Source organism: Drosophila pseudoobscura, chromosome 4 (genome assembly GCF_009870125.1).
Source record: "Drosophila pseudoobscura strain MV-25-SWS-2005 chromosome 4, UCI_Dpse_MV25, whole genome shotgun sequence".
Classification (NCBI taxonomy): Eukaryota; Metazoa; Arthropoda; class Insecta; order Diptera; family Drosophilidae; genus Drosophila; species Drosophila pseudoobscura.
This window is the reverse complement of record NC_046681.1, coordinates 8344859-8488559: the sequence shown is the minus strand read 5'-3', so window position 1 is coordinate 8488559 and position 143701 is coordinate 8344859. Positions and strand designations below refer to the sequence as shown.

The 143701-nt window shown below is 40.6% G+C and overlaps 8 protein-coding genes, 2 long non-coding RNA genes and 1 pseudogene across 15 annotated transcripts; 6 read left to right on the top strand and 5 right to left on the bottom strand.

Annotated features, from left to right (window-relative positions):
• Positions 1-435: 435 nt before the first annotated feature.
• Positions 436-6958, bottom strand: LOC117183188 (glutamic acid-rich protein-like). Of its 2 annotated transcripts, none has more exons than XM_033380286.1 (4): positions 6802-6958; positions 1270-1425; positions 1088-1198; positions 436-1014 (listed from the first exon to the last, which is right to left on the bottom strand). In XM_033380286.1, the coding sequence occupies exons 2-4, from the start codon at positions 1414-1416 to the stop codon at positions 520-522; spliced, it is 753 nt and encodes a 250-aa protein (XP_033236177.1). In that variant the 5' UTR covers positions 1417-1425; positions 6802-6958; the 3' UTR covers positions 436-519. The 2 variants fall into 2 exon arrangements, with proteins under 2 accessions (XP_033236177.1, XP_033236176.1); XM_033380285.1 differs by having other exon boundaries at positions 1076-1198; positions 6802-6865.
• LOC6902487 (uncharacterized) lies at positions 1979-4148 on the bottom strand. Its single transcript, XM_033380284.1, has 3 exons — positions 3678-4148; positions 2843-3618; positions 1979-2783 (listed from the first exon to the last, which is right to left on the bottom strand). The coding sequence occupies exons 1-2, from the start codon at positions 3831-3833 to the stop codon at positions 2863-2865; spliced, it is 912 nt and encodes a 303-aa protein (XP_033236175.1). The 5' UTR covers positions 3834-4148; the 3' UTR covers positions 1979-2783; positions 2843-2862.
• On the bottom strand, positions 5812-6816 carry LOC6902488 (glutamic acid-rich protein-like). Of its 2 annotated transcripts, none has more exons than XM_002132997.3 (3): positions 6646-6816; positions 6452-6574; positions 5812-6390 (listed from the first exon to the last, which is right to left on the bottom strand). In XM_002132997.3, exons 1-3 carry the CDS (start codon positions 6790-6792, stop codon positions 5896-5898), a joined length of 765 nt encoding a protein of 254 aa, XP_002133033.3. In that variant the 5' UTR covers positions 6793-6816; the 3' UTR covers positions 5812-5895. The 2 variants fall into 2 exon arrangements, with proteins under 2 accessions (XP_002133033.3, XP_015036561.2); XM_015181075.2 differs by having other exon boundaries at positions 6464-6574.
• A 41280-nt stretch (positions 6959-48238) lies between the features above and the next one.
• LOC6902500 (uncharacterized zinc finger protein CG2678-like) lies at positions 48239-49900 on the bottom strand. The gene is made up of 4 exons (XM_033380587.1): positions 49174-49900; positions 49008-49118; positions 48849-48950; positions 48239-48788 (listed from the first exon to the last, which is right to left on the bottom strand). The coding sequence occupies exons 1-4, from the start codon at positions 49818-49820 to the stop codon at positions 48659-48661; spliced, it is 990 nt and encodes a 329-aa protein (XP_033236478.1). The 5' UTR covers positions 49821-49900; the 3' UTR covers positions 48239-48658.
• A 1529-nt stretch (positions 49901-51429) lies between these two features.
• LOC6902499 (putative riboflavin kinase) lies at positions 51430-52338 on the top strand. The gene is made up of 2 exons (XM_002133008.3): positions 51430-51709; positions 51774-52338. Exons 1-2 carry the CDS (start codon positions 51574-51576, stop codon positions 51881-51883), a joined length of 246 nt encoding a protein of 81 aa, XP_002133044.3. The 5' UTR covers positions 51430-51573; the 3' UTR covers positions 51884-52338.
• A 1734-nt stretch (positions 52339-54072) lies between these two features.
• LOC4816274 (pupal cuticle protein Edg-78E-like) lies at positions 54073-60856 on the top strand. Its single transcript, XM_001355892.4, has 4 exons — positions 54073-54183; positions 58661-59206; positions 60093-60237; positions 60301-60856. The coding sequence occupies exons 3-4, from the start codon at positions 60226-60228 to the stop codon at positions 60838-60840; spliced, it is 552 nt and encodes a 183-aa protein (XP_001355928.3). The 5' UTR covers positions 54073-54183; positions 58661-59206; positions 60093-60225; the 3' UTR covers positions 60841-60856.
• A 4434-nt stretch (positions 60857-65290) lies between these two features.
• LOC26532129 (uncharacterized) lies at positions 65291-66667 on the top strand (annotated as a pseudogene).
• A 3019-nt stretch (positions 66668-69686) lies between these two features.
• On the bottom strand, positions 69687-71215 carry LOC117184066 (uncharacterized). The gene is made up of 4 exons (XR_004469246.1): positions 70953-71215; positions 70529-70894; positions 70227-70462; positions 69687-70171 (listed from the first exon to the last, which is right to left on the bottom strand). It is a non-coding gene; the product is annotated as an uncharacterized lncRNA (long non-coding RNA).
• Positions 71216-71586: 371 nt separating this feature from the next.
• Positions 71587-72513, top strand: LOC6902496 (vesicle-associated membrane protein-associated protein B-like). Its single transcript, XM_002133005.3, has one exon. The coding sequence runs from the start codon at positions 71716-71718 to the stop codon at positions 72463-72465; it is 750 nt and encodes a 249-aa protein (XP_002133041.2). The 5' UTR covers positions 71587-71715; the 3' UTR covers positions 72466-72513.
• Positions 72514-73520: 1007 nt separating this feature from the next.
• LOC6902492 (uncharacterized) lies at positions 73521-96868 on the top strand. 4 transcript variants are annotated; one of them, XM_033380138.1, is made up of 5 exons: positions 73521-73753; positions 73812-74065; positions 84798-84845; positions 96591-96686; positions 96745-96868. In XM_033380138.1, exons 1-5 carry the CDS (start codon positions 73555-73557, stop codon positions 96781-96783), a joined length of 636 nt encoding a protein of 211 aa, XP_033236029.1. In that variant the 5' UTR covers positions 73521-73554; the 3' UTR covers positions 96784-96868. The 4 variants fall into 4 exon arrangements, with proteins under 4 accessions (XP_033236029.1, XP_033236028.1, XP_033236030.1 ...); XM_033380137.1 differs by having other exon boundaries at positions 84798-84878; positions 96618-96686; XM_033380139.1 differs by lacking the exons at positions 96591-96686; positions 96745-96868 and adding an exon at positions 85034-85264 and having other exon boundaries at positions 84798-84975.
• Positions 96869-128783: 31915 nt separating this feature from the next.
• Positions 128784-129519, top strand: LOC26532658 (uncharacterized). The gene is made up of 3 exons (XR_004469303.1): positions 128784-128959; positions 129015-129108; positions 129199-129519. It is a non-coding gene; the product is annotated as an uncharacterized lncRNA (long non-coding RNA).
• The last annotated feature ends 14182 nt before the right edge of the window (positions 129520-143701 follow it).

Below are 143701 nucleotides of genomic sequence, written 5' to 3'. Positions count from 1 at the left end.
AAGAGAGCAGATGTGGTGAAGTCGTCACAATATTAGTAAATTCAACTTGGGTGAGAAAATGGCAAGCAAGCAGTTTAAACATTTGTAGGAATTTTCGAGCAATCGAGCACCCACATAGACAGGCGCAGGAGTTTGAGCCTTCCATTACCGTGGCAGGCCAAAGATTTACTAACTTATGTTCGTCCAAGCTATTCCAGCTTGTGTCGGCGCTGCCTACCTCGGAAGCGGCCACCACCAGCACTAAATAGTGAATGGAAGGATTGAGTAGTACAGCCAGCAGAACACCAAATACAATGCCATCCTCAGTGCCGGCGTTTTGGTGTGGGCTGGAAGCATTAGATTCGCGAGTTCTCGGCCAAAATCCATGGCTGATGGATTCCCATTTTGCATCTCCAGTCATCTGCAGAACCCCCCTTCACTCCTCAAGAATTTGGATTAAGTCACATATCCCTATAATTATATATTTTACTTGAAATCTGAATTGGCAGCATAGTTAATCAGAGATCCAACACTAGCTAATTATATGACGGGGCCATCAGACAGGTTGTCATCCTCTTCGCTGTAGTCTTCGCCATTGTCGAAATAGCTATTGCCATAGTCGTTCTCGTCATCCATTTCATGGTCTAGTGCGGCCTCAGGATCGTCCATTTCGTCGTCCTGTTCCATATCAGATTCCTTCTCGGCATCATCTTGCTCACTCTCAGCATCGTCTTGCTCTTTCTCGGCGTCGTCTCGCTCTTTCTCGGCGTCGTCTCGCTCTTTCTCGGCGTCGTCTCGCTCTTTCTCGGCGTCGTCTCGCTCTTTCTCGGCGTCGTCTTGCTCATGCTCGTCGCCTGTCTTCAATTCCGTCTGTTCTAGAACTTTCAGACTTTCTTCAATGTTGGTCTTCTTGGCCAGCCACTTGGGTTGCGGATCCTCGCCATGTCGCTTGGTATTCGACATGTTTAGTTCCTTGGGCATGGTTTTGTAGTTGAACTCGGGCAGCTTTTTCACTTTCGCTTGCCCCAGAGCTTTCTGCAAGTATACGCGGGGAACTAATTATTTGCCCATTACACAAACTTACAAGATTAATTACCTCTCGACCGACCTTTTGCTCTGAATTTTCCTGGCTCTCTGAAACAATGTAATACGGCGAGTCCCGCATGCGATTCAAAAACTTTGCCTTCCACATCAGCTGATAGGCCTCTGCGGCTGTTGTCTGCCAGAGATATATAGTCAAGTCAAGTAAATTATTAATTCTGAGTGGGCTCTTTCGTAGATTCATCATACCTCGACTGCAATGGGCTTTTTCATCACCGGCGGAAATGTTGTCTGCACCGCTGACTGTACAGGGGGGAGGTTTTTCACATAGCCAAGCGCCGCCAATTGATCGACCGTAAGAGTGCCAGTCTTTCCTTGACGTCCACGTCCTGCCATTGCTCAAATTTTTTGCTTGCTCAAATTACATTGCCTTTGTCTTTTTAAAGAAATTACACTTTAAATTGTGTTTGCCTATTTCAACTCACTGCATATTTCACTAGGCAACACTTTTTTTTTCAGAGGTAGTCCTTTTATTTCAGATAGCTTAGTTAATATCCAGTCCTTTATTTTCATTCAATACAATAGCCAAGATATACTATTGCATTAGGAAAAAAATCGATTTTCATTTTCGTTCGACGGTTCCTGGTGCGGGCGCGCTGGTTAATTATCAATATAGCACAGCACTCTATAACCTCTGACCGCGGCCATGTTGCATACACCAGTCTACGGATAGAAAAATCACTATTACAAAAGAGCGAAACCAATTTTGAAATTTTGTTTCATTCCCACTGATAGAATATTTTGGCTTTAAAATGTGTAATTTTGCATACATAACCACTGTATTGAATTATTTATAATTAGGGGCATTGAGCATTAGGGGAAAAGCAACCCCCGGCTCACTCGCCTCGCGCCAATATGAGTAAAATATAGAGATAATAAGAAAAAAGATTCGATCGGATCGGATCAGAAAAAACCATATATTTATTTATTCATTATTTTCGCTCTTAAAACAATTATTTTAACAAAATACTTGGTCCTTAGGGAACACGGCTATATACATAAATGTTTGTTATTACATAAATTTAAATGGAAGCTTTTAATTTTCCGCATCACAGATAAATACTTGGGAATTCCGATAGTGGTAATGAAACAATAATTTCTTGACAGCCGGAAATATTATCTGAACACTTTCTTTCCTCTCTTGGAAATTGTGACGAACAGAGCGAAACGTGTGCAAATTTAATTAATATTTCATCAAAAATGGCAAATGAAAATACTTGCAAATCGTTCAAAATTGGCGATCTGGTATTTGCCAAAGTCAACGGTTACATACCATGGCCGGCAGTGATTAGCAATGAGGTGAACTCAAAAAAAGCAGTACACTGTGCTTTTTTATGGCACGAGAGAGACTGGCTACAGACAAATTCAAGACCTCTTGCCGTACGCCGAAAACAAGGAAAAGTACTCCACTAAAGAGTACATGAAGCGAGCCGGCTTCCGTAAGGCTATGATTCAAATTAATGAAGTGGCTGAAGAGAAGGCCAATGGCCCAAAACATGTGGACGAAGAAACCGAACAGCAGCTAAAGACAACTGCAGCCGTTACTTCCTTCCAAGAGCCATCTCGCCCAGCAAACGTAAGTAAATAAGTTCAAGAAGACAATCCAAAATACAACTCTATAAATTTTGCAGTAAAACATTGTCCACGGTGGTGTCGTCTTCTTGAGCTGTAGCTGAATTGTGCAGAACTACAAATGCTGGGTACTATACAAAAGAAATGAATTTAAGAAAATATTCGTTATTAATTTATTTGATGTTTTTACCTTTAACAGTATAGTTGGTTTTATTGGGTTTCAGCGGGCGCTGGAGTATTTTCTTGTCCGGCTTTAATGAGGTTGTTGTACATGCGCTCGTCCAATGCGACGCGTATACTTGAATTCACCTTTTTAGTGGTTTCCTTGAAAATTTTGACCTCCTTGCAGTACTCTTGCCAAAAGTCTTTAGTCTCAGCTGAGTCGAACAGCTTTGGGAAGCGCGCGTATATGATCGTGGCCTCTTGACGAATGATTTTGGCCTGTGCCTCAAACTTAATCTTGTCGGAACGGGGCATCTTCCATTTTTTCAAATTGCCAACATATCCTTGAAGCTTGCGCAGCGTATCCACACTCTCTGGATGCCGCAGCAACATTACCTTGGTCAACTCCAATTTTTTTAATCGACCCAGGTTCTTTAGACATTTAGTCACATGGGCTTGCCGCAGCGGCAAGCATTGTCTGATCTTCGCACATAGGTCAAAGAAATCCCGCTCTATAGTTAGAGCATTCTCAAGTTTGAGGATATCCTTCATTAGTTTCCGTTCCTCCTTCCTGCCTGTCTCATTGGGCGAAGGCTCAACGATAATGCGTCCTGGAAGCGATTTGGGATCGAGTTGTCCAGACAACATCTGCTCCTTCTGTACTTTGGCCTCTTTGCGTGACTCATTTATCCATGACTGCTCCGCAGCGGCATTTTCAAAACTCTCCGGCTTGTTGTGGTTGATGTTGATGCCAAAGACCTTGCCATATGGCAAGTACACCAACACCATGTTATTTTCTTCATTCTGTGTAGAAATCATTTTGTATTGTATTTTGGATTGTCTTCTTCAACTGATTTACTTACGTTTGCTGGGCGAGATGGCTCTTGGAAGGAAGTAACGGCTGCAGTTGTCTTTAGCTGCTGTTCGGTTTCTTCGTCCACATGTTTTGGGCCATTGGCCTTCTCTTCAGCCACTTTATTAATTTCAATCATTGCCTTGCGGAAGCCGGCTCGCTTCATGTACTCTTTAGTGGAGTACTTTTCCTTGTTTTCGGCGTACGGCAAGAGGTCTTGAATTTGTCTGTAGCCAGTCTCTCTCGTGCCATAAAAAAGCACAGTGTACTGCTTTTTTTGAGTTCACCTCATTGCTAATCACTGCCGGCCATGGTATGTAACCGTTGACTTTGGCAAATACCAGATCGCCAATGTTGAACGATTTGCAAGTATTTTCATTTGCCATTTTTGATGAAATATTAATTAAATTTGCACACGTTTCGCTCTGTTCGTCACAATTTCCAAGAGAGAAAAAAAATGTTCAGATAACATTTCCGGCTGTCAAGAAATTATCGTTTCATTACCACTATCGCAATTCATCGGAGTTCCCAAGTATTTATCTGTGATACGGGAAGATGTGGGATTGGAAAATTAAAAGCTTCCATTTAAATTTATGTAATAACAAACATTTATGTATATAGCCGTGTTCCCTAAGGACCAAGTATTTTGTTAAAATAATTGTTTTAAGAGCGAAAATAATGAATAAATAAATATATGGTTTTTTCTGATCCGATCCGATCGGATCTTTTTTCTTATTATCACTATATTTTACTCATATTGGCGCGAGCGAGCGAGGCGAGTGAGCCGGGGGTTGCTTGTCCCCTAATGCTAACATAAATATAATTCAATACAGTGGTTATGTATGCAAAATTACACATTTTAAAGCCAAAATATTCTATCAGTGGGAATGAAACAAAATTTCAAAATTGGTTTCGCTCTTTTGTAATAGTGATTTTTCTATCCGTAGACTGGTGTATGCCACATGGCCGCGGTCAGAGGTTATAGAGTGTTGGGCTATATTGATAATTAACCAGCGCGCACGCACCAGGAACCGTCGAACGAAAATGAAAATGCAATTTTTTTCCTAATGCAATATATCTTGGCTATTGTATAATACGTAGAATTTTAAAATTTTGTATACAAATCTCGAAAACACTTATGTCAGGTCATGTTTGTCTTATATCTTTAAAGCCTTTAAAGGTGAGAAGTGTTCAATGTCTTTTATTATGTGGCACAATACAAAAATAATTACTATAATCACAGTTCACGAGGAACATACGAGAGAGTGACGCTTTTTTAGAGAGACTTTTCCAAAGAGACTGAGATAGAAGAACATCGATATACGCTTCTGAGCAGCAGGGTTGCACAGTATTGTTAGGAATCGATAGCGCATAATCGTGGCGGTCACTTTGAACAAAAAGGTACATAATTATATATAAAACAATACACTCGACTTCACCGAACTTAATAATGGTTCCTTTCATGGTTTGACTTTGACACTTCTAAATTAAAGCGGCTATAGGGAGGGTCTATGGCGTTCTCCCCTGGGAGAAAAATGAAAAATGAATGAAAATGAAGGACTGGTCACTGGATGTTAACTAAGCTACATACATATGTGAAAAAAGCACTACCTCTAAAAAAAACAATAAAAAAACCAGTGTTGCCTAGTGAAATATACAGTGAGTTGAAATAGGCAAACACAATTTAAAGTGTAATTGCTTTAAAAAGACAAAGGCAATGTAATTTGAGCAAGCAAGAAATTTGAGCAATGGCAGGACGTGGAGAAAATGGCAAGCAAGCAGTTTAAACATTTGTAGGAATTTTCGAGCAATCGAGCACCCACATAGACAGGCGCAGGAGTTTGAGCCTTCCATTACCGTGGCAGGCCAAAGATTTACTAACTTATGTTCGTCCAAGCTATTCCAGCTTGTGTCGGCGCTGCCTACCTCGGAAGCGGCCACCACCAGCACTAAATAGTGAATGGAAGGATTGAGTAGTACAGCCAGCAGAACACCAAATACAATGCCATCCTCAGTGCCGGCGTTTTGGTGTGGGCTGGAAGCATTAGATTCGCGAGTTCTCGGCCAAAATCCATGGCTGATGGATTCCCATTTTGCATCTCCAGTCATCTGCAGAACCCCCCTTCACTCCTCAAGAATTTGGATTAAGTCACATATCCCTATAATTATATATTTTACTTGAAATCTGAATTGGCAGCATAGTTAATCAGAGATCCAACACTAGCTAATTATATGACGGGGCCATCAGACAGGTTGTCATCCTCTTCGCTGTAGTCTTCGCCATTGTCGAAATAGCTATTGCCATAGTCGTTCTCGTCATCCATTTCATGGTCTAGTGCGGCCTCAGGATCGTCCATTTCGTCGTCCTGTTCCATATCAGATTCCTTCTCGGCATCATCTTGCTCACTCTCAGCATCGTCTTGCTCTTTCTCGGCGTCGTCTCGCTCTTTCTCGGCGTCGTCTCGCTCTTTCTCGGCGTCGTCTCGCTCTTTCTCGGCGTCGTCTCGCTCTTTCTCGGCGTCGTCTTGCTCATGCTCGTCGCCTGTCTTCAATTCCGTCTGTTCTAGAACTTTCAGACTTTCTTCAATGTTGGTCTTCTTGGTTAGCAACTTGGGTTGCGGATCCTCGCCATGTCGCTTGGTATTCGACATGTTTAGTTCCTTGGGCATGGTTTTGTAGTTGAACTCGGGCAGCTTTTTCACCTTCGCTTGCCCCAGAGCTTTCTGCAAGTATACGCGGGGAACTAATTATTTGCCCATTACACAAACTTACAAGATTAATTACCTCTCGACCGACCTTTTGCTCTGAATTTTCCTGGCTCTCTGAAACAATGTAATACGGCGAGTCCCGCATGCGATTCAAAAACTTTGCCTTCCACATCAGCTGATAGGCCTCTGCGGCTGTTGTCTGCCAGAGATATATAGTCAAGTCAAGTAAATTATTAATTCTGAGTGGGCTCTTTCGTAGATTCATCATACCTCGACTGCAATGGGCTTTTTCATCACCGGCGGAAATGTTGTCTGCACCGCTGACTGTACAGGGGGGAGGTTTTTCACATAGCCAAGCGCCGCCAATTGATCGACCGTAAGAGTGCCAGTCTTTCCTTGACGTCCACGTCCTGCCATTGCTCAAATTATTAGCGCAAAATTTATTCAGAAACTTTCGCACGCTTTTTTCACTTTAAAATGTGGCAGCGCTACCACCTCGTCGCAAAACAATATGCCAGAAACAGACAATCGCAAAAACATATGTTTGTCAGGGTTGTCATTCAACTGATTCAAATTTGTTGCTTGCGAAGCGGAGAGTTGCCAAATGCAATAGTTCTTTTTGGTAACTTTTGTAAAAAAATATCTGTCTTGATCTCTAATGAAAAAAATAAAATAAGCGAAGATCAACATTTCAGAAAATGTGAAAAAAGTGTTCGAATAATGAAATCTCTAGAAATCTAGACTTTAAAGCACTCTTTAACAAACATGTACAAATTATTTATTGCGATTTCTATTATTCTACTGAATAAAGAAGAGTATATAAAAAATAAACATTACAGGGAATTTCCATTGTGCTTTGGGCAAGCACCAGATACATATCAAAAGGAATATTGTATTATTCCATTCACTAAGATATTGGTTGGTCGTCGAGGTCGATGGCTGTTAGTGGGCGCCAGGCCCACATTTTGCAATGAACCTCGATCCGCATGTACATACATTGGAGAAATGTTTGGAGTGTCCGGCTATGGTTATGGCCGGCTTCCTATTTCACCATTCATTAATAAAGTGAGAACTTATTAGTGGCGCAAACTCCATATTTGAAAAACAATTAACTAACTGCATGCAAGAACTGTGATAAAAAGATAATACAAACAATAGCCTAACTGATAAGAATATGAGTGCAGCATGTATGTACATATGTACATATGTTATTAAGAGCGAAAGCTATTTGCAGCTGCGTCGTCCGATCCAACCGAGGCGCAAGTGGTGATGGCAATCGAAGAGAGGGGGAGAGGCTGTGCGGGCTCGTTAGATGGTGCGAGCGACAAAAGCATTTAACGCCCTCTCTATCATTGGATCGTACATGCACGAGGCCGTGCCGAGTAAAGACAAATGCAAGAACTACATACATACATATGTACATACATATATGCTTCTTTATTCGCAGGGCCTCTTTGAATATTTGATAATTCGCTTTTAAAAGCTGTTCATTGACGTAGACAACAGCTTCCGAGTCGAAACCAAAGAACTGCAAGCTCAGTTGTTGCTCTCGCGCCGGTAAACCGCAATCTTTCTGAGAAGCTTGATCTTTTCGTAGCGTCCGCGTACACTTATAACGGGATCAACTTTCATAAAAATGTGAATAATTGTTTTTTTTTTTTTGTAATTCGGTGTTTTAATGAGAATGTGCTGAAAAACAAAACTTCTTTTTTGTCGTATCGTTTGCCTTTCCACTAATATTACGCGAAAAAACCACTCATGATAAATTAAAGGGTTTTTAATAGAAAGTCATTGAAAAAGCACTTAAATCTTTACCAAAAGCCAGTAAATCCAATGCCTGGCACAACACCTGGTGAGTGACAGTACTTCAGGACTGCCCAAAAACAATGGTAAAACGAGTGTGGGAAAGCTTTTTATAGAACTTCCACTGCAGTTGAATTTTCGCAAAGAATTTGTTGCCTGTGTAAAAGAAATCTGAATCGATGCTAAAGTTAATAAATGATTGAAATATTTTAGCAGTTATCTCTAAAGATGAAAGATTAGCTTACAAGAAATAATCAAAGTTTAGAGAATACATATTATTTTCGATTTATTCCCACAACATCGTTTAGTAATGATTTTAGAAATTTATTTTTCTAACTATTCCGTGGAAAATAGCTAAAGTGAACAGTTTTTACATGTACTGTACTTACATGAATTCTGTGGAAGTACAAATTAAGTAAAAGACTGACTACTAAAAAACTAATTGATTCAAAAACACCTGTTTTTTTTATAATTTCACACTTTGGTTATCTCTAATTAAATCACTTCCCTGACTTTTCCTCTGCAAACTGATGTCGCTAATTGAAACAAATGAATTAATGAAGGCAATAAAACAACCAACTTTGGCTCGAATTGTTTCATAAACCAACATAGTGGTTGCTCCTCGAGGCCCCCTGTCTTCTCTTACGACAATTCATTTTCGCTCTGATGCCTTCCACACCAGACCAGACCGAACCAGGGGCAGGACCACACCAAACTCGACCAGAATCAGTACCAGGACCAAAGCCAAACTTAACTGCTTCCCCCCGGGCTCTTGGGTCCTGCCATCCGACCCGTCTGCCCCGACAGCCCAGTCTGCCTCCTGTTGTGAGCCATAAGGAGCACAGCTGGAAGCTTTTCACAGTTTGCCTTAGTTTTCTTTTCGGTTTTTGTTTTATTATTATTTTTGTTTTTATTTTGCGTAATTAAAAGCAATTTAGTGTGCCGCCGCCACTTTACGACAAGCACATGGCACACTTGTTGGCGGAGGATAGGGCCGAGAGCTGTCAGTCTTGGCCCTTGGCATCGTCGAATGAAATTATTCCTACATTCGGTAGAGTATGTTTTAGTAAATCAAGCTATTTTCCGAATAACAAATATGTTCAGTAATAAGTATAATTTTAAAAGTGAAATATTCATAGACAAAAGCATATTAATTCACGGCCGTCCCATAAAACAATCTGACAAAGTGTTGTACATTTTGATAGGCGCTTGCAAAATGCCAGAGTTTTGACAGTTTTATGCATTTGATTTAAATGGAAAGACAGTCGGATGGAACTTCACAGACACTGCAAAGACTGGAAGACCTTATCAACTCTGTGCCTGAAATTGCATCTGCTAGACTATGCAACGATATGAGAATTCAATTTAACTGATTTGCAAGTGTGCAGATGAAATGTCCATTGTGCCTTGGGTCTCCGGAGGCTAACCTTTGGATAAAACCACACACACGCGAAGCTCTAGAGGCTTGGCCAGGGTAAATAGAAGGGGCCTGCCCTACCTGCACTTGCACCCAGCCAAATGGTTGCAATAAGTCATTGACGTGCGGTTTATTTCGTCCTAGTATTTGCTGCAATATTCATCCCCAGCTACAATTCCCGTATCTACCTCCTATCGTTGCTCCAGTTCCAGTTCCAACTCCGACTCCCATTCCTACTCTCATCTGCGATTCCTGCGGCACTTTAACAATGCGTACAAGTCTCGCACAGTTTCCCAAGGAGAGATTAATTAAAAAAAGGCTGCAGCTCTGAATCGCCCAACTATTAAAAATGCATATTCCCATGGCGGGGGGAAAAGGAGGGCATCCTAACCAGACAACAGGCGACGCTTAACCATTGTCTAAGCACTGCAAGCAAAATGTCAGGAAACGGCAGCAGAAAGCATTTGCAATGGCAACAGAATGACGCCCCGAGTGTTCACAGCAATTCATTGGACTCCGACGAGGGGGCGACAAAGACAAAAGAAATGGGCGGAAAAAAAACAAGAGAAACGAATACCCGACCCATGGAGAATACTCTTACGGAATGATTTTTTGCTTCAAATATTTTTAAAGTTGAGTCGAGACCCATAAACTATGTAATGTCAACGGTGGGGTCCTTTACAGCTGGATGGATGGATTCGGAGTCAGCAGGGGCCTGCGGTCAGAGTCTGGCCCGTATCTGCCCCTTGGCTTTTATTGGATTGCAGTTGTGGCCACAGTTATTTACGCTCTTCTAGCCGATGGGACTTGGCCACACTGTGTAAATATGTGGGAGAGATGACCATCTCCCAGGACCATCTCACCTGTCACCCATCCCCACTAGCAACTTCTGGTGCCGCAGGGCCACTACAGCAATTTCACAGTAGTTGATTGAAGATACCACTCAGGGTCCTCATGATTCAACATTGATGTTCTGTTTGGGGCAGGTAAATATTCGTATAACGGCAAGTGCTCCGAGGAAATGTTGATCAAGCTTATTAGTTATGCACAACATTAATGCAATGACGTCTTGTGCAAAAAGAGAGTGAATGTCGGTTCCTTAAATTATTAAAATTATATTTGCAAATAACAAAACTCTCTGAAGAACTTGAGGAGACGAAAGCTATCATACCAAAAGAGTAAGAGTGGATCTGATCTTTGTATAGACGGCTGTGGAGAATACATCTAGTTTTAGGGTGAGGAATGCCTTCTGCTTGGCAAGGTTATCAGTTAGTTCCCAAAAATATTCCCAAATTATTCGAGGTAAAAGTTGCTTCATATGTTTATCATGGTTCCTACCAAGCTACAAACAGACTCTAATCAATCCACCAGTTATATCCTGCCTGTGGCTCTGTGGAAGTGTGTGACAAACTTCGCTTCCACTATTTACATATGTATACATACATATATGTGCAGTTTATACAACTGCGGTTGTGTGCACGGGAAAAAAGGGGGGGCTTGCGACTGATAAATTTTCAAATTTGCATCCTAATGAATACCGTGGGTCCGCGTAACAGAGGCACCAAACTTTTTATTTTATGCGTGTGCGTACTCCTAACTTTAGTGCAGGTCAAAGCCGGCCACAGCATCCAGTGGCTATCCACACTTTACATTAAACATAAATGGTATGTGGAGATCCACAGTTAAGCCGCTCGTTAAACAGTGAAAAGTGCTGTTTGTTTGAATATTTTAATAATTACTATGGAAAATAAAGTTTTACGATGAAATATTAAGTTAATGCATTAACTGTGAAAAGTTTACCGAATCCCCAAAATTAAAAGGTATAGTTGGTGGAAAATATTTCAGAAATGTGCAAACTATGTTGCCAAATTTTACATGAAAATTAATTTAATTAAGTGAACATTGTGGGAAGTTTTTTGTAACTTTCTTAACTGAAATATGAGGTTATACTGTTTTTTAATTGGCGTAATTATCAGTGCAAAGATAGAAAGGATTCTAGAGTCCTAAGATGGAGTCTTTTCATTTTAATTTTTAATTTTAAATATTCTATTGATAATGTCAAACATTTAGTCAAAGCAACAGGCACTAACCAAAACTCTTTCTCCTTAAAAATATGCCATCTTTCAATTTAGTTTTAGCTTCTAATGAAGCTCATGACATTTTCTTTTTATTCCTTTCTTTTACTTTTCCTTTCTACACTTAAAAAGCTTCAGTTGTGCAGACTTTACAGATCATCCATGACCCCAATTCATTCTGAACTCTAGTCTTTCTTTTACATCCCACTTTTATCCAATTATCTATACAATTTCATTGTTGATGTGTATTGCTTCTCCCTTTCTTCGGAAGTTACAGCCCTTTCATTTCTACTTTGTTGCGGCTTTTGGTTTTTACTCTTCTTTTTCATGGGGGAAAAACCGCACTCTGAAATTGAACAACAACTGACCCCCAATTGCTGCTGTTTGTGCCAGTTGTGCACTTTTCAGTTTCTTCTTTGCCTTATCGCCAGCAGTGGGATTTATTTATCCAACATTTATTTTTCCCCTTGCCGTTGCGTTTCAGAAAACCATCTCCAGAGCCCAGTCAAAAAGTGGAAAGGTTGGCCGTGGAAAGCCATTCGAATTCACTTTATACAAATGAAACCCTCTACGGGTGTGGCTCAAAGGGAAATATGCAAAAGCAGAGTGTCCCCACTGTGTCAGCGTGTAATTTGGCCTGTCGCAAGACGAAAGAATTCCATATCATATGAGTTGCGAAGGCAGAACCATCACCAGAACCAGAGCTGCAGAGCTCAGAACATCAGAATATGTAAATGTCAGAGGAGACAACTGAACTGGGGAGATACACCACTCACAGGGAGTGGGTTGTGTGTGAAGGAATCTGTATTATCCTCAAAGTCATGGCTTAGACAAATGTTTTATGCTCCACTTGGCTGCATTAGCCTCGCGGATTAGTTCAAGTGCCTCTGGCGCACGCTGCGTATGAGTTATTTTATATGTACTGTTCAGTAAGTTCCTTTCTTTTTCCTTGAATTTCTGTCTGTCTGCAGGCAAATAAAATCTGTGACTATGTACTATTTTACAGAAATTAAATTTTCAGCAATTAAATAATGTTAGGACAACTTTTAAACCGAGTCTCCGTGAATATAGAGTCTCATATCTACGAGCTGCGAAACCAAGAAATATTTGAGAAAAACCTATAGCTCCTATAATTTAATGTATCCGCAATGCTGTCATATAACGGGGACCTCTTTGCGGAAGCCCAGAATTACTAATACTTTTTCGATTTCAGTAATTTTTTTGCAGTTGCAACATTAAATTTCATTTATCAAATAGTGTTTTCGAGAAACTTCGCGACAGCTAAGATTTGATGGGCAAACGCAACCACATTTCCGTCATTGGATTCCTGGGCCATGAAATGCAATTGCAACCGTCAGAGTAGGGAAGTCTCTTTTATTCCGCAGCGTTGGCATCAAATTTGATGGGGCTATGGTCCATAGTCGCCTCATAAGCTTTCATCGTTATGGCGGAGTTCGCCATCCATGCACAGTTGCATCCAAAGTACATCAAATGAACGGAACTCAAATTCACATTAGCTGGTTGCAGGAAAAGGCTAACAGAGTGTGAGAAGGAGAGAGTAGGAGAGTCTTGTATCGATGCATCCATCATTTGAAACGGCGCATAGGCCAAGGACAGCGGTCCGCAGATCCTACACTTTACCTCCTCTGTGCACTTACTTAACCAGTCTACTGTTCTGGCATTCTCTTTGGCACTCAGAGATGGGGACGCCTAGTTCCCTCATTCCAATGCCAAGTTCCACTTCTCGACGCATTCATTCAAACACGGTTTGTATTTGAATTTCCCTCATTGCGCATTCAGGCGTTTCATGACCCTTTCTACCCGACGCCAACGGCCAACTTTTAGCCAAAGCCGAGGCAAAACACACAGGATGAGGAGGAGGAGGGAGGCCTACGCCCATGCCATTGCCTTTAACACTTTTAGTGGAGCCAGTTAACCTTGCGGGGGTGGCGGCGGCGGCCGCAATGTGGGTTAAATAATTGCACGTTCCAATTGGCTCTGTTCTGCAGAGGAGGATGGTGCTGTGGAGGCCAGGAAACTGGAACAGGCACCGCTTTTCAAATCCTTTGTCATTTCTTTTGTATTGTCAACAATTCAGTTGCAAGAAGGAGCGGCTGCCAATGCCAGTGCAACTGCAACTGCAACTGCAGACAAGTTGACTGCAAATATTATGCCTGCCTTGGCATCCTCTGTTGTCTGATGAAAGTCAAAACATTCTTTTGTTGACGTGACGAAAATTGTTGCCATAACTGACATCTCAGCGACGGGAGTCATTCAAGGACAATGCAAACTGTTGGCGTCCGACTTTCATTTAAATTTTACCCGTCACTGTCTCCATTTGACTTGCAGCTGAAGGTATCTTTCGGTGTCCAAGAAGATTAATTGATAGATAGTCCCCATAAATATCAATTCCTTTGATGGTTTCATAACTCCTTATCAGGACTTACCCTTACAAACATCCACTTTGGGGTTGAGCGAGGCGTAAAACTTTTCTAATAAAATATTCCACCAGCACGGACGCACGGGCATAATCTATTTATATCTACTCGATAAAAGGCTTTATTAAATTGACAATACAAAATTGCTTTTTTGGATTGGGGGTAAGGGATAGGGGCAGCCGGCAATTTACTTTACTTTGATGTAAAAGGATGACTACCCAAACAAAATCATCCAAGTGGCGATGCTGAGCCTAAAATTACAAGAGAAAGTAAGTAATAGTAAGGACGATTTCGTGTAGTTCTTGAGAAGAGAGAGAAAAACCCAACCATTTTAAAAATGTATGCACTTCAATATGTAGGTCTTCGTCCTCAAGGATAAGTGGGTTAACCTTTGAGAACAGTTTGTATTTTCTTAAAGGTAAAACATCCTTCTGCTTCTGCTTAAAATCTATGATTCGGTACAGTATGGCATACATTTTCAGGCTAAATCGATTTAGGGCACATTCACCAGTCGTAGACGTGATGCCATACATGAGCAGCGTTCAATCGAAAGAGTCGTGGGGGAAAGAAAGAATTCTTTGAGATGTTATGAAGTCAATCGACTATAGCTCCATTATTATAAAATAACACCGTTTTAAGTCGCTGTTATTTCATTATACATACATAACTATAAGCTATTATCTTTGACAGTATCATATTCTGTTGCAGCTGGCTCAACGCGTTGCGCATACGCCCCGTTGTGCACTCATTCCACCGCAGCCAAGTGCCACGCCTAATGCCTAGTCATACTGGCATTCGTATGCGTTTCCACCGCTCCAACCACTCCAGCCACTGCCATTAATGTGAAAAATTTAAGTTTTCAAAGTCGTTGGTGCTTAGTCCTCTGGCACGCTGTCTCTCTGCCTGGGGGCTGTTGGCAGGCTGCTAGCTGTTGCCACTGCCATTAGCAGAGTTTCACTCCCCAACGCGTTAATTCACGCACATCACGCTGGTTGTTTGCATAAATCAACGCTGACTGGTAGTGAGTGTACGAGTAGAACTACCAGTATTCATATGAGTGCCAGGACGTTGGACGTACGGCTCTGACTTAAAGCCGCAAAAATCAGCACAGCTCGTTAGGTGATGGCGGCTGCTGCTCCTGCTATGTGAACCCTTCTGTGTCACTTTCCAGGGATAGCATAGATGGCAGAATCTCCACCTGGATGGAGCATATGTTTGTCGCATTTATTACACGGCTCGCCTGTGCGGGGCTCACAGCTTGTTTCCTTACCATCTTAATCCTTTTAGCTCAGCAGTCCTGAGTGCTACGGCACGCTCTGTTTATTTGTATAATTATAATGAGTTTTGCTACCAAGACTTTAGATGGGATCAATAAAGTGAAGCACCAGCTGTATCCTCGGCTTGTGGTCGCTAAACTCAATTCAATTTAAGTTAACCTTCTGTAATAGTTGCCCCAAAAAACCACCTAAAGTGAGTTGCCAAATAAGTGTTCAGGAGTTGGGTTTTTGTTGTATCCTCAGACCCTTTGCTATTCGTACGACAGTTTTTGTGGCCGAACTTTTGCTTTGTGCGGTGCGGGCTTGTGTGTCAACTGGAAGGGAAGAACCCAGGAAGAGTTTTGTGGCTGGAACTTGGATTGAGCCTGACGACTGCGGGCAGCTCAGTGGGTCCTCATGAAATTTCAGTTTAAGGCTTTAAACGAGAATCGAACAACTCATAATTGATGCAATTTCTTTTCCCATTTGCTTAAATAGAATTATCAGAAAGAGGGGAAAACTTTGGTGTGAATTTAAGCAGCTGCCGCAAATCTTCAACATCTTCGAAGGGATTTGCGGCTGCCTTTTTTCGATCCACTTTTAGTGGCAGCTGAAGGGAAAAAAAGAGAGAAAATTCGCATATTTAATTGGTAATCGTTTGTCTGTCGACATCTCGAGGGCTTTTAGTGGTGGATACGAAATCAGCGTTTAGTTGCAGATTTCGGCACAATTCTTTCGCCTGATTAGCAGAATATTTAATTGAATCCTTTGTGATTCCAGCAGGGAAAAATCTAGAAAAACTAAAGAAAAGAAAGGAAGGAAGGCGTAACGATAGGCGAAGGACAGAGCTGACTTTGATTCATAATAAGACGATGAGTCGAATCCCAGCATTGATTAATCACATTCAATGCCTGTGATTGAGCCACATTTTAATTGGAAATCCAGAGACAGGCAGCAGAAGTTTCTGAATTTGAATGGGTTCCCCAACGTGATTCGGTTTGTTTTTTTTTCGACTTTTCCCCCTTTTGGATGAGTGAGTGTTCTGAATGGGGGAAATTGATGTGCACACACTCGCTTTACCTCGGGTTCCTGCAATACTCGTATTGTAATGAAAGCATAACAAAAACGGACCAGAAACAGAAATCCAACCAGAAACAGATACAAATCTCTGCATGGGAAATGTCTGCTCAAAGCCAAGCACACACATCACCCTCCTGAACCACGATCTCATGGGAGATGGAGATGGGGAAAGTTTGTAGTTTCTGTTCACGTTTTTGACATGAATAAATTGGTAAATATAACCGGGATCAATATGCTCCCACTCCCACTCCCACTCGTGCTCGTGCTCATTCTTCAAGCGAAAATCGCAAACATGGAATTGCAACTCCCCGAAAACCATCAACGGAAAAAAGCAAATAAATAAATAGACGGATACAAGGTATGTACATACGTCTAGTATGTATCGCAGAGGGGAGTAATAAAATCTGGTAAGAGCCCCGCATAATAAATGGCTTGAAAGCTGCAGGGATTTTGGCCACACCCTGGACCACATTTCTGCATCATTAAGTGGCAGCAGCATGGCGGGAATATGCTAATAGTCGAGCGCCCTCCCAGCAGGGAGATGCCATGTGAGATGTGGACTATATTCTGTGCACCACCCCGAACCCCCAGATGGGTTGAGTAAGACAATGCCAACATCCTCAATCGTCTTGCCTTTACTATCTCTGGCTTTGCTTGTTTTCCTTTGCTCTTAGCCGTATTAAAGGCTCTGAGTCTGTTTTCCATTTCACTACGGGACATTCGGAATGCATAGCATTTCTATGCCAAGGATTTGGCAAATACTTTAATAGTTGGCAAAGGATATTATGTTGGCGTAAGCGCTTTTCTTGAGCTGCTATTCATATTTCTCAGCCGGTGCCTTTTTAAATGCATTATAGACTAGTGGGAATGTTGCAAAAATCCATGAACATTCTTCCGCTGGCTGCTGGGATAATTTTCGATGCGCCCACTTCGTCGACATTAAAAAGGAGAAAAGGAGTTCTTTGCCAGGCAAAGAACTGGAAACCCTAGAAAAGTAGATGTTTTTTCCCAAGGTTTTCAGCCTTCCTCTCTCTCTCTCTCGCTTATGTGCTCCCGCAGAGCCAAGTTCGATTGTTGATAGCCAGAAATGTATGTGCCTGTGAGTATGGTCAGATTATTCCTATTTTATGTCCTCTTGTGGGAGAATTATTACAGACCCGCTGATGCAGACTCCCTCCTCTGTGAATGTTCTAGTCTTTGGCCAATGGGCCAAAAAATTACTGCCAGGTTTTGTTGGGCAAAGTGTCAACTGATGGGGGTCGTAAAATAGTCCAGCCGTTGATACAGCTACAGAATGTTTAAATAGGCTGTAAAAATTCCAATAGACATTATATTTACTATTTTTTATTACGCTCTGTTGAGTAAAACCAATTTAAAACATTAATTTCTTGTGTGAGGATAAGAGAGTTGCTTAAAAAAAAAGATTAAGGGATAGATGAAAGACTCTCACTGTTTTATAGAACTGTATGATTATATATTCTATTATTAAGTTATTGGAAATTTAAAATGTTCTAAATTGTCATTGGGGTCTTATATTCCTCCATTTTTGTTGATTCCAAATTGATTGGAGAAAATATTTCCCACAATCGACTTGAGCTCCGTAGAAAAGTTGATTGGGAGCGCACTTAATTTGGTTTTCCAATCAGCAATTAAGCGGAAAATCTAAATGAGGCAAAGGACACCCGAAAACGATGACTGCAATCATGCAAAGTGGAGAACAGTTACATTCAAGCGAAATCGATACCCCTTGAAATTATTGCGGAAATTGACAATTTAATGGGCGTGACCTGAATGCCACGAGCATGTTGATACTCGTAAATGATATATGTACATATGTATGTAGGTTTCGATTATATGCTAATTAAACACATCAGGGATTTGTTTAAGATTTAATTTCATTTGTAAATATTGTTAGGTTGAAGGTCTAAGGTGTAAGAATAATTATTTCATATAAGTTTTAGTTGCTCTACTTAATGAAGAAGAATAAAGAAAAATATATGTAAATAACACTAGAAACATAGGTAAAAATATAATTGGATAATGAGTACTTTCCCAAAATATGTTGCTTATTTTATTTTATAACTCTGGGATATGCAAAACAATTTTAAATGTACGATTTTGGTAGGGTATTGGTTTATTCAGAATGGAATTTCAAGGATATATCTGTTCCTCTGTTGCTTTCCCTCTGTTGCTTACCTTCTGTTAATTTGCGTTGCAAGAGTGAACAAAAACTGTATTACGATTATATTTATACCCATGCAGAGACGATTGAACAATGAATATTTATTACAAAAGAACAGGTAGTGCTCTTTGATATAACGGAGAGGCTTCTCTGACCAGACCCAAACAATACACCGAAGTTGCTTTAATAATTCGAGTCCGAATAAATGAATTCTCCACATGAGACCCATATTAATGACGATGCCCAATCCTCGATTCGTTAGTGGATGGATGTCGAATCAGGTCTTTTGTTTCTACGATAGCCGTTGTTATGGTTTTTATTTTTTGAAATATTTGTACTCCTCCTTCAGCGTTGAACCATCGACAGATTCCAATAAATTGCACTACAGAGCCAAGCGAAATAAAGGAAAAAACCAGAATACCCCAGGCCTCCGACCGACAATTCAAATAAAGAAATTGCCATATCCCCATTCCAGGGTCCAATCAAAAAATGTTAATTTCCATAATGCCCCCCCCATTGGCATTCATGCACATCTCTCTAAGGCTTTATAGCCATGACATTGTTAACTTTTGTTCTACATACGTCTTAAAATTAACCTACACTTGCAAAGTGCTATAGATCCCTGACTCACTCAGATTCTTGTGGCCTCCAGATGCTTGTGGAATTATCCATGTGGCTGTTATTAAATTGAAATTGCCCCAAGCCTCTCTTTTTAAGTGCACTTTGGTGTTTCATGAAAACATTTTGCTAAAATATATACATACATATTCGAAAAATTGCTGCCTTGTGTGTAATAAACATTTATTTTAGTTACTATCTCCATAACAGATTTTGGCGCTCATATTTCGCTGATGGCTTGAGAAACCTCCATCTTTGGAGAGTGGTTTCGAAATGTTCAATGAAATGAAGGATTTTCTGTCTGAATTTAATATTTCTTTGGTTCATAAATATTTCAGCAATGCACTTTATTTACTGCAAGACGTTGGGGCATGGAAAGAAGCCCTCAGAAATGAATGGAGACACCGAAAGGACTATCTTCCAGACAGTTTAGATAGGACTGCCACCTTCCCATGTTTGCTTACAGCACACATAACAGGATAACAGTGTTTAAAAAATAGGATACAAGGCTGTCTTCAATGAAAATACATATGAAATATAAAAGAGTAAATACTGCCCTCCCGAATTGTACCAAAATGTACCAAAATTGTACCAAAACAAATAACTAAACATTAAACAAGCCAAAGTGAAATTGTGACAAATTATACGCCGTAAAATGTTGGATAATTGTGTAATTGAAAATTTGCCCACAGCTAAACAAAAACAGATTGTCATGGCACAAGAGCCCACAAAGCACACGTCAAAATGTTGCAATTTTAATTAAAATTATACAATTTGGAGCACAAAAACAACTGTTCCACAAGGACCCTCTTCTTATCTAGTCCTCCCACACAGGTCGTCCATTTTGCTGTCCAAAATTTCACCAAATATCCCCCAACACTGTGTCAGTGGCAGGGTCACCAGGTGACCTCATTCGCATGTTGGTCAGAATTCCCAATTAGTTGGTCTCCGGTCCGTTTTTTTTTTTTGTTTGTGGGGTGGGGCTGCTGTTGTTCTTGTTGTGAATTGTTTTGGTTGCTGTTGTGGTTCATTGTGGCTTCATTAGTGGTCGAGTTAGTGAGTGGTTCCGTCTGCTGTCTGTCTATTTGTTGGCCTTATTGTCAACATTTTGGCTCTCAGAGTTTCGCTGTCCTAAATTTCTTTGATCAACGTTTGTTTTGCCTTCGATTCGATGTTTTTTCGTCTGTGGGATTGTGCAGAATGTAGAATGTAGGTTATGTTTTGGATGGCAATGGCGATGGTAGAGTTAGAATGATTGCAACTACTCCAAGCTCTACTCCCACGCTCTTAAATAATCCTTTAGTGCTAAAGGCTGGACTGGTAGAAGACCTACCCTTTCTGTATTTAAAGTCTACCCCACTTCCTTCCCTTTCTATTCGCTTAAAAAATGTGCATCCATATCGCAGATTTTTTGTTGCGATTTCCTTCCAGTCAATTGCCAACGCCACACAACCGCCTACAGCCAGCACAAAATGGAGGGGCCGCAAAAACGAAGCAAGTGCGGAAAACGACGCTGAATTCGATTAGAAAATTGTTTGGCTCAGCAAAAAACAAGCCAACCAACTTGTTTTCAAATGCGTGTCCTTTCTCCTCGAACTAGTATTCGTACTCGTATTGTGTTCATTTGATTTTCGCCAACTGTCGCTCTCTGTGGGTGTGCGCGATGGAATATTTGCATAGCCAGCAAAAGTGGGCAGCTGTCATGGCTACTATTTGTCGCCTCGCTGCTGAGGGACACTGTCACGACTATTCCAATTCACGTGTGTTCGTTGAAAGTCTTTTGGGTGAGTTTTTCACTTTGCAAGGTCTCGTTTTTTGGGCGGGAGAACAAACCTGACCGTTGGGCAGTTGTTAAACAACTTGGATAGAGATAGCTGTTGAATGTGGGGCAATTATGGAGCTATAGTCACACCTCAAAGCCGGCCAATTAGCGCTGCTTATGCTCATGCAACCTGTTGCCGTCTCTGCACTCACGCGCTCTCATCGTCAACCTTTGCGGCAAGTATTGGGTACCACAGGAGGCTTCAGAACACTATCGAGGCGGGCAACCTGACAGGTTGCAGGAGCCACATTCCTCCTATCGCACCTATTATACACCGTTCATCATATCGGCCAAGGCTCAATCCAATATTCTCCTGACAGTCGGAGAATATGGGTATAAATCCTGGCAGTGCTGGCAAACGAAATTTACGTATGCGTATACGTAATTTTAAAATATATATGGTGATTCACTGTTGACCATGCTTAAAGAACAAAATAAATCCAACATAAATAATTAGATATGAAAGTACTTCTACCAATATTTGCAAAATTTCCATAAACATCATTGGAAATATTTGCACGCAGAGGCAGTGACAACATTTTCATGTTAATGAGTCCCAAAACAAATACGAAATAGTTTGCCAAAAGGTGACAGTGAAATTTGTTTGCCAATTGCCAGGCAACGAAATCAACATCAACTTATTAGAGCAGCACGCAATCGAATCGTATCGAATCAAGGCCAAATTAGATGCGACATGGTTCAATTTATTCTGTCATATTTCCCCAAGTTGGAGCTCATAAATATGGAATGTGTTTGTCAGAGAAACAAAATATATATAGAGAAGTATTTGTGCTGCAAACGTGAGCAACTGGAAAAATAAGCTGGTTATGTTGACAGACATCTAGCAGTGTTCCCATTCCTATACAGAGTCCTCTTCGCACTTCAGTAAACTCATATCGAAACCATCATTTGTTGTTTGTACGGCGGCTTTGAGTAGACTCCTTAGCCTGTTTTTTATACCCGATACTCAAAATGAGTATTGGGGTATATTAGATTTGTGGTAAAAGTGGATGTGTGTAACGTCCAGAAGGAATCGTTTCCGACCCCATAAAGTATATATATTCTTGATCAGCATCAATAGCCGAGTCGATTGAGCCATGTCTGTCTGTCCGTCTGTCCGTCCGTCCGTCTGTCCGTCTGTCCGTCCCCTTCAGCGCCTAATGCTCAAAGACTATAAGAGCTAGAGCAACGATGTTTTGGATCCAGACTTCTGTGATATGTCACTGCTCCAAAAATATTTCAAAACTTTGCCCCGCCCACTTCCGCCCCCACAAAGGGCGAAAATCTGTGGCATCCACAATTTCGAGGATACGAGAAAACTAAAAACGCAGAATCGTAGAAGATGACTATATCTTCTAGAGTGCAAAATCTTAACCAGATCGTATAATTATTACAGCCAGAATCACGAAAACAATTTCACTCTTTCTCGCTCTGTCTCACTCTAACACACAGGTTTCATGGACGGTTTTGCCAATTGTAAAATATGAGTTCAAGGATCTCAGAACCTATAAAAGCCAGAGCAACCAAATTTGGTATCCACACTCCTGTGATATCGGACCTTGACCGTTTCCTGTCCAAATTTCGCCACACCCTTTTCCGCCCCCGCAAAGGACGAAAATCTGAGGCAACCACAAATCTCAGAGACTATTAAGGCTAGAGTAACCAAATTTGGTACACACACTCCTTTAAGATGTCACTATAAAACGTATATCTCAGAATTTCGCCCCACCCCCATCCGCCCCCACAAAGGACGAAAATCTGTTGCATCCACAATATTGCAGATTTGAGAAAACTAAAAACGCAGAATCATAGATAAGGACCATATCTATTAGATTGCTGAATCTGGATCAGATCAGATCATTTTTATAGCCAAAAGGAACAAATCAATTTGCAGTGGCTACGCAGCGCCCGACGTCACGCTCAGACTGATTTTCTGTCTCTCTCGCACGCACTCTTTGTCGTGTCGCTTAATATTAGCGGCGTCTGCCGGAGGAGAGCCATACTGACTTAGTATCGGGTATAACCGTAGAGTTGCGGTGTCCGCAGCAACTCACAACGTTCCCCCTCGTTTTTTATTATTATTATTCTATTTTTTTGTATGAAATGATGGTAGGAGTATCCCCACGTTGTCTGGCATTGAGAACCATTCACACGGTCGATTAACATTCAAGAATAACGTCCATAATTGGAGCACGAGACAGAAACTCGACTCTAGAAACAACAAAATAGAAGCGCTGAAAAAAAATATATATGTGTCATTTAGAAATCGTACAAATCTGTTTGTTGGTTCCTTTTGGGGAAATGTCTTTTATAAAAACGAACAAAACAAAAATGCTTGAAAATTTATTTAAGAAAAATCAGTCTTGTTTATTTTATTCTGGCATAAGGATTTCGGTATGAGAAAAAAAATGTATGTGGGAATCTGAAATTGTTTAGAAGGTAAATATTTAAAAAATAGAATTCATTTAAAAGAAAGTAATACCCAAAATCGATTAGGAACTCCCGCAGGTCCCCAGTGGCGTCGTGAGCACGAGCCCGACGTAGATAGACCATGCCATTGCGACAGTCGTACTTCAGCGCCTTGACGGAGTCCCCCTTGACCTTTGACCAATTCTTGTGCACCATGTGCCAGACGGCGCGTTTCCACGTTTCCACAGCCCTGCTCCACAGATGCCACAAATTTGATTACTAACTGACAGTAATCCTGGGTCATTCGTCTGGAGGCAGCTGCTTAGCGTTGGAGCGCGGTGTGCTCATCTTCTTGGTCATCTTTACCAATACCAATCCGATGGCCACGAAAGTGCCAAAAATTTTAAACAATTGAGAAATTATTAAAAGTGCAACTTGGTATTGAAATTAAGTTTTCTCTAATCAGTTACTGATACGATTGTTGAACTGGTTGATGTTTTAAAGGACAACTCTAGACGCGGAAGCCTGAGAATAGTGATAATTCTTTACGGATCTCTCTATCAATATCCGTTGAAATTCTTGCATATTCATTTCAAGAGCCTTCCCCGCGAGCATTGACACCAGAGCATATATTGCATCATTTATATAGAGCAATCATTTATCAAAATATGTTAGGCTGTCGGAATATGCTGGAGTGTGCCTCCGCTCAAATAGAGCTCTGAATGGGGGAGTACAAATCTATCAATGAATTCGGGCAAGCCCCGTCCGGATAAAACTTTAAAATGCTGGTGCAATATTTGAGAGGTGCATACAGTGATGTGTTTTTGCCCATTTGAAACGTCGATTTGGAGATATCAGAATGAGTGCCAGAATTTGGGGAAATCAACGCCTGCATCAACTGCGTATAGACACAAATCCCCTATCATGGAGTCCCACCGAATGTAAACGCATTCCAAGCAAACAATTTTCAAACGAAACGAAATAAAAAATTGCTTCAAACTCAAACATCAATAACAGTAAATTGAGGTAATTTCAACGCCTCTGGCGGATCATTCTCTGTGAATTTTCGCGGAAAATAGCCACAAATCAACTCTTCTGGAATGGGCCTTCATAATTATGATATAGCTGCCAATGTCTGCCATTGTTTCAGTTCATTTAACTCTCGAATTTAAATATTTAATTACAAAATTTAATAAATAAACCCTTGCTTACCTGCAAACTACAGGAAAATGTGGATTTGATTTAAAGAATTTCATTGAAATTTCCTAATTGGCATTGGCTTCTGTGGTAGCTTTGCATACATGCAATTAAAATTCAATTACCATTCTCACTTTAACTTGAAAGTTTATAAAGTTTGTCCAGAAAGATATAAACATGAGGAAATACTGCTGTTGAGATGCCTCGAGGTCTACATACCTTTGAAAATATTCATGGGGAATTTATTACGGTTTGGAATAATGAAAGAAGCTTACAATAAAGACGAAGGCAGAGGCCTTTTAGTACCGACTTTGAGAATATATCTTTTGATTATCGCTATAATTGCAAGTATTTCTTTGACCTTAACATATTGCACATCAAACCAAACATCCCCTCTTCAATTTCGATTACCTGGAATAATTATTCTTGTCACCTCTTGTTTTGCCAAGTTTGAGTGTGAAATATTTATGACCAACTCTGTCCATGTCCAGCAAGAGAATATTTGATCAAAACGAAGTAGCTAATTTTCCCCAGGCAAAAACTTTCAAGCAACCTTCAGCATGGTCTTGCTTAAATTTTGTTTATTGGTTCTAGCACAAATTGATTGCCCAAATAGCATTTGGAAATAATGGAAAATCTTGACTTGGATAAGGCATACGGCAGACAGCATACGGCGTTGGAATCAGAATTGAAATCCATTATGTGACCCAGAAGCCTCTGGCATTGTCAACCGGCTTTGCATTTTTCCCATTTCCACAGCCAGTATCAGTCGGAGATGGAGGAGGAATGAAACCAGGAATAGGACTAGCCCGTGAACAAACAGACACACAGCCCAACGGTGACTCGCATAAACACTGGTTTAGCCAGAAGTGCATTTGTTTGCCAGTGCAGGGCAAAGCACAGGGACCTAGACAGACATTTTTACGGACTTGGCCTCGTATTTATTTATTTCTTTCGGAAAACTCGAGGGAAACAGAACTTTCGATCTTTCCAGCTTGGACAGCAGCGTAGCAACAGTCGAAAATGTTCATTAAAATGCAATTGAACTTCTTCAGAGACGCCTGACGAGTGGAAGTTGCATTCGAATTTCAATTACTTCAATGCCCCCCGGGGAAGTGGGTCCAAATCGTATTAAAGTCCGCTCCTGCGCCGCCACCCCATCGTATTCTCAAAAACTTGGCACGTTTTCCTGCGGGGCAGATTGAATGGTGATTCTGTGGCCATTTTGATGGAATTTTTGTGGGCTGGGTCTCGCCATAAAAGTTGGCTGGCCAATTCTTCTTTTAAAACTTTACCTTGTGGTCTTAATGACTTTGAAATTGTTAGCCAACCAGCCATGTGTGTCTGAGATGGAGGGAAAATACTACGTGGCAAGGATGCCATAGGGTTCTGGAAACTACCGCAACAGACACGTCTTCTGTTATTGCTCTCCCCCACAATGATCTCAATTTACGTGATGGTTACCCCTTCAATACTTTTGTATCGTCTGCTTGATTGCAACAGAGTTTCCTTTACCTCTCCCCATTCAGAGTTCAGCATTACTCAACTGCATTCACACACTAAAGAGACCAGACAAGATGGGGCAAGGTGATAGATACGAGCACTCGCGCGGGGTTGTGGAAAAGCTTTTAGTGCACCCATGTGTCAAGTATTACTCATACGCAGCGTGTGCCACAGTTAAGAAAAAGCCCATCAAATCATAATTGAGGTCCACAAACTGTCCATCAATAAAAGATAGTATCCGTGAATCTCTGCAAAAAAAAAAACGTGAGAAACAATTGCACTTCCCTTGTGACCCAATAAAAACTTATAAAGTAGGGAATGTGAAAAGTGGGAACTATAAAGACACATCTTCGACAATATATGAAAAGCATGCATCATATTAAACATAAATTTAAGGTATCCCCAAAGATAGCTTTTTGGCAAAGAAAAGCGTTGAAATTATTACATTTTTGGAATAATTTTCTATACCAGTTAACAATGTCAACGGCATCCACAAATAACATAAAATATGTTTGATTTTGTCCCCTATTCGTTTTCATTTGATTATTTAGAATGACAAAAATAAATTGTTTCGAGTATTGTTGTGAGTATTTTTCCACCAAAAAAATCTCCTTTATGACAGAATTATTTGACGCTCGGCTGTGAAGAGAAACCTTCTGCAAAGTATTTTATGGTTTATTTATGAAGTGTTTCGTTATTGTCACATTATAATACCCACTTATATGATTCAGGACGAGCGAGCACATGGCACTGTGTCAGCTTATTGTTTCAGTCAGTGATTTCATTTTTTCCGTTTATTTGCGCACAAAACAAATACTTCATGCCATGTCTCTGTCTCTTTCTATGGCTCTTTCGCCCTCTCTTTCACGCATTGTCTACCTCTCAATATATTCAAGTACATATATATAGTTTTACAACATTAAACCGTGTGTGCGTGTCTGGTGTTTTGTGGCGCGACGTGGTCTGGTCAACGTGGCGTATTATTCAAGTATTTATACAAAGGACTGTTTTACTAGTAAACAAGAGTTGTCAACCCTTGAACATGTCGCTTCAGTTTTTAATTAAAAATTTTCCCTTACAACTTAAATCAATTCCTGGTACTGAAAAACGGCAAAAAAAACGAAGGCTCCAAGGCAACAAAAATCAAAGAAAGAAGTCACAGAGCAATCCAAAACTTAATTGGCAGGAAAACACAGAGACAGGGCTGGCAAATTGTCAGGTTCTGTCAAAGAACCAACAACCGGGTAAGACTGTCTTTTCATAAAAAAGTTCCACACAATTTAAGTCTTAGTGGCACAAAAAAGTGGTTCTGGAAAAACTATGACCGAAAATAGAAAAAAACATGGCAAAAACGAAATGAAACCAGCACCAAGGTTGTCATCTTTTTCAGGACACACATTTAGATATAGCCGACAGCTGGAAACACATATGTATATGTATGTATATCCACATGCTTATTTTGGGTGGTTCCGAACACATTTCTACCATGGTAAATAAGGCCATGGGCGTGCTTGGGTTTATAAAGAGGTGGTCAAAGGAATTTGACGACCCCTATATAACAAAGACTCTCTATACCTCGCTTGTTCGTCCGATCTTAGAATACGGCTCCTGTGTATGGTGCCCTCAGTACAAAGTACACCAGGACCGTATAGAATCAGTACAGAAAAACTTTTTACTCTTTGCTCTGCGGGGCCTTAACTGGGATGCGGGTGTAAGACTCCCATCTTACTCTAGTAGACTATTATTAGTAAACCTCCCATCCTTAGTTAACCGTAGAAAAATGCTTGGTGTGATATTTATGCACAACTTGATCAGGGGTGACATAGACAGCCCTGATCTGTTGAGCCGCATAAACTTCACGATTCCTATTAGACTGACTAGAAACTTTATACCGTTGTTCCTTCCACTTTGTAGATCGAATTATTCCTTGCATGAACCGTTTAGGGTCTTATGCTCGGACTATAATTCCCTCTACCATATTATATCCTCCACTAATTCTCTTCCTCTTATTAAATTACTAATCCTTACACACCTTTCTAGTAATTAGTAATTGTAGTGGTATTTGTATTTTGTATTTTATTGCATGCTTAATTTCTTAATAAGTTTAGTGCTAATTTTCCTCGAAGGTTAGTCTAATATCTATCTTTCTTGCATGCTCGCGTTTGGTTCGGCTACGCACCGCGCGTCATGCGGCAGCGCCCCTCGGTCGGTTGGGCGGGAGGAGGGCTGCGTTTTGCCTGGGATCCGCGCGTAACAGCCTTCTGCTGGTGTCACACGGGCCACTTGACGGTGCAGTAATTGCATCGCCTCTTGTTAGATGCAGTCATTGCATGTCAACGTCCAAATGAAAATGTGGCCTGTGCTAAAAAGGGCTTGTCCCATGCACATGAATGTCGACCCAAAAATGGATTCTAGATATACATTCTAATGGAAAGTATTAAGAAAATATTTAAGGTAATCTTATTACGTATCCTGTCATTCGGATTACAAATAACAATATTATTAATTCCAAAATCTTCACACAAATTTGGGATTCAACACGGTCAACACAAAAAGAGACAACCAGCAGACTGGGTCTTGGATAAATATTATCTTTGTGTCGCGGCAGACGCCATCAGACGGTCCCATGGCTCCATGGTCCCATACGCACTCCATAAATATTGGTTTACAGACATAGACGGCCAGCCAGCAGGCATATATATGTCCTTTCCAGGCCCACCCGACTTAATCCGATTTGTTCCATGTAAATACTTCCTAAAATGCAAAGTAGAGCACATCAATTTGGCAGACGAATTGCAAACAAATTATGGCCACAATCATTTTTGTAATGATGGGAAAAAATCGACTTGCCTAAGGACTAAGCGGGAAACAACGAAAAATGAAACGAATTCGCGAAATGATTGGTCTAATTTGTGGAAAAAGGCAAAAATATGTATAAAAAATCGCATTAGAATGCAGAGGCAGTAAATTCTCGTTAATGAGAGGTTAAGAAAACAATTGTTTGGTAAAATTTAAATGCAAGAAAATGTTTAAGTATCATTCAATAAATTGTAACAAAAACACCAACTTTTATTCGCCCCAAAGTGTAAATTGAACTCGAAATAACACTAATTACAGGGCAGCTAGACAAAGGTTCCAAGCTTGATTTTGTGTAACTAAAAACCCCAAACAAGCAGAACAACCTCCAGACAAATTGCTCTAAGCAACTGATTCAAGGATACAGCCACTTAGCCACTTGTTTGTGGAGTGCCAGAAGAGTGTCTGGACAGAAGAATGGTGTCTGCGGCTTCTGAGTAAACATAGCTATCAGTTACAGTAGGGTTTCAGTGCGGGGACAGGCCCAAGTACTGTGCGATTCTATCGCCATAATGTATTACCTTGGGGCCCCATTTGTGCGTGGAAGGACCACCATCTCTCTGTGTGGGTGTGGGTCGTAAGGCATTTCTAATTATGCAAAACTGAGCAGCTAAGCGATTCATTAATGGGACACTCATTAAACCCACACAAAAAAGGGAACACGTGCTAGGGTTAAAAGCGTAAAAAGGGTTAACATCTTCCCAGTGACTTACAATTTTGTTTTCTCTAATTAACGTCAAGACTTTGAGGACGCTCCATATGCGTGATGCAAGCTATTTTCCCTAATGGCCACCAGATTATTCATTATTCATATATCATATTTTCTGTTTGCTTTCAAAGCCCATCAAATGGTCTCAAGGATTCAAGGGCCCCTCGAGTGGCAAACGGAACAGGTTCGATGAGGCACCAAATGCTGCAAAGCCTCGAACATGTTTGAGAGACGTGTTGGCTCTGTTATCCGTCCGGAGGATATTAAGGAAAATGTTAAAGTATTTCGCAAAAGTGCTCGTAGTCTTGGTCTTAGTCTTAGTCCTGTGTTGGTGGCATATTTTGTGGTTATCAAAGGATTGGGCGCAATGTGAGTGCCGCACTTTAATTAGGGAGACGCAATTAGAAATCCCCATGAATTTACCCGGAAAGGGTCCAAATTTAAATTTAAAATTAAGATTAGAAAATCTGCCAGTAACAAGGAATCTTAAAGGCCAAAGCCAGATGATGATGATTAAGTTGAGGACATACGACCTCCTGTCCGTCGGATGGCTGTTCAGCTTGGCTTTTTTTCGAGCTCGATCTCCCAAAGACACGACACTTTACGTGACTTCCTTAACAAAAACAATTTGTTTGTTGGCCTTCCCTGTATTTTAGCTAAAATCCGGCAGCCCTCCTTCGTCTACAATGAATGGGATGTGGAGGTGGAGGAGTCATGGGGCATGGCTTTGTTTAGTTTATGCCACAGCGCACAGGACAACAGCTGAGTTCCTGTCCGCTAATGCCGGAGACAACTGAACAATGCCGTTTTTCGGCAAAAACGAATGAGACCGTTGACAGCTGACGGCTCAACGACAGGAAAACGTTTTTCCTCCGTTTGTGCCTTTGCCGCCTAACAAGCTGATAAAGTTTGGGAATATTTTTCCCCTACTTGGGCACTTGACACTCGGCCCCGGTTTGGGGTAGGTGGCTGGGTAGTAGTGCTATTCCCAGAACTCGCCCTCTGCCACATAAAACGTTTAGGGCGGAATGTTCGCCGAATGAAACATTCAAATAAAACCAAGAACTAATGCTCCGACAACTTGCTGGTGAGCTAAGAACTGCCTTGAAGTTCTTTGTGGCACTTCCGAGCTGGGCAGCTTCCGCATTAAGATAACATAACAACGAGCCAGGCCAGAGAGCGCGAGTATCTTTTGTGAATCCTTGGGTCTCAAGTACAAGTTCCACTTAACATTTCCTTTTTGGCTGCTGCAATGGCTGACCAGCACACAGGGCGAAACGCCAATGCAGAATCTTTTGGCCATAAATGTAGCCACGTTAGAAGGGCTCTCGTTCTTCCAGCTTAGCCCTGCCCGCTCTGCCCTGCAGCCTTCTTTGTATTTGCTACTAGCACTAACGTCATAATCAAAAAACCCGAACCTTGAACAAGGGATAAAAACAAAGGCCCAACAAGAAAGGAAACATACATTCGGTGACCGAATACACTTTTAAGGACAAACAAAAATATCTTATAAGGTATGTATTTCCGAGACTTAAGACGGAGATCTTTAAAACTTTAAACATTGTACTTTCCACTGATACTAACAGAAGGAAATGGATTAATTCAGTCGGCTTTTAATCCTAATAAGTTCTCTGCATTGCCAACATCTAGAGTCTAGACATAATCGCAATACCCTCTGAGAGTGTATGACAAAGCGCGGCAAAACAATGTCCTGCCTATTCGAGAGCAATTGTTTAACTGTGTGATGTGCCGCAGCTTGTGTGCTCATAAAAAGTGTATAAACATTTTTATGACTTTCGCCCCTTTTCCGGGGGCATGCATGTTCTGCACCATTAGGAATGGGGGCATCAAAAAGCAGGGATCCATCCAGCCCCATTAGAGGGGTCTCAAATTGTTGCAAATTAGATGTACTTAAAAAACGATTGGCCTAATGGAAATAATTAAATGGGCTTTTATTCTATAACAAGATTATTTATTTCAGCAGAGGTCGCTCTTATTTAAGACTTGAAAAAGCCGCTGGCCAGCAGTTCAACAAGTAAGTACTTCATTCCAAAAAATATTTATCTTTTAAAGGGCCCCCAACAATTGACTTTCATCAAGTTTTCTTTCAAGGAACTGATGGCGACTTTAGGGAACGAAATAGCTTAGCAAATATTTGAAGTAATTCCTTAAAAATAAATGAGGGCACCTTGAAGCTTTTTTCATATTTATAATAACCATTTAATTGAGTTATAGCGAGGCACATCTATTATCCCCAATGTCTGCGTGACTTCGGATAAATCACATATTTTCCTTAACCATTTTTGTGGCAATTTTCTTAGTGGGTAATAAATCATATTTTTTGCCATTTTCGATTTGTCTTATACAAACAAAAGTTTCCTTTATGAAAGAGCTAACGAAAAAATATTTATACATTGGAAGCACAATGACTAAGGTTAGCTGAGTGACGAGAAAAAATGTGGTGTAAGGTTTTTAATGTTACGCGAAATCGTAATGAAACGTTGTTTATCTCTATGAAGGGATATAATCTGATTGTTGGGATGATACTTACATTAATCTATGTACCTAGACAAATATTTGGTATCACAAATACACATTTCTCAGAGTAAGTAGGCCCGAAAAGACGGATGCCATAAACATTTTGGGTATTGAAGATCTGTGAAGGGCACCTGGAACTATCTGAAAATGCTTTGTGTGAATGTCTTCAGTTTGATAGAAGGAGGATTAACCAATCTACCAAACCAAGTCTATTCATCCAAGACTTGCAGTCGAACTATTTGATGAAATTTCTTTTGTTTCCTGTATGGAAGCAGAACAACTACATACATCGTTTTTAGCCACTGGATTATGAAATATAGAAAGTACACCAGAGCTACACCTTAATACGATATGGACAGAAAAAATATCCAGAAATGTGGGATTTGAAGTCCAAGCGCAATTAACCAATCCATCAATTAAGTTATCTCCAAGTCAGTTTCGATCCTGTGTGCAATTTCATGATGGACCCCCTAATCTGCTTGAAACTGGTTTCACACCCCAAGCTGCCGCGGCAATGGCTACCTGCCGTTGGGGACAATGACAACGGAGCCAAATGGATGATGAATGTCTAACGTTGGCAACTGGCTGAGGCTGAGGGGCGGTAGGAGCCCTTGGGGCCCCCCTGGGCCCTTGAGTGATGATTACTCTGTGCAAATGCACCCCCGAGGCCCAATAATCATACGCTCTGTAGCAGCATGCTGCGCGTATGTGATTTATAATCTTCATATTACCAGGCGCTATTTGTTCAATATTCAGGAGCTGCCAACTGAGAATCCAGCACATCCGAATGTTTAACATGCATGAAGCTGTCGGTTTCGGGGATATTTAAAGACCATCAAAATGAATACGAAAGTGGAGACTTAAAATGCAGGCAACGTAAGTAAAGTCGGGCATATCTCAGGACCGCCAGACGCTCAAAGTTGCAAGCCGCGTGCCACGGAGCCCCCGAACAAAGTGAGCAAAAAGGGTGGCTCATAAAGACAAATTGCATAAAGGCGGGCAGGGCAGCGAAGGAACAAACTGCAGCAAAGGATGCCTGTCTCCCTATACGAGTATGATTGGCACTACATACTCTCTCTCTCTCTCTCTCTCTCTCTCTCTCTCTCTCTCTCTGTCTATGTGGCTGTCTCTCTCAGTGTCTGTGCATGCCAACTGCCAGGGCAAAAATGAAAAACGCTGAAAATAGAAAACGCAAAGAGCGTCAAGATTTAGCGGTACTGGGGCTCTGGCTTCTGGTTAGCCCAGGCCTCTCCTCTGTTGCGGCTGCTGTGGCTCCTGCCATCAATTTCGGTATCCGCAGCGTAATTGACATTTGATTAACGCATAGCTCAGCTTTCCAGTGAGACAAAAGCGCAAAGGACAACGTTAATGACATCAGCAACCGAGACTGAGATAAATTGAAAGCCAAACTGGACATGAAATCTTTTTCTGTATGCTGACCATACAGAGGTGCCCTACGTACCCTACAGAGGGACCACCAGAGGGAGCTGATAGGTGCCTGGCCAAGTCAAAATTTTAATCACTTTAATGGCCCTGCGGCTTAATGATATGAAGCGCACAAAATTGCACTTTAGTGGCCGCAAATGTTTTTTAATTACATCAATGTCAACACGTGACACTTGATTGCATTACATTCAATATAAATTTGCATTGAAAATAATGAGATGTATTTACCGGACAGTCACTTTGTTGAAAAAATGTGCAAACATAAGGGATATGTTTATACAATATGGCAATTTCCGCTTCCTTTTCTCTTTTGCTTAAAATGTGGCTGCAGCAATGCTGAATATGAGATTTTCTTAATTAAGTTGTGTCAAAACCATGTTACCAACAGAACAGAATTAAAGTGCATTTCTGACTCCTGAGAACTCCTGAGAGAAGGCTAGGTCGAATCAAAGTATACAAAAATATGCTTGAAATTTCGACCACTAGAAAACTTCGTTCCCTTGAAGAAGCAACATGAAAAGTATGTCTTTAAAGCATCTTCAAGTTTATCCTTTTAAAAACTTTAACACATCTCAGTCTCCTACATTGCCACCTGGACAGATGTTGTACTCCTATAGGATTTCATGAGCCTCAATTCAAGTATTCAAATATTTGTTTCTTAACTCTTGTTTCTTTCGTTTTCACTTTAACAGTGGTGTTCTTGTGGCAAAACATGCCAAAAAAAAGGACAAGAAAAAAATATTATTTTAACAAATTGTCTAAGGTTTTTCCGTTTCTTATTTTTTGTCAGTTTTGCTTAAATGTGGTACGTCGGTTGTAGGGTCTGGGGCTGTGACTTCCAGTGCATTGGTGCGTCCTTTCAGCCAAAAAAGGCGAGCAATTTTTCAAAAGCGAAACCGGAAAAGCCATTCATAGACATTGTCGGGCAGTGTTGCTGTTGGTGTCTTTAGGTCTATCCCTGTATCTGTTTCAATCCCAGATACTGTATCTAGGTCCTGCCTCTGTCTCTGTATCTGCTGCGATGCCAAAAATCAATGTGGTTTTGTCCCAAACTGCGGTAACGTGCCTTCTCCTCTGCTTTTTCTTTGCCGCCTTTTTATCCTTTGGTCTTGTCCATTGCATTAAAGGTCGATATTTAATTAAAACTTGCAATTGGTAAAGGGAGTTTTTTTTTTCTCTTGTGCCATCTGACTAAAATTTTTGATATATCACAATTGAAGGCTTCGGTGTTATAAATCAAAAGAAAAACCATTGAAGGGCTATCCAAGGAGCGGTTACTTCGGCCTCCCAATTCGTGGATGACCAGAGCTGTGTGTAAAGAAATATTTAATTAATACTTAATGATTTAAATCTGATCAGATTCCTCGTTCCCTAATCTCCAATCCCTCTAATCTACTTTAATTCCACACTTTTTCCCATCTTTTTTCATATATACACCACAAATGACTTGTTAGAACTATTATACTCTTTACCATTTATTATACCCTTTTTAATAATAGTCTCATATAATAGTCTCTGCAATTTCCCTGACTTGTTTACTAAACGAAGACAATGTAACTTAAAAAGCATGCCAAATACCCAATACAAATGTATTTATATATATATTCGTATGCCACTTGTAACTGCAACTGCAACCTATCGGAAAAGATTCAATTGAAAACGAAAACGGAAGCCAGCAATGGAATGGCATAAAAAGCAATAAAATAAGTATAAATCTGACAAAGTTGTTGTCAGATATTGCAGCAGACATAAAGAGAGACATACAGATTGATTGCTCATATTTGTTGTCAGACAACAAAACATTTTGTTTCACAGAAGAATATTTTTTCTTACTAATACATAAAATATTTAGTTTTTTGAGGAGTTCTTCAAATTGATGATGGATTACAATGCAAGCAGAGTACTCCTAATGAGGCTAAGCTAATTATAAGAAAAAATAACTGAATAAACTTATCTCAATCTCTCATCCCTGGAGACAGCCCCCACATTCTATTCTATTCTATTCTATTATATTCTATTTGTATTCTATTGACAGCCCTTTTGGAAATTAAAAGCTTTGCACGACCCTTTCCGGCAACAGTAGTGTGCGGCATATACTGTGACAATCATCTGAATTGATAACCCGAACCAGAAACCTACCATACAACACATTGAATATCCCACTGGAAATTTGCTTGACTTTCCCTTTTTCAGCCCACTCAATGCCGTCAAAGGGTTCCAGTTTCATTTCTCCACTTCCATTACCAAAAATACAAAACGATTTTTGTGGCCAGTCACAGTTCGGCTGGTTTTAAACTGTCATTGGACTCAAAGAGTTTGGTGTGTGACGTTGGGATCTGCATTGATTAAATAAAAAAAAAAAACAAGAGTCACAAAGGTTGAGATGATTTCTGGCGATCCCAAACTTGACAGCTGTCGGTAGGGTAAAGTTGAAAAGTTGTTGGGCAAACTTTGCCACGGGTAATCAATTTGTCATGAGATATCAGGTCAGTAGTGCTTGACCATTTGGACCGATGAAAAGAGATTCGCACTTGGCACGTGCTATTGCCGCACTAAGCCAAACCCTGATTTCAATGGGCTTCCTGGCTGAGTGTAAAACTAAAATTGAATTTTTATTTATTTTGGGACCTGGTGGCAGAATACCTTTATCCAGGTGACACACACACTCAGCTAAGCGCTTATAAAATATTTAGTGACAAGCTCAGCACAAACATAAAAGTTCCTATACTCGTATGAAGGCCGGAGTACAAACAACGGACGGAGAGTGTGTCAACACAATCAGCATAATAGCCGAGGGAATGTATGGCCGTGACCCCGGAGGACTACAATAAAAGTGGATTAAATGTAAACATGTGGGAGATTGACTTGAGCCCTCACGTAATGTCCTCAAGACGGGCTCGAACTCGAATCGACCCCTGGCACTAGATCCTGCCCCTCCCAAATCCCATTGGCTATGGCCAAGTCAATGCCTAATGACTTTGGTTACGCGCCGAATTAGGCAGGACAAATGACAGCCAATCTCTAGCAATTTCGGGTTAGAGGTTTAAGTGCACGTTTATCCATCCTCAAACTTTCGTATGGATAAATGGTATATTGTTTCAGAATACAGATTACAGAGTGCAGATTAGGGTTCAGAAATCACATTGGTCTAATGTACATGGGGTACCTATTTGTTAAATATAGTTTATATGTATCCTCATCACTTTCCTCAGGCTTAGAAAATTATCATCATCCCATTAACATGGGAAAATTGAACTTCAAGTGATTATAAATCAGGTATGAAATCGATATTAGCATCAGCTGCAAATAACTTTTATTGCGTTACGGACTATCAGGCGGTGCCCTTATATATTGGCCATCATTTGGTGGTAAGCCAGAAGGAGCTTCCTTTTCAATGATTACATTTTCGTGATTGCGTGCCACTGCCACCGCCTGAAGGTGAATTGGCCCTAATTTAATTAACACGCCTTTTGTTTTATTCGGTTGTACGAGTATTCGTATACCATTCCCTGTCGCACATCCTCTTGGCCCAGCAAAGAAATGAACAGCCAGAACACAAAGGCCATGTCAGAGGCAAACCAAACAAAAGTCGAGAGGAGGCGAATGCTCTGGGGCAATGGGGAAAGTCGAGTCGAGACAATAAAACGCTTTTTTATGGCTCTTTTAAACGCTTCGCTCGAAGACATTAAAAAGTCTTCAAGTTGGTGAAAAAGTTTGGCGTTTGTTAGTTGGGGTTCCCGTTCTTTGTTTCAGCTTTTCTTCTGCGAATGGAGAAGGAAGTCGCCAGTTTTTGACTTGAACTCGTCATGAACAATGCTAATTATGGAATTGGACTTTGCTCTGCACTCGGACACTTATCCACAATCCGTCGAGTGCAGTGAACTCGCAGAGAATTCCATTGCCTGAAATCTGTTTACCCACTCAATTCCTTGTACAGTCCAAGAGGGCTCCCCATCGGTGGTATTTTGCTTTTCCCATCATCCTTATTATTGGCGCCATTTGGTGGCCGTCTTCGGTCCTCTGGCACTCGTCTGACAGCCACCAGAAATTCCAGCAAAACTTTTTCCGCTTCCATATATATTTTAAGAATATACAAAGGCCTGTCTTTGTCTTGTCCCCTCGTTCTTCAAGCGCGAAATGCATGTCAAAGCTGTCAACGGAGGAGCTTGCTGTCGGGGTCCCAGTCAAAAGTTGAGTGCTTCCCCCACACAGCCGCGGGAGAAAGTACTGAATTCAAGTTTTGAGAGTTGAGTAAAATATTGCCCTGTCCCGTTGAAATTAAATTTTCATATCTCCGTAATTGTTTCTGCCCAAGAATTTTGCTGTTGGCCTATGGGCCTTTGAAAGAAAGCATTTCGCTGAGTACTAAATTTGGTTCAAATTTTTGTTCATTTTATGGTAGTCCAAATTAAAGACCGCAAATTATTCACCCCTATTATATGGTTCGTACCTCAATCTTGATTATAAATCAAATAAATTTAAGAAAAAGACAACATTTTGAATGTAAGTTTAACAAAGCAAATAAATATTACCATAGCTAAGGTATTTTTTAATACTGACGACGAATTTTATCATGAAATTGTGTAAATTGTCCCTGCCTTTTTTCCGCCCACAGAAAATTTATGCAGAAGTTACTTACAAGACAATTTTGTCAGAGAAACTTTCAACTTATCCCAGAAGCACTTGTAATGCGGAAATACATTCAAATAATGTGTACATTAAAGTTAAATATCGGAAAATTGTATGCTGTAATTAAACAGAGAAATGGCGACCATAATATGGGGCTGTGTGCCTCTTATTGATTTCGTTAAATTGTTTAATAAATTGTAGCGATAATTATCACATGTGACGAGGGTTAGAACAATAACACGGCACAAATTTAATTAAAACTGAACTTGAATGAGATGCAAGCTTTGTTGCTCGAAGGGTTAGATACTCTTGCAGAGCGTATATTTTCGAAACAAATTCAATTGCTATTTTTTAGCAGACACGAACTGCATTTGGGGCAGCGGCTGTCGACTCCTCTGTGCCGTTGATGTTTCCGGGCAGCGTCTTTTCTTAGTGGCCAACTTGATGGCTAGCTGGCAGTATTATGTCATTTGTAGTCCACGCCCTGACAGCGGCGAAATGTAATTCAATGAAGCTAGAAAATTTTCCTGAATCACGATTCAGGGCATGTTCTCTGTCTCTTGGCTTCCATTTCGTTCATGACTTCCATTTTCTCAGTATTTCAATTTAAGTGATATCAATTATCATGGTCGTCATTCACTTTTTCCTATTGGTTTCAATGGTTTTCTCAGGGAAAATGGGAGCTGAACAGAAGCTCATAGCTGTCATCGTACAGTTTTGGCTTCAATGAGCCATAGAACTCTCCCACCCAAATGTCCTGCCGCATCGGTTTCTCTTTATAAAAACTGGGACAAACGGTTCTGCTTTCCCCATCCATCTGATTGGTTCACTTTGTCCAATCATTTATCTGTCTAAAGTTTTTTTTTTGTCTTTGAGGGCAATTTAACGTTAAAAAAATAGTTTTCATTGACTTTTTCCATGATTTTTAGTTATCTATTTTATTAATTTCTTTGTTGGCCATCTTTTTTATTAAATTAAATTGTACCTAAACGGATGAATCATAAATGAGTGAAGGATTACAGTAGATGGTGACGGTTCTGGCAAATGCTCTTGGAATTGTATTCTTAAATAAAATATCTAGTTTGCTAACTTTCTAATGAAACTCTATGCAAGGTATCAGGGAAGAGGATCAATGCTGACCAATCCATTTCCCCGTTTAATTGATTTCGATTGTTTCGTGTCATAACTGGCTTGGTTATTGCTTTCGAGGTGGTCCTATTGTCCGGAAATACTTCGGCTCAAATGAGGCGTAGGCCTCGCCGTCTGATGTACTGCACACAAATGTAGGGAAATACCAGGAAAACTGTGAAACACAACCGGACGGAAACCTTTTTGCAAAGACTATGATTATCCGTCTAACGATTGTCGGGCAAACCATTTATCAGATTGTGCGAAGCCTTTGAATGAAACAGTTTTGCTGCTGAATGCAATTTAGCGTAAAAAATAGTTTTTCTCTCTTTTTTAGCCCAGTTTTAGCCCAGAGCTATCTGTGCGCTCCATGAATGCAATTCTGATTCTTTATGGCAGAATTTTATGAATGTAGCAAAATATTCTAGTCAAATAATTGTGGCTTTCTTGTGGCAATGGAAATTGCCTTTGAATCGGAGAAACCTCTCAACAGTCGAGTAAATGACCTTAGAAGAGTCTCGAAATAGGTCCGATTGGCTCCATCACAATAAAATCAGCCAGAATGCCCCAAAGCCTAAGTAACAGAAATTGTTTTTCCCCGGAAAAACAGGAGAAAGCTCCACAACAATAGGAGCAGAAACACTCACAGAAATTGGACCGACTAATAACATTATTGAGTAGAAATCGCAGACGACCGAAGGTATTAGAAACCAATTTACTTGTGTGTGTTCGTTCCTAGAAAGAGCTATGAAGGACGAGAAAATAATCAAAATCAATTGAACTGCTTTCACTGGAATAAAGAGACACCATACGACCAGACCTTTGGGGCTTAGCAACGTTTCGTTTTCTAATCGCACGCTTTAATGCGATTTTAATTAGAAAAGAAAACTTTGTTTTTCGGTCCGATTCCTTTGCTTGATTTCGATCCCCGAAATCTAATTGGCAGCACTTTTAATGCTTGACTTCCCCGTAAACGAAAAACAGGCCATAAAGGTTGCTACAAGTAACCTGCTCCTTGAAGCACATTCCGGTTGCCATCTGTCAAATTATATTAAAAGGTCGAGCCGACATTAACAAAATCATCATCAGAGCAGGGCCCCTCTCCCTTTATCGATGTGAAATTATAGGGATAGAGCGAGAGCTCCCAGGAAAAAATAGGAAAATATTGCTGCAAACACATGTAATTTATTTATATATATTTTTTACCATTTTTAAAATGGCCAACAGTGCAATTTGACTCGCTGCCAGACGCCAGCAACATGTGTGGTTTATGATTGTCAGCCAGGGATCTTCCCTGTATATGTACATACATATAGGGGGATAGGGAAATGAATATATATCCTTCGGGCCCAAGGAAAAAAAAACCCTGTAAAGTGCCATTTCAGGCACTTTTTCCTAGAAATAATTTTGTTTCTTCTCTACATTTTTATTGTGACCATTGAAAGTTGAATTTAAAAGTTTTTCAACGAATAAGTTAATCTTGTTGATGTTGTCATGTTGGTTGTTAAATCAATATTTTCCGTGTAAATGGATAAATTTGTTAATTATCTTGTGCTGATGAGAATACATATACTCGTACATATATGATAAGTGACAGTTTGAGGATACACTCGGGCATTGTGCTCCTGTCATTGGTAGTTCTCCTGTCAGCTTATCCCCTGCATTATGCAAATGAGCCCCCGGTCTTATGCTATTATTTTACCATCGGTAAGCACCCTGAGCACCAGCAAATTCTGTTTGATACCTTGTGACAGGCTTTGGCGGCATAATGTCAGGTTATCTAGAGCCTTGAGGCTCACCTCTAATTAGCTGTGTAATTACTGCATTTGAATGGAGTGCCCTGGGGAAGTTTTAAATCAACTTTGCTTCACATTCCAGACCATGTTCTGTACAATATTTTCACACTACAAATGGCACTCAAACGACTTCACATCAGTCTTTTCGCCCGCACATTTACTGCTCAATTTAACTGCTCAAACGTGCCATAAAAAGCTGTCATCCCGAGGCTCTTCCCATCCTCATTCCCTGCCTCCTTTATGATTGATGGAAGGCGGCCAGGAATTGATGTCAGCCATGTGACTGCAAATTATCTCCGCTTGATTGGTTGACCTTTTTCCTTTTGTCAATCACAGACAGCACTCCGCCGACTCCTACGTAAAAAAATACTTTGAAAACTTTAATTCCATGGTTTATTTTGGTTCACACACTAAATACATTACTGGGCGACCTTCACTTTGAAATAATGACTGTAATTACGAGGCAGGCACTTAATTATAAATGCATTTATGCGCAATAGTGTCAAAATTAATTACAGCCTTGCTTTTGCTGCAGCATAAATAATACCATTAATGAGGCGCATAAATATTGCGGCAGATAATTAAAATATGTCAAGGCATTGGTTAAGAAAATAAATAAAATTGTAACAGGGGGTTCTCTTCCAACTTTTGAAGGATATTTTCAATGAAAAATGTATGTCGCAATGATTCCTTGACATTTCTAAAATGAGGAGCACTGAATGAAGAGGCTTATTTTGGAAGACCTATTTGCTCGGAGATATGTTTTCCTTGTACCTTCCTTTCCTTCTTACACCTCTCTCCACAACTCCAGATTACGTTCATCACATGTTTTTACACACCTCAGTCGCCGGCAATTTCCGTTTAGGATAATTGATGCATTGAAATTAAAATCAGTACTTTATTATCGTATTACAGGGTATTTATTACCCTTTTCCCTTTCACACCTGTTCCAATACATTTTGCAATTGTAAATTACGTGTCCGTATAAATTGTTTATAAAATTAACGTTTCCTATTTAAAATGCATTTTAATTCCTCGCAAGGACAATGACAGAGCCCCCTCGTACGTACTTGGCCCCACATTGGTGACAGGCAGAAGCAAAAAGAAAGAACAGAAAAAGGATTCAAAGAACTGGACCAAATTATACGGCGTTCTGTGCTGTCCGGACCTGCTGAACATGGCAACGAGAGTTGCATTGCAATTGAATTAATTAATTTTTAAATGCTACCCGGGCATGCGGCCCTTCCTCTGTTTCTTACATGCACATTTATTGGTTTTTTGCGCGTGTGAACAGTACCACATACCAATTAAATAAAAAATAAAAGAAAATGAATTGCGCACTTCGGGCTTGGACACACCGTGTCGTGCTGTTAACGATGGTTTTTTTTTTACCATATCGCTGAAATGCAGTACAGATATTCGCAGACCCGCCAAGTAGACCAGCTAATATTAACAAATAATCAGTCAGCACAGAAGTTTAAGTTTGAACGTTGTATTTCTTTAGTTTGGATCTTTCTTCATCACATGGGATGGGTTAAGATGTTTTGAAGGTCTTGAGCTGAAAGATACATTGCTAGTGGCACAATCCTTATAATAATTTTTGTCTGCATTATTATTGAATTATATATTTTTTTTTAGCTAACTAACATTTAGCTTACATATGTATGTATTTTCCAACAATTAAACTGAATTAGATGCATAAATCACCCAAGATAAATCACAAAAAGTGACAGAAATGTTCCTGGGAAATTGGAAGTGTAACTCCAGGCGGAAATTATGTTTTCTCTCGCTCTTAGTCTAGCCATCTATCTATCAATCTCTAATGCTCGTCTTTGACTTATTTATGAGGCAAACACACAGCTTAAGGCACTCAATCTGAATCTCTGAAACTCTCTGGGAAAAAGCAGTACCTGAGAGATTCCATCTCAGGTGAATGGCGATGATGCTGGGGATTGCTTGAATACCAAATACGATGTGTGCTGGTAAAATATTCATTGCTATTCGACACTTTCCATATGCTATGGAAAAATTTCCTAGGATATCAACGATGAATAAATATCATTTAGCAGCAATTTTAATGGTGGCAAAAAAAAACACACTTATTATTCTGTCACATTTCCATTGGGGAGTCACGTGTTCATAGAATCACTGAAAATATACTTTAATTGAGTTTACCAGTCAAATTGCTCAATAAACTTGACCAACAGAAATTAATTAAATATATTTCGCAGAGAAGGGTCTTCATTTTCAGAAGCTCCAGAAGTGTCTGGCTATGTCGGTGGCCCTGGCTTTGGCCCTGTCGAGACTGCCAGTGCAATGCAGATAAACGAAGCTAATTACCAAAAATGTAAAAGTTCTGAAGTCGCTCTTCAGCTGCGTTTCGCCACGTTCCTGTGCAGGCGAAACAAACTTTGTCTAGGCTCCAACGATTGACCCCCCTCCCCTGTTATGGGGCTCCTTTTCCATCCATTCATAATCATAATCATCCTCGACGGCGCGACGGAACTTGTTAATTTTTGTCGGCAACTTGTCGGAAAGTAGATTATCTAAATGATGTTAATAAAATGTTTACGAAGGCTCTATGATATGACCTGTACATGCCTGGCAACATTACACAAAAAAAGTGATCTGAAAAGTAGACATTTATTCTATACAAGGTTCTCTTCTTTATTGGTTTATCTAGCAAGAGAACCTGGATATTTGTGATATATTTAGTATGTAGCGACAAATATGTGCACTCTAAGTTCTTCAGTCCCGCAAAAGACTTACCTCGCTGTTCGAAAGGCGCAATTTTAGATTTTTTTATGCATCTCAACCCCGCACTAATTATAGCCAAACTTTGGTTCTTTTGGGCTCAAGGAAAAGCTCATTAAAATCACCCAAGACTTGCATTAAGCGGACCTGCATTACCTTTTTTGTCTCTGTCAAACGACAAAGTTTAAGCGCCGAAAACTTGCAAAAAACTTCAGACGTGGCAGGCCTGCTGCCACAGCGAAGGGAGCAAAACCAGGACGGGTGAAGAAGGGACATTTCCACATGACTAGGGCTAGCAGCAGCTGTACAGGATCCTTAAGCGAAGAACTGCCAAAAGTTTCAAACGCAGTCTGATGTCTTCCACGTGCATCCATCCAGCCGGAGGGATACACACACCGAAGCTCTCTCACATGCTTGGGGTAATTCCCAGTGACGAAAAATTCCCAAGGCAGTTGTAAAATTATGCTAATTTTTTTAGTAACAACAAAAAAACTAAAGAAGCAGCTTCTGGCGACGGGTTTTGAATTTTTGTAAAAACAAAATAATAAAAATTTCATGACTGAATTACAATTCAATTACATTACCTCAAAAAAAGGACAAAAGGCAACTGACAAGTCGAGGGACTCGACCATTAAATACCTGGTATTCAGTAGAAATTGTTTATGATCTACAAAAGTAAAGGTATTGGAGGCTTTTCATAAGCTGCCTTTTTCTTACAGTTATTTGTACTTCTACTACTAGGTATATTTAAAAATATATTGAGTGTGATCAAAATTACATTAAAGTTATTAGACTATTAGTTTTTTTTTTATTTATAAAATATTGCGTATGGAATCTGAAGTGCTTTCTGCGTTCTCAAATACATTGCGAATACAAATACATATATACCCTTTCAGACCCTTTTTATACCCGATACTCAAAATGAGGAATGGGCTATATTCGATTTGTGGTACAAATTGATATGTGTAACGGCCAGCAGAAGGCGTTTCCGACTCCATGAAGTATATGTATTCTTGATTATCATCAATAGCCGAGTCGATTGAGCCCTGTCTGTCTGTCCGTCGGTCCGTCTGTCCGTCCCTATTAGCGCCTAGTGCTCAAAGACTATAAGACCTAGAGCAACGATGTTTTGGATCCAGACTTCTGTGATATTTCACTGTTACAAGTTTATTTTAATGTTTCGCCCCACCCCTTTCCGACCCCATGAAGGACAAAAATCAGGGTTATCCACAATTTTGAAGATACGAGAAAATAAATCATAGAGAATGACTATATCTACCAAATTATCGTATCTGGATTAGATCGAATCATTATTATAGCCAAAAGTAACACTTCAATTTGCAATTGCTTTGCAGCGCCCGACGACACGATCAGACACGTTTTCTGTCCCTCCCGTAGGCACTCTTTGTCGCTCAATGTAGCCATACTGACTATGTATCGGGTATTAATGTAGAGTTGCGGTCGCCGCAGCAACTCACAACGTTCCCCCTCGTTATACATACGTTGAGTACCAGGTATAAAAAGTGTGCCACATTTTTTAAGAACATTGGTAAGGGCCGTAGCAGGTGTTGTATCTCCCGTTTAAAGCTGTTTCCTTTCCTTTAGAGTCTTCATTCTGTTAGTCCTCTTATGGCTGACACTGTGCTCTTTTGGTCAACAAAGTTTCGAGAGCTCTTAGCCTTTGGCGTGTAAGGTACGAAACGTGTCCCTGGCACGTGACAGTGCGGTTGGTCAGCGAAACTCATGGACTTGGGTGTCCCTGGACTTGAGTGCACATAAGCCTTAAAGCTGTCAATACTCCTCCAGCCAAAGGGATGCATACCCAATAATCTTAGTGTTTGAAAACTTTTTCGCATGGTGTCAACGCGAGGACCAACTAGAACAGTTTGAAGGGCTCCTTATCTGGATGCTTATCCGTAGGGTCTCAATAGCAGTTTATATATTGCCATTGCGTTGTAATTTCGACTGCACAAGGAGAACATTTTGCAACAAACTTTTGCCATATCCCCACCCGCTTGAGGCGAAGAACATTTTTTGTTGAATTTTTTCCCCCTGCTGCTAAGGAAAGTTATTTGTTGCAAGAGCTTTTTGCATTTTCATTAAATTATTGGGTAAACTCATCGCCTGCCATCGCCGCCAGGACTAAGCCACACCCAACGTTCGGCAAGCAATACAATCAGGCGATTGCTCGACATCAAGAAAATGTGTTTTCTTCTAGCCATTAGCATTAATATTTCAATGCCTTCGGGTGTTGTCGCTCTCTGCGCCTTCCAGTGCCCTCTGTCACGGGCTGTGCAAATTTTTGAGCTATGCGATGGCGTTTTCGGGTAGCGTAACAACCAACATTTCTGTACTTGTCAGCTGCTGCCACATGTACGTGTTGTTATTGTGGCAGGACCAGAAGTAGTAGCACAAACAGTGCACACTCCACATCTTCTCGCCTGCACTTGTTTCATAAACAAGTTCCGGATCGGCTTTTGGTACTCTGTAATAGAAAGGAATTATGCCAAAAAAGAATGATCACAATCTGACAACTTTAAGGGGTAGAACACAAGGTACAATATCTACTCCCACTTACAACTTTTAAGTTTTATAGTTTTACAATAATGAGTATCTACTGCTTAGGGATTCCAAAAGATAGTTTTAGGCCTAGAGCAATAGAATAATAAACTGATTACCGGGTATCCCATAGTCCACATGTAACAATTATTGTTCCTTTTTTTTTGTATTTTGTTGTACCCCATGGAGGTGTGTTGGTTGGGACTGGGACCCTACTGGGTCTGGGTTATAAATTTACATGCATAGTTATAGTAGTTTTTTCTCTGCCCCTACCCGAAAGGCGTGTGGCAGCGTCAGTGGCAGTGGCACAGCTGAAGGGAATTACTTACTTGCCATTGTTGTTTTTGCAATTGTTGCTGCTGAGTATGTACAAACTTTTTCTGAATTTATTATGAGTGCTGTAGTTGCTGCTGTATAAAATATTGTTATTAATTTATAAAACTGCTACCAGCCCTCTTCAAGTACATTTGAAATATATTTTTGCTTTAAGCTTAATGCGTTACTGCTTTTATTTCCGGGAATTTTAATTTCATTTGTGCTCATTTCCATTTCCGTTTTGAGCTAGAGAACTTAATTGACATTCTATTTCCATCAGGCAAACAGGATGCCGCGATGGCTATTCGAGACATCCTGCCATGAGGTGGTGTCTATTCAGTATTCAGGGTAAAACAAGATTGCCAACACCTTAAGAAGGTTTTCTCTGAAGCCTGACTGATGGAAAAATTGAGAGCCCAGCGATAAGCCCTTAAACGAGTTGCCCACAATCTTGGCAAATGGATCTGAGCCCTGGCTCATGTTTACAGATTTTAATCTAAAGTGCGAACTCATTTTCCATTTTACACTTCAATGCTGTAAGCACACACACACACTTGCTTCACTATACAAGTTTACAGACAGCTGCCTTGTAAGAGCTTCGTTGCAACAAATTCCATATAAAGGAAAAGTTTCTTGGGGAAGCGGAGGGGGAGGGACAGGACTGCAATGCGTAGCATTACCTTTGTCTAAAATCCTGATCCCCCCTCTTGCGATTCCCTGACTCCTACTTGCAATTTGCATAAACCAACCAGTAAGAAATTGTAGTCAGCTCCAATCAATTACAAATTAACTGAATTCCGAGAGACCTCCGGAGTAGTGGATGCAGTAGCCAGAGATTTTCTCATTTCCGTTCCGAATATTACCCCCTTTTTTCTGATGGAAAACGTTGGAATAAAGCGAAAGACAAGACAATTTCTCAATCATAAAAAGAGAAAATATTTATGGGAAAATAATTTCCATCTTCAATTTCCTTCGAATTTATTTCTAATAAATCAATTGTTTTTAACGAACCAGGTCAAGCTATTGGAATTTTGTATCGGAAAAAGGAAATTACGAATGAAATTAGATAAAGCGGAACACGGAGTTCAGTTCAAAAGCATTCCCTAAACGCGGGATTAAAAAAAATTGTCTCAGACAAAATGACATTATATATTGATGAGTGTCCTTAATTCTAGACCGCTTTGTAGCCGCTCTAGCGCCTGGGAATTTCTTACGAGGCGTCCTTTTATCAGCGTTTCCAGTGGATCCCAACGAGAATCTCAGAAGATCATGTATCCTTGTAATCTACAAGATATTTGTTTCCACATATGAGGCTTAAGTACTTTAATTCCGGCTCTTTTGGTATCAAAATTAAATTAACTTAGCTTAAAGTACAAAAGAAAAGTTCCACGGCGTTAAGTATAAACTTAAAATTATATATATAATGTAAGCAGTTCGTCGAATGTTTTCTAAATAAATGTTGTCATTTCATCAACTTAAAAAAGGCAAGAAAAAAAAAATTAAAGATTCGATGGATAATTTAACGATGCAAACGTACAACCAAACGCTTTTCAGGCATATTTTCCTTAGTTAAACTTGACTTGACAGACACTATTCTTTTCTGTATGTTCTGTTTATAACTATCGTCTAAGTTTTCTTCTTTCTTCTAGCAGCACCCTGGCATATGTTCCCCAAGGTCAGTATTTGAGCTGCTTGGGACATTCGAGTGTGAGTACAATGAACATGTTTATTCAGCGAAGACCTTGGCCTACAGTTAGCGTCGCACTGCATGCACTGGAAAGGACGTTCGCCGGACGTTCGTTGAGTGATGACAAGTGTGCTTATCCAGGCTTCTTTTGAGCAAAAATATTCTACCGCACTCCTGGCACGTCAAATTCAGTTTTCTGGTTTGAGATAAAATACAGGTTAAGAAGGAAACCCACTAGGTCAAATAATGAACTTACTTTCCAAGCACTTCCAAATTACTCTCCACCGACTCTGGCTTCCTCTTTTTCGGTAACGGACTACGATTAATTGTGTTCTTAATTCCAAGATGTTTCGTGTTGCTGATTTTTTGGGAAAACAAGCATTGATTCGGGTTCGCAAGCATATTATGTACTTACAGTTCGGACGTCTGCTTGTTCTTGTGACTGGTTTCATGTCTATTTAGATGGCACTCAGACATGACTCCTTTGCCACACACATAAGGGAACGGCGACTTGCCACAGTGACGACTGGGGGACAATATTAATTATAGATTATGTATAAGCTCTGCTCAATAATACTTACCTCTGCCTCTTATTGGCTTTATTCCGTTGTAAATTGTTGTGCATGTGAGCCTCTGCTTTTGCCACCTGGGCCAGCTTGTGCATCTGCTCCATTTTGACAATGGCATGGGTATCCACTGAAACGCTCATCTGCGGACGAGTCTGGTCATCAGCGAAGTTCCTTAGAGAATTCCTCAATGTGTAAGTGCCTTCTTCTTCATTGTCCATTTCAACCGCCTCGTCCGCCGTCTCGGGCAACATAGCATTATTGAGCACCGCCTCAATCTCAGGCCTGTCATTTGCACGCATGCGATCCTCCTCTTCATAGATGTTTTCGATAGTGTATGTTTCTTCATTTCCCGATACGCTCAATAGCACTAGACTATAATGTTTTTGTTTCGTATTGTTTAGAGAGAGTTGTTGATAATTTGCAAAGCTTTTGTCCAATAACAGCTTATAGCGGTATGCAGTCTGGACTCCATGAATGCAAGAGAGACAAATAAACTGCGGCATGGAGTCCCCGCGTACAACAGAATGCTCAGGTGCGAGCTTGCTGATGACACAGGCGGGGCTGCTTTCATATAGGTTCAATCTGAGATCGGAGATTTCGGCAAATATGTCCACAAGTGGAACGGAACCATCCAGGCACACGCGGCACACGCACTCCATTTTTCGCTTTTTTTTAAACTCGTCTCAATCTAATTCTTTGTAAACTTCGGCGTCCATCCACGCGTCGATTTCCGATAACAAGCCATGTTCTTAGCTGTGAGCTTTAAAGGGTTAATCGGGGGCATGTAGATTGCAAAAACCTAATGTCACCTTTAAAGGGTTAAATTCTGCTGATTTTGCCCATTTTGTTGCATGCGAAGATATCGATAGGCGAGACCCTAGAAGCGCTGAGAGGAAGGTATTTTTTTGAACAGAGTGGCAGGGCCAAAATTTAAGGGGAAAGGTTAGCAAAGAGTGGCCACCTGGTCCTGGAGAGTTAGAGTTCCGCGCGCTCTCCGGAGCCGTTGTGAGAGGATTTCCGATCTCATCCCATAACGGAGTCCCGAAGCAACTCACCCACACCCAAAAGAAAAGAGAGCCGCCAGCAGCCCGAATCAGGCCATGCCCTTGAACCTAGTTCAAGGGCGATAGAAGAGAGAGCGATGGGGATCGGCAGCCGGGAGCATTAAACAGAACAGCCAAGAGGGGGTTCAGAAAGAAAAATTCCCGCAACGGAGGAGCATGCGCGCCGGGCACAGTGACTTAGCGATTTTTTTTTGTTCTGAAAGAAAAAGTGAGTGGGATGAGGATGGAGTAGTGGCCATCACCCTGCAAAAAAATGAATAAAAGATAAATAAATGTGATTCCAGGGGATCCAGATCAGGGAAAGACCAGGAACCAGGACCAGCATAAGAGTGAGTCCGCTCCAAAGGGGGAGTAAAGAAACCCCAAATTTATTTTTTTTGTTGGCCGTAGGGAATAGGTCACAGCTCCGCCACCCTGGCTTGTTATTTCTGCTGGTCTCGAAGGAACAGACCTGGCCACGTAGTGCGGGACCCTCGCCCACTTAAGGAGAAGAAAAAAATCACATCAACTTATTTACTCCCATTAATTATTTTTGTTAGACGTCTCCAGTTATAAGTATATGTAATTTAAGTCCGTCCATATTTATTATATATATGTAACCTATTTATTTATATTTATTATATTATTTATTCCTATTAATCTAATTATTTATTAACCGCCAGTAGTACTAAGATGAGGGGGGGATGAATAGGCAGGCCTAGTTTAGAAATGTATCGTGTGAAAATAGGGAATGAAGTGAAAATTATAACGAAGAAATGAATTGTTAAGCGTTTCGTATGGGGGAAGAGGAGCCACAGCAACGAGAGGGTAAGGCTTTTGCCAATGGCAGGGAGATCCGGAACGTGTGATTCAGATCTCAGGTAGGGTGGGTGCGTCGGGGGGTAAAACATCGACACCTCGACCTGGTCCAAGTCTGTGTTGAGGGAAGACTGTAATGTTGTTTGTCGAGTAGAGTCCGTTTTTTTTCAGTTTTTTTTTTGTCGGTTATTTTTGTTGGTTCATTTTGTTCGAGATGTCCAATCAGTTGGTTGTTGTGCGACCTGAGGGCTTGGGAAGTATCCAGCCCTGGGATGACTGGCTAGCCGGCCTTGCCCCAAAGAAAAACAAAGGTTCGTAACAATTTAAATTGCTTAAAATACAACTTTGAAGTCTTGTTGATTTTTTATAAAAAAAGCATAAACTAAGTAACATTTCTGCGAGTTTTTGTGGATGATTTGTGTACTGCTCAAAATCCACGCGCACTTTTCCAACCAAAACCAAACAGGCTGGCAGCACCGCGGGAGTCAGCTGATTATAATAATAATAGTGTGGAAATGATCAATGTCTCAGTGTTTCATCAGTGGTATCAATGGATTTTCATGCAAATAGAGCATGGAAGACTTGGAACTTGAAAGACTTGAAAGCGCCACCACAACAACTAAATACCAGCGGTGAGATTACAAGGCGGGTTGTCCGAGGCTCCATCGAGCTGGTCATTCCCACAGGTTCGTGTTACCGCGACAGTCATTTCCAATAGATTCACAATCCACTCATAAATTTTAATTGTAGCCAACTTCACACCAGAGGTGGTCGAGTCTTTGCCCGAATTCCTGCTCCCAAGCGTCTGGGCGAATGTGGCCGACGGACCCGTGCTAAAAATAGTTCTCAACGCCGGCTAAAACAACGTCTATAACCACACACAGTTCCACTGAGATCTGTATGGCAAGTTACTTAAGATCTGCACAAACAGAAGCAAACCGCCATCAAGATGGAGGCTTTCGTTTGACACAAGCCATTTGTCAACTCATTATTGGCCCTACTCTTTAAGTTTGCCAATTTCGTCTTTTTTGGCGGGAGATCACAACCCTGGCCGCAGCATCCTGGTCCATGCATGGTCCATGCCGTCGTCCTGTCAGTTGCACTAATTAAACCGCATTGCACTTCTCTCAGCAGGCCTTGCAGCGTCCTTTATTGGTAAACGTAAGCGAAAATACAAAAAAAAAACAACAATAATGTCCAGCAGCTTTTGGGTATGAAGTATCGAATGTTCGAATACTCTGTACAAAGATCAGCTGCATTTTAAGGAGTTTTGAGTACTTAAATTCATAAAAGTTTGTACGTACAATTAATTATTATTGCAATATTTTATTGTTGTTATCAGTGTTAATATTTCACCAATAAGCTTCTCTCGTTTCATACTTTAACTCGATTTTTCTTTTTTAGTTCTCATTCATTTCATGACAAGAACTCCCTTAGAAGTCTTGAGCTGAATCTGATATTGAAATTACCCTCAGGCAAGAGTATGAAAAACAATTATCCGTTAAATGACTTTTAATGAATTTCATTCGATGGTTTATTATTCTTTTTTTTTAAGCCCGTCCTGTCAGGTAGGGGCACTTTTTTTGTTACATAAAGGTGGAATTTCATTTAAAATGCAATCCCCAATCAGCAAGAGTGACCAAACCGAAGTTCAGGGCCCACTAAGCCGAACCTTGAGGAGTTATCTACCACTATACGACGGGCCCCGAGTCCTAAAATACATATAAAACTCGAACAATCACAGCTTGAGATGCCAGTCGAAATAAAAGGGTCAAGATTGTGATTTTATGTACGGAGACGAGCCCTGCTAGCCGTTTCCGTTTCTTTCTGCACTTACCTTTCCGGACGGATGAGGGCTTCTTACTTATCGCAGCAGCGCACACACAGTGAAGTGTAACATGATATGTTAACATAGCAATCGAAGTCCCAAGTATTTGAAATGCTCTGGTGCGTAAAAATGGTGGACCAACACTCCCCACAAGATGTACATCCCACATAGTCCGACCCCTTTCGACGGCTTCCATCTTTTAACCTCGCTCTTAGTGTCAGTCATGGTGGATTAAGCATTTGAAATTGGATTAGACATAGACCATCCCGCACTACCGTTCGCCCTATGTCAAACAACTTCAATTTGCATGTGCTGGTTATACTGTTATCTAAGCCAACCCACTGACATGTCATTTCCAAGTATTATACCGCTGTAAGCCCCTCTCTGAGGCCCCACTGTAACTGCATCATTTGGGATCTAGTTATGTAAATACTCGCTCTATTGCTGCCTCTTAAGATCGATTCTGTGATTTGTGGCCCATCCTGAAAGTATTTCAAGCTGCAGCTGAAACATTAATCAATTTTTCTTCAGGGGGAAGACTCGTATGAAGCACACATTTCATCCAAGATGTTGCCAATGGAACTCAGAACTAAAAGTAAGACACAAATATAAAAACTTTTGATCTTTCTTTTACCTTAAAACTTAACAAATTCCCTGTGTCGTGAATGAATTTTAAAATTTGTGTAAAAAAAACAAAAAAAGTTGACAAAAGCAAACTTAAGGAAACTGCATTTATAAAGATATCCTGAGAGCAAACATTATCGCAGATAAAGAAGTAGTAATTGAGGAATCTGATTGGAGCTGAGAGCGGGACTCTATATGTATTTATACATTTGAGTTTATGCGCTATTTGTACAACACATTGTTGTTTGCAATATTATATCAAAATGAAATCCTTTATCGTTTGAAATCTTGAAATCACCGAAAGACACTTCGCGTATGTTGGATCGTGTTGTAACAGGATACACAATAAATTTCCCTATGTTATAACATTTTTCGAGCTCTGTTAAGGCTTTAGAGACTTCAAACAGATTTTAAAATATCCCCCGAAGCGGACCCTCTTCGGTCAGTACGTCGTGGCTTCTATAAGAGTGCGGCTTTGGGAGCGGATATATCAGAACCCTTTTGTTAAGTGAACTAATTGAATCGGAAGTTCAAATAAAATATTCCAACAATAAATTACGAAAAATCTACGAAAAGTACACAAATGTTTTAAAACTATTCAATAGTGAGAATTCAATTTTTTTATTGGGACAAAATGGCAATGAGAAATTATCAAGAAATCAGAATTATTTAAGCCTCAATCAGTTCCCTGCATTATCTCAATAGAAAGTGAGTATGAAATCTTAATTTTTCACATAACAATTGATGTATGCCGAGAATTCGACAACCAAAGCTCTGTCCGAGAATATTTTCTTTGACAGCTAATTGTATTTATTGAATATCGAATACAGATGTCAGGAAGAGTATTTTCGATATAATTTTCCAACGAATAGAACGATCAATAAGATTTATTCATTTATAATCAAGTAAAATCATCATAGGTTTTTGTTTAAATTATTTTAAAAGCTTAATATCATTCATCTCATGGATTGCTTTTGATACGATTTCAGTATATCATAGATTTTCTCCCTATACAAATCTCTGAAACTCATTATTTCAAAAACAAAAAATACAAGCCTTCTACTACCAATTCTCAATCTTTTCCATGGATATGCCCTGGATATTTTCATATATTTTCATTCATATTTTCATTTCATATTTTCATGCATAAACACATCCGCTAGGGCGGAAAAACCCATCATCAATTTGTCAATTGTCTTGGCAATGCAGTTGCGCACATTCTGGCCAAAGAGACTGATGATGATGCCAAAATACTTTCAGACTTTGAGCCGATTTTCTAGACTTTTTTTTACGGCTGCCATAAAAAGTGACGGATAAGAAATTTGAATCGCCTTGGGCTTGGGTTTTATTGCGGTTGCCTGGTCGTGGTCCTGGTCGATGCGGTGATTCTAATAAATTATCTGATACAACAACAATTTAAAGGTCATTAAATATAATTTGTTGTCGCTGGCATTCTACTAATTTCGGGAGGTACCACATTTATGGGTGGTCACATAATTTACAGCTGACCCAAATTTTTTATGGTCAAAAATCGAGAGGAAAGTAATTTAATTTCGGTTTCTTTTTGCGCCACTTTTATGACACCCACAGAGCCTTGGCTCTGACAGGTTTCCTGACGCTTTTTTATTTCATTTTTTCAGTTTAGTACCCTATTTTTGTGTATTAGAAAGGTATAATGTAGTTGTGAAAGTATATGCAACAGGCGAGAAGATGAGGTATCGATCGCAAAGTACTTCTATCTGATGATAAGGAGTGCATATTCCCAGGCGATCCCGTTCGATCCTAATTACGGAAGCTTATGTCGATCCTTCTAGATACAACCCACCTACGTACAAAGAGCATACATACTTTCGCTTACCAATAAAGACTGGTGTTCTTTATAAAATAAATGAAATGAATACTCAAATACAACATTAATTTATTACTCACAACGAATTTTCTGAACATTTTAATTCCGATGTACTATCTCTCGACGTCACAAAAAAGAACAGTTTTTTGCATTTTCTCATCAGGCACATTTTTTCACATCTCTTAACGACTCTCATCATCAAATAATCCCGTTGTCGAATAATACCCAAATAAATCAATTTATATAAGTAAATATATAAATATCCGACAAGGCATTTACTGGATAAAAGTTACGACCGTCAGCCAAATGCAAAAAAGTGATAAATATGAAAAATCAATGACTTTGTTGCAAATATCCTTGGATAGTGGAAAAACCACGCCAATAAATAACTGCAGAGTAGAATAAAAAGCAGAAATATAATTGATTTTAAATCCGATGGGGGAAAAAGAGGGGAAAACAGCTGCAGAAAACACAAATGCGAGCAAAGTGAAAGCAAACAAACTGCAAGCCGCTCAAATGAAATACCAATGGAAAATGGGGAAAAACATTCCAAGAAAAGTGGAGGAGTAGAAATTTTAAATGAAATTAAATTTAATTTGGTAACAGCAGATGTAGTACTTGATTCATTAAGGAAAACTTTAATTACAGAAAAAGGTGGAGCATAAAAATTACAAATCAAAAATATATCAAAGGTAGGCATTATTTCAGGCAAAGCAAATATTTTTTAAGCTTTAATCAATCGAATACTAGAATGTTAAAGAATGTTATTTAAAAACAGTGGAAATTTGTAGCCACTTTGCTGCACGCTTTTTGTTGTCTGTTTGTTGGCTAAATTGTTGCCACTTCTGCCACTACCCCAGCTCCCATTGTTGCCACTGTTGCCGTTGCTTGTTGACAGCAGCGACAACGACAACGACAAGGACAAGGACAACGACTTCAGTTTTTATCAGCCTTATGCTAATAGATCTGAGGACACTAGCAGCAGCTGCTCCTTGTACCCAACCCACTGTCGACCGGGACTTGTTTGGAATGTAGCCAAAGTTCAGATTGGTCTTGAAATATGCAAAAGCATTTGAGAGTTTCACAATCAAGCTGCAAATATTTCAAATTATTGAAGACGATTCAGTCTGCTGTGGTTAAAATTCCATTCACTCAACAGCATTCCATGGCTCCTGGACAGAGACCAATTAAAAACAGCAGGCTGTCGTCTGCAGATGCATTCTCCTCGAATAATTTTAATAAAGGAATTTTACGGTGGTTGGGGGAGGGATACCTATGAAAGGACCAACCAGCAATCAGATATTTTTGCGGTCATGCCACGGAGCAAACGAAGCACAAATTATGGAAAATATAAATCTGAGAAAATTAAATGTTCTTTTAAGTCGTTGCGGCTGGTTAAACATTCCATTTTCCTAGAAATTTTACTTCATGTAATATTCATTTACAATATGCGTACTAGGGCTTTCACGGCCTCGACCTTTTTTGAATGTCTTTATAATTTTCAATATAGTTGAGGGCGTTTTTTTCTGAGTACATAGGACAAGCCTTTGTAGACAAGGGCATCAGCAATGGGCATTCAAGCGGAATAAAATGTGTCAGCCATATTGATATTTCCCTGCCTCTCGGTCTACTATAGATTTATCTTCTTCTGAGTCACTGTCCCCCGACCCTCTCCTAGGGCACTCAATATCACCCGTAAAAAGTTACAGACAACTGTACAGCGTTGTCAATATTAAAATTTAAAATATTTTACTGGCCTAGATTTGAGCCTGCAGTCTGTCGACATGAGTGGAATTAAATAAGCTTTTTCGACAAAAAAAAAAAGAATAAGGAAAAAAGATTTATTTCGTTTTGTTCTTTGTCTATAGCCCTGGATATCCAACAATGTGGGGAGGTTCAGAGAGATGTGGTCGTGGCAGGCCCAACTTTGAGGTTTTCAAAAATTGGTAAATTTATTCCACATAGATGGACAGCCAAAAGATTTCTCTCCAAGTTGTTGATCAATCATTTACACTAAATGATTTATTATGCATGGCTTCTGTAACAAACAAATACTAAGCAATTCACATAAAAATAGTAGGTACCCAAAAAGTGAGGAGACTCTCCTTAATTGGCAATTTATGACTGACGCAACATTTGGCGCCTTTGAGGAATAAAGCTGAAGCTGTCAAAGAGAATGAATCTTAAGCAGATCAAAAGAGCATTGAAGAAAACCCATCTACCAGACATGGCATTGATATTGGATCGATTTCTGCTTCTGGTATTCTGGCCATCAATTGCTGCCATTTCGGATGGGAAAGGGAGAGGGCACGGCAACTTTGGCTGACAAAAGCCAAGACTCAAAGATGATGACGAGCCGGAATTAGGTTAACAGAAGCTGGATTTTCTTACTTGTTTCCATAAACAGATGCCACTCAGGTGCGGGAGTGCTCCTTTTAAGCAGCATCTACGTCCGTACTTCAGACGCTGCCTCATGCTTTCCATGTATCTGCATATATTTATTATTTAATGGATATTTCATACATATGAAGCTGAACTCTACCGAGGTGTCGCTGTCTTTTGTGCGTGGTAAATCTCCTTCAAAGCCTCCTGACACACTTTTCTTATTTCCTTCGAAATTTCCACGCACGTGGAAATCCCCTCATAATACGGGAAACAGTTTCTCCGGCACAGCCCGTTGATACCCGTATTCTTAATGCCGATTTTTAATTCGCTTCTGTGTGGTATAAAGCTGGATTTCTTTGTTCTGAGAAGGCTTACTTTATTCATTTGATGCCATGAATAAAACGAGAGAACAAAATACAAAAAAAAAACTTAAACAAAAGAAATGATTACCTTTTATTCAGAAATTCAGAGTTAATCTTTAAAGGCCACACGAATAAAGTATAAAGAGTCCATTCGCCTTTTTCACTCTATCCAAGAAGAAATCTAGACCAAAAATGCTTATTCATGGATAACCTTGCATCAATCTATACATCATTATTGATTGTAGTCTATCAGATATGTTTGGGCCTTAACGCGTCTGCAGTGATTTGATGATTTCCATCGACCCAAGTAATAGGCAACCGTCCTCTTCCTTCCTTGTTGCTGATGCGCACATGTCTATGGGCTGGTGAGTGGCAAGTGGGCCCAAAGGGATAATAACCCTGGCCATAAGCCCCGCACACATAAACACACCGACACTGAGGCAGTTGTATGAGGAGGCCAGTGATTTTAGGTCGTATGAGGCGTATGAGTAATATGTTGTGATTGACCGCAAAGTTGACTTATTGACGGCACGTGGGCCCATAGTATTTCCCCGACTCTATTTTTAATTGTCCTTTTTCTCTGCTGTAGGAAGTGGGAAAAACCCAAGAACTAAGCTGCCCGGTGTGGAAATTGGAAAATTCAGAAACGATATATGGAATGAAGAGGCAACTAAGCCTACCCCAAAGGATTAAAACGGAATACGAGAGTCGCTTGGCTAACGTCTAATCCTACATGAAATTGACGTTTGATTGCAAGACACACACACCCAGCCATGAGGGAGGATAACTCTCCACCTGCCCGATCCGTGCCATGCATTAAACAAGGAGAGGAGCCCGCTCAAACCCGCACAGCGCTAGGAGCGGCCGCCCGAACGTGACACATGGCGATGTCCTTTTATGCCAGAAAGAAATGCGCCATCACCTGGGGCATGTGTTGCAAGCAGTCCGTGCTTCACTGCCGCCACTCCAGCAGCAACAGCAGATCTGATTGCGACGACTGCTGCCTGGAGAACGAGCCATCTCTGGATGCAGGAAATCTGACAGCGGAGACAGCTCTTCCTATGGCTACACGGGGCGACACAGCGCGTAGCAGCTGAGTGCATATGACCTGGAAATGGGGTTTTAGCAAATCGAGGTGAGTGATTACCACAGTGGACTCCGAGTTCCCAATCATATTTCATTTATGACATTCGATGGTGTTCCGGAAAACTCCTGCCCCCCAAGAGCAACTCAAAAGCCGTTGTGGATGCTTCTTAAATCGATTTTCTTAGATTTGAATATGTGCAATTTTTGGACAAACATCATGAGAGGTGTACGCGTGGCCTGTATACATTGTACGTATCCAAGAGGCCAAATTGAAACGTGATTTGTCTGTGGGCATTCCTGTTCAAGCTGCACTCGAGACGCCGAAAACCGCCATCAATTAGCATTTCTCTTCAGTTGGTTGGAATTTGGCAGCAATTTGCTTGAGGGGAGATATTCCATTAGACATTTCACGCCTGTCGCACCCACCCATTCGAGTCCATATCTCATTATTGCGGAAACTTATGTCGATCTTCGTCTATTGTGCCACGCTCTGTAGCATAATAAATGTATGGGAACCTCCAAGCACATTACAAGTTTCGTAAATGCGAAGAGAGAGGCTCATCGCATCATACCGATGCTGAAGCATATACATAGCGTATTTATTCATAGATAATTAATGAATTAGCTCAAACACTTAATTACTCAAGTGCCGGCAGCGGCGAGCAGTCGAAAGAGTTTCTTGATCCGCAGTGGGCCAGCGGACAGGTTATCCGCTCCGGACAGGTCAGAGATTCGTTTTAGCTCAGCGAGGCATTAATGGAAATGATATCTGGTTGCCCAGCCACCTATAGCGATCCGAGCAGAGATAATTGGCGTTGCAGCCATTGCTGGCTCTCGGCTACGAACTCCAAATGTGAACAAATGTGTTGATGGAACCCCCCATTATCATCATCATTATATCATCTGTGCACTCACTTTCCTCACTTTCGTTGCAGATCAAATCAGATTTTACATTTCCATGCTATATAAGCGGCAGGTCGAGGGCACCGAGGCATCAAACACAGCTTAGCTCTTTGGGCTAAAACAGCAATACCCCATAAACCACATCTCAACCTAAGCCTGGCGAAAATGTCGAAGATCGTAAGTCAAGAGGCCATCCTATGCCCGGCGTACACCTTACCCCTTATCATTCTCCTCTTGCAGCACGTTGTTGTTCTTGTAGCTGCCGCTTCGGTCCTGATGGCCGGAGTGCGAGTGCTGGCGCTTCCCTCGGACTCAGCCGATGCCCACGCCGAGATCCGCAGCTTCGTCAACGAGCTGAAGCAGGAGGACGGCAGCTACAACTACCAGTTCGAGACGACCAACGGCATTGCCCAACAGGAGCAGGGAGTGGGCGGCTACTACGCCTCCGGCTCGTCGCAGTACTACAGCCCCGAGGGCCAGCTCATCCAGCTGACCTACACGGCCGACGAGAATGGCTTCCAGCCTCAGGGCGAGCACCTGCCCACGCCACCACCCATCCCGGAGGCCATTCTCAAGTCGCTGGAGTGGATCCGCAACCACCCAGAGGAGAACGACGAGTACGAGCACCACGATCACGGCCATGGTCATGCTCATGGGGCCGAGCAGGGTAAACAGTATCTGCAGCAGGAACAGTCACAGCAGCTGCCAGTGGGCCCTCTGCTCGCTCCGGTCTCAGCGCCGGCACCAGCCTCTGGTCTTCCCTACGAGAGGAAGATTTGAATTAGGGGCGCCACAGCTCGTGCCTCGTCCTTCCATTCATCTTGTCCATTGCCAGAAAGAACACACGCATTGTATATAGTGTAGACCCCATCCACATCAACATAAACATGCTCCTGGGCCGCTCGATTGCGTGTCCGTTGTCGGCTCGGCTGACGTTCACATTTATTGCCAGAGATAATAATAGTATAATAAAAGAAAAGTACAATTAAATATTGTTGTTTATACCATATTAAACTATACCATACTATACTACTCTGATGAACCAGACGAAGCTCCAGCATCATTATCTACACAAGCATATGGCCGGGCATTCAGCTCCCAGATTCATTCGAGTCCCAGCTGACCAGCATGCATCTTGGTTCGGGTGTGTACACAGCCCAATACTAGCCAATAATCCATAGGTGATAGCCAGCGGTGCAGCAGTAAAGTAAATCCATTTATTGCTTGTTGTTTGCACTGCCCACTATGTGCACACATATATGTACATACATATATACATATGCTCCCGCACAGCAGCCGCCTACGCAACCGTTCTCTCAACTCTTTCTTTCTTTCTTTTTTTCGCCTCTCTCGATCTGTCACGCTCTCACTTGCACTAGGGCTTTTTTATCTCGCGTCTTTCTTTCGCCTCTCTATGGCTCTATCACTCTCGATTTGTTGCGCTCTCGCTTGCATTAGAGCTTTTTTCATTATGTTGCCTTCTCTAACGCTCTCTCTATTTGTTGCGCTCTCGCTTGCATTAGGGCTTCTTTCGCTCGCGTATTTCTTTCGCCTCTCTATAGCTCTAAAGCTCTCTTGATCTGCCTCTCTCTCTCTCGCTTGCCCTAGGTCATAAGCATTTCGGCCGCCTGCCCTTGAATTTAGTTTGCAGTTTTCACTTTCTCCTCGCGCCTCGTGTATCGGCATAGAAGTGACTTAGAAATTAAATAATGGACAATAATTTCATCATGTGCTCGTGTTGGGTGAGAGAGATGGGAGAGAGAGAGACACATATAAACACAGGTATAAAAAACAGTAGTGCAAAAATTAATTTGACAAAATGTGTTACCAGCGGTCGTGGTTCATCTGTTTCTCTCCGTGCTCTTCCCCATCTCTCACGACAAGTGCGAAACGAAAGTAAGAGAGAGATCGCGAACAGTTGTCCCTCGATATTGCAGATGTTCCAATGAGCAATCGAAAAAGCCGTTCTATCCCCAAAACTAAGTGTCTTACCAAAACGTTGGACTGATTTAGAGTGCAGCAGCATAATTATGTTGGATAAAAAGGTAAGTACTGGCAAAAATGCCAGGTTTCTGTGGTGATTGATAGCTGAATCGTAATTGATATATTGTTTCTAAGAGTTTAACCAACGTAAGCTAGAATTGAATGAGGATGTTGTCCGATTCGAGGTAATGCCACATTTATGATAGTCGCACTCTCCTAGAAAATTGCATACTATTCTATTCTATATTCTTCATGAAATTGTACGCGTATTCTTAAACTTAAATGTTCTGTTAATTGTAAATGTTTTACTCTGCACAAATCAACATTTACCATAAGAACAATCTGCACTGGTGCATAAATTACACGCAGAACACACATACACACTTAGTCAAACGCACAACCACTCATATATACAGTTATACTTATACCCACGTACAAGGAAATGCAATTAAAATGACGACAAGCAGCTTCATTAACAATGCTCCCCTTATAGGGCTTCGCTCCACTCCACTCCTCTTCACTCCTCTATAGTTTCTACCTCATTTTAATATTTACTTTTTTAACTGAATTTTTGTCTACCCTGTACTTATAGGGGGTATGTTGGTTACGGCAAATAGATGCTACCTTTACAGAGCAGTTCTTCAGTTAAAGCTTCAACCTAATCTTACTTCATAATAGTTTTACTATTATAAATCAATTATATAACGTTTCCCACTCTATATGTATTAGAAATACTCTGCAGAGGAGAGTGGGCTTTTATTTCCTGTTCTGTTAGCTCCGAGTGTTCCCTGTAGCCTCTACAGCGGGTCAGACTGTAGCTGTGGACTGAAGTTAAACGTAGCGCATGAATGTAGATTGAATTAAAATTTCCATGCTTGTGGAATATGAAGAGCCCTACGTGTCCAGGTTCAGTTCCACGTCCTCGGACTGATATGACTTTGCATGGGAAATAAGGAGGCAGGCAGGCATCCAGCCAGGCAGGCATCCAGCCAGGCAGGCAGCCAGGAAAGATGGCTTATAACTTATGCCGACCGTAACTGTCCCATTGACAGTTTGCCAGTTGGCCGTGTAAGCGACTCGTTAAAACTTTAGCCAAGTCACGTGGGTTCAGCCATGTCCGCGTGTCGTCGCTCGCTTTCTCTCACTCTTACCATCCATTGTCTATGTGTAACTAACCCTGGCGGGAACATTACCATTCCGCATCGTGGTGCGGAGTGGCGTTGCTGCCACTCTTGGATCTCTGCGAGGTATTCCAGAATTCGTATACACTTTTGCCTACCTCCTCGAATTTTCTTCTATAGACTACAAACATCCATCCAAAATCATGCCTTCCTCAGCAAGGACATAACCATTAATATTCTGCCTCATCCACATTGCAGGCCAAAAGAAACCTTTGCCTTGAGAAACTTTGCTTTTCCTCTTTGCTCCCTTGATTTCTTCCTATGTGTGTGTGAATTTGATGGAAATCTTTTCGCCTCGAGGTTGAACCCAATACCTAGGATGCATTTTGGCGTAAAGGAGCTTAAAAGATTTAGTACCATGTTCGGATTTTGTTCCGTCGATTTCTAATTAAATATTGAAAGGCGTACTCCTCTTAATGGTATTTGTTCGCCATCCAATTGATTTATGTACACTTTTATGGCCATACTTTTCTTGGATTTTTACACCCATTGCTTTAGTTTCTCAAAGTAAACTTTTACTTGGGACGTCTTTATTAAATATATTGCAAATTTGTGGCCTCCATCTCTGCCACATTTTCTGTGCCACGTTGTCATAACAACGAAAGTTTTTTGTCCTTCTCCTTACTCTTGTTTGCACAAAGGTTAACATCTCGAAAAAATAGAATGGTGAACGAATGGGGGCAGGACCACGCCCAAGTAACCACAGTTTCGCTGCAGATGGCCCAATTTTATCACTTATTTGGCACATCGCCCGCACCTTTCGTCCGGTTGCCATCTTTGAAGCCCTCTTTTAATAGACCGCAGCTTGTTGCCGTGCATTCAGTGGCAAATGAAGATAGTTTTCATTAAAAAACTTTTTAATTAGTTAATAGATTCCACGTTTTTTCCCTACACTTTTTTCCTCCCGCCTTTTCCAGTTGTTCCCGGCATATTTTACCACTAGGTTTTTGCCTTCTTTTTGCCATTTATAAATTTTGACGAACAAAAAAACACTAAAAATTACTAAAGGGTTCTTTTTGCTGATTTAAATGACTTTGGCGTATATTTTATTCATTACCAAGTTGCATATTTGGTGCGGAACATCTTTTTGTTATGATATTGGAGCTGATAGAAAAGTTCTGAATTTTAGTAAATTTTGTTGAGGAAAATTATATTGGAGCTAGCTGGAAGATGACAGAATGCCGATCCAAGCAAAATTCCATTGTTGGCTTCAAACCTTTTCATCACACCTTCCATAGTCATTTGGAGCCCTTTATTTTATTTATAATCCTCATTGTTGTTGCATTCCGTTGGTCATTAATTGTGCAACGCCCTGTACATCGCCCCGGACAATGCTGGTCGCTGAAAAGTGTGAAACGCGCAACAGGTGAAAAAAATGCATAAAACCTCATAAAAAATGTAAGGGAATCGCACAAATTTACAGAAATATGCAAAATGGTAGCGGTGGATAGTTTGGGTCATGGGCGTGTCTGGATGCATTGTGTTCGAGAGGTAGATGTACATATGTATAAAATAATTTTTTGTTCGTCATCGTCGTCGCCGGAATTTTATTTCCGCAAATACAAATGTATTTCACCGATGCAAAGAATTTTTAAAATTTTAAATTATCATCAGAACATAAAAAAAATTTCATCTTCAAGAGTATGTCCTCCCTTTGGTGTACAATAGAATGTATTTCTTTCAATGAATTCCAAATAAATATCTGAAATCCTTTACGATTTCCCTCTCCCTTGGCTCACACACCATTTAATGGCTAAAACATCCCCGAATCCCCAAAAAAGAAATCCCATGATGCCTTTTGAAATCCTAATTAATATGTTATCAACGAGAGGCCAAATGTGGCTCATAAAATTCGATCTAAAGCTTTTACAGACATAAAAATCACACAAACAGAAAAAACAAAACCATAAACTTTTACAACACAGAAACATACAATAGAAAACAAGAAGGATATAAAAGTATAAGGCAAATAACATGGTGGGAAAAGTCAGGCGAGGGCAGAGTCAGCTCCTATCAAGATTATAGCTTCAAATGATGTTCATTTATGGATCTAGATTTGATTACATTGGAGCAAATTGCAAGTGACGTGCCAACAATTGGATTGCATGAAGCCACATGCCGAGGGACATGGTCATTTGTGGCACAAACAGGCAATCGTCTTAAATGAGCCAACCGCAAAGTCTCAAGACTGATAAGCAGGCCAGGGAGAAGGAGCCTCAACAGCATCTGGAGGAGGAGCTACCACATCAATGGACTTAGACGAGAGACCGTCGACAAGTGCGAGTGCGAGTGGGCGAGCAGTTGGCATACCAGGCACTTCCGGTATGAATGCATTGTCGGCACCGGAAACGGCGACCGTGCCTGCGGCTGGCAACAGCAATGCGGAGCAGCCACCAACATCATCCCCTACCACACCATTAACGGGAGCGGCACTGGGCAAACCCAATGATTGGGTTGTTATTCCTGTGTTTGCGGATATTGTTAAATTGGCATTGGGCGAAAGGGAGAACTGTTTGCAGGAACCCAACAAATTCGATTGATGTTACATCATTACTTATCCGGATCATGAGAAAAAATCAAGGGCACGTAATCATAAAAGCGTATTAAATATAATATTAACGAAAAATCGTATGGAGAGTAGATCTTCTTGCTAGATATTCTTGCCAACGCAAAAACTCGAGCTGTACAATTTAATCGATTGTTTTCATAAAGAGTATTTGAAAATGTAATTATTAAGTATTCCTCTCAGTCTCGCCGTAATCTTTAGTCCCAATATCGCATTGAGTTTCGCAGTGAAGTGAAGCGTGAATCCCCTTTCAATACGCTAATTAAACGGGGGCCTCGGTGCATGACTTTCATAGCTCTCTCCATACTCTTTCCCTTTTAAAACCTCCTCCACCAATGACCCCTTTACCAATTAAGTCCTGCACCATTTTGCCATGACTTTTTATCATCGAGCAAAACATACTCTCCTCACTCAAACCCTTCTTTCCACTCACTCATTCGGTCCTTCTTCCTCCTCTTTATTTTGTGTGTGCAGCTTACAAAATGGCCACATCAATATGGCGGCCTTCGATCGGATGGCGGCCATTGTCGGCACTTGCAGGCGATGAAAGCGGCCCAGGCGCCATCCAAGGGGAGGACGAGTACTTTGGCCGGCATATGCAGCAAACTACAGCAAAACTCGGCGAAGAGGGTAAGTAATATTCGCAAAAGTCAAAAACTTGTCCTTTTCTCCTCCTCTGCCGTTGGTGTGTGCTTGGATTTTTCAATATTCTTTTTACCCCTTTTTCTGCTCTGCGTATTTTATGGCATTTTTCCACATTTTTCACTGGCACTCGGTGCCGCAAACAGTTCTGATACCCTTACAAGTGGGTCATTTTGAGCAGAACGTCTGTAATGGATGGAAAGGAGTACTTGTGAGCATTAAAGGCATGCGAGTATCCTAATGCTACAAGCTTAACAGTTAAACAAATAGTGTTGAAATAGTTGTTTAGCTCCTGATTATTTCAATTAATTTAAACTATGTTTATTTATAAGATTTTGAATCCTCTATCTTGGAATTTGGAAATATTTCACTCTTAAGTTCTTTGCAGTCTCTTCAAAGCTTATTTCTTATGTACTTTATATTCTCAAAAGAAGAATTTTTTGTAATTTTAGAAGATTTGAAAACTATTTTATGCATAGATTCAGCTCTTCCCTCAGTAAAGTGTATTTCCAGCCGCGGTCCCTTTTAAAAAGTTTTACTTTCTTGTTTTTTTCTTACAAATAAATTAATAAAATAATTTAAATAAAAATACAAAAAACTCACAAGCAAACAGAATGTTGCGAAATGCAACAGGCGGATGAAATTTTAAAAGAAGTTATCCACCAAAAAGTCCTGAAAAACTCCAACATGAACTTCAATTAATCCGTGAATCCTCAACCCCCAAGATAAAGCGGAATTAATTTGCAGAGTAAATATCAACTGGAAAAGTCCTGTTCCAAAAAAACAGGCAACATTCAACAAAAGTTGCAAATGCAAAAACAATTGTTTCGCTCATTTTGTTTTTTTTTTTAAATACTTCTTGGAGCTGTCAGCAGGGCACATGAAAAAAAGACCTGAAATAAACCCAAACTAAAGACAGATTGGGCGAAGGATGAAGCTGTGGTAACTAGGAGAAACATGTTGCTTGAAAGCGGGCAAAGACATAAAAAAGCAACAAGAAAGTGCAGAAATGAAAGGCCCCAGCACACATACTCGTAGAGACCCACGAACTCATTATAAGCCCCACGCAGATTAAGGCAACTTTTGAAGTCTTTTGCTACTGGCAAAAGCAACAACCAGAAGCATAAACTAAATATTGGGCTGGTCGAATCAATAGATACCCTGTCAGAGTTATGTTTCGAAAGATTCAAGTACTAAAATATGCTGATTATTTATCGGAGGGCTTTAAAGATTTCGATCATGGTTAATAACGCTAAGAAACAGACAGAGTGTCATACGTACATATATCTACTCGAACTTTGATGTTGATCAAGAAAAACTACACTCCTATCCATTAAAAATATCTTCTCGAGCTCATAAAACTCTTTGTTAGGGTATAAATCCCACATCTGAAGCATATAAAGAAGTTGTCTTTGGGGGTTGCGGCAAAACGCATCGACAGCACCGGATGCTAAAAAAAAGGAATGAAAACTTCCGGAGGAGAGCATTTCTGTGGTGTGTTTTTATGCCTGGTAATTCCGCAGCATCATCTTCCCAGGCTCTGAGGCCGGAAAACTTTATCTGTGAGTGCCTGACGTCATGCATAATGGCGGAGGCAAATGAGGTTTACTGGGTAACCGAGTAAACTCTGCTTACCTTTTGGGGGATGGCGAAAAACCCTATTTAGAAAGAATGCACAAAGCGTTCAGTAAGATTTTAAAGATATTTTGCACTTATTACAATTACATTTTGAGGAAAGCCCTTCTATTGGCTATTGGAATGCTATTCCTCTTTACTGAAAAATCAAAACCTGTAGAATGTACGTTCACCCCAATCAAGCACTTGAAGATGTTTTAGCTTTGTACATTGTTGGGGAGAAATGTTTTTCATATATGAGAAGGATTTTTCACCGACTGATAATTTTATTTTATATAAATTTTGTGTGCTTAAAACTGCCCGTCTATTCCCTCAAGGTGTCATAATTTAATTTATATAATATGTTGAGTAAAAAAGTACCCCAGAAATCTATTTCATGGTCCGGATTGTGTGTCGATTGTCTTTAAACCTGTGATGTCTCCCCAATTTCTTTTGTTTACGGCTTTGGGACAGTGCCAAGATTTAGTTGAAAGTTGCTTTTGTTATTGTGGTTTTTCTCAGTGTCTTTCACACAAAAATCCTAATGCGTTTCCCACTTGTTTTCCGGCATTCATTCTCTTGCAGTTAGTGTGGTTGTTTAGCTAAGTCCACCGAGCATCTTCTAACTCTGTCTCCTCAGCATATAACCAAAACCAAAAAAAAAAAAACTGTCCAGCAGCTCAGAAAAGTTTAGCTAAACTTTAAGCCAAGTCCCTGAGAAAAATACGAATAAAAGTTTACTTTTAAAATTTTGATGCACTTTCGAAAAGTGTGTAAATAAATGTTGGGCTTGTCGACTTTTTCGGCAGGCGTTTTCCGTTAGGCCAACATATTTCTTTCAGAAGAAAGATCTATCTGATCCCTTGGAAGCTGCTGGTTCACCATGCATTTTTTATTGGTGGTGTAGATGGTGATGTGTAGATAAAGTAATTCAAACTAAGACCAAACTAAGTACAGATGTGCGGCACTTCTTCTTCACTGCAGTTTATATCGATACTGAAAGTCTTCTAAACTAATCTTCTAATCTACTACTTAAGATTATATGCCTCTCCAAGCTTCAAATATCTAAACGTATAAACATCTACTAAAGCCGAAGACAAACATTGAAAACCCTGCCAAAAAAATAACAAAAACTAAAAGTACAATACAAATTATTTCAAAATCCCATCAAAGCAACACAAAATCATTTAATTGTTTTTCCTTTTCGCTTTGCATACTTCTAACTCTATTTTATTTCCAATTTATATAATTTATATTGCTTTGAAACCGATATTGTTGTACACTCTTGACTGTGAGGACATGAGCATTGTTAAGTCAGGAAAGCACTCTAGACCCACTCTAATTTTTCGGGTTTTTGATATGACTATAAAAAGTAAAAGGAATAAAGGAAAAAGGGCAAAGAAATACATTCAAAAAGGAAAGAAAACCCTGCTCCCACTTGAAAGCGACATTGAGGCCCGTCTCCATGGGAACGCCCTCGTCCTATGCTGTCTGGAGGGTCCTTCCTTCCCTGCCTCTGCAAGGGGCGACATGTCAACGCAGCCATGCCTCTTGGATGGGGCACGTGTGCTCCGGCATGGCAACTCGAAAGGCATTTCACGAAATTACAAGGCAAACAACATGCAGAAATTGCATTTAGATGTGCGAAGAAAATTGCTTAAAATAATATTTGCCTTTGAAGGAATTTCGAAATGAAAATGTTTATCTCTAAAACATAAAGTGCATTTTCTAAATTTACGTAATATAATACTCATATCCTGTGTTAAAAGTCAGGAACAGAAAACAAAGCTAAAATCTACAATGAATTGTTAATGGCCTGAATGCAGAACCCGACATCTATCGATGCAGAGGCTAACAAGTCCAGGGAATTTCCTACAAGCATCTACATCTAGCACACACATCCCAGAGATCCTTGGCATGTCGAATTTAAATGTAACATATTTATATCCGTTTATGTGGGTAATTTCAATTCTGCTCATTAGGCCTTAGATATGATAAGTAGGACAGCACCTCATTTGTGGAAGTCAGGCAAAAAATGTTGATGGATTTTGTGGCTTCAAAACCAGAGGCAACATTTCTTTTATTGCTGGGTGACTCTGGGCATCAGCTTGGTGGATTTTTGGCGCTGTAATGAAAGCAATAAAGAAATATACGAATCCCAGTACGAATATGATACGCACCGAGTCCGGATACGATTCGGCGCGGTAGCAACGTGGAAACATGTGACATAGATTGTACATCAATTGCTGTAGGAGATCAATATACAGGTTGCCCGTCCCAGCCAGAAAGAACTGCGTTTCATTGGTGTGGACATTGGTACGCTGATCGCCGGATCCGCATTGTTATATCCATTGTGCTGAGATAGAAGGCCAGTTGGGAAAGAAGCCGTGTGATACATCCTGCGATTAGTGTGCATCTGAAAGGAGGAGGATAGAAAATGACGAGGTTTCTAGCAGCCAAAGGTCAAAAGTTCACAATATACCTTGCTGCAGGCCGCAGAAATTCCCCTCAACACATTATTCTGACCATCGCTGACACCGTCACGATAAGAGACAATGTGCTCGGAATAGCACTTCCAGAACTGATGACTCCATTACCCCGATATCCTCCAGGGCAGAGGCTTGCAAGTGATATTGCATGTCGTATGAAGCCCCGAAAGGATTATGGGAGGCAGCCAACCCCCACCACACTGGGTGGCGTCCCGAAATTTGTTCTACAACGAACACCAAATCACATTGGTTTCGTTTGGAATCTTGAATGGAATCATATAGGTCCCGGTCATCCCTGTACATCCGTATTACAGCCGTCTTATGTAGGACATATTGACTATATGACTTTTAGCAAGGACCTGCAAGGAGAATATTCAGATCTCTGTGGCATGCCGAGGTCAGCACCTTACAACTCACGTGTTCTTTGAAATCTTGCACCTGAATGTAGGCCGAGGGCACGGCTTTGGAGCAAAGAATTTCCTTCGATCTCAACTGTTGCCTTTGTATTCCACCATCGAGGGATTGAGGTCCGTGTGTATACCGTGATGAAACAGTTCTCGCCAAATCCAGAGCAATCACTCAACGAATTTAACACGAAAGTAAATACAAAACGAAACGAAGAATATCAGCAGGCTTGGCCACTCTACTCAGCTGTGTTGTTGAGTTCAGTGTTGTAAGCCGTTTGACTGTAAACATCGATAAATTGAACATCGATGAATATACTACAAATTGCTTGTTACAAACCGCGTAAAATGTTTCCAAAAGGTGTAATTTGGTATCTAAAATACATCTCAGATATTCGCTTAGCCCCAATTTGTATACCTATATGAACTACCATGGCCCTTAATGGGTTACAATTGAAATAAATATATATATATATATATATTACTGACGTTTATTTAGTTTACTTACCCATGTATTTATTTAAATACAGTAGGTATATAAGTAAAAACATCCAATAAGACGCTTGTAGAGTAAATCAAGTAATCTAAAAACATCGATAGTGGGGAAAAACATCGATGATGCAGAAAAACATCGATGACATCGATGACATCTCAAGCTTACTACATTGCCTTAATTTTCTTTTCGCCATTTCATCTCAGAAATTTTTTTCGAGTACATTTTTTCGTGAACCAAACCTACAGAAAAGGACAAAAATTCCGTAAACCGAACTGAAAAAATGGCAAAGAATATAGAGAACATAATGATCTGCGAGCCAGCTGATGCGCTGACTTTCGAAGGGCCGTTCAACAGGGCCATCAAGCGCTGTCTGGTTATTCGCAGTCTCGTCAATAAGGATATGGCGTACAAGCTGAAGACAACCTCGCCACGTCTGTTCTACGTTCGCCCTAACATCGGGATAATTGGTGCCAAGTCGTCGGTCAGCATCGAAATTTTCATGCCTCCGACACTGCCCCTGTCTCCGGACCCGTTTGGGAAGCGTCACAAGTTCCTCATTGTGGTTGGCGAAGCTCCTGAGCCCGTAGTGGATTTGCAGAACTTCTTCAAGGATCTGGACCCGGCCAACGCATGGGAAGGCAGGGTCCGCTGTGAGTTGGTGCTTCCGATGCCGGAAAATAACAACGGCTTCGGGGACATCATTTTGGACGAGTCGATCCGCCAGACTGTTGGTGGAGAGCCCAATGAAGAGTTGGAGCGCACGTACGACGCCCTGGAGGTCAGCACTCTGGTGGACATGCAAATTCTACAGGAAAAGGTCTCTAATCTTGAGAAGGTGCGTCTGGAGTTGTCTCAGCAAATCCAGGATCTACGCGATTCTGCTGAGAAGGGGCAGCACGCCAAGAAAGTTCTGCTACGCCAGCGCTCTACCATGTTTTTGTTTTCGGCCGCATGTGTCGCCGTTGGTGCAATCTTATTTTTCGGTAATTTTGGCAAAGATTTCCTAAAACTAATTGAGAAAGCCTTTTAAATAATTGTTCTGTTAAAAGCGAATAAAATATGTAATTTTTCTCCCCTATTTGAATTTCTATTCAATTTTTGAGTATTTTGTCATAGAAAATTCGAGAAATTCTCATACATACAAAAACTCAAGGTTTTTGCAGAGTCACCTCATGACGTCATACAACAAAAAATTTAAATGGCGGATGTCAGAGGCGGCCTAACAGCTGGATTTTGTAAAATCTTCAATCGATTGGTTGTGACTTCATAATAGTTTTGTTAGATCTGTACAAAATATCGTATCGGTCAGATATATATTTTTTGAAAAAATACACAGGCCGAAATATTTTTCGTTATATGTAAACGTACAACAGCATTGCCAAAAATATCAATTTTGAATAGTTTGATCTATTTTCGAGCTCTGGACAATCTTAAAATCTCAAACATCGATAGGCAAAAACTGTGTCAATATCGATTGTGAAAATCTGCAACCCGCCATCGGCTATCTGTCTTGGCACTTGAAAATTTAGAGCTCGTATCGTTTGCACCATTTCGCATAAAGACACGCTCGAGAACTTTGTTGTGTGGATTCCCCAAAGGAAGAGGGCCCCTTGGGGGCCCCCCAAGGCGATCAAATTGAGTCTCGAGTCCGTGGTCGCAAAGGCATCGACAAAGCCGTCGGGCAGCGGGGAGCTGCTTCCAAAATTGCAAGTCACTCGCGACGGAGCCGTCCACAAAATTCAAGCAACTAAACGGAAAATAATATACAATAAGCGCCGCAACATTCTACGGCAAGTGCTGGAACAATTAATTGATATTTGAGTTTATTTGTAATTGAAAATCGTTTTCCGATCAGGCTCCGTCGGCTGCAGCAATTTTCCCTCTAAAGCTGGAGCCGGCCCAGACGGCCAGACAGGTGCCGCCCGTAAAGGAGGAAAAGCTAAAGTCGTTTGCGGTTGACTTTGATAACAAAGATGAAGCGCCTGCTGTGGGGCCTTTAGCACCCCTAATGCGGTGTCGTTCGGCGACGCCACTACCGCTGACCAGCCCCCAAAGCAGATGCCCAATCTTGATGATGCCGATCGCCGGTCGTGCGGGCGGCACAGGAGCCTAGAAGGAGATGGACACCCAGCTGAAGGCGGAAATATTGCCGGACAGTCCGGAGCAGAAGGCTCTGGTCAAGGAGATGAAGCGAGTTGAGCTTCAGTTGCAGAATCTGGACAGAAAGACCCTGAAGAACGAGAACGAGAATGTTGTGCAACATCAACCTGCCTCACCAAGATGGATCAGAATAACACCAACATTCAAATGCTTCACTCGTAAGTCAGCGCTAGACAAGGTCCCCGTTCAAGTCTGAGCTCATGATTATTTTTTCAGAGCCTTGGGTCTCCGCCAAGCGCCGCGGCGCTGTCGTAACTGCCTGCCGAGGATCCATCCATGATCCGATCCGGGCAATCAGTCGTCGGGCGTTCAGAACGCCTTTATTCTTCATTCTTGATCATTTATTTTTTATTCCAAAATATGTTTCTCAGCCATTTAGTGGATCCTTGCGCCCTTCCGCCACGTATTCATTCTGCATGAGTACTTTTTCTGCGAGTCCACTCACGATCGCAGTCACGGAAAAGCAAAAGATGATCTGCGGCTTTGAACCTCATTCCTTTCTCTCGTTTGAGCTGGTCTCGTATTTCGTGGCGCAACTCGGGTATCAGCTAGATCCATATTCGGTTTTGGATCTATCCATATGGAGCTGATTCCCAAGCTACGCGACGAGATGCGAGAGGAGCTCAAAGGCAAGATAAAGGAAAGAGGCACAAAGCCACAAATCATCTAGTGCTTTTTCCTGGCAGGGATCGAGGCTGGATTCGCGGCGACAGTACTTCTTCAGAATCAGTACGTGACGGAGTGGATCTAGATTCCAAACCGAATTAAGATCTAGATCCAAAACCAAATATATGGATCTAGATCCATGTTCGCTTTTGGATCTCGATCCTGATTTAATCCCACCCACTGATTATTTTTTTGTTTCTTGTTTCTTGTATTTGGAAATGTCATGCCTCTGCCATTTATGGGTTTAAAATGTTTTAGTTCTGAATAAAAGTCTGCCTGGTACAAAAAGAGCTCGCCCGAAAAAATCAATTTTTTGTAGGAATGTTTATCCTCTAGACAGGGACAGGTCTTGGGCACATATCCAGCCATATATCTCCCCCAACGTCGGCCCAAGTAACCGGGAATGGAGTTTTTGGCCGGCTGACAGCGACTGGACCAGGTTAAGTAAAGTAGTGGGCATTGGTATGGTATGTCGAAGCCGTTGCGTTTACTCAGGATCGCGGTCAACGGTGGAGTCAGTCCAGAAGCATCTTTAAACCATTTCAGTATCCATGTGAAGATCTTTTCGGACTCGGTTGGCCCCTAGACTGCAGTACGTACACTGTTGTGCCTGCTGGGTACTGTAGATCCGCACTGAGGCTGATGACTGGCCAGGAAATCCACCATCCGTTACCATCCGTGGGGAACTGCAGCAGACAGAGCAGGTCTGCGCTGTACAGACTCTGGATCCCATGTTAGGTTGGTTCTGCAGATTGCAGAGGACGGATGGAAGTACACACCCCAATGATGCCAATGAGAGATGAGGGTACGAAAAAGATGGGGATTAAATGTATTTTCATTCACGTTGGCGGGATGTCATTTAATTTACGAAAAAAGTTGGTTTCTGAACGTAAATGCTAATATATTAACTCCATAATTTAACTGTGATAATTTTAAATTAAAATATGGAGGTCAACAAGGTCAATTGGTTGTTTTTCTGTTACCGATTTCCATGCGGCTCACGTGTTCATCGGATATATCTGATAAGGCGAAAATTCATTCGATTTCTTCACCTCAAATTGCTCGTGGCAGTGCAAAAAGCGAACAATGATTAATAATTGGCTATAAGAATTTGATCCGACAGATTAGCTCATGGAAATATTCAATTGATGAAGACCTATCATTGAAGGGTTCAATGTACTTTTTTTTAATTGGAAGTCAAACAATAATTGCCCTGCAGCTATTTCATTTCGACAGCAAATAACCAAACTTTAATTTTCTTTGAAATTTTCCAGCTGGAAATGCCACACCAGACTGCGAACAAACCTGAAAAGCAAAAGAAACACCAACAAATCCCAGACCAGAGAAATCTCTGCCAAAAAAGCAAAAACCCAACCGCTTTCTGGGTTTTGGTTTTGGTTTTGTTTGGTTTGGTTTGGTTTGTTCGACTCTTTTGGCCAAGGAAATATTTCTTTTGTTTCTGTGTTGTTCGCCTTTAGACTCTTCAGGGAGAAGGACTAACTGAGTTTGTTTGTGGAAAGTAGAGCTAATAAAATGGTTTCTAAGTAAGGAGGAAGCAATCCCTATTTGTAAAATTATAATTGCGAAATTAGTCGATATTGCGAGCATCTAGATTACCGAATTTCCCAAATATCCCCTGCTAAAGTGAGGTCAATTCATTCGAACTTCCCCAACTTAATTGAACTATTTACAGAGCCATCTGCCATGGACGACTTTGCACTTTAACATATTTTTGAGGTCATGGCGATAAATTTATTGTGTTCCCAGAGCATATGGTGCCGTTACCAACCCGTCCAACCAAGGCAGTTGCTAACATACAACCTCCTGGAGATTTTGCCAGCTCTCCTCGATTCCTATCTGTGTATAATTTGTGCGACAAACTTCGTCATGTGAGCTCTGGCAGTCAGTAAAGCTTCTATCAGCTGCGGTACTGCCGCAAAATAGAACCAGGACCAGGGCCTGGACTAGAACTGGGACCCTCGGTGAGACCGCCGACCCCCGACCACCACCTGATAAATTTTCAAATTTGCATGCTAATGGAAGGCATGGAACTGTTGCTGCAAAGTTTTTAACTTTTGCTTGTGGATGGGTACTCTGGTACGGTGCTGTGCAGTCGGTGATGGAGTCGGTCCTGTCTAGATAGAACGTGCGAAGAGATTTATCCCAGGGCCCGAAGCATTGACACGGACATGTTGAGGTAGCGTCCTTCTGGGAGCTGAGATGCATTAATTGCACGTCGAAATTTGAGTGGCTTCCATCATTGAACAACGGAGCAGAAGCCTGGAACCAATTGCCGCCGAGTTAGGATTGGTACATCTGGATTATCTCATTTTTTGCATCAACAGTTTTGCATTTAGCAGGGGCCAAGGATATTCTGAATGCGATTTAATAAGGCCACGGCCTATGTGCTACGTGTTTCATCTACTATGGAATCAGTCAACTGTTCACTCATTTACTTTGGCCTCCATTCGCCATCCCAGTGCCCGTCCAGGACGCATCCATTCAGATAGTGTTCTATTTGAGCTTCACTTGGAATGCATTCATTATTCATTCTTTCCGGTCCATGAGGCGTCATTTTATTTGAAGACTCTGTCTGCGCTTAAAGGGCAAGTGCAGGAAAAATTTTCCTGAAAGATGGAAATTATGAAGTTTTCTAATTTATTATATCCACGCAGCAGCTGGTATAAGACGTTCATTTGGTTAATGAACGCGGAGAAACACTAATCCAAAGAGTTGCAGCTGACGGGAGGAGAAAAATGGAAAATGATAATTTAAATAATTATTCAGGCCACGAAAGTTCACGCCAGTTGAATAGGGGAGCAAGTAAGGAAGGTTTATTCAGTAGTTCAGTAGGCTTGAAAAATTCATTGAATTATTGAAATACATAAAGAGCAAACTGATTGAACATACTTATAGACAAACAGCGTTTGGAAGCATATGTCTGCAACACAGAAGATGCCTTAGGCTTTTACTTACCTTCATCTATTTGTTGTCAAATTTGTCAGAAAATACGAAATCTAGAATACACATATGGGATTCCATTTTTCTTTTATATGTGTATAGACTTAAGCCCATTTGTTGTAATTTGATTTGCCAAAGTGAACGCATATATTCGCATAATTTTTGCCTTTTGCCTTTCAAAAGCTCAACGAGCAGGGCGGAAATCAATCACAGTCCTGAATGTTTCCTTGTTCTCGCATTATTGGCTATAATATACAATCACAGTCCTGAATGTTTCCTTGTTCTCGCATTATTGGCTATAATATACAGGAGGGACTTAATAATATAACAGCAGTAGGCGTCAAAATTACCAAAAAGGTCGTTTCGTCTACCTTATAATAAGTTAAATTCAAATTTTTGATTAGTTGTTGAGCACAGGTATGGAAGATCTTTTTTTCTAAATTTATCGGCAGATAAACAGCGAGATGCAGTACTTGACAGAGATTCCGGTCTGAGACTTCGGCAACCCTGCTGTGCACGAAAGTTCCAGTGAAAAGTTTTGGTACTCATCTGCTTTCTGGAGAAAGGCGCTTCCACTTTCAGTGAAATTCCTTGCATGACTGCACAAGTTTTGACAGGAGATGCTGCGCTACCCGGAGAGGGATTTCACGTGAGCGAGTTGCAATTTTCGCATACTGCCAGGAGGTGCAAAAGCAATGCCAAAAAATCTTTACAATCAATCTGGATTGTGGTAGCGCAGCCAGAGAAATGCGTCGGAGAAGTTCGCGCTGACAAAATAACTGAAAATGGAGCAACGGCGTCAAAGGAAGTCTTAAACAGTAAATATAAATAAATATATATGTATCTATAGGGGAAAACTTTAGGTATATTGGTACATTGGTTGCTTTTCATTACCATGAATGAAAACAATTGAAATATTATCCATGCTGTTAGAGGATGCTTTGAGCATCTCTTCAGGGTAGCCTTTGGCGGGGTCTCGATGTATACCCTGGTCAGGCAATGATAGTTTTATGTCAGCATGGATAAATATTTATTAGTCAGTTTTCGATTTCCAATCACGTTTGAGATGTAAAAAAATACTCTTTCCTCACGTAGAATAACAAAACCCCTATACGGTTATTTCTCTCTTTTCGTCTCCACATGAGATGGGACATGGGTTGGAAACCTGACTGGATCTGACTTGGGGATCACGGACACAGCTGTTTTACATTTCTGCATCATTAGGTGTGGTGCATTAGCAGCCTGAAAATATTTTAATAAGTGTATAGATGTGGGACAAACAGCAGTTAGTCGGGGGCTATAAAGCAAACAGCAGGATGCATGACGTTGCACATAAGCCACGCTGTCGACGGCAATGGCTAGAGTCCAAGTGGATCAATTTCCAGGCTATTGAGGGCTAAGCAGATAAGGCACCTTCACCTTGTGAAGCTGCCACAACGATAACATCTTATCTGAAAAGCTTTTGTTAAAATACTTTCTATTGTAGTAAATTATTATGGGCACATAAATTGTTAAAGAGAGTATAAATTCCGCACAGCAACTAAAGACGGCATTAAAATTTATTAAACTTCACACCTGTGTGGCGGAGGTAAACAAAAATGTAATAAATATTATCTAGTGTATAATGCAATTGTACAAACAGGTCTGGCAACCGCAATGCGGACGGCAAACAGCTTTCGCAGTGTAATGGTCTGTTATGGGTTTTGGGGATGGGCTGAAGAGGGACTTGTGCTTGTGTCCTCCTCGAGCGCAGCTGGTCGGAATTTATGTCTGAATTTCTTCAGATGGAATAAAAGTGCAGGACCTTCGAATGGTTTTCGATCTCTTAGAAGTTTCAATAAAGAATAACAAGTTCAACGACAATGTTCACCCTAACAAGAATCTTTTTTAGCTCCAGCTAATTTACTACCCAATTTAACAACTCAATCATAAGTCTGATGGGGGCCACAGATATTAATGATGATGGGTATTAAACTCATGTTTGATTGGAAATTTCCCTCTGCACATAGCGCTTTATCAACTCTGGCATGGTACAGCATTAAAGTATAATCAAATATTAATGTCCGAGTATGCATTAAATAAATGGCGATCGCATTAACGACTGACAATTGAGTTGCCGATGAGTCAGAAATCTATCAATTATTGCGAAGGCGTGCATTTCTCTCTGGACTTAACGCTTCATGATGGAAAATGAAACAAAAGAGCGAAAGGAACTCATTCTTGCTGAAAGAAACATAATTTTTAATTAAAGGCACACATTATAGGAATGACTGGGAATACCTGTACATTTTATTCTATCAAACTTTATGTCTTCTCTTGAAAAATTGCATGCTACAAATTGTTATTCTCAAGACCACAAACGATGCCAGGAGGTTCAAACCTTGACTTTTGTTTACGGTTGCTAAAAAAGCATAACAAATACCTGAGGAGAAACATTAGGCAATGCCATTTCTTCTTGTATTATTTAGTTAACATTACACAAAATTATTTTACATTGCACTTGACTAAGATACACCCCCTGCTGAACCTTCAACTAAAATGTATCCTAAGTCTTTTTTAAAGTCTGTAACTTTATGACAAATGACTGCAATATGCATTTTTCAATCAGGAGGGGAGCGCGTCTGTCACGCGAGTCGTATGAGCAATGCAATCAGAATTTTTCTGTGCAGTGAACTAATTCGCATTTTAAACCCCACAAGACAGTGTCGATTAGTAGATGCTGCCAGTGTGGCTGTTGCCGGTTGCTCTTTCAACGTGGTTTCATTACTGGACAACTAAAGGGATGCCAGCTCTCCCTGAGCTTTTGCTTTTTTCTTTTCTATGCTGGACAAAAAATTCATGCAGCTCCAATTTTCTCCCAAAAAAACTCCCTACTGTCCAAAATGCGCAAGAGATGCCTGATTGAAATACCAAGAAGATTTCATTAAAATTGATGATGACGTTTGATGATGTTGACCATAATTAAAAAGATAATAATATTTTTAAGCTGCTTATGTATAAAAATTATAAAAAATTATATTAGAGCTTAACATCTGTGAACAATTTCTCTTGTAATTCGCAAATATTCGCCAGAGTAACTGTAATTTCAATAATCGCTAGAAAACTAAATATTCAGAAAAATATGGTGATTCGCATAGAACAATATTTTAGCGAGGTGTTTTTGTGCTGGATTTTGTGGTTTATTTCAAAGGAGCATTCTGAACTCTAGGATCAATCCCATATAATTTTCCGCTTGCAAAGAACAAGAACCGCTGTGTGGCGGAGATTTGCTCTTAAATCTGTGAATGTCTTGCCAACTTATTATTGACTTGTTTTGATTTAATTTCCATTCCAAGGGAAATTAATTTCCGGCATTGCGGATGAAAAAGAGGAGTTGCTGTGGATCCTCTCTTATGCTTCCTGTGAAAATGAATGCATTTCAGCCACAGTCTAGTATCCCAAGGAATATGGATACAATTTAAGGGGAAAATTAAAACCAAGCCCACGTACTCCCACGCCTCAGGGGAGTCGCTGCATTGATGGCGATAATGTATTCCAATTTCCTGCCAGAAGTAAAACATTTTACTGTAGAATTCCGAGATTAATTGCGACGAGGGTAGACTCTCTGGAGTTTCCGGCTGCTGAAAGCATTTAAAGCGTGAAAAGGAATCAATCAAACTGAATTACTAATCACACATGGACACTAGTTGCCAGTCGTTAACTTATTTCAATATGTATGAGGTATCTGCGGCACTCTGCTGGGGCAAAGGATTGGGAGGCTGCTTCGTTTTGTGTGGCAGCCAGGTCTAGTGACTGATTTCATTCAGAAAGCCACTTCAAAGGAATGATTAGCAGAGGCCAGGGCTAATTGGCAGTCCAACTGGGAAAGTTCCAGTTGCAACATTTTATATCAGAAAGTCAGGAAAGTTTACCCTTTATATGCTTGATTAGAGAGCTCTGCGCTTACTCTGATTTCATTAGATCTTGGCACTCTTCGCATCAAATCTAAGGAAAATTACACATCTTGGCCGCCCCCGAAGCTAATTATAAAAGTTTCCCACCCAAAGGGAAAACTAAGACTTGGAACTAAGAAAGACTCGCTGCTGATTGATGGCCGAGCAGTTGAAATTTTCTAATTTATATGATGGGTTTTGTGGCAATGGAAATGGCACACCGAGCTGCTGCTCCACGGCATGGAAAATTTTCCGGAAAAGGTGTATAGACATTTAGGGTACTTATGCGACAAATGTTTTGTGCCAGCACACCTAATTCAATAAAAAATCCATTATGCAAATACAATTGTGTCGCATTTGATTCCCATCTAAGCTCCTTCATAAATATTTATGTATGTGCCAACAAAGAGAAACCGCAAAACTAACCAAAATGGAATTTTTTGGCATCCATTATGCTGCAGAGTAAACGTTTGCGGATGGGCGAAATATTTCACTACTGCGATGCAGGATTTCCATATTTACCCAGGACGGGGTATACTTCTCGTTCTCCCACACTGAGTGGGACTCTAGGCAGAACGTTCAAAAATAAATAGGGAAATATATATAGAGAATCAGAATTAGAAGCCACATAGAATCATGCCTTGTTCCAGGACATTCCTCCAACCCGACAACTGCATTGACAGCTCGTTGAAAGCTCGTCTGACAATTGTTTTATTTCGTTAGAAACTGAGGGGGTTGACCGACATGGAGTTCTGTTGAGCAGACTAAAATCTGTTGCATATTCGAACCCAAATTATATATTCAGTTCCCAGGAAGCAATTTCATGTCTTGTCTGCGCACAATGCCTTGTTGGTCTTCGAACTGGGGTGTGTACTTCCATGCGTCCTCTACAATCTGCAGAACCAACCTAACATATCCAGAGTCTATACAGCGCAGACCTGCTGTGTCTGCTGCAGTTCCCCACGGATGGCAACGGATGGTGGATTTCCTGGCCAGTCATCAGCCTCAGTGCGGATCTACAGTACCCAAGAACTACACACGTTAGTAGATGCCTCAGATCGTGCCTGTGGCACAACAGTGTACGTACGCGCAATCACTACCACGGCCAGAACTGAGTACTGCAGTCTAGGTGCCAACCGAGTCCGAAAAGATCTTCACATGGATACTGAAATGGTTTAAAGATGCTTCTGGACTGACTCCACCGTTGACCGCGATCCTGAGTAAACGCAACGGCATCGACATACCATACCAATGCCCACTACTTTACTTAACCTGGTCCATTCGCTGTCAGCCGGCCAAAAACTCCATTCCCGGTTACTTGGGCCGACGTTGGGGGAGACATATGGCAGGAGATGTGCCCAAGACCTGTCCCTCTCTAGAGGATAAACATTGTCACAAAACAATTGATTTTTTCGGGCGAGCTCTTTTTGTACCAGGCAGACTTTTATTCAGAACTAAAATATTTTAAACAAATAAATGGCTCTGCCATGACATTTCCAAATACAAGAAACAAGAAACAAAAAAATAATCAGTGGGTGGGATTAAATCAGGATCTAGATCAAAAAGCGAACATGGATCTAGATCCATATATTTGGTTTTGGATCTAGATCTTAATTCGGTTTGGAATCTAGATCCACTTCCGTCACGTACTGATTCTGAAGAAGTACTGTCGCCGCGAATCCAGCCTCGATCCCTGCCAGGAAAAAGCACTAGATGATTTGTGGCTTTGTTCCTCTTTCCTTTATCTTGACTTTGAGCTCCTCTCGCATCTCGTCGCGTAGCTTGGGAATCAGCTCCATATGGATAGATCCAAAACCGAATATGGATCTAGCTGATACCCGATGTCGATGGCGATGTCGTCGCCTCGTATCACCGCCATGGAAATGTCATTTCCGTCACGCCAAAGCGCCTGGAAGAAACCCAGCGTCAAACCGTCTTTATCGTCGTCGATGTCCAACATTGTCCTCGGCGCTTCCGCGTCACTCCCAGAGATTCTCTGGTTTTTTCTTCTGTACACCAGTTGCTTCATAAAAGCTGCTATCGACTGCATTTTTTTCCTCCTGATTTTTTAATGTTGACAATCGATGTTGATAATCAATATTTATTAATCCCATTTTAATGGAATTCCCTGACTCATTTGGAGAGTAAACTGAAGTCACATTTGTATCCTTCTGGATTTTCTTTACGATGCGCTAATTAAGTTTCCATTTACTGCTTTTCGTTTCCTTATCCTTCCACCTGTAATTACCTCAATTCCCTCGCTAATTGCACTTTCCGTTTTATTTTGGTGTGAAATCGGGTTTGAGTGAGGCTTAAATGAGTTTTTAATTCACACAAAATGTGTAAAAGTCAATAGACCGATTTCCAGGTATTTAAACAGAAATATTTATTTATTTATATTCTCTTAGATTGTTTTCGAGTTTGAGAGTGTCCATTTGGTGGGAAGAATATGCTTGTTTATTAAATATTATGAAAACTTTCCTCAATCGAAAGAAACAAAGGAAAAACACATTGAATGATCACGAATTTTCCATTTCAAGCGTCTTTACATCGGCCGCGTGGGTCTTATTTTCCTGGTAATTGCATCTGAAATGCGCATACGTTTTTGCAGAGTCACCTCATGACGTCATACAACAAAAAATTTAAATGGCGGATGTCAGAGGCGGCCTAACAGCTGGATTTTGTAAAATCTTCAATCGATTGGTTGTGACTTCATAATAGTTTTGTTAGATCTGTACAAACTATCGTATCGGTCAGATATATATTTTTTTAGAAAAATACACAGGCCGAAATATTTTTCGTTATATGTAAACGTACAATAACATTGCCAAAAATATCAATTTTGAATAGTTTGATCTATTTTCGAGCTCTGGAGAATCTTAAAATCTTAAACATCGATAGGCAAAAACTGTGTCAATATCGATTGTGAAAAGCTGCAACCAGCCCTCGGCTATCTGTCTCGGCCCTTGAAAAATTGAGAGTTCGTATCGTTTGCACCATTTCGCATAAAGACACGCCCGAGAACTTTGTTGTGTGGACTCCCCAAAGGAAGAGGGCCCCTTGGGGGCCCCCCAAGGCGATCAAATTGAGTCTCGAGTCCGTGGCCGCAAAGGCATCGATAGAGCCGTCGGGCAGCGGGGAGCTGCTTCCAAAATTGCAAGTCACTCGCGACGGAACCGTCCACAAAATTCAAGCAACTAAACGGAAAATAATATACAATAAGCGCCGCAACATTCTACGGCAAGTGCTGGAACAATTAATTGATATTTGAGTTTATTTGTAATTGAAAATCGTTTTCCGATCAGGCTCCGTCGGCTGCAGCAATTTTCCCTCTAAAGCTGGAGCCGGCCCAGACGGCCAAACAGATGCCGCCCGTGAAGGAGGAAGAGCTAAAGTCGTTTGCGGTTGACTTTGATAGCAAGGATGAAGTGCCTGCTGTGGGGCCTTTAGCACCCCCAATGCGGTGTCGTTCGGCGACGCCACCACCGCTGACCAGCAGACAAAGCAGATGCCCAATCTTGATGATGCCGATCGCCAGTCGTGCGGGCGGCATCCTGTGCCACCAAATCGAGCTGTAGGGTCGCTCTAGAAGGAGATGGACACCCAGCTGAAGGCGGAAATATTGCCGGACAGTCCGGAGCAGAAGGCTCTGGTCAAGGAGATGAAGCGAGTTGAGCTTCAGTTGCAGAATCTGGACAGAAAGACCCTGAAGAACGAGAACGAGGTAAATCGTCAGCAATATCTGTGCCTCGCCTTTGCGCAACGTCAACCTGCCTCACCAAGATGGAGCAGAATAACACCAACATTCAAATGATTCACTCGTAAGTCAGTGCTAGACAAGGTCCCCGTTCAAGTCTAAGCTCATGATTATTTTTTCAGATCCTTGGGTCTCCGCCAAGCGCCGCGGCGCTGTCGTAACTGCTTGCCGAGGATCCATCCATGATCCGATCCGGGCAATCAGTCGTCGGGCGTTCAGAACGCCTTTATTCTTCATTCTTGATCATTTATTTTTTATTCCAAAATATGTTTCTCAGCCATTTAGTGGATCCTTGCGCCCTTCCGCCACGTATTCATTCTGCATGAGTACTTTTTCTGCGAGTCCAATCACGATCGCAGTCACGGAAAAGCAAAAGATGATCTGCGGCTTTAAGCCTCATTCCTTTCTCTCCTTTGAGCTGGTCTCGTATTTCGTGGCGCAACTTGGGTATCAGCTAGATCCATATTCGGTTCTGGATCTATCCATATGGAGCTGATTCCCAAGCTACGCGACGAGATGCGAGAGGAGCTCAGAGGCAAGATAAAGGAAAGAGGCACAAAGCCACAAATCATCTAGTGCTTTTTCCTGGCAGGGATCGAGGCTGGATTCGCGGCGACAGTACTTCTTCAGAATCAGTACGTGACGGAGTGGATCTAGATTCCAAACCGAATTAAGATCTAGATCCAAAACCAAATATATGGATCTAGATCCATGTTCGCTTTTGGATCTCGATCCTGATTTAATCCCACCCACTGATTATTTTTTTGTTTCTTGTTTCTTGTATTTGGAAATGTCATGCCTCTGCCATTTATGGGTTTAAAATGTTTAAGTTCTGAATAAAAGTCTGCCTGGTACAAAAAGAGCTCGCCCGAAAAAATCAATTTTTTGTAGGAATGTTTATCCTCTAGACAGGGACAGGTCTTGGGCACATATCCAGCCATATATCTCCCCCAACGTCGGCCCAAGTAACCGGGAATGGAGTTTTTGGCCGGCTGACAGCGACTGGACCAGGTTAACTAAAGTAGTGGGCATTGGTATGGTATGTCGATGCCGTTGCGTTTACTCAGGATCGCGGTCAACGGTGGAGTCAGTCCAGAAGCATCTTTAAACCATTTCAGTATCCATGTGAAGATCTTTTTGGACTCGGTTGGCCCCTAGACTGCAGTACGTACACTGTTGTGCCTGCTGGGTACTGTAGATCCGCACTGAGGCTGATGACTGGCCAGTAAATCCACCATCCGTTACCATCCGTGGGGAACTGCAGCAGACAGAGCAGGTCTGCGCTGTACAGACTCTGGATCCCATGTTAGGTTGGTTCTGCAGATTGTAGTGGACGGATGGAAGTACACACCCCAATGATGCCAATGAGAGATGAGGGTACGAAAAAGATGGGGATTAAATGTATTTTCATTCACGTTGGCGGGATGTCATTTAATTTACGAAAAAAGTTGGTTTCTGAACGTAAATGCTAATATATTAAATCCATAATTTAACTGTGATAATTTTAAATTAAAATATGGAGGTCAACAAGGTCAATTGGTTGTTTTTCTGTTACCGATTTCCATGCGGCTCACGTGTTCATCGGATATATCTGATAAGGCGAAAATTCATTCGATTTCTTCACCTCAAATTGCTCGTGGCAGTGCAAAAAGCGAACAATGATTAATAATTGGCTATAAGAATTTGATCCGACAGATTAGCTCATGGAAATATTCAATTGATGAAGACCTATCATTGAAGGGTTCAATGTACTTTTTTTTAATTGGAAGTCAAACAATAATTGCCCTGCAGCTATTTCATTTCGACAGCAAATAACCAAACTTTAATTTTCTTTGAAATTTTCCAGCTGGAAATGCCACACCAGACTGCGAACAAACCTGAAAAGCAAAAGAAACACCAACAAATCCCAGACCAGAGAAATCTCTGCCAAAAAAGCAAAAACTCAACCGCTTTCTGGGTTTTGGTTTTGGTTTTGTTTGGTTTGGTTTGTTAGACTCTTTTGGCCAAGATTGGCCAAGGATATATTCCTTTTGTTTCTGTGCTGTTCGCCTGTTAACTCTTCAGGGAGAAGGACTAACTGAGTTTGTTTGTGGAAAGTAGAGCTAATAAAATGGTTTCAAAGTTAAGAGGAAGCCAACCCTATTTGTAAAATTTTAATTGTGAATTTCTCAAATATCCCCTACTAAAAGAGAGAGGTCAATTCATTCGAACTCCCCCAACTTAATTGAACTATTGCAACTATTTACAGAGCCATCTGCCATGGACGACTTTGCACTTTAACATATTTTTGAGGTCATGGCGATAAATATATTGCTTTCCCATAGCATATGGTGCCGTTACCAACCCGTCCAACCAAGGCAGTTGCTAACATCTCCTTCTGGAGATTTTGCCAGCTCTCCTCGATTCCTATCTGTGTATAATTTGTGCGACAAACTTCGTCATGCGAGCTCTGGCAGTCAGTAAAGCTTCTACCAGCTGCGGTACTGCCGCAAAATAGAACCAAGACGAGGACCTGGACTAGAACTGGGACCCTCGGTGAGACCGCCGACCACCACCTGATAAATTTTCAAATTTGCATGCTAATGGAAGGCATGGAACTGTTGCTGCAAAGTTTTTAACTTTTGCTTGTGGATGGGTACTCTGGTACGGTGCTGTGCAGGCGGTGATGGAGTCGGTCTAGACAGCTAGATAGAACGTGCGAAGAGATTTATCCCAGGGCCCGAAGCATTGACACGGACATGTTGAGGTAGCGTCCTTCTGGGAGCTGAGATGCATTAATTGCACGTCGAAATTTGAGTGGCTTCCATCATTGAACAACGGACCAGAAGCCTGGAACCAATTGCCGCCGAGTTAGGATTGGTACATTTCATGCCAGGGAATTGAGATTTTATATTTTCTGTATTAAGTGAAAAATTCAGGAGGGATGCACATCTATAGCAATCTATGCCATTCCCTACCTACAATGACTGGGGAAAATTTGCCAGAACCCCTTTGGTCCCCCGCTGGGGATTTTCTAACTTGCCAGAATCGAGTCATCGCTAATGAAAGTGTCAGACATGTGCCAAATGTGAGGAGACGCCCCACTTATTGGCCCACACTGCGTATGAGCACTTTAGGAGGAGTGCAAAAAGATGTCAAACACTTTTGGCAACCTAACGTGGTGGGCGTTGTTGGGCTGGTGGTAAATTCTATTGGAACGTACAACTTCTTAGCCCCTTCAGAGAATATTGTGGCCCCTTTAATAGTTCCTCTTAAATTGGTCCATCTCACTGGATTATCTCATTTTTTGCATCAACAGTTTTGCATTTAGCAGGGGCCAAGGATATTCTGAATGCGATTTAAAAAGGCCACGGCCTATGTGCTACGTGTTTCATTTACTATGGAATCAGTCAACTGTTCACTCATTTACTTTGGCCTCCATTCGCCATCCCAGTGCCCGTCCAGGACGCATCCATTCAGATAGTGTTCTATTTGAGCTTCACTTGGAATGCATTCATTATTCATTCTTTCCGCTCCATGAGGCGTCATTTTATTTGAAGACTCTGTCTGCGCTTAAAGGGCAAGGGCAGAAAAAATTTTCCGGGAAGATGGACATTATTAAGTTTTCTAATTTATTATATCCACGCAGCAGCTGGTATAAGACGTTCATTTGGTTAATGAACGCGGATAAACACTAATCCAAAGAGTTGCAGCTGACGGGAGGAGAAAAATGGAAAATGATAATTTAAATAATTATTCAGGCCACGAAAGTTCACGCCAGTTGAATAGGGGAGCAAGTAAGGAAGGTTTATTCAGTAGTTTAGTAGGCTTGAAAAATTCATTGAATTATTGAAATACATAAAGAGCAAACAGATTGATCATACTTATAGACAGACAGCGTTCGGAAGCAGATGTCTGCAACACAGAAGATGCCTTAGGCTTTTACTTACCTTCATCTTTTTGTTGTCAAATTTGTCAGAAAAAACGAAATCTAGCATGCACATATGGGATTCCATTTTTCTTTTATATGTGTGTAGACTTAAGCCCATTTGTTGTAATTTGATTTGCCAAAGTGAACGCATATATTGGCATAATTTTTGCTTTCCTTTCAAAAGCTCAACGAGCAGGGCGGAAATCAATCACAGTCCTGAATGTTTCCTTGTTCTCGCATTATTGGCTATAATATACAGGATTGACTTCATAGGCTTCAAAATTACCAAAAAGGTCGTTTCGTCTACCTTATAATAAGTTAAATTCAAATTTTTGATTAGTTTTTGAGCACAGGTATGGAAGACCTTTTTTCGAAATTTATTGGCAGATAAACAGCGGGATGCAGTACGTGAAGGAGCTTCAGGTCTGAGACTTCGGCAACCCTGCTGTGCTTGAAAGTTTCTGTGAAATGTTTTGGTACTCATCTGCTTTCTGGAGAAAGGCGCTTCCACTTTCAGGGAAATTCCCTGCATGACTGCACAAGTTTTGACAGGAGATGCTGCCCTACCCGGAGAGGGATTTCACGTGAGCGAGTTGCAATTTTCGCATACTGCCAGGAGGTGCAAAAGCAATGCCAAAAAATCTTTACAATCAATCTGGATTGTGGTAGCGCAGCCGGAGAAATTCGTCGGAGAAGTTCGCGCTGACAAAATAACTGAAAATTGAGCAACGGCGTCAAAGGATGTCTTAAACAGTAAATATAAATAAATATATATATGTATATATAGGGGAAAACTTTACGTATATTGTTACATTGGTTGCTTTTCATTTCCATGAATGAAAACAATTGAAATATTATCCGCGCTGTTAGAGGATGCTTTGAGCATTTCTTCACAGTAGCCTTTGGCGGGATCTCTATGTATATCCTTGGTCAAGCAATGATAGTTTTATGTCAGCATGGATACATACTTATTATACAGTTTTCGGTTTCCAATCACGTTTGAGATGTAAAAAAATACTCTTTCGTCACGCAGCATAACAAAACCCCTATACGGTTATTTCTCTCTTTTCGTCTCCACATGAGACGGGAAATGGGTTGGAAACCTGACTGGATCTGACTTGGGGATCACGGAAACAGCTGTTTTACATTTCTGCATCATTAGGTGTGGTGCAATAGAAGCCTGAAAATATTTTAATAAGTATATAGATGTGTGGAAAACAGCAGTTAATCGGGGGCTACAAAGCAAACAGCAGGATGCATGACGTTGCAAATACGCCACGTTGTCGACGGCCATGGCTAGAGTTTAAGTGGATAAATTTCCAGGCTATTGAGGGCTAAGCAGATAAGGCACCTGTCTTTGAAGCTGCCACAACGATAACATCTTATCTAAAAAGCTTTTGTTGAAATACTTTCTATTGTAGTAAATTATTATGGCCGCATAAATTCTTAAAGAGCGAATAAATCCCGCACAGTAGGCAAAAGACGGCATTAAATTTATTAAACTTCACACCTGTGTGGCGGAGGTAAACAAAAATGTAATAAATATTATCTAGTGTATAATGCAATTGTACAAACAGGTCTGGGAACCGCAATGCGGACGGCAAACAGCTTTCGCAGTGTAATGGTCTGTTATGGGTTTTGGGGATGGGCTGAAGAGGGACTTGTGCTTGTGTCCTCCTCGAGCGCAGCTGGTCGGAATTTATGTCTGAATTTCTTCAGAGATGGAATAAAAGTGCAGGACCTTCGAATGGTTTTCGATCTCTTAGAAGTTTCAATAAAGAATGACGAGTTTAACGACAATGTTCACCCTAACAAGAATCTTTTTTAGCTCTAGCTAATTTACTACCCAATTTAACAACTCAATCATAAGTCTGATGGGGGCCAAAGATATTAATGATGATGGGTATTAAACTCATGTTTGATTGGAAATTTCCCTCCGCACATCGCGCTTTATCAACTCTGGCATGGTACAGCATTAAAAATATAATCAAATATTAATGTCCGAGTATGCAATAAATAAATATGAGCAAATGGCGATCGCATTAACGACTGACAATTGAGTTGCCGATGAGTCAGAAATGGAAAAGATTATTCGCTTTGCTTGCAGCTTCAATCAATTATGGCGAAGACGTGCATTTCTCTCTGGACTTAACGTTTCATGATGGCAAATGAAACGAAAGAGCTAAAGGAACTCATTCTTGCAGAAAGAAACATAATTTTTAATTAAAGGCACACATTATAGGAATGACTGGGAATACCTGTACATTTTATTCTATCAAACTTTATGTATTCTCTTGAAAAATTGCAAACTACAAATTGTTATTCTCAAGACCACAAACGATGCCAGGAGGTTCAGACCCTGACTTTTGTTTACGGTTGCTAAAAAAGCATAGTAAATACCTGAGGAGAAACATTAGACAATGCAATTTCTTCTTGTATTATTTACTTAACTTTACACAAAATTAGTTTGCATTGCACTTGACTAAGATACACACCCTGCTGAACCTTCAACTAAAATGTATCCTAATCGTAAGACTTTTTTAAAGTCTGTAACTTTATGACAAATGACTGCAATCTTCACATTCAATCAGGAGGGGAGCGCGTCTGTCAAGCGACTCGTATGAGCAATGCAATCAGAATTTTTCTGTGCAGTGAACTAATTCGCATTTTAAACACCACAAGACAGTGTCAATTAGTAGATGCTGCCAGTGTGGCTGTTGCCGGTTACTCTTTCAACGTGGTTTCATTACTGGACAACTAAAGGGATGCCTGCTCTCTCAGAGCTTTTCCTTTTTTCTTTTCTATGCTGGACAAAACTTTCAAGCAGCTCCAATTTTCTCCCAAAAAAACTCCCTACAGTCTAAAATGCACAAGAGATGCCTGAATGAAATACCAAGAAGATTTCATTAAAATTGATGATGACGTTTGATGATGTTGACCATAATTAAAAAGATAATAGTATTTTTAAGCTGCTTATGTATAAAAATTATACAAAATTATATTAGAGCTTAAAATCTGTGAACAATTTGTAATTCTTGCAATTCGCAAATATTCGCCAGAGTAACTGTAATTTCAACAATCGCTAGAAAACTAAAACTTCCGAAAAAAAATGGTGATTCCCATAAAAAAATATTTTAGCGTGGTGTTTTTGTGCTGGATTTTGTGGTTTATTTCAAAGGCGCACTCTAGGCTCAATCCCATATAATTTTCCGCCTGCAAAGAACAAGAACCGCTGTGTGGCGGAGATTTGCTCTTAAATCTGTGAATGTCTTGCCAACTTATTATTGACTTGTTTTGATTTAATTTCCATTTCAAGGGAAATTAATTTCCGGCATTGCGGATGAAAAAGAGGAGTTGCTGTGGATCCTCTCTTATGCTTCCTGTGAAAATGAATGCATTTCAGCCACAGTCTAGTATCCCAAGGAATATGGATACCATTTAAGGGGAAAATTAAAACCAAGCCCACGTACTCCCACGCCTCAGGGGAGTCGCTGCGTTGATGGGGATAATGTATTCCAATTTCCTGCCAGAAGTAAAACATTTTACTGTAAAATTCCGAGATTAATTGCGACGAGGATAGACTCTCTGGAGTTTCCTGTTTCCGGCTGCTGAAAGCATTTAAAGCGTGAAAAGGAATCAATCAAACTGAATTACTAATCACATATGGACACTAGTTGCCAGTCGTTAACTTATATCAATATGTATGAGGTATCCGCGGCACTCTGCTGGGGCAAAGGATTGGGTGGCTGCTTCGTTTTGTGTGGCAGCCAGGTCATATGACTGATTTCATTCAGAAAGCCACTTCAAAGGAATGATTAGCAGAGGCCAGGGCTAATTGGCAGTCCAACTGGGAAAGTTCCAGTTGCAACATTTTATATCAGAAAGTCAGGAAAGTTTATCCTTAATTTATATGCTTGATTAGAGAGCTGTGCGCTTACTCTGATTTCATTAGATCTTGGCACTCTTCACATCAAATCTAAGGAAAATTACACATCTTGGCCACCCCCGAAGCTAATTATAAAAGCTACCCACCCACCCAATGGGAAAACTAAGACTTGGAACTAAGAAAGACTCGCTGCTGATTGATGGCCGAGCAGTTGAAATTTTCTAATTTATATGAGGGGTTTTGTGGCGATGGAAAGTGCACACCGAGCAGCTGCTCCACGGCATGGAAAATTATCCGGAAAAGGTGTATAGACATTTAGGGTACTTATGCGACAAATGTTTTGTGCCAGCACACCTAATTCAATAAAAAATCCATTATGCAAATACAATTGTGTCGCATTTGATTTCCATCTAAGCTCCTTCATAAATATTTATGTATGTGCCAACAAAGAGAAACCGCAAAACTAACCAAAATGGAATTTTTTGGCATCCATTATACTGCAGAGTAAACGTTTGCGGATAGGCGAAATATTTCACTACTGCGATGCAGGATTTCCATATTTACCCAGGACGGGGTATACTTCTCGTTCTCCCACACTGTGTGAGACTCTAGGCAGAAAGTTCAAAAATAAATAGGGAAATATATATAGAGAATCAGAATTAGAAGCCACATAGAATCATGCCTTGTTCCAGGACATTCCTCCAACCCGACAGCTGCATTGACAGCTCGTTGAAAGCTCGTCTGACAATTGTTTTATTTCGTTAGAAACTGAGGGGGTTGACCGACATGGAGTTCTGTTGAGCAGACTAAAATCTGTTGCATATTCGAACCCAAATTATATATTCAGTTCCCAGGAAGCAATTTCATGTCTTGTCTGCGCACAATGCCTTGTTGGTCTTCGAACTGGGGTGTGTACTTCCATGCGTCCTCTACAATCTGCAGAACCAACCTAACATATCCAGAGTCTATACAGCGCAGACCTGCTGTGTCTGCTGCAGTTCCCCACGGATGGCAACGGATGGTGGATTTCCTGGCCAGTCATCAGCCTCAGTGCGGATCTACAGTACCCAAGAACTACACACGTTAGTAGATGCCTCAGATCGTGCCTGTGGCACAACAGTGTACGTACGCGCAATCACTACCACGGCCAGAACTGAGTACTGCAGTCTAGGTGCCAACCGAGTCCGAAAAGATCTTCACATGGATACTGAAATGTTTAAAGATGCTTCTGGACTGACTCCACCGTTGACCGCGATCCTGAGTAAACGCAACGGCATCGACATACCATACCAATGCCCACTACTTTACTTAACCTGGTCCAGTCGCTGTCAGCCGGCCAAAAACTCCATTCCCGGTTACTTGGGCCGACGTTGGGGGAGATATATGGCTGGATATGTGCCCAAGACCTGTCCCTGTCTAGAGGATAAACATTCCTACAAAAAATTGATTTTTTCGGGCGAGCTCTTTTTGTACCAGGCAGACTTTTATTCAGAACTAAAACATTTTAGACCCATAAATGGCAGAGGCATGATATTTCCAAATGCGAACATAGATCCATATACTTGGTTTTGGATCTAGATTCACATTTGGTTTTGGATCTAGATCTCAATTCGGTTTGGAATCTAGATCCACTTCCCTCACGTACTGATTCTGAAGAAGTACTGTCGCCGCGAATCCAGCCTCGATCCCTGCCAGGAAAAATCTCTAGATGATTTGTGGCTTTGTTCCTCTTTCCTTTATCTTGACTTTGAGCTCCTCTCGCATCTCGTCGCGTAGCTTGGGAATCAGCTCCATATGGATAGATCCAAAACCGAATATGGATCTAGCTGATACCCGATGTCGATGGCGATGTCGCCGCCTCGTATCACCGCCATGGAAATGTCATTTCCGTCACGCCAAAGCAGCCCAGCATCGAACCGTCTTTGTCGTCGTCGATGTCCAACATTGTCCTCGGCGCTTCCGCGTCACTTCCAGAGTTTCTCTGGTTTTTTCTTCTGTACACCAGTTGCTTCATAAAAGCTGCTATCGACTGCATTTTTTTCTTCCTGATTTTTTAATGTTGACTATCGACGTTGATAATCAATATTTATTAAACCCATTTTAATGGAATTCCCTGACTCATTTGGAGAGTAAACTGAAGTCACATTTGTATCCTTTTGGATTTTCTTTACAATGCGCTAATAAGGTTTCCATTAACTGCTTTTCGTTTCCTTATCCTTCCACCTGTAATTACCGCAATTTTCTCGATAATTGCACTTTCCGTTTTATTTTGGTGTGAAATCGAGTTTGAGTGAGGCTTAAATGAGTTTTTAGTTTACAAAAAATGTGTAAAAGCTTAAGAGAGCGATTTGGACGGTATTTGAACATATTTATTTATTTATTTATATTCTCTTAGATTGTTTTCGAGTTTGAGAGTGTCCATTTGGTGGGAAGAATATGCTTGTTTATTAAATATTATGAAATCTTTCCTCAATCGAATGAAACAAAAGAAAAACAAATTGAATGGTCACGGCTTTTCCATTTCAAGCGTCTTTACATCGGCCGCGTGGGTCTTATTTTCCTGGTAATTGCATCTGAAATGCGCATACGTTTTTGCAGAGTCACCTCATGACGTCATACAACAAAAAATTTAAATGGCGGATTTCAGAGGCGGACTAACAGCCGGATTTGTTGTAATCTTCAATCGATTGGTTGTGACCTCACAATAGTTTTGTCAGATCTGTAAAAAATATCGTATCGGTCAGATTGTGGCGCAGTTTTTCGTTTATTTTTTATTAACTTATTTATTTCACGTATTTTCTCTCTTCTTGTCGATCGTCCAAATCATCATCAGACTTATCGCAGTATCATATCGCAGAATAATATCGCATAAAACTTATCGCAGTATAATATCGCGTTAGGTTAGGGATAATATCGGTAAGGGGGGGTTGGTTAGGCTTAATATGTGTTGCCTTACAAGATATATATTTTTGGGAAAAATACACAGGACGAAATATTTTTCGTTATATGTAAACGTACAATAGCATTGCCAAAAAAATATACAATTTTGAATAGTTTGATCTATTTTCGAGCTCTGGAGAATCTTAAACATCGATAGGCAAAATATCGATTGTGAAAAGCTGCAACCAGTCCTCGGCTATCTGTCTTGGCACTTGAAAAATTTAGAGTTCGTATCGTTTGCACCATTTCGCATAAAGACACGCCCGAGAACTTTGTTGTGTGGACTCCCCAAAGGAAGAGGGCCCCTTGGCCCCCCAAGGCGATCAAATTGAGTCTCGAGTCCGTGGCCGCAAAGGCATCGATAGAGCCGTCGGGCAGCGGGGAGCTGCTCCCAAAATTGCAAGTCACTCGCGACGGAACCGTCCACACAATTCAAGCAACTAAACGGAAAATAATATACAATAAGCGCCGCAACATTCTACGGCAAGTGCTGGAACAATTAATTGATATTTGAGTTTATTTGTAATTGAAAATCGTTTTCCGATCAGGCTCCGCCGGCTGCAGCAATTTTCCCTCTAAAGCTGGAGCCGGTCCAGACGGCCAGACAGAAGCCCAGAAGGCCAGCCCGTGAAGGAGGAAGAGCTAAAGTCGTTTGCGGTTGACTTTGATAACAAGGATCAAGCGCCTGCTGTGGGGCCTTTATCACCCCTAATGCGCTGTCGTTCGGCGACGCCACCACCGCTGGCCAGCAGCCAAAGCAGATGCCCAATCTTGATGATGCCGATCGCCAGTCGTGCGGGCGGCATCCTGTGCCACCAAATCGAGCTGTAGGATCGCTCTGGAAGGAGATGGATACCCAGCTGAAGGCGGAATATTGCCGGACAGTCCGGAGCAGAAGGCTCTGGTCAAGGAGATGAAGCGAGTTGAGCTTCAGTTGCAGAATCTGGGCAGAAAGACCCTGAAGAACGAGAATGTTGCGCAACATCAACCTGCCTCACCAAGATGGAGCAGAATAACACCAACAGTCACAACTTCACTCGTAAGTCAGCGCTAGACAAGGTCCCCGTTAAAGTCTAAGCTCATGATTATTTTTTCAGACCCTTGGGTCTCCGCCAAGCGCCGCGGCGCTGTCGTAACTGCTTGCCGAGGATCCATCCATGATCCGATCCGGGCAATCAGTCGTCGGGCGTTCAGAACGCCTTTATTCTTCATTCTTGATCATTTATTTTTTATTCCAAAATAGGTTTCTCAGTCATTTAGTGGATCCTTGCGCCCTTCCGCCACGTATTCATTCTGCATGAGTACATTTGCTGCGAGTCCACTCACGATCGCAGTCACGGAAAAGCAAAAGATGATCTGTGTGACCAGAGCCTTCTGCTCCGGACTGTCCGTCAATATTTCCGTCTTCAGCTGGGTGTCCATCTCCTTCTAGAGCGACCCTACAGCTCGATTTGGTGGCTCCTGTGCCGTCCGCACGACTGGCGATCGGCATCATCAAGATTGGGCATCTGCTTTGTCTGCTGGTCAGCGGTGGTGGCGTCGCCGAACGACACCGCATTAGGGGTGCTAAAGGCCCCACAGCTGGCGCTTCATCCTTGTTATCAAAGTCAACCGCAAACGACTTTAGCTCTTCCTCCTTCACGGGCTGGCCTTCTGGGCTTCTGTCTGGCCGTCTGGACCGGCTCCAGCTTTAGAGGAAAACGAATTTTCAATTACAAATAAATTCAAACATCAATTAATTAATCCAGCACTTGCCGTACAATGTTGCGGCGCTTATTGTATAGTATTTTCCGTTTAGTTGCTTGAATTTTGTGGACGGCTCCGTCGCGAGTGACTTGCAATTTTGGGAGCAGCTCCCCGCTGCCCGACGGCTCTATCGATGCCTTTGCGGCCACGGACTCGAGACTCAATTTGATCGCCTTGGGGGGACCCCATTGGGAGTACACCTTTGGGGAGTCCACACAACAAAGTTCTCCGGCGTGTCTTTATGCGAAATGGTGCAAACGATACGAACTCTAAATTTTTCAAGCGCCGAGACAGATAGCCGAGGACTGGTTGCAGCTTTTCACAATCGATATTGACACAGTTTTTGCCTATCGATGTTTAAGATTTTAAGATTCTCCAGAGCTCGAAAATAGATCAAACTATTCAAAATGGATATTTTTGGCACTGCTATTGTACGTTTGCATATAAGGAAAAATATTTCGGCCTGTGTATTTTTCCAAAAAATATATATCTGATCGATACGATATTTTGTACAGATCTAACAAAACTATTATGAAGTCACAACCAATCGATTGAAGATTTTACAAAATCCAGCTGTTAGGCCGCCTCTGACATCCGCCATTTAAATTTTTTGTTGTATGACGTCATGAGGTGACTCTGCAAAAACGTATGCGCATTTCAGATGCAATTACCAGGAAAATAAGACCCCAGACGCTTGAAATGGAAAAGCCATGACCATTCAATTTGTTTTTGTTTTCGATTGAGGAAAGTTTTCATATTATTTAATAAACAAGCATATTTTCCCCACCAAATGGACACTCTCAAACTCGAAAACAATCTAAGAGAATATAAATAAATAAATATTTCTGTTTAAATACCTGGAAATCGGTCTATTGACTTTTACACATTTTGTGTGAATTAAAAACTCATTTAAGCCTCACTCAAACCCGATTTCACACCAAAATAAAACGGAAAGTGCAATTAGCGAGGGAATTGAGGTAATTACAGGTGGAAGGATAAGGAAACGAAAAGCAGTAAATGGAAACTTAATTAGCGCATCGTAAAGAAAATCCAGAAGGATACAAATGTGACTTCAGTTTACTCTCCACATGAGTCAGGGAATTCCATTAAAATGGGTTTAATAAATATTGATTATCAACATTAAAAAATCAGGAGGAAAGCAGCAGTCGATAGCAGCTTTTATGAAGCAACTGGTGTACAGAAGAAAAAACCAGAGAACTCTGGAAGGGACGCGGAAGCGCCGAGGACAATGTTGGACATCGACGACGACAAAGACGGTTTGACGCTGGGTTTCTTCCAGGCGCTTTGGCGTGACGGAAATGACATTTCCATGGCGGTGATACGAGGCGACGACAGTAAAGTGCTTCGAGCGGAAACGGAAATTTAAAGGTAAAGCAAATGGCCCAGCAAAATGGACAAACAACTGACGAATGCTAATCTTATTACAAGATGAGAAGTGAGCAAAGCGTAGACCTCTTAAAGCATGACCAGGAAACAGTAAGGCACTTTTCACTCATAAACTAGCACAGCTCTCGCTCTCGTTTAATTGTATAAAAGACATAATAAAATACGATACAAAATACTTTGACCACGGGCCAAAATCTACTCTAGCCTCTGTCATTTATTCCAAAGTAAAGCTAAACAATTTGCTTGGCTACAGCGATAAAGCTTAAGCAATCGACAGCCCCAAGTTCAGGGATCCAATAAGATCAAGATCAAGCAGCTGTTCGCGGGGATCTGTTTTTCAGATATATGTAGCGACGACAGAGGTAAAATTTGTATACAACAAGGGGGTCGCTTCTACAGGTACGGCATTTATACCCGATACTCAGTCAGTATGGCTCATCTCAGCCAGAGACAGAAAGATAGGAAATGATCAGTGCGATATCACAGGAGTAGGGATTCTTTATTCTAGCTCTTTTAGCTCTGAGAACAAGGCGTCAAACAAGACGGACAGACAGACATGGCTCTATCGTTTCGACTGTTAATGCTGATCAAGAATATATATTCTTTACGGAGTCGCAAACGTTTCCTTCTGGGCGTTGCACACATCTATTTAATAGACCCAATTACTCTTTTTGAGGACGAAAATACAGTCTCAGTTTGTGGCTTGTAGCTGGTTTTTTTTTGTCACATTCTGGTCCCATTGGGATATGATAGCGAAGCCGTGTAATTGAGTGATGGAAATTTGTTGGAAGGGTCGCACTCTAGAAGATTTATTTGGCAAATGGGATTTTGCTCACTGGCACGGAAAGACAACGGCTTGCATCGCAAACACCACAAATGTTTAAAGGATGAGTAAACAATGATACTTCAGATACTTTAGCCTCTGGAGCAGGCAAAGCAACATACCTGGACCTGACAATAAACATCTAGAAGAGGGGCCGTTACCAGAAGAGCACCATTTCTAAAAAACATCGGATTTCAAACCATTTCAATTTAATTACTTATTCCATAAAAAATATTCAAGTGATCAACTTTATTGTTTGCATATTTTATTGGCCATTCGAAATGAATCTTTTATTGTTTTGGTACGACAAATGTTTTGTGTCGGGTCCCCAAATTCAATTAAAAATCCATTATGCAAATACCATTATGTCGCATTTGATTCCCATCCAAGCTACTTTATAAATATTTTTGTATGATACAAAAAGAGGGAAATCGCAAGACTAACCAAAATATAATTTTTAGGCATCTATTATGCTCCAGAGTAAACGTTTGCGGATGGGCGAAATATTTTACTACTGCGATGCAGGATTTCCATATTTACCCAGGGCGGGGTATACTTCTCGTTCTCCCACACTGTGTGGGACTCTAGGCAGAACGTTCAAAAATAAATAGGGAAATATATATAGAAAATCAGAATTAGAAGCCACATAGAATCATGCCTTGTTCCAGGACATTCCTCCAACCCGACAGCTGCATTGAGAGTTCGTTGAAAGGTTATCTGACAACTGTTTTCTAACGTTAGAAACTAAGGGGATTGCTGTTGAGCAAACTAAAATCTGTTGCATATTCGAACCTAAATTATGTATTCAGATTTTAGCAACTCCCAGGAAGCAATTTCATGACTTTCAGCACAGACAAACCCCACGAACAAGGGGAATAGCCAGTCATAAGCGGAAACGTGTTGTTTGTTTGCTTTGCGGTTGTGCAGGTGGACGGACCGGAACACCAACAAAGGACAGTTGATTTCCGGAAGAAACATTGGATTTGTGTTTGGGGCAGATTTTTGGGCAGAGAATTAAAACAGGTCAGGAATGCAAAGCAGAATGAAAGCAGAATAGGTCATGGCTTTGCCGTTTCACATGTATTTTTATTTGCTCTTCTTATCGTCAAGAGACTAGGAACGATCAGAGACATAGCGCACTGTGAGGAAAAGAAAAAAAAATAGTTAAGTTTCTCGACAAAGAGATACCATGGACTTACTGCAGGCTCTGGCGGATATTCCTACATGAGGTAAAATTATCAGCACTCAAAAATTTATATGTATAATTGTTTTATTTTCCTTATTTATTTACCTTTAGATATAATTTGTTCTTTTTTCATTTTTACCAGTTTCAAAGTGAAAAGCAATCACAATTACACAATATTACTGGGCCTAGAATACTCAGAAAGGGCCCCATAAAGGTTTCATAATGTATTGCCAGACCATAAACTTAATAAATGGTTTGTAATTACGTGAAAATACTTAATTCATTTCCATTTCATTTTTCGCTATGGTGTCAATTAAATTTACTGCATTTGGCTTTACCCCAACAAAATATAATTTCATTAATGGTACAAAATAAATTATAAAGTACGCAAAATGCGCATTGCCCATTAATTAAACTATGGTGGGATATTACTGGAAATATACATATGTTATGTTCTACAATTAAAGGTTGATAAACAATTCTTTGAAATTCACAGATTTTCGTGCCATAATTTAAAAATCAACCAAACCACTTATTCATCTTTTTGGACACTTTTGCTTTGGTTTTTTTTTCAATGGTCAAACTGTGCGTTGAGCTGGGTTTGCCTTTGCTGGTGGGATATGAAACTTCTGGTAAACACAATTTTTAATCGCTCGAAAAAACCCACAATTCATGTCAATTCCTTAAATTCCATATCAACTTTGTTATCTTTGAGTTGAAATACAACATGGTCGGAAGTTGCATGACAGCGGCGAGTGCAACAAAGTGTTCAATAATTTATTCCCCTGCAAGTTTTTTTTTTTGCAATAAAAGATGTGGCCAACAGTAAAGCAGCGCACGCCACCAACAGCAATCGATTTGTCTTAGCCACTGCAAACGTCCAACATGTCGTATGTGTAACAAGTGTGGCACATAAATATCCTGGTCTGCACGACTCCGTGCAACGTCTTGGCCCTGCCACAAAAATAAATAAAATAACAAAGCAAGTGTTGCCCGTAAAGTTTGGAGCACTTTGACCAGCTACTAGGATTTAATTTATATGAAAACATGGCAAGTCTGCGATACCATTTATAAAGTTACCTGTAGCAATTTGTTCGCATGAGCAAAAGCATTTAGTGCGAGCTGTATCTAGACACAAGTCTAGCCATTCGAATGTGCTAAGACCCAGGTGAATGACCATGGAATATAGAATCAACTAAACGAATATTAGAAGCCTGAAGAGATAAGAATCCTTCAGTTTAATTTGAACCTCCATTCGAAGTGTACTATATTTAAGTCCACCGAAAAAGGTCCTATTCCATTTTAAATATTTATTAAAATTTGTTTGGAACTTTCGTTGAGTTTTCGTGGCTTTGCCCTCAGGTCAAAAGCACTTAACACACTTTCAGATATAAACCAGCTCAATCGGTATCGCTCTCTGTACTGAGAAGTTTTTAGCGAGCTAAAATTTCCATTTTTATTTGGGTCATTGGGGATTTACTGCGTCAAAAACTTTTATCCGGAAAATGTTTGTTTTTTGGTCCTGTCTGCCGGATCACTTTCATATTTTTAATTACTCAAAAATGTTTACTGTCTGTTGGGATGGTTAGTCTTTTTAATTCATTTATATTATTGTGTGGCAGAGAGTATTTTTAATATTGATTTCATATTTATAAAATATGGTGAAGAGCGTCTGGAAGAGACCAGGACGAGGTTTAGGGTTAGCTATGAAAAAATTCCTGCCATTGAGAACAAATTTCTCGGCACAAGTGAGCGGGTTGTAAAAAAAGTAAGAGAGAAGTGAAGATAATTCGCCAAAGAGCTCCACTCAAGTGATGTTGTTGCTTTTCGCTTTTTTTATGTCAGGTAAAAAAAAGAAACTGATAGAAACTGATAATAAGCAATTGTTTACTTCTTTAGGGAAAACTGGCATCAATAAATAAACTGAAAAGTAGTGCCATCCGGTGCCAAAGGATAAAAGATTGCAAAAAAAAGGCAACATGATGGACTCCAGCAAGCTGAATAAGGCCGTGTAATTTTGCAGACATTCTATAAAAGTTTTTTACATTCTTCTTTTCTTCCTGTGGCTCACTGTCTGTGGAAGTACGATCTTATCTATATATAGTCATAAGTCTTGCTGCTCTTACTTCGTCTCCTTAAAATTCTCATCCAAAAAGCCGTTGTTTTGTTTCCTATTTCTGCTACAATGATTCTCTGTCTATTGCCAGCAGGTGGCGCTTTACTATACTTCCGCTTCCGCTGGCTGCTGTGGTGGTTGAAATGCAGCTTGGTAAATAACGCTACTTGCTGAATAGCTGGGGGCTATGCCAGGGTCTCAATTTAGCCAGTATTCATTCATTCAAAGGATCAACCTCAGTCTTCCTTTCGTCAGCCCCATTTCCGTTGGTCAATATGTTGGCTTAATTCAAAAAGCATTTACCATAAACCAACATCCGATAGCGTAGAGTGTTAGTGTGCGTGAAGGACTTTGGGTACAACGACACCCAAAAAAGAAGCGAAACCCAAAATTTGTTTATGCAGTTTTCGAAAGTGCATCGAAACTTGGAAGTAAACTTTTATTCCTATATTTCACAGGGACTTCGTTTGCATTTACGTTTCTGACGTTGGCTTAAAGTTTAGCTAAACTTTTCTGAGCTGCTGGACAGTTTTTTTCTCTGTTTATATGCTTTGAAAACTGATTTAGAAGATGCTCGGTTGGCTTAGCTAAACAACTACAACCACTGCACAAGAATAGAACCCAAAAATAGGGGGAAAAAGGGCATTTGACTTTTTGTGTGGAAGACAGTGAGAAACACCTATTTTTCATCGATGTGACATCAAAAAAATAAATATAACCACAATAACAAGAGCAACTTTCAACTATAGCTTGGCTCCAACCTAAAGCCTCAAACAAAAGGAATCTGGGATACACTGTGGTGTTTAAATGAAGTTCAATTCCTATTATTCTTGCTTGTATTTCTTTTTCTGCACTCTTGAAAGCATGTTACACAATCCCGCCCATTATATTGATTTCTGGAGCACTTTCTTCGTCTAAAAATTCTATAAATTAAATTATGATACCTTGTTGGAGTGCTTCAACAGTTCTAAGGATATTTTATATACCTCAATAGTTTGTGTTTTATAATCTTACGCTTTATTCGCTAATTGAATACTTTTCACAAACATTCCGCCAATGTTTTTGTAAGAAAATGTTGTTAAAGTTTTAAAAATATTTTTACAGAAGAGCCCTCCCTACCGAACCAATTTTATCACAAAGGTAAGTATAATTTACTCAGTTACCCATTAAATCTCATTTGCCTCCGCCATTATGCTGAAGTCAAGCACTAACCGATAAAGTTTTCTGGTCCTGAAGTGAGGATCCTGAATGAGGCTGCGGAATTACTAGGCATAAATACCCTTCTCCACAAGTTTTCATTTATGTTGCAGCACCCAAAAAAAACTTCTTTCTATGCTTCAGATGTAGGTTTTTAAACCTAGCAAAGGGTTAGTTCGAAAAGATATTTACAATGTACATGAATGACAGTCTGTCTGTTTTTTGTTCGTATATAGCTGGAATAAAAACTATTGCGAAAAAACTATAATTCCCCTTACAAGCCCAATATTTTTGTATGCTTCTGGTTGTTGTTTTTTTCCAGTAAAAAGAGCCTTCAAAAGTTGCCTTATTCCGCATGGGTTTTATAATGAGTTCGTGGGTCTCTATCTGTGCTGGACCTTTAATTTCTCTCCTTTCTTGTCCCTTTTCTTTGCCCGCTTTCATGCAACATATTTCTCCTACTTATCGCCACCTCTTCCTTCTCCCTTTCTGTCTTTAGTTTGGGGATTTTTTCAGGTCTCTTTGTCATGTGCACATTCCGTGAAAAATATATCAACTTGCTGGGCATGCCTGACAGCTCCAAGGAGGATATAAAAAGAAACAAAAAAAAATACTTTACACGTGGTGCACTTTGTTGCAAGTTTTGTTGCGTTTGCAACGTAGTTTTTGTTGAATGTTGCCCGTTCTGTGGAGCTGTTTTATATCTCTGTTGTGCCTTCTGGTGCCTGGAGATATGTGAAGTTTTCCAGTTTATTTAAACTGCAAATAAAGTCGCGAATTTGCGGATTAATTGAAGTTAATGTTGGAGTTTTTCCTGCCTTTTTGGTGGAGAACTTCTTTTAAAATTTCATCCGCCTGTTGCATACTAATTCAAATTAAATTTCGTAACCTTTTATTTGTGCTGGTAGTTTTATATATTTCAGGCCCTCATATTTGACAAAATCGTCCCATATAATAAATAGTTGAGCTAAGGAGCGCAACAGCCCGGAAGTAAATTGTTTTAAGAATAAGGTTTCCTTGGATTATGGCAATGGAGAGAGTTGGGGCTGGGCTAGTGGTTCAGAAGATCTTGCGACAAGTTTTATCTAAGCTCTGGCACATTCCTTTGATTGTAAAGTGTCTGTCTGAGGTTTTATTGCGGTTATTAATTTGAATTAATTAGTGACAAATCTGTGGGGAAGGGGATTGTAGAAGGAGAATGAGAACGGATGGGTTTTAGGCTTTGGGCTGTGATAAATGGAGAGGTCCTGAAGGACTTTAAGCTCAAGTTTATATTGTACTCGCTTAAATTTTGGTGTCAAAATGGGTATTTCTCTTGGCATGATTGAAGTTCTCAATGCGCTCAGTAGGTAGTTCTATAGAACCTGTTCATGGGGTTTCATAATTAAGTATTTCCGAAAGGTTTTCCTCTGAATTGCCAGGGATTGCAATTGCAAGCTATAGGAGGTCATTAGATCAGATTTACATATAAAAGAGCAAAAAACAAAAATAAAATGTTGGTATATCTTAGTCGAAAGGCACATCTAAGTTGCCCTCTTACTGCGCTCAGATTATAATTCAGTATAAATTGCCCATACTACTCTATACATACATACATATATACTCGTGCTCGTTTCAATGGCTGAGAGAGCTGGTGTGCATGTGTGCCTAATGAGGTCTATTGTGACCACTGTGCCCTGGTTGCCGATGCATTCTGTATTGTTTGATTCTGTTCGGTATCGTTTTTCCCAAAGGGACTACTACCGCATGAAGGGACTACAGGAGGAATAGTGGGCTGTTTTAATGGGCATTTTCGTGGTTAAGGGATGCATGGCATTCATTAAATGACAAAAAAATGCACAACATCCTATGACGTTTCGTGGCATTTTCATTTAGTTTTCAATTAAATTTCTCCATTACGGCAAAGTAAATAAATTTAAAGCAAAAAGTATTCACACCAATCGAATAATTAATAGGAAACTCCAACTTTAATATTATTTTCTACCAATTCAATATTAATTTCCTATTGAAGGCACAAAAAATAAAATATATTATTTACCAAACAAAAAACAAATAGTCGAAGCATTATAATTTAAAGCAAATTAAAAACATTTAGCTTGAATTTGTATTCCCTTTTTTTTTGCTTCTATCACACAATTTAAAAGTCAATTGAAAATAAATGCTGCAAAATAAGAAAAACAAATATATGTGTACATATTTATTGCCAGAGATTCCACTCTTCAATGCGTCCATTAAATGATATAAAAATAAATAATGGTAAAAAAAGAAAACCTATTTATAGTCCCCTTTTTACGAGTTGAGCTGCCATGGAAATGATTTTTATTCTCGTCGCTTGGCACGTAATCATTTATTTGGCCACTCTGCGGTTAATTAAATTTGAAACATAAATAAATATAAATATAAATGAGTGCAGGAATATATATTGTCAAACGAAAACCGAGTGCGAAATCCACACAATTTATGTGCTGATGCGGATGAGTAATATATTAATCATACGACCCCTTGGCGATTTTTTTGGCACTGGATTTGGTGCGGCCTCTTTATTTCATAACTACTATTAAATGGTACGCTTTTTTGCCGATGCGGGTTTACACAGAAAGTCTGACACCATTGGTGACAATTTTTTTCACTCTTTTTATATAAAAGCCAATCGATTAATGGCATTAACAATATTAAATTTTTGCATTGAAGTTTTATTTAATGGGCTTATATGTGCCCTGGTTTGTTTCTCGTCGGTAGAAAAGGCATCGTAAAGCATCAGGATAAGTAATGATGTAACATCAATCAAATTGGGAGAGCTCCAGGCAAATTCAGCTTACCGCTGCAAACAGTTCTCCCTTTTGCCCAATGCCAATTTAACAATATCCGCAAACACAGGAATAACAACCCAATCATTGGGTTTGCCCAATGCCGCTCCCGTTAATGGTGTGGCAGGCGATGATGTTGGTGGCTGCTCCGCATTGCTGTTGCCAGCCGCAGGCACTCTCGCCGTTTCCGGTGCCGACAATGCATTCATACCGGAAGTGCCTGGTATGCCAACTGCTCGCCCACTCGCACTCGCACTTATCGACGGTCTCTCATCTAAGTCCATTGATTTGGTAGGTCCTCCTCCAGATGCTGTTGATGCTCCTTCTCGTCGTATTGAAAGGGATGACTTGTCCTTAGCCTGCTTATCAGTCTCGAGACTTTGTGGTTGACCCTGTTCATTTAAGACGATTCGATTGCCTGTTTCTGCCAGAAATGACCATGTCCCTCGGCATGTCGCTGCATGCAACCCAATTGTTGGCACGACACTTGCAATTTGCTCCACTGTAATCAAATCGAGATCCCTAAATGAACATCATTTGAAGCTGTAATCTTGATAGGAGCTTTGTATTTGTTTGTTTCCTTCTTGTTTTCTGTGTTGTAAAAGTTTATGGTTGTTCTGTTTGTGTGAGTTTTATGTCCGTAACTTTTCGCCGAGAAGCTTTTGATTGAATTTTATGAGCGACATTTGGCCTCTCGTTGATAACATATTAATTGGGATTTTTAAAGCCATCATGGGAATGCCTTTTTCCAGGAACTATTTAGGAAATAGGTGGTGTGTGACGCAAAAGAGAGAGCAATCGTAAAAGATCTCAGATATTTATTTGTATTTAATAGATAAAAGACCATCTTTTGTGATCCAAAAGGAGGATCGTTCAGAAGAATTTTATGTAATTTAATATAATATAAATATAATTTAAAAATTTCCTTGTGCAGAGCCACTATGTTTTTTGGATACAGTCAGCAATAATAAACTCATAAACATTTCAGTAGTCACTATAGAAATATACTGTGTTTTAACTGCAATTAAAGTTTCACAACGCCATTTGCCAGCGAAACGAGCCCATTTCGACGCCTTGCCACGTAATTTGTCTATAAAATTGAAGTCTATTTTAATTTCTAGCATTTATTCCCCAAATTTATGTCGGCGCACGTTCCAAGATTGTCCTTCCTCTCCGTTGGCTGAAGCTTGGCTTGAAATGAAGCTTGGCCTTCGCCTTGTTGTAGATTTAAATAAGGAAATGAGGTTAATTTACTTTGAGCGATGAAGTCGAAGTTTCTCTGAATACTAATTTTATTGTATTCATTTTATTATTTTATTATTGTATTTATTTTATTGTAAGTTGAAGCAAGGTTATCGAATATGAGGATATGTGTGGAAAAGTTGAAAGAAGTTGGTTTACCTAGGCAGCGCGAGGGGATCCCACGGTGCAGCATTCGAAATGAAAGATTTATTTGATTACGGAAGTTAGTTAGACGTTAGACGCGCGGACATGGATGGACCCACGTGACTTGGCTGAAATTTTAACGAGTTTATAAGGCCAACTAGCAAACCGTCAATGGGACAGTTACTAATGGCATAAGTTATTAGCCATCTCGCCTGGCTGCAGGCCGACTGCCTGCCTTGCTGGCTGCCTACCTCCTGATTTCAGATGCAAAGTCATATGAGTCCGTGTACGTGGAACTGGATAAGTAGTGCTCTGCATATTCGCTTAACTTGAGCATCGTGCCCGGTCTGACCCGTTGGTTTGGGGCAGGACTGGACTGGAGCGGAGTGGTGAGACTCCGACATGGTTATAAACCCATCCTCTTCGGCTCCTTCCGTTTCGCCCCCACTGAAGGCTGCATCCTTCAAAACTACAATTTGCCATTGTAATATTTGCCTTTAGCGGACTGGACCCAAGTCCGCTCTGTCACACGCAGAATTGTCTTTAAATTCAGTATCCACCAAGACCCGTGTTTTGTTTGCCCTTTCGTGTAACTGCGTTCGATTCTTGAGGTTTGATCTGGGTTCGAGCTTGAGTTTGGGAATGGGCTCTGCTGGCTGCCTTTTGGTTTGTGGTTTCTTGGCACGTGCCAGAAAATTCAACTTGGCAACTGTTCAAGAGCCTTAAGTGTTTACGACTAAGTAGGAACTGATTTGTATTCCATTTGGCGCTTACAATATATGGGTATAGGTGTACGGTTTTTGGGGAGAGTTCCATTAAATAGGAAGTAGTTGTTCCTCCAAAAAAATTCTTTACAGTATATAAAATATTTAAAGAGAACTATGTTCAGCTTTAAGTTGAAGAAAATTACTTTCTGTGATTTTACTACCTTTTTTTAAGCTAAAAAGAAACACACTTCTTGTATTCGGTTTCATTTTATTTGTAATGGTAAATGTAATCTAAAATCATACCAATTTAATTATCTAACTGAATGCTGGGTCTGGTACAGCCACCTAAAAAGGATTTGGCAAAACATTTTGCTTAATTACCGCAGAGCGTTCCACAAAATTAATATCACATTGGCAGCGTTTGTGCGGATTTTTGGGTACATCGTCTGCGACATGGTTGCGCCCAGCTGATTTTGCGGCAAGCTGCAGACAAACAAAGTGAAAATTAATGTATAATATAGGGTCAGTCTTCAGTATGGGGTAATATGTTTCTAGGTACAGAAATTGTATGTATATTTTACTTGGCAAACAACTAAACGAGATGCGGAACATCTGCTTATTGAAGTATCAATTTAGGGAAATTCATAGATTCGTTTAGTTGGGAAAAATTTAGGATGCTGATTGAACGATTGAAAAATGATTGGGATTTTGGAATCCGCTGTAGTAATCACTCACCTCGATTTGCTAAGCCCCCATTTTCAAGTCATATGTATCGCACGCTCCTGGATAGCTGTCTCCGCTGCGCCAGTGGCGCCAGTGACGACCGCGCGATTTTAATAGCACAGGCGACGACAGATATCATAAGGTACATTGCCATGTGTCACTTTCGGTCAGCAGCATGAGCATGGATCCAGCAGGTGGAAAGTTACCCTCCCTCGTGGAAAGACACGTGGCTGATACTGTGTGTTGGAGTCGTGCAATCAAAAGTCAATTTCGGGTAGAATTAGACGATCGACCGACGCTCACTGACCAAACGACTCTCGTATTCCGTTTCAATCCTTTGGGGTAGGCTTGGTTGACACTTCATTCCGATTTCCAATTTCCGCAGCGGTCGGATTAGTTCTTGGGGTTTCCTCAATTCCTGCAACAGAAAAAAGAAGCAAATCAGAAATGGAGTCGGGGATACGTATACTCTGGGCACACGCGGCGTCGACGAGCCAACTTTTCGGTACATCGCAGCACATTACTCATACGCCGTGTGGCTCTGGAAGAAGTGCTTAAATCAATGGAACCCTCCTGAGGCCTGATGGGAAGGAAGAGGACGGTTGCCTATTGCTTGGGTCGGTGGAAATCATCAAATCACTACAGACGCGTTAAGTCCCAAACATATATGATAAAGGGACGAGTTAAGACCTGGAAACCCAAAAAACAATCATCCATGGTGTATGGCTTAATGCATGGTTATCCAAGCACAAACATTTTTGGCCTTTATTTCTTCTTGAATGGAGTGAAAGAAGTCTTCGGTATTGTGGCTATTACAAATGAACTATGAACTTATTTCAGAAAAAATTACACAAATATGTAAAAGGGAATCATTTCCTTAATTGAAATTTTTCTTTGTATGCTGTTCTCTCGTTTTATTTGCGGCATGAAATGAACAAAGTAAGCTTTCCCAGAACAAAGAAATACAGAAATATGAAAATTGTGGCAGGTGGCCTTAAGGGAGATTACCCACGCACAAAAGCTAACGACTGCTGGGCAGAGTGCAGCTTCATATGTAGAAAAAATATTCATTAAATAATAAATACATGCAGATACATGGAAAGTATGAGGTAGCGTCTGAAGTACGGACGTGAATGCTGCTTAAAGGGAAATACCTATAGAGGGAAACTGTCTGCCAACTGCTTATGGAAAGAAGCAACAGGATCAGTCAGTCAGGTCAGTCACAAATGCCAATTAACGAGACCACATTCAAGGGTGCTTCATCTGTTGAGAGTCTCCTTAAATTTTGCATACATACTACTTTGATTTGGTTTTTGAATGTAGCCATGTCGACAGACTGCTCAAATCTATTCAGGAGGGTGGCCAAAGAAATATTTTCAATTTTCATACTAACAACGCAAGTCGTCTGTAACTTTTAATGGGTGGTAAAGAGTGCCCTAGGAGAAGGGTGGGATATACTTGATGTAGAGGCAGGGCCACTGACTCAGGAGATGATAAATCTATAGTAAACCGAGATGCAGGGGAATATCACTATGGCTGACACATTTTATTCCGTTTGAATGCCCATTTCTGATGTCCTTGTCATCCCTTTTATGTTCAGGAGTGGAAATATATGTAAAAGCCAAACTTCTACATACCAAGAAAAATTGTCAACCAAATATATGGAAATAGTTAAAGATATTTGATAAAGGTCGAACCTAGGAAAATTCCACTTTCCTCAAGAAACCACAGGGTTTTTTTTTGTTTGCTATAATTTGTTTTTGGGTTACTCTGTGAAATGACCGAAAAAATAGTTGATTGCTGCACTTGTTGGTCATTTCATAGTTATTCTTCCGTGACCTAGAATATCGTCCCTCCCCCATTGTCAAGCTTCATTATTTATAACATACTTAGAGTGGGATGTATCTGTAGATGGCAGCCTGCTGTTTTTGCTAGTCCATCACAAAAGGATTCATTTGGTATCTGCTCATGTGCCATGGCATGCAATTGTGTGAATGGAATTTTAACCACAGCATACTGTTAATATTAATTGTCAATGATTTGAAATATTTTAAGTTTGATTGTGAAACTCTCGAATGCAAATATGCCAATCTGACCAATCCAGACCAATCTGTAATTTTCCTAACGACCAAACAAATTCCAAACAGCGATTGGGGGTATATCCTTGGAATAGATTGAGAATTGTGAGTGGATTTTTGTTCAGGGATTAGTACAAGGAGAATATCCATGATATACTGAAATGGTAGTAATCGATTGTATTGCATAAAATTAAACTTTTAAAAAGACTGATAGAAAACTAATGATGACTGTACTTGGGGTGTATTTTTTGATTCTTTTTAGTAATACAGATAATACAGGTAGTTTTAAGCCTATTGCATATATGGTGAGATCATGCAGTTGCAATCTTCCTTTAGAAACATACCTTTTGGAATGCATATAATTAGTCTATTTTCAATCAGTTATTGTCCTTAAACAATTGGTAGAGTGACCAAACAATCGCATTATTATTATGTAAACCATTTAGGCTCAGCTTAGACTCCTCCAGTACTCTAGTACTCGAATGTAACTGGATTTAATCAATTAATTATTTTGCTTGGCACATTTGTTCATGTAATCCAACAACACGTTCCGTATTTCATTACTTAATTGAAAATGCAATTCATGGAAAATGTTCTTGAGATGGCTTCAACGTTTTGACTGGCTTGGTAATGATTCTTATGTATATTTATTTATACCTTATTGGTAGTTACATTCGTTGCAATAATTCTGATATTACAAGTTAAGCAAGGATTGCATACTTACTGGTGCAGTCAGTCAGGTGGAACCCTATGCGATACTACTTATTTATGCCCGTTGAGGTTGAGGAACATTTTCAGTTATTTAAGTTTGTGAATATTGATTTAAAACTGTTTAAAATTCGCAGCGGTGGCAGCGAATTTATTGGAGGAATGTTTGATTTCTTATAACTCGTCTGCTTTTATATATTACTACATCAACTGACGACTAAAATATTTCACTTAACAAATATATCCGCTCTGATATATTCCAAAGCCGCACTCTTACAGAATCAACGACAAACTGAAATGCGGACCCACCTCGGCGGACATGTTAAAAACTGTATGAATGCTTCGAAACCTCCGAAGCCTAACAGAACTCCAAAAATGTTATAACAGAGGGAATTTTCTTGTGTGTCCTACAAAAACGCGTTGCTATCGAACATGCTCAAGGCTCCAACAGAAGATGACGTTCGGTGGTTCGCTTGTGTGGAACTAACACAACTTCCACATTCCATTTGTTGATAAATATAAGGGAGGAGCTACATAGATGAAGAGCTACAAGAATAAATTAAAAAATAAAAGGTAGTCATAAATAATTCAATAATAGATAATGTGGCCTCCTAATACTATTCCTTTTTTTACTTATTTTAACTTATTCTTCTGATGCAAGGCGTCACAATATACATACATATATACATACATATGTTAAAAATCAAATAGCACCTTTTACAAAATTTGTACCTTACTACGCCTTTCATTTGCCAGAGTACGACCTGCTAGTGGTTTTCTTTTTTCTACTCGCACCCACATTCGTGGTTAGTCGGCGCAACAAATTGGCTGCCACGCTAACAGCACCCCGCCATCGCATTGCTTTAATTAACCAGCCTCATATGCTGGGTGACACCTAGAAGTATGCCAAACAAATGAGAGCTCATCTGGTTGATGGGTATGTGGGGGAGTGCCGGAATAACAGGGCAAGAATGGTAAATGACCCCCTAGTTTATCTCAGTCCCCGCAATATCCCATGGAAACTTATATGTCTGTTTACCCAGCAGCGTTGTCAAATGCCTCTGTTTGTCTTCTTTTGGCTGTGAAAAATGTTTATGACTGCGGGTTGTGTTAGATGTCTGATAAAATGTCACCCGCGCTTGGGTTGGAGCTGGAAAAATCTGTATTTAAATGCGAAAATAATGTCTGGGATAAGAGAAGAGTTCCCATTAAAAACAAAACGAAATGAATTTGAAATTTTCATTGAACTCGCTCTCTGACTTAGTTTTTCTGCGGTCCAGCATCGGTCCTTAGACAAGCATTTTTGAGAATATTGTGCAGGAAAAACTTTCCATGTAAAAGGCTAAAGTTTTAAGTAGTAGCTTAAATTGTATATTTTTACCAAATTTTAATATGTCCGGCGGTGGCTGCCTTTGCCTTTTGCTGCTGCTGTTTGACACGTTTAAATGTTTGGGAAGATTTTATTTTTATTTATTTTATTTTACTTAATTATAAAATATGCTCGGTCTCTTACCCATCTGTCCACCTGTTGCCGTGAGGGTTGTGTGCAACGCCTGGCCGACTTTTAATATAATGAAATCTGTGTGTGTTCCAGTGTAATTTAGCCGTACGCTTTCTGTCTCTACACCAATTAGTAGAATGGGTGAAAATAGCAGCCCGCCAAGTTGATGATGAGTGTTGTATATGATGGGAAATATTTTTACAGAAGTGGCTCTAGTGGGACTTTAAACTAATAGGCATTCTTTAATTTTTATCTTTTTGTGGCCTTGCAGCCACGCCGTTGTTAATTTTCCTCCGCTTTTCCTTCTTCTATGGGGCATGAGGCACTGGGGTATCAAGTTGGTATCCCGGGACCCAGGAATGCAGTAAAGTCATTCATTAAAAATCATTTAACGTATAATTGGTTTTTATACTCTGGCTTGGGGGTAATGCCAATATCAGATTCAGTTCACAGTACCTGAGGGAGTTCTTGCGATGAAATAAATGAGAATTCAAAAAGGAAAATAAAGGTAAAGTAACCAACAAGAGAAGCCTATTGATTCAACATCAACAGTGATGAAAACACTTTATCCCCAAAAGCTGTTGACTTCGCTTCTTTTCACCAATAAAAGACGTTGCAGGGCCTGCTGAAAAAAGAGCCACAAGGCTTAAAAAATGCATCTGACAGGACGAGGACAATGGAGTGATGCACTTTGCTTTTGTATGCCCGATCTGCCGCCAAAAAAATTAAACACAAAAAGGGCGATCTTAAAGAGGACTTGAACCAAGTTTTCAATTAGCAGCCCTTTCCCGGCAGCATCAAGCGGCAGACAGGGCCAATAATGAGTTGACAAATGGCTTGTGTCAAACAAAAGCCGCGTAGAACAGACAAACCTGAGCCCGGGTAGGACGCTATGAAAGGGCTAACAAACACGTCTTGTTGCCTGTTGTGCGTGAATTAATGGGAATGTAGGCAATTCTATGGCAACGGCAAGACAGCCTATCTGTCACTCCAACCCACAACAAAATTGTCGACTTACGAGCACAAGGCTTGGCCAAAGTGTCGCGTAATTTATTTTCCACCTCGTGGTGACGACTGACAAATGAGCTGATAATTTCCGACGTATCCTGCCATTGTCGAGGACTCCAACTGAAACAGGCCCCTCTGCGAATTCATGGCCTATTCACCGAAGAGGTTGTGTATAGCCGTAGACAGCTGAAATTAATTTGTGTTTGTCTGCCTGTTTGACACTTCCCCGACCAATGGAGGGGAGATATGCTAGTAGATGGGAATGAGGAGTACTTGTAGATAAATTCATTTCCGAGGATAAAGTTAAGGTTCACATAGGGGATTAGCAGACTGAGGACAAAATGAAATCCGAACAAGGCAAGAGAAATGGCTAAAAAAAAACTGTTCAAGGAGTTTAACACTTAGCGCAAAATTATTTTGATAAAAAAATGTCTGTTGAAAGTCGAAATATTTGATAAGCAATAAAGCTTCATTAAAAAGTTTTAATTATGTAATAAAAGTATTTTCCCCAGCGCTTTTCTTCTCGAATGGGAAACAAATTTCAGCAAAAATTAAACTTAGTTAAAGAATAAAGAATTAGTTACCGATATGTGTTAGCGATACTTTCTCTTTGAATATGAGAAAACGGCACATACATACTTGACACGCACTGTCTATACGAGTAGGCACCATATATTTATGTACGTTTACAAGTTTGCAATTTTACTTTAATGCATTTTAAATTTGTGCATGCCTGATTCTTTGCCTGAGGGTGAACTGTTTGTGTGTATGTGTGTACAAATAGAAAATGAAATTACCGATGTACTACTTTGATAGCTTCCACGATGGCCAGCGGTATCCGGAAGCCCCATGTAGCTAAGGGCAGTGGCAGAATGTGGAATGAAGCAGGCACCAGAAGGCAGAACGAATTCCGTTTATGACTATTTTATGCCAACTGCACATTCTTCTGCACTTTATTTTCGGCGCAAGTTAAAATGCAAATTATTATTTGCACTGTGTGTGCCGTGCCGTGGGGCAACATTGTGAGGGAATTTTATATGTGCTGGCGCCCTACAAAACGGGTTCCGTGGGGCTCCTGCGGCTCCTTTTTTATGGTCTACTCGAGTCGGCTTTCGTTCCTGTTTCTGTTGCTGTGGGTCCCTCTGTTGCATACTTAAATTTTTTATTTTGCCCACGTCTCTTATTTCATTTCCTTTCTCACTGCTAATTATGCTACACATTTGTTTGCTGTTACTCCTGTTTTTACTCCTGCAACGAAAATAGTTGGAAAAATGTTTAGTCCTGCAATTAAAAGTTTTTAAGCATTTAGGTTTGATTGTAATGTGAAGTAAGTTTATAACAGAACATGTCATAATTAATTTAATTTGAAAATTCAACTTAAGTATCTGACGCAATATTCGAAAACTCTTATGTTAATAGTGCTAATTAAGTGATTAGATACGTTCTGGAATAACTATTTATGTTCACTTTCCATAGGATTATGGGCAAAATAGGTAGTCCACATTCGCCCACCCGTAGTAGACGATTGTGAGCAGGGATTCGTGGTGATTCGTGGTTTGTAGACGAATATACGAATATAATGAACAAATATATACATGCACATATGCATATATACATAATATATTTCGTTTGTGACTTAACATTGGAATAATTGTCCAATAATTATTCAAAATTAAATGGGAAAATCTCTTTGGCTACTGCATCCACTTCTCGGAATGTAATTAATTTGCAATTGATTGGATCAACCCCATGAACTGCAGGCTTGATGCCATCACTACAATTTTTTACTGGTTGGTTTATGCAAATCGAAAGTAGGACTCAGGGAATCGCAAGAGGATTCACCATTTTCCAGGACTAGAAAAAGTGAACACAACGCATTGCCGTCGGGTCGCTCCTCTTCCTTCCTCAAGCAACTTTTCCTTTATATGGAATTTGTTGCAATGAAGCTTATACAAGGCAGCTGTCTTGCAGCAAGCCTGTATGTGCTTACAGCAGTGAAGTGTAAAATGGAAAATGAGTTCGCACTTTAGATTAAAATCTGTAAACATGAGCCAGGTCTCAGATCCATTAGCCAAGATTGTGGGCTGCAACTCACTTAAGAGCTTATCGCTAGGCTCTCCATTTTTCCATTAATAAGGCTTCAGAAGGAAGGCTATCATGATTTCCACTGAATATTGAATAGACACTACCTCTTATGGCCTGTGACAAGATATCTCGATTAGCCATCGGGTGATTTTGTTAGCCTGATGGAAATAGAATGTCAATTAAACGGAAACGGAAGGAACCCATATTAAACCTTTCCCTGATATAAAAGCGGAAAAGCATGATGCTTAAAGCAAAAACCAATTCAAGCTACATGCAGGGTTTCTGCGGGCATGCGAACATATTTCCATTGTACTTCGGGGGAGATTGAAACAGTTTCATAAATGAATAACAATAATTTATGCAGCAGCAACTACAGCACCCATAATAAATTCAGTAAAACTTTTGTACATACTCAGCAGCAACAATTGCAATATTACAATTAAATTTAGTTGCATTTGAAGCCTTACAGGCAGCTGCCACTGACGCTACCATACGCCCTCGGGGCAGGGGAAGGAAATAACTGGTATAACTAGGCATGTAAATTTATAACCCGGACCCAGTCGGGTCCCATTCTGAACCTACTTACCTCCAAGGGGTACTACGAGCAGCGGAACAACAAAGCAGGAACGATAAGTGAGATATATGAACTATGGGATACCCGGTAATCAGTTAATTTTTTTGTGGATCTAAGTATAAAGTTTTCCTTTTGAATTTTTTATATGCAAAATGCCCAGAAAAAACTAGATTTTGGTATTAATAAAGCCTCTGAGGCTAGACTTTCCTGCATTTTTTCCCCAAAAATACCTGTTAAAGTTGTCAGATTGTGATCATTTGTATCATTATTAATTTGACATAGTTCCCTGCATTATTTTTCGTTCTTTCTGATCTCTTTTCTATTACCGGGTGTGAAAAAGCCGATTCAAAACTTGTTGAAACAATTCCGTGCGAGAAGATGAGAAGTGTGTGCATGAATCCGAGGAGTAGGTTTTTTTTCTTTCTCCGCCTTCTGTGCTGCTGTTGATGGTGCTACTACTTCTGGTCCTGCCACAATATCAACACGTAAATCTGGCAGCAGCTGACAAATACAGAAATTTGTGCTATTATATACCAAAAAGGGCTATCGTAAGCTCAAAAAATGGGCAGAGCACTGGCCTGGGGGGAAGACTGGAAGGCGCTGAGAGCGACAGCAACCGAAGGCATTGAAATATTAATGCTAATGGCTGGAAGGAAACAGATTTCCTTGGTATCGGGCCATCGCCTGATTGTATTGCTTGCCGAACTTTGGGTGTGGCTGAGTCCTGCCGCTGTGGACGAACGGAACCAAGGCGATGGCAGGCGATGAGTATTTCCAATAATTTAATGAAAATGCAAAACCCTCCTGCATGAAGGAAAAAGGAAAAAATTCAACAAAAATGTTCTTCGCCCCAAGCGGTTGAGTGGGTTTGTAGGTGGCTTGGGATATGGCAAAAGTTTGTTCCGAAATGTTCCACTTATGCAGTCGAAGTTCCAACAAAATACCAAAGTATAAACGGTGGCTGAGATGTAAGGGATAAGCATAGAATGAGCCCTTCAAACCATTGCCTGAACTAGAAATTCTAGTTGGTTTTCGCCTTGAAAACATGGAAAATAAAAGTTTTCAAACACTAAATTTATAGCTATGTATGCACCTGTTTGGTCAAATACCTTGTAATACTCGTACTGTAATAAAGTACTGATTTCACTTTCATTGCATCAATTATTCTGAACGGAAATTGCTGGCAACTTAAGTGTGTAAGAGAGAGAGAGAGGCGTCAGAAGAACTAGGGAAATAGGGAAATTCAGTCTTCCTTATGTTAGATATATCAAGGAATTATTACGACATACAGTTTTCATTGTAAATATCCTTCAAAAGTTCGAAGCGAACCCCCTGTTACAATTTTATTTATTTTCTTAACCAGTGCCTTGACATATTTTAATTATCTGCCGCAATATTTATGCGCCTCTTTAATGGTATTATTTATGCTGCAGCAAAGGCAAGGCTGTAAATAATTTTGACACTATTGCGCATAAATACATTTATAATTAAGTGTCTGCCTCGTAATTACAGTCATTATTCCAAAGAGAAGGTCGACCAGTAAAGTGTTTAATGTGTGAACCAAAATAAACCATGGAATTTAAGTTTTCAAAGTATTTTTTTACGTGGGAGTCGGAGTGCTGTCTGTGATTGACAAAAAGAAAAAGGTCAACCAATCAAGCGGAGATAATTTGCAGTCACATGGCTGACATCAATTCCTGGCCGCCTTCCATCAATCATAATGGAGGGAGGGAATGAGGATGGGAAGAGCCTCGGGATGACAGCTTTTTATGGCACGTTTGAGTAGTTAAATTGAGCAGTAAATGTGCGGGCGAAAAGACTGATGTGAAGTCGTTTGAGTGCGATTTGTAGTGTGAAAATATTGTACAGAACATGGTCTGGAATGTCAAGCAAAGTTGATTCAAAACTTCCCCAGGGTACTTCATTCAAATGCGTTAATTACACAGCTAATTAGAGGTGAGCCCCAAGGCTCTAGATAACCTGACATTATGCCGCCAAAGCCTGTCACAAGGTATCAAACAGAATTTGCTGGTGCTCAGGGTGCTTACCGATGGTAAAATAATAGCATAAGACCGGGGGATCATTTGCATAATGCAGGGGATAAGCTGACAGGAGAACTACCAATGACAGGAGCACAATGCCCGACTGTATCCTCGAACTGTCACTTATCATATATGTACGAGTATATGTATTCTCATCAGCACAAGATAATTAACAAATTTATCCATTTACACGGAAAATATTGATTTAACAACCAACATGACAACACCAACAAGATTAACTTTATTCGTTGAAAAACTTTTAAATTCAACTTTCATTGGTCACAATAAAAATGTAGAGAAGAAACAAAATTATTTCCAGGAAAAAGTGCCTGAAATGGCACTTTATAGTGTTGTTTTTTCCTTGGGTCTGAAGGATACAAGCACATCCCTATCCCCTTATATACATATATGTACATATGTATGTACATATACAGGGAAGATCCCTGGCTGACAATCATAAACTTCACATGTTGCTGGCGTCTGGCAGCGAGTCAAATTGCACTGTTGGCCATTTTAAAAATGGTAAAAAATATATATAAATAAATTACATGTGTTTGCAGCAATATTTTTCCATTTTTTCCTGGGAGCTCGCGCTCTATCCTTATAATTTCACATCGATAAAGGGAGTTGGGCCTTGCTCTGATGCTGATTTTGTTAATGTCGGCTCGACCTTTCACTATAATTTGACAGATGGCAACCGGAATGAGCTTCAAGGAGAAGGTTACTCGTAGCAACCTTTATGGCCTGCTTTTCGTTTACGGGGAAGTCAAGCATTAAAAGTGCTGCCAATTAGATTTCGGGGATCGAAATCAAGCAAAGGAATCGGACCGAAAAACAAAGTTTTCTTTTCTAATTAAAATCGTATTAAAGCGTACGATAAGAAAACGAAACGTTGCTAAGCTCCAAAGGTCTGGTCGAATGGTGTCTCTTTATTCCAGTGAAAGCAGTTCAATTGATTTTGATTATTTTTGTTCTCGTCCTTCATAGCTCTTTCTAAGAACGAACACACACACAAGTAAATTGGTTTCTAATACCTTCGGTCGTCTGCGATTTCTACTCAATAATGTTATTAGTCTTACCAATTTCTGTGATTGTTTCTGCTCCTATTGTTGTGGGGCTTTCTCCTGCTTTTCCGGGGAAAAACAATATCTGTTACTTAGGCTTTGGGGCATCCTCTCTGATTTTATTGTGATGGAGCCAATCGGACCTACTCCGAGATTTTTCTTCGGTCATTTTCTTGACTGTTAAGAGTTTTTACTGATTGCAAGGCCCAGAAAGCCGTAATTATCTGACTAGAATAGTTCGCTCCACTCGTAATGTTCTGGCACATTGCTGTTGAAAAAATCGAGAGAAAAACTACTAAGTATTTTACGCTAAATTGCATTCAGCAGCAAAACAGTTTCATTCAGCGACTTCACAGAGCCTGATAAATGGGCTTCCTGGCAACCGCCAGACGGAAAACCATAGTTTTTGCAAACAGTTTTCCCTTCCGGTCGTCTCTTTTGCATTTCCCCGCGTTCACGTACATTTTTGTGCAGTTCATCAGGCGGCGAGGCCTACGCCTCATTTGAGCCGCAGTATTGCCGGACAATAGCACCACCTCGAAAGCAATAACAATGACAGTTATGAGTCTTTGTGCGATGCTGAGTCGATTTCGAGGAAAAAAGTTGAATGGAAATGAGAGTTTGCGATGTCATCCGCGGGACACGAAAAAATCGATATCTATTAAACGGGGAAGTGGAATGGTGGGGATTGATCAGATTGGTGGTGAGGATAGGAGGTGCAACTTTATCGATGGGAAATGACTGATGCTCTTACCTCATATTGTATCTAGATAGCATTTTACCTAAAAGTTGGAGCAGAAATATTTAAATTTAACTACATATTTACTTAAAACACACATCATTGGAAAGGACGTAATCTATATTATCTACAATATTCCATTGTTCATTTATAAATCATCCGTTCAGGTCTTTTAGAAAATCAGAGAAATGAAAAAACAGACAACTAAAATTCATGCGAAAAGTGAATAAAAGCCTTATTTTTGTTACACTAAATTGCCTTCAAAGAAAAAAAAACATATTCCGCCCAGATAAATGATTCGACAAAGTGAACCAACCAGATTGATGCGGATAGCAGGACAGTTTGTCACAGTTTTTATAAAGAGAAACCGATGCGGCAGGATATTTATGTGGAGTTCATTGTGGGAGAGGTCTACGGATCATTGAAGACAGAACAATACAATATGGCAGTTATGAGAATTTTTGTTTCAGTTGCCGGTTTCCCTGGGAAAACCAATGAAAGCTAAGGGCAAAAGTGAATGACGAATGCATAACGAACTAGTGATATATCACTTCATTTGATATACTGAGAAAATGAATCCTCTTTAACCAACCGAAAAATGGTAGAGAACATGCTCTGAACCGTCGTGATTCAGGCAAGTTTGCTGGCTTCATTGAATTACATTTCGCCGCTGTCAAAGCGCGGGCTGCAAACGCAATAATACTGACAGCTATTCCTGCCAGCTAGCCATCAAGTTGGCCACTAATGAAAGGCGCTGCCCATAAACAAACATCAACGGCATAGCGGAGGCGACAGGCGCGGCCAACGGGTTGCCCAAAATGCAGTTCGTGTCGGCCACAAAATTGCATTTGACTGTTTCTCGAAAATTTACGCTCTCAGGCCTACACTTTTCTAAAGCCTAGCCCCCTGTCTAAATGAATTTCTAACCCCAAAGGATGAGTGGGAGGGCAGACCGAACTGACAGTAGAATCTAGTGCGTGTAGTTGTTCATTCTTTGTACTCTTGCAAAGGGTATGATTATTCTGATCAGATGTTATGCAATGCATAAAATAATGTACTCATTTCAAAACCAAAAAGTACTTTTTCTATACTTACAATTCGTCCCTCAAAAAGGTCAGGAGTGCATCATTACAGTATATATCATGGATGATGGATGGTTATCTTATATTAGACCAAAGGCGTATGTAGAGCGCATCTCTTAGGGAACATAAGATCTGAAAGAGTATCAAATCTTCGACCCACAAAGCATGCCCCTTATTCTAGTTCAGTTTTAATTAAAATTGGGCCGTGTTATTGTCCTAACCCTTGTCTCATGGGATAGTTAGTATTACGATTTGCTAAACATTTTACACCACAGCCCCGTATTGTGGTCGCCATATTTCTCTTTAACTACTGCATACAATTTTGCGATATATTTAACTTTAATCTTCAATTTATTTGTATTTATTTACGCTTTACAAGTGCTTCTGGGAGAAGTTGAAAGTTTCTCTGACAGTTTGTGGTGCTCCTTGAAAAAATTGTCTTGGAAATTACTTTTGCATGAATTTTCTGTGGATGGCAAAAAGTCCAGGAACAATTTACCCAATTGCAGGACATAGCTCGTGACAGTTTTAAAATTTGCATAGCTATGGTAATATTTATTTGGTTGTTTATTACATTTAAATTTCAAATTGCTGTGTTTTTCTTAAATTTATTTGATTTACAATCATGATTGAGGTACGAAGCAATTTTAGATTCTTAAGATTCTATTTGTTAATACATATAAAATGTATTGCAACGTTTCAACCCAATAGTCAGCCTACTTATTCTCCCGTTTGACAGCAATTGGCAACAGAAATGAAATGGCCAGAAAGATGCCAGTTCCGGATTAAACATGGAAAAATATTTTTGTAAGATATCCTTTTGCTCTGAAAAGGAAACTCTTCTGATTGGCTCTAAGAGAGCTTATTCTCTTTTTTTTTTGAGCTCAAAGGAACAAGTTTTATAAGGAGTTTTTTATGTCAGAAGAAGCTTAAACAGATTCATTTTTCCTTTTGAAATACAAGTTGAAATTGTTCAAATAGTTTTTTGATTAATAACTGTTATGATTATGCCACATACATTTTTAATTTATTTTTGTAAAGACAATAATCAAATTGATTCTCGTTTAATAAATAATAATAATATTGTGATTCTATCTGTTGTCTGCTAGATAAAAACACCAATTATAATTGTGAATATTGTGCGAAACTAAAATAACATTAAATTTGAACCAAATTTTGTACTCAGTGAAAAGCTTTACTTTAAGCGCCAAAGGGTGGAAATCAATTTATTTGGAAAAAAGACAGGGCAGTATTTTACTCAACTCTCAAAACTCGAATTGAGTCTTTTCTCCTGCGGCTGTGTGGTGGAAACTAAAGTTTGGACTGGGACCCCGACGGCAAACTCCTCCGTTGACAGCCTTAACATGCATTTCGCGCCTCAAGAACAAGCGTTCAGACAGACTCAGTCATTGTACGTTCTTAAAGCTTATATATGAATAAGTAGGAAGCGGAAAAAGTTTTCCTGAAATTTCTGGTGGCTGTCAGACGAGTGCCAGAGGACCGAGGACGGCCACAGAATGGCGACAATAATGAGGGTGATGGGAAAACCAAACTCCCAGCGATGCGGAGTCCAAGGGGGACTGAGTTCACTGCACTCGACGGATTATGGACAAGTGTCTGAGTCATAACCAAAGTCCAATTCCATAATTATCATTTTTTATGACGAGTTCAAGTGAAAAACTGGCGTCTTCCTTCTCCATTCGCAGAAGAAAAGCAGAAACAATGAAGGGGAATCCCAACTAACAAACGCCAAACTTTTTCACCAACTTGAAGACTTTTTAATGTCTTCGAGCGAAGCGTTTAAAAGAGCCATAAAAAAGCGTTTTATTGTCTCGACTCGACTTTCCCCATTGCCCCAGAGCATTCGCCTCCATTCGACTTTTGTTTGGTTTGCCTCTGACATGGCCTTTGTGTGCTGGCTGTTCATTTCAGTGCAGACTAAAACAAAAGGCGTGTTAATTTAATTAGGGCCAATTCAGCTTCAGGCGGTGCCACATAATCCCAAAAATCGAACATCAAGTTCCTTCTGGCCAAAAAAATTTATAATGATTGCATGATAGTATCTGCGGTTGATACTTACTATCGACTGGATATGCTATGGATTTTTCCATGTAGTTGTTAATGGTATTTTAGATTAGTAACAGTTAAAGATCATTTATTATACCCGATACTCAAAATGAGTATTGGGGTATATTAGATTTGTGGTGAAAGTAGATGTGTGTAACGTCCAGAAGGAATCGTTTCCGACCCCATAAAGTATATATATTCTTGATCAGCATCAATAGCCAAGTCGATTGAGCCATGTCTGTCTGTCCGTCTGTCCGTCCGTCCGTCTGTCCGTCTGTCCGTCCGTCCGTCTGTCCGTCTGTCCGTCTGTCCGTCCCCTTCAGCGCCTAATGCTCAAAGACTATAAGAGCTAGAGCAACGATGTTTTGGATCCAGACTTCTGTGATATGTCACTGCTCCAAAAATATTTCAAGACTTTGCCCCGCCCACTTCCGCCCCCACAAAGGGCGAAAATCTGTGGCATCCACAATTTTGACGATACCAGAAAACTAAAAACGCAGAATCGTAGAAGATGACTATATCTTCAAGAGTGCAAAATCTGAACCAAATCGTATAATTATTATAGCCAGAATCACGAAAACAATTTCACTCTTTCTCGCTCTGTCTCACTCTAACACACAGGTTTCATGGTCGGTTTTGCCAATTACAAAATATGAGTTCAAGGATCTCAGAACCCATAAAAGCTAGAGCAACCAAATTTGGTATCCACACTCCTGTGATATCGGACCTTGACCGTTTCCTGTCCAAATTTCGCCACACCCCCTTCCGCCCCCGCACAGGACGAAAATCTGGGGCAACCACAAATCTCAGAGACTATTAAGGCTAGAGTAACCAAATTTGGTACACACACTCCTTTAAGATGTCACTATAAAACGTATATCTCAGAATTTCGCCCCACCCCCATCCGCCCCCACAAAGGACGAAAATCTGTTGCATCCACAATATTGCAGATTCGAGAAAACTAAAAACGCAGAATCATAGATAATGACCATATCTATTAGATTGCTGAATCTGGATCAGATCAGATCATTTTTATAGCCAAAAGGAACAAATCAATTTGCAGTGGCTACGCAGCGCCCGACGTCACGCTCAGACTGATTTTCTGTCTCTCTCGCACACACTCTTTGTCGTGTCGCTTAATATTAGCGCCATCTGCCGGAGGAGAGCCATACTGACTTAGTATCGGGTATAACTGTAGAGTTGCGGTGACCGCAGCAACTCACAACGTTCCCCCTCGTTTTTAATTGAATTTTTGCAAATGTTTTATCTTAGATAAGTCTAGGCCAGAGCATGAGGACACTAAGAAACTATGTTCGCCGAATACTTCCTGATTTACATTCGGCTGAATCAAGTATTACCACTAACCATACAGTATATATACTATATATAGTATATATATGTATATACTGTATGGTTAGTGGTATTACCCAAGTGATTTCGGAACCCTAACCTACACACGCGATACTGAAACCTTATGAAACTTTATGCCTTGCAAAAACTTAGACTTTAGTTTTCACTTAAACTTTTAACCCGAAACTGCTGGAACCTGGCTGTCACTTCTCCTGTCTAATTTGGCATGTAACCAAAGTCATTAGGAATTGACTAGGATATGGGGTTAGGTCCCTCTTGAGGACATTGCGTGAGGGCTTAAGAACCTGCCATGGCAGAGGCAATCTCACACATTTTTACATTTAATCCCATTTTATTGTAGCCCTTTGGGGTCACGGCCATACGTACCCTCGGTTATTATGCTGATTGTGTTGACACACTCTCCGGCCGTTGTTTGAACGTATTTCGGAAGGCATCCGGCCTCCCTATAGCAACTTTTATGTTTGTGCTGAGCTTGCCACTAAATATTTTATAAGCGCTTAGCTGAGTGTGTGTGTCACCTGGATAAAGGTATTCTGCCACCAGGTCCCAAAATAAATAAAAATTCAATTTTAGTTTTACACTCAGCCACGAAGGGCATTGAAATCAGGGTTTGGCTTAGTGCGGCAATAGCACGTGCCAAGTGCGAGTCTGTTTTCATCGGTCCAAATGGTCAAACACTCCTGACCTGACATCTCATGAGAAATTGATTGCCCTGTGGCAAAGTTTGCCCAAAAACTTTACCATACCGACAGCTGTCAAGTTTGGGATCGCCAGAAATTATCTCAGCCCTTGCGACTTTTGTTTTTTAATTTAATCAATGCAGATCGCAACGGCACACACCAAGGTCATTAGGCGCAATGACAATTTAAAACTAGCCGAACTGTGACTGTCCACAAAAATAGTTTTGTATTTTTGGTATTGGAAGAGGAGAAATTTAACTTGGACCCTCTGACGGCATTGTGTTGGCTAAAAAAGTAAAAGTTAAGCACATTTCCAGTGGGATATTCAATGTGTTGTATGGTAGGTTTTTGCCGGAAAGGGTCGTGTAAAGCTTTCAAATTCAAAAAGGTCTGCCAATACATTACATCAACTGAGGGGTCTGTCTCCAGGGATGAGAGATTGAGAGGCATTTCTTAAGTTATTTTTTTCTTATTATAAGCTTAGCCTCATTTAGAGTACTCTGCTTGCATTGTAACCCACCATCAATTTGAAGAACTCCTTAAATTTCCCGCTCAAAACAAAAGAAAACTATACGTTTTCTTCTGTGCAGTAAAACTCGGCATTTCCTCTTTGAGTTGAAAAAATGTTCTGTTGAATTGCAACAAATATGAACAATCAATCTGTCTGTCTGTTGCAATGTCTATCTGACAAAAATCTATTCTGGTTTATACATATTTTTTGTTGCTTCTTTTTGCCATTCCACTTGTTTGCTTCCGTTTCCGTTTTATGCTTGTGCCCGATGCACAGATGCAGTTGCGAGTGGCATACGAATATATACATAAGTATTCATATATTTATTCAGATACTCGCACGCAGATGGATAATTGGCATGCTGTTAAAGCCACATTGTCTTCATTGTGTTAACAAGTCACGAAAATTACAGCTACTATTATGTCAGACTATTATTTGAAAGTGTACTCTAAAAAAGGGTAAGTAAAATGGTTCAGACAAGTCAATTGTGGTGTAAATATGTAAAAAACATTGGCAAAGAGTAGGGAGTAGGTAGAGTAGCGAATAGGGAGCAAGGAATCTGATCTGCAGATCTTATAAACACGCCCTCCTATTTTGGAAGAATCGAAGTAAAATATACTTTTAAAAATAATATGGGACAACATAAAAATAAAATAACATAAAGACGGTGGGACTATGAAAGGTTTTGTCGCTATTTACACTTCTATTCATACATATTCAACCTCTAAAGGATATAAAATCTTCAGTTTCCAATTTTATTTACATTTTACTCTCACAAATATTTTTCCTATATAGAAAATCAGTACATATTTATGGTTTTCAATTGTTTATTATGCAGAATGCCAAGTCCCGTATTTATTCTGCCGTGCTTTTATTGGCAGAATAATGTGAACGTTTATTGAATTCATAATCGAACTTAAACAGGATATTATTATCCATTTAAGAGTGCTCTATAGAAACGTTCAACTAATTAAATTCGCACTTATCAGGACGACGAGAACTACTAACTATTGATTAAAAAAATCAGCGCGCTGCTGGCGTTGCTGAGAACGATGACTCCCAGATGACCAGCACCTACCATGTTGAGTGTCTGTTGGGACCCTTCGTTCAGCAGGACGACGTCGAGAGAGGCAAAAGCCTCCAGGACCGTACGGCCTCTGGCGTTGGTTCGGGAGGACCCCCAGTTCTTATCCCAGGCGTTGAAGTCGCCCAGTGCCCTCACGCCTCCAATGGCCCGCTTCGCCAGTGCAGTCCTTGGCCCATTTGAGGATTGGTTCGCTGAGGATTGGCCCCCCAGAGCGCCAGAAAGGGGCCATGCAGTGATTCGGGTTGAGTGTCGATCTGGACTATCCGACCCCGCTGCTTGTGGCTGAACAGTTTCTGCCTCTCCTTCTCGATTTAAATTTCAAATTTCCGTTGGCGCTCAACTCCTACTCGGGTAACCGAACTCCAACCGTCTGGCAGTCTTAGGTCATTTTTAGGCTGTCCGGCAGCTCCGTCAGTGAAGCAACTCTGCGCGATCACCTGTCTCTGTGATCAGCTGCTAGGCGGGAAGCTCCAGGCAAAAACAGAAAGCAGAAAAGTTGTGTGAAAATTGTTTTTCTTTCGCTATCAATGTGAATATTTTTGGATATCCCGCGCGGAACGCACTGATTTTGCCCCTGCAGCCGGGCGGGATGTCTGCAAGGCCGGATTTCATACACAGTACGTGCCAGTGCGTCTGTAACCTGCACTAAACAGCTTTCCTTCTATTTTCCAGGCGGAGTACGGATTTATAGCCGGAAAACTTGGAGCTCATGGTCCGGACGCAAACGCATTCGTCAATCGTTTAAACTTCTCTGATAATTGCTCAGGTGAGTGTGAGTGTGTGTTTGTGTTGACCAAACTCCTGGATATTAGGTTCCTGCCGCCACGTCCCAAAATAAATACAAATTACATTTTAGTTTTACACACAGCCTCGAAGGCCATTGAAATCGGGGTTTGGCTTAGTGTGGCAATAGCACGTGCCAAATGCGAGTCTGTTTTCATCGGTCCAAATTTTCGAAGACTCCTGACCTGGCTTCTTATGACAAATTGATTACTCCGTGGCCAAACCGACAGCTGTCAAGTACCGGATCGACAGAAATGATCTCAGCCTTTGCGACTTTATTCTTTAAATTTAATCAATGCAGATCGCAACGTCACACATCAAGCTCTTTGGGTTCCATGGCAGTTTACAACCAGCCGAACTGTGACTGGCCACAAAAAGTTTTTGTATTTTATCGTAATGGAACTGGAGAAATGAAACTGGGACCCTTTAACGGCATTCAGTTGGCTGAAAAAGTGAAAACCAAGCACATTTGCAGTAGGTTCCGGGTTCGGGTTGCGGAAAAGGGACGTGCAAAGCTTTTAAATTCCAAAAGAGCTGTCAATACCATACAATACACTGGCCCAGCCTGTGTGAGTGCCTTGATGAGAGTCAGTTTTCCTTATTGTCATTAGTTGAGCCTCATAGGGAGTACTCTGTTTGCATTGTAACCCATCAACAATTTGAAGAACTCTCAAATGTCCCTTATTCTTCCGTGTAGTAATTATCTGCTTTTCCTTTTCTCTAGAAAATTAATCTGTCTGTCTGTTGCAATATCTATCTGACAGAAATCTGTTCTGGTTTATACTTATTTTTTGCTTTATTTTGCCATTCCATTCCATTGTTTGCTTCCGTTTGTGCACGTCGCACAGTTGCAGTTGCAAGTGGCACGGCTATATATTCACATATTCGTATGCTGGTGGATATTTGAGATACTGTTAGATTTACATTGTCTTCGTTGTGTCCTTTTATACACTTATTTTCTTACATATTCAACCTCTTGTATTTTCCTTCAGTTTTATTTATCTGGATTGAAATCTATAAATATTGAATACCTATTTATTTAGACATACATAAGTGTGGTCATCCACGAATTTGGAGACCCGTGCAAACGCTCCTTGGATAACCTTTAATGGCGTTTCCATTGATTTATATCACCGAAACCGTACAATGCGATGTATCAGAACTTTTTGTCAGATGGCACAAGAGAAGAAAAACTCCTATTTACTAATTGCAAGTTTTAATTAAATATCGACCTTCAATGCAAGCGACAAAAGGGGACAAAAAGCAGCAAGGACAACAAAGAGAAGAAGGTAGATACCGCAGTTTGGGACAAGGCCACGTTGATTTTTGGCATCGTAGCAGGTACAGAGACAGAACCAGAACAGACGCAGGACCTAAAGACTGTTTCGTGGATAGGAAGTTAGGACCCAAAGACACTTTCGCCAAAAAGGACAGACAATTCCTGCAAATGCAATGTCCACGGATGGGTATGGCGTTGGCGCTTGCGTTGGCCCTTCCGGCTCTGGTTCCGGTCGAGCCCGAGTAAACAAACGTTTCCGCTTTTAAAAAAGTGCTCTCATTTTTTGGCTGAATGGCCGAGCGACCCACTGGCGCTTCCGGGCGGTGTTGTTTGTTATTACAACCACAACCGACGACCGGCTGATAAGCAAAAAACGTCGTGCTACACCCTCAGACATTCTGTTGAACTATAAATAATAGTTACAAATTTTTTGTCGCCCTTTTTTCAGGCAAAACAGTTAAAGTGCAAAGGTTTCCATATGCAAAAATATAGTAACGAAAGAAAAAAGAGTTGCGAAAAAAATAGCATTCTTAAATTGCGATGGACTGAATGGGTAAACTTAGAGGTGATTTAAAGGAACACCTTTAATGTTAGTTCTTGAAGAAAACAAAGTCTTCTAGAGGAGGAATTTTTTTCAAGCTTTTTTTTTAACTTTTTGTCAGGGCTTCGACTGACGTTCTCTGTATTTTTTGGCCATAGCGCTATCAGGAGTCAGAATGCCTTTTGATGTTTCTTAATTAGTGAGCAGCACTCTATGCAAGGAAATCAGTCTTTATGTGGTCAACATAAAGAAAATGATTTCATGTTCGATGTGATTAATGTTGCCCTTTGCGCTTTTGTCTCACTGGAAAGCTGAGCTATGCGTTAATCAAATGTCAATTACTGCGGATACCAACATTGATGGCAGGAGCAACAGCAACAGCAGCCGCAACAGAGCAGAGGCCTGGGCTTACCAAGGATCCCGACACGTTTTCAGCGTTTTTGCCTTTTTCCCTGGCACACAGACATAGAGCCACTGAGAGAGACAGCCACAGACACACAGAGGGAGAGAGAGATACATATATGTAGTGCCAATCATACTCGTATCGGGAGACAAGGCATCCTTTGCTGCAGATTGTTCCTTCGCTGCCCTTATCCTTTATGCAATTTGTCTTTATGAACCACCCTTTTTGCTCACTTTATTCGGGGGCTCAGTGGTATGCGGCTTGCAACATTGAGTGGTTGGCAGTCCTGAGATATGTCCTACATTTCTTACGTTGCCTTCATTTTAAGTCCCACTTTCGTCTTCATTTTGATGGTCTTTAAATATCCCCGAAACAGACAGCTTCATACATGTTAAACATTCGGATGTGCAGCTCCTGCATTCGCCTGGTAATGTAAAGATTATAGATCACACACATATGTACATGTACTCGCAGCATGCTGCTACAGTGCGTATGATTATTGGCCATCGGGCGTGTATTTGCACAGAGGAAGCACTCCTCTTCAGCCTCAGCCAGTTGCCAATGTTACGCATTCGTCATCCAGTTGGCTGCTCGCATCCGTGGTCATTGTCCCTAAGGCCGCCGGGGCAGCTTGGGGTGTGAAACCAGTTACAAGCAGATTAGCGAGTCCATTATCAAATTGCATTCATGTCTTGATGGCGACATAATTGATGGATACGTTAATTGCACTTGGACTAGAATCCCTTCATATCAGCGTATTTTTTTTCTGTTAGTTCAGATGGACGTTCTGATGTACCTTCTGTCCTTCACAGGTTCTTCAGCTTCAGACTCGTCTTAGGGCTCGTTGCCTTCGTCTTTTTAGGCCTACTTTAAGAAATGTGTACTACTCGCTATAACTCTATTAAATGGGTATTCAGCTCGTATATAATCTGCAAACCTGAACGAAACTCGTAATGCCCCCAACAGTTCCTTGAAAGAAAAGTTGATGATAGACAATTGCTGGGGGCCGTTTAAAATTTCCCATGAAAAGATAAATATTTCTTTCATGGAGTAGATTACTTGTTGAGCTGCTGGCCAGCGGCATTTTCAAGTCTTAAGTAGGAGCGACCTCTGCGGAAATAAATAATCTTGTTATAGAATAAAAGCCTATTAAATTATTGCCATTATGCCGCTCGTTTTTGAAGTACATCTAATGACGTTAGTTCTAGTGGCAAATACAACGATGGCTGCGGGTCAGGGCGGGGAACAACTAAAGGAACGAGAGTCCTTCTAACGTGGCTACATTTATAGACAAGAGGATCTGCCATTGGCGTTTCACCCTGTGTGCTGGTCGGCCATTGCAGCAGTCAAAAAGGAAATGCTAAGTGGAACTTGTACTTGAGGACAAAGGATGCACAAAGGATACTAGCGCTCTCTGGCCTGGCTCGTTGTTACGTTATCTTAATGCGGAAGCTTCCAGCCGGAAGTGGCACAAATAACTTCAAGGGAGAATAAGTTCCAAGCTCGGCAGCAACATACGGCGAACATTCCGCTTTAAACGTTTTATGTGACTGAGTGCGAGTACTATGAATATCAATACCCAACCACCTACCTCAGACCGGAGCCAAGTAAGAAGTGCCCATGTAGGGGAAACATATTCCCAGAGTTTATCAGCTTGTTAGGCGGCTAAGGCACAGACAGCCCTGTCATTGGGCTGTCAGCTGTCAACGGTCTCATTCGTTTTTTGCCGAACTCCGGCATTGTTCAGTTGTCTCCGGCATTAGCGGACAGGAAGTCAGCTGTTGTCCTGTGCGCTGAACAAAGACATGCCGCATGACTCCTCCTCATCGCACATTTGAGCTGAAATTCAGGGATGACCAACAAACAAATTTTTTATGTTAAGGAAGTCACGTAAAGTGTCGTGTTCCTATGAAACCCACAGGAGAACCAGCTCGAAAAAAAGCCAAGCCGAATAACAACAGCCAGCCGCAGGACAGGAGGTCGTCTGTCCCCAACTTAATCATCATCATCTGCCTTTGGCCTTTAAGATTCTTTGTTAGTGACAGATTTTCTAATCTTAATTTATAATTTAAAGTTAGATTTGATCGTAAGCCTCGACCCTTTTCGAGTATATTTATGAGAATTTCTAATTGCCTCTGTCTCATCAATGTGCGGTTGGTAGCCTCAAATTATGCCACCACCACAGGACTAAGCCTAAGACCAAGACTATTATGAGCACTTTTGAGAAAAGTCCTCGGTTCGGCGGGGCATGCAGCTCTGCTTCTACGGCTAGGCTTTGTTCCGAGGCTATTAATCAAATGAGAAAGGAAATTTTTCAGAGCCTGGCATTAATTTGATTGGCTTTCCTCAGGCCACAAGGCAATGAAATGTTAAGTATAATATATCACCGGCTTGAGATTTGCGGAAAACAATATTAATTTAGTACGCTTTAATTTCTTTTTAGGAGGTTTTTTATATTTTCTTTAACTACTCCATAATAAAAGTCCATACTCCTGACTTATAAGAGTGCCAACAAGTGTCTCATACTGATTTGTTCTAATTTACAGTTTGGGGAGTATTTAGATTTTGTGTTTTTCTATTACACAAATCGAGCTAAAATGGGAGCGCCTGTCTGGAATGGCTATGTCTATGAATTCAAGCTCTCTGTCTATGTCTTTAAACCAATATTACCAATAGCCATGACAAAAAGATAATATTTATCCAAGACGCTGCCTGGCCTTGGCCTCTTTTCAGCTGGTCGTTAATAAAATTATTAATTTAATTCATTTTTAATATTAATAATAATACTATTGTTATTTTTAATCGGAATGACAGGATATGTAATAAGATTACCTTAAACATGTTCTTAATAACTGCCGTCAGAATCTATATCTTATTTAAATGGAATCCTTTGTTGGGACAAGCCATTTGGTGGAACTCATAGTAGAACCATGTGTATACATATATCTATATTTATCTATATTTTTGTTGCAGAGCTTCTCGATTACTCGTACTGTCTGCTTGCAGCCATAAAGGTGTGTCTGTCGGTTGGGTTTCCTCGTTGCCCACTCAATCTCACTGTATTGATGGACAGTCTATGCGCCTCAATTATGATTTGATGGGTTTTTACTGGAGTGTGTCACACACTGCGTATGCGTTATACTTGAGAAATGGGGAGGATGGAGCCCTAATGAAGTTTCAGGCTCAATGCATGTCATTTGGGTGCACCAAAAGCTTTTCCACATCCGGTCGCGACTGCTCTTATCTATCACCTTGCCACATCTTGCGTGGACTCTTCGGTGTGTGAATGCCGTTGAGTAATGCTGAACTCTGAATGGAGAAAAGTTAAGAAAACTCTGTTGCAATCAAGCAGACGATACAAAAGTATTGAAAAGGTCACCATCGCGTAAATTGAGATCATTGTGGGGAGAACAATAACAGAACACGTGTCTCTTGCGGTAGTTTCCAGAACATTACGGCATCCTTGCCACGTATTATTTTCCCTCCATCTCAGAAATACTGGTTGGTTGGTTGTCTAAGAATTTCAAAGTCATTAAACCAGCCCGGTAAAGTTATAAAAGAGCAATTGGCCAGCCACGAAAATTCCATCCAAATGGCCACAGAATCATCATTCAATCTGTCCGCAACGAAACGTGCCAAGTTTTGTCGAATACTATGGGGTATAGGGATACGAGCGGACTTTAATACGACGGCGCCTTTTCACCAGGTGGCATTAAAGTAATTGAAATTCGAATGCAACTTCCACTCGCCCTACGTCTCTGGAAAAGTTCAATTGCATTTTAATACATATTTTTGACTGCAGCTACGCTGCTCTCCCAGCTGGAACGTTCGAAAGGTCTGTTTCCCTCGAGTTTTCCAAAAGAAATAAATAAATTCGATGCCGTGTCGGGCCTCTGTGCTTTGCCCTGGAGCACCCATTGGTATTCGTATGGCAAACAAATGTACTTCGGGCTAAAACAATGTTTATGCAATCCTCTGTTAGGCCGTGTTTCTGTTTGTTCACAGGCTTGTCCGGTTCCTGGTGGAAATGGCAAAACAATGGATTTCCATGCTGCAGTAGGACAATGCTGTGCTCTCTTTCCAGGCCCGACGATGACTGCCGTGTGCTGCCTGCTCGTATTCCTTATCCAAGTAAATTATCCAAGATATGCAATTAATTCCCAGTGCCTACTTGGAATCTACTCATAGCCACGGTGCAAGTTTACTGAGTTTACTGAAGTGCGACGAGGACTCTGTATATGAATGGGAACACTCATATACACTCTAAATCTGTGCTTTCAAAACCGGAATATCTGTCTTCTTGGTCAGGTTTGCAGCACAAATATGTTTTGTCTCTCTGCCAAACACATCCCATATCGATGAGCTCAAACTTGAGGAAATGTGTCAGAATAAATAGAACCATGTCGCTTATAACTTGCGTGTTTCTCTGCTAATAAAATGATGTTGTTTTCGTTGCATGGCACTTGGCAAACAAATTTCACGTTCACGGTCTGCCAACAAAAATTTGTATTTGTTTTGGGCTAATTAAAATGAAAATGCAATGATGTTTATGGAAATTTTGCAAATATTGGTAGATGGAAATTCAATTCTGATTGTAAAGGTAGAGTTATTGTATTTGTGGACTTAAAATAAAGATTTATTTGAAGGTTTGCTTGTCTTTAATCTTCCCAAGATCTTCTGCACACATCGTCAACTGGGGTAAGTCCCTCACTCACTGCCACTGCCACTGTCAGTCACTCAAAGTTGACTGGCCTGTCACTCTGCTAAGCGGTATACATTTTTAAAGGCTTCTCTTCGGGAGACACCTCTATCTGGAAGGACAGCTAAGAGCAGGAGATGAGCTCTTCGCCGTAGCATTGTCAGCAGAGAATCAACATTTATATTATTAAATTACGTATACGCATACGGGAGTCACTGCAGCAATGCGTATACGTATACCCAGCCTTTATATTGCATCAACTTAATTTCATTTGCCAGCACCGCCAGCTGACAATGCCAAGATATAAAATTGTGGTTGTACACCGTTGCGTCCATATGGGGGGATTTATACCCATATTCTCCGACTGCCAGGCTTTTCTCTTGGACTGAGGCTTGGGCGATATGACGAACGGTGTATGAGTCCGAGTACGAGTATGCGGTGTGCGACAGGAGGCACATGGCGCCTGCACCCTGTCAAGTGTCACTTATTAAAACGTCAATTACCCATTTACATATGGTTTGGCCGTCTCGAGGGTGTTCTGCAGCCTCCTGTGGTATCCAGCGTGTGTTCCAATGGTTGACGTCCACAGGTTTGTTGATTCCGTGATCATAAACAGCGCTAATTGGACGGCTCTCAGGTGTGGCGATAGCTCACTAATTGCCCCACATTCAACAGTTATCTCTTTCCAAGTTGTTTGACAACTGCCCAATGGTCAGGGTTGTTATCCCACCCAAAAAAAGCGAGAACCTTCAAAGTGAAAAACTCACCACAAAAGGCATTCCCTGAATACATGGGAACTGCCACCATCGGGCCTGTGTCCTTCAGCAACGAGGCGAAAAACAGTAGCCCTTACAGCTGCCCCTTTTTGGCTACTGTGCCAATATTCCATCGCGTACACCCGCAGACATCGACAGTTGGCTAAAATCAAATGAACACAAAACGAGTACGAATACGAGTTCGAGGAGAAAGGACACGCGTTTGAAAACGAGCTGGCACTCTCGTTTTGTACTGATCCCAATACTTTTCAAATCGAATTCATCGACGTTTTTCACACTTTCTTAGTTCTTTTTGCCGCCTCTGTACGCCATTAGACTGGAAGGAAAATGCAACAAAAACCCAGAGATATGGAATGCAAGTTTGTAAACTGGATAGAAAATAAGACAAGGAAGTGGGATACTACAAAGAGATAAGGGATTTAAATAGAATATGGGTGTAGTTCATCTACCACTCCATCCAGAAGCACTATTGGGTAATGGTTGGTACTTAAAGCTCACCAATTTTGGGATGATATAAAGATGGCTACAACCATTCTACCTCTACCATCGCCAAGAATCATTCGTCATCATTAGTCAAAAGAATTAAGAACAGCGAAACTGAGAGACAAAATGTTGACATCAGAGGATACAAATATACGTGGAGCAGACGACAACTAATGAAACCACATTGCACCACAAAGCCCACAGAACCGATACACAACAGGAACAACCACAGCCAGCGGACCAACTAATTGAGAGTTCTGACCAATGAGGTCACATGGTGACCCTGCTACAGACTGCTGTGTTGAAGGAAATATTGTGAAATTTTGGAAACCAAAATGGACGACCTGTGTGGGAGGCATAGATTAGTAATGGGCCTATGTGGAATAGTTGTTTTCGTACACTAAATCGTTTAGTTTTAATTAAAATTGCAAATTGTGGGCTCTTGTGCCATGACAAATATGTTTTTGTTTAGCTGCGGACACATTTTCAAGTGATCCTTCTAATTTGGATGACAGCCAAACAATTATCCACCATTTTACGGCGTATAATTTGTCACAAATTCATTTTCAATTGGTACTATAAATTTGATTTGATTTTGTCCTGTCCACAGTGTGTGATTCGTGGTAGTCATGAAACTGGACAGACTTTTTGCCTTTTGTTTAAATTTATGTTACATTTTGGGAGGTACATCCTGTACCTTAAATGTATCTTTATCTTTGAAGCCTTACGGCTAAAGCCAACAACTTCCTAGACATAATGCATTTATGTTTGGTCCTTTATGTCTCCTCGAGTAGGGATTCAACGGTGAAGTCATCCGGAAAGTTGAAATGACACGTGTCTGTTGCTGCACGAGAATTCCCGGGAACACAACTATTTTATGTGTGCTGTAACCAAACATGAGCAGGAAGCAGACCTATCTCAACTGTCTGGAAGGTAGTCCTTTCGATGTCTCCATTCATGTCTGAGGGCTTCCTTCCATGCCTCAACGTCTTGCAGTAAATAAAGTGAATTGTTGAAATATTTATGAACCAAAGAAATTTCAAATTCAGACAGAAAAACCTTTCATTTCATTGCACATTTAGAAACCACTCTACAAGATAGAGTTTTCCCAAGCCATCAGCGAACTATGAGCACCGAAGTATGTTATGGAGAAAGTAACTAAGCAAAAAGGTTTACTACACACAAGGCAGAAATTTTCAGAACATGCTCTTACATATTTTGGCAAAATGTTCTCATGAAACACCAAAGTGCACTTAAAGAGAGAGGCTTGGGGCGATTTCAATTTAGTTAAAGCCACACGGATAATTCCACGAGCATCCTGAAGCTACATGAATAAACGTGTCCTACAGGGATACTACAGCACTTTGCATGTGAAGAATGTTTTAAGCCGTACGCAGAACAGAAGTTAACAATAGATTGTCATGGCGATGAAGCCAAAGAGCGAAGTGCATGAGTACCAGAGTGGGGAGAATTATGGAAATTTACATTTTTCGATTGGACCCTGGGATGGGGATGTGGCAATTTCTTTATTTGAATTGTCGGTCGGAGGCCTGGTTTATTTCTTTATTTCGCTTGCTCTGTGGCGCAATTCATTGGAATCTGTCGATGGCTCATTGCTGGGGAAGCAGAGCAAATAATTGAAAAAATAAAAACCATAACAACGGCTATCGCAGCTCGACTCCGCACCCGTCCGCTAATGAATCGAGCACTGGGTCCGTGCCAATTGCCGTCAACCACCGAGCGGGAGTGTGTAAAGGCAGGTCTTTATTGGACTTCAATTCATTTATTCGCATTCGAAATATTAATACCAATGCCGGTGTATTGTTTGAGTTGATTCGCAGAAGAAGCTCTGTTACATCAAAGACCGATTTGTGGCCTGTGTTTTTTTGTCCTTTGTTAATATGACTGGCAGGACATTCACCTGTTCTTTTGTAATAACTATTTATTGTTATTTTCATGGAAAATTGTAAAGTAAATGAAAGAACATATTTTGTTTTAATTTTAATTTTCTTCGAAAGCACACATTTACCCTTTAATTTTCCCCTTGGAGATCAAGAGTCATTTAGTGGGCGTCTACATTTGGCCTTCTTCTAATAGTCAGTCAGTGGAGCAACAACTACTTATAAGTAGTAGAAACGGGTTTCGTCTGCTTAAATATACATTATTATGATCACACCTTGTACACTCAATCAACCAATGTTCAAAAATGTAATTTAACCTTGAAAAAATGCAATATATATTTAATTAGCATATAATACTTTTACGAGTATTTGTAAGCAAGTATTTCCCCCATTCCATAGTGGATACACCTGACATACACATACAACTGACACCTTGAATAAAAAAGACCACATTTAATTTTCTGGGTTTTCCGAATGTTCACCGGCAGATGTTTTTCCCCTTGTGATGTCCAAGGAGTGTATGCAGTCTGTCGGATTGCATTGGAAATTATCGAAGCAGCCAGAGGATTAATGTGCTTGGATACCACCGCCAAATAAATATGAAAATCAGCTCAACAAAGGCGCTTACGGTAACATAAAATCTTTTCTCAACTATTAAAGTATAAGAGAAATCCTTGGCATAATGCATTCCGAATGGAACAGATCCTTTAATACAGCTAAGAGTAAAGGAAAAAGCAAAGCCAGAGACAGTAGGAGGAAGGAAGGCCGGAAGATTAAGGACGTAGGGGCTTCTGGGTGCTCATGGTGCCCAAAATATCATCCACATCTCACATGGCATCCCCCTGCTGTGTTGGGGCTCGACTATTAGCATATTCCCGCCATGCTGCTGCCACTTAATGATGCAGAAATGTGGCCCAGAGTGTGGCCAAAATTCCAGCTGTTTTCAAGCCATTGATTATGCGTGCTCTTACCAGACTTTGTACTCCCCTCTGCGATACATACTCTACGTACATACCTTGTATTCATCTATTTATTTATTTGTTTTTTTCCGTGGTTTTCGGGAGTTGGAAACTACAAACTATTGTACAACAGCCCCATCCCCAATGTGATGGAGGTTCAGGAGGCTGCTGTGGATGCTTTCCATTTGCCATGAAGAGATTTTCATCTGTTTCTGGATCTGGTTATATTTCTGTTTCTGTTCCGTTTTTGTTATGCTTTCATTACAATACGAATATTTGCAGGCACCCGAGGTGGTGCGAGGTAACATTCACTCATCAAAAAGGAGGAAAAGCCGAAAAAAAACAAACCAAATCACGTTGAGGAACCCCATTCAAATTCAGAAACTTCTGCTGCCTGTCTGCGGATTTCCAATTAAAACGTGGCTCAATCACAGGCATTGAATGTGATTAATCAATCATTGGATTCGACTCATCGTCTGATTATGCGCTAATCAAAGTCAGCTCTTTATTGGAAGCTCTGTCCTTCGCCCATCGTTACGCTTTCTTTCCTTTCTTCTGTATAGTTTTCTCGATTTCTCCCTGCTCGAATCACAAAGGATTAAATTAAATATTCTGCTAATCAGGCGAAAGAATTGTTGCGCAATCTGCAACTAAACGCCAGATTCCGTATCCACTCTTCAAAGCCCTCGAGATGTCGACAGACAAACGATTACCAATTAAATATGCAAATTGTCTCTCTCTTTTTCTCTTTCGCTGCCACTAAAAATGGGTCGGGAAAAGGCAGCCGCAAATCCCTTTATTCGGCTCTTATCCAATTCCTAATCGAGGACAGCACTTTTCGCACTGAAATTTAACTACCGCTGGGAGTTAGCCTTGAAGCATTTTTTAAACACAATGAAAATGATCATTTCTAGTCAAGTCTATGAGGAAAATATTCTCTTCTTGCAGCAGCCATCAGGCTCAATCCAAGTTCTAGCCACAAAACTAGTCCTGTTTCTTCCCAACCAGTTGACACACGAGTCCGAACACAGCGAAAGTTTGGTTTGGCCGCACGAATGGCAAGCTGCCTGGAGATACAATTCCAACCCAACTCCTGAACACTTATTTGGCAACTCACTTTAGAGAATGTTAACATGAATTAAATTGAGGTCTGGCAGTGACCACAAGCCGAGGATACAGCAGATGCTTAATTTTATTGATTCCATCTAAAGGCTCAGAATTGCTAAGCCAAAAGGATTAAAACGCTCAGGAAACAAGCTGTAAATCGTGCCCAAGCGAGCCGTGTAATAAAAGCGGAAACAAACGCTCCATCCAGGTGGAGGTTCTGCCATCCATGCTGTCCCTGAATACTGGAAAGGGTTCACCCAACAGGAACAGCAGCCGCTGCCACCTAACGAGCTATGCTATTTTCGCGGCTTTAAGTTGAAGCCATAAAGTTGATACCTCCAACGTCCTGGCACTCGTAGTCAAAATTGTACACCCACTACCAGGCGTTGATTTATGAAAACATTACGGGGACGTGATGTGACCGAAACTGGGATTAAGACTCTGCAACAGCTATCAGCCAGCCAACAGCCAACAAGCAGAGAGGCAAGCGGGCCAAACGGCAGAGTAGCAGCGACTCTAATAGCTCAAATTTTTCAGGAGGTGCGCAACCGCATATAAATACTAGTATGACTATACATTAGGCGTGGCACTTGGCTGCGGTGAGACGATTACATAACGGGGCGTATGCGCAACGCATTGAGCCAGCTGCAAATGAGCCGGAGACTGTCAAAGGGAATTACATGCGATAACTCAAATGCAATGTAGAAACTTATGTAAATTAGTTTAATTACAATTAAAAAAAAAAATAACCTGCTATTTGCACTAGTATTACATTATAATAGGGTCGATAGTTCTTATATGTATGTAGATGGAAGCAATAATATGGGTTGCTGGAATTATAAATTAATAGCTCAATGTCTTTTACGATTTACAACTTCAGCTAACAGATCAATTTATGTTATTATGTTTGCTTGCTCTCCAGATTTGTTTATGGGTCACGCTTAAGATAAATGTGCGGCACGGTAATTGTCGATGTATCTATCTTCAAATATATGTATATGTTAGCCCCGGTGACAGACGACCTTCAGTAGCTGGAATGAGCTGAAAGCTTTGTGGTGATGGTAGGTAATTTATTTCTTGTTTTTTCCCCTTGACTGTGTCGATTGAATATTGATCATGTGGGGCAGCACGTATACGATTGGTGGACGTGACCTAAGTCGATTTACCTCAAAATACTTCTATGTCATGGAGTACCGAATCTTAGATTTTAAACAGAAAGAATATTTACCTTTACCTTTGCTTAAAAGTTAACCTTTACCTCATCCTTGTGGACAAAGACCTGAACAAAGCATACATTTGTATAATGGATGAGTTTTGTTGTCTCTTCTCAAGAGCTTCACTGAATTCACAATAGAATTACTTGCTGGAAAATTGTGTTTGACTAGGCATCAATTTACATCAAAGTAAAGTAAATTCCCTCCTGCCCCTCTCACTTACTCCGAATCCAATAAAGCAATTTTGTATTGTCAATTTAATAAAGCCTTTTTCGAGTTCATATAAATGGATTATATTATTCCTGCTGGAATATTTTATTAGAAAAGTTTTACGCTTCGTTCAACCTCAAAGTGGATGGTGGCAAGGAAAAGTCCTGATAAGGAGCTATGAAACCATCCAAGGAATGGATATTTATTGGGATTGTCTATCGATTAAGCTTCTTAGACTCTGAAGCCCGTTGCTGTGATGTCAGTTATGGCAACCGTGTTGGTCATGTCAACAAAAGAGTGTTTTGGCTTTCATCAGAAAACAGAGGACGCCAAGGCAGGCATCATATTTGCAGGCAGCTTGGCTGCACTGGCAGCTGCACCTTCTTGCAACTCTATTGTTAACAATACAAAAGAAATGGAAGGGGCAAAATTTGAATAGCAGTCCTGTTCCTCGTATTGTCTATTGTCTGTTCTAGTTTCCAAGGATCCACAGCACCGTCCTCCTCTGCAGAGCCAATTGGAACGTGCAATTATTTAACCCACATTGCGGCCACTCCGGCAAGGTTAACTGGCTCCACCAAAAGTGTTAAAGGCCATGGCATGGGCGTAGGCCCGTCCCAGCCACCCTGCTCCTCCTCGTGCATTCAGCAGTGCGTGTTGCCTCGGTTTCGGCTAAAATGGAGAAAGGGTCATGAAACGCCTGAATACGCAATGAGGGAAATTCAAAAACAAGCCGTGTTTGAATGAATGCGTCGAGAGGTGGAAAGTGGGATCTAAGCGTCCCAACTCCCACCCAAAGTGAATGCCAAAACAGTTGACTGGGTAAACAAGTGCAACGAGGCACAGAGAGGCAAAGTGTAGGGGTTACTGGATGCTGCTTTTAGATATGTCCTTGCCCTATGTGCCGTGACAATCTATAGATGCTACTCTACTCTAACCAGTTAATGTGAATTTAAGTTATTTTCATTTGATGTACTTTGGATGCCACTGTGCTTGGATGGCGA

Bases quoted from the DNA above. Each gene is read 5' to 3' on its own strand.
- LOC6902499 (XM_002133008.3), top strand. From the start codon at position 51,574: ATGGATTTTCATGCAAATAGAGCATGGAAGACTTGGAACTTGAAAGAC. The intron at 51,710-51,773 runs GTTCGTGTTACC...TTTTAATTGTAG, and splicing joins CGAGCTGGTCATTCCCACAG to CCAACTTCACACCAGAGGTG.
- LOC6902496 (XM_002133005.3), top strand. From the start codon at position 71,716: ATGGCAAAGAATATAGAGAACATAATGATCTGCGAGCCAGCTGATGCG.
- LOC6902488 (XM_002132997.3), bottom strand. From the start codon at position 6,792: ATGGCAGGACGTGGACGTCAAGGAAAGACTGGCACTCTTACGGTCGAT. The intron at 6,575-6,645 runs GTATGATGAATC...TATCTCTGGCAG, and splicing joins AAAAGCCCATTGCAGTCGAG to ACAACAGCCGCAGAGGCCTA. The intron at 6,391-6,451 runs GTAATTAATCTT...GTATACTTGCAG, and splicing joins AGCAAAAGGTCGGTCGAGAG to AAAGCTCTGGGGCAAGCGAA.
- LOC117183188 (XM_033380285.1), bottom strand. From the start codon at position 1,416: ATGGCAGGACGTGGACGTCAAGGAAAGACTGGCACTCTTACGGTCGAT. The intron at 1,199-1,269 runs GTATGATGAATC...TATCTCTGGCAG, and splicing joins AAAAGCCCATTGCAGTCGAG to ACAACAGCCGCAGAGGCCTA. The intron at 1,015-1,075 runs GTAATTAATCTT...GTATACTTGCAG, and splicing joins AGCAAAAGGTCGGTCGAGAG to AAAGCTCTGGGGCAAGCGAA.
- LOC6902492 (XM_033380137.1), top strand. From the start codon at position 73,555: ATGGACACCCAGCTGAAGGCGGAAATATTGCCGGACAGTCCGGAGCAG. The intron at 74,066-84,797 runs ATGATCTGCGGC...AGTCCGGAGCAG, and splicing joins CAGTCACGGAAAAGCAAAAG to AAGGCTCTGGTCAAGGAGAT. The intron at 96,687-96,744 runs GTAAGTCAGCGC...TTATTTTTTCAG, and splicing joins CAACAGTCACAACTTCACTC to ACCCTTGGGTCTCCGCCAAG.
- LOC6902487 (XM_033380284.1), bottom strand. From the start codon at position 3,833: ATGAAGCGAGCCGGCTTCCGCAAGGCAATGATTGAAATTAATAAAGTG. The intron at 3,619-3,677 runs GTAAGTAAATCA...ATTTCTACACAG, and splicing joins AGCCATCTCGCCCAGCAAAC to AATGAAGAAAATAACATGGT.
- LOC6902500 (XM_033380587.1), bottom strand. From the start codon at position 49,820: ATGGAGTGCGTGTGCCGCGTGTGCCTGGATGGTTCCGTTCCACTTGTG. The intron at 49,119-49,173 runs GTAAGTATTATT...ATTGTCCCCCAG, and splicing joins AAAGCCAATAAGAGGCAGAG to TCGTCACTGTGGCAAGTCGC. The intron at 48,789-48,848 runs GTAAGTTCATTA...ATCTCAAACCAG, and splicing joins AATTTGGAAGTGCTTGGAAA to AAAACTGAATTTGACGTGCC.